The sequence below is a fragment of the Protomyctophum bolini genome (genome assembly GCF_963924005.1).
Source record: "Protomyctophum bolini genome assembly, chromosome: 6".
NCBI classification, from domain to species: domain Eukaryota; kingdom Metazoa; phylum Chordata; class Actinopteri; order Myctophiformes; family Myctophidae; genus Protomyctophum; species Protomyctophum bolini.
In genome coordinates, this window is record NC_137867.1 from 47,789,656 (window position 1) to 47,915,020 (window position 125,365).

The 125,365-nt window shown below is 44.8% G+C and overlaps 7 protein-coding genes across 9 annotated transcripts in view; 2 read left to right on the forward strand and 5 right to left on the reverse strand.

The window, feature by feature from the left end:
- Positions 1-24,667: 24,667 nt before the first annotated feature.
- LOC308317194 (G protein-coupled receptor kinase 5-like) lies at positions 24,668-50,870 on the forward strand. 2 transcript variants are annotated; one of them, XM_080766049.1, is made up of 15 exons: positions 24,668-24,755; positions 25,372-25,484; positions 26,256-26,333; positions 26,816-26,913; positions 27,529-27,621; positions 29,125-29,188; positions 29,563-29,703; positions 30,136-30,335; positions 31,467-31,504; positions 36,623-36,712; positions 38,681-38,889; positions 42,394-42,531; positions 44,441-44,578; positions 46,943-47,083; positions 50,646-50,870. In XM_080766049.1, exons 1-15 carry the CDS (start codon positions 24,704-24,706, stop codon positions 50,736-50,738), a joined length of 1,686 nt encoding a protein of 561 aa, XP_080622175.1. In that variant the 5' UTR covers positions 24,668-24,703; the 3' UTR covers positions 50,739-50,870. The 2 variants fall into 2 exon arrangements, with proteins under 2 accessions (XP_080622175.1, XP_080622176.1); XM_080766050.1 differs by lacking the exon at positions 24,668-24,755 and adding an exon at positions 24,791-24,809.
- A 3,894-nt stretch (positions 50,871-54,764) lies between these two features.
- Positions 54,765-76,897, reverse strand: ash2l (ash2 like, histone lysine methyltransferase complex subunit). Its single transcript, XM_080766079.1, has 17 exons — positions 76,846-76,897; positions 73,059-73,125; positions 71,657-71,802; positions 70,899-70,987; positions 69,594-69,688; positions 68,990-69,085; positions 67,101-67,196; positions 66,656-66,731; positions 65,487-65,504; positions 60,955-61,060; positions 59,828-60,045; positions 58,779-58,946; positions 57,351-57,544; positions 56,511-56,603; positions 55,910-56,008; positions 55,637-55,696; positions 54,765-55,001 (listed from the first exon to the last, which is right to left on the reverse strand). Exons 2-17 carry the CDS (start codon positions 73,092-73,094, stop codon positions 54,894-54,896), a joined length of 1,698 nt encoding a protein of 565 aa, XP_080622205.1. The 5' UTR covers positions 73,095-73,125; positions 76,846-76,897; the 3' UTR covers positions 54,765-54,893.
- A 6,548-nt stretch (positions 76,898-83,445) lies between these two features.
- Positions 83,446-85,241, reverse strand: LOC308317063 (dual specificity tyrosine-phosphorylation-regulated kinase 2-like; the record flags this gene model as incomplete). The annotated part of the gene is made up of 1 exon (XM_080765854.1): positions 83,446-85,241. The coding sequence occupies exon 1, from the start codon at positions 85,201-85,203 to the stop codon at positions 83,446-83,448; it is 1,758 nt and encodes a 585-aa protein (XP_080621980.1). The 5' UTR covers positions 85,204-85,241.
- Positions 85,242-93,274: 8,033 nt separating this feature from the next.
- Positions 93,275-98,010, forward strand: LOC308316439 (uncharacterized protein). Its single transcript, XM_080765072.1, has 4 exons — positions 93,275-94,045; positions 94,398-94,478; positions 95,035-95,065; positions 97,186-98,010. The coding sequence occupies exons 1-4, from the start codon at positions 93,497-93,499 to the stop codon at positions 97,299-97,301; spliced, it is 777 nt and encodes a 258-aa protein (XP_080621198.1). The 5' UTR covers positions 93,275-93,496; the 3' UTR covers positions 97,302-98,010.
- Positions 98,011-100,721: 2,711 nt separating this feature from the next.
- On the reverse strand, positions 100,722-108,452 carry LOC308317064 (uncharacterized protein; the record flags this gene model as incomplete). Its single annotated transcript, XM_080765855.1, has 4 exons — positions 100,722-100,730; positions 101,507-101,601; positions 106,720-106,900; positions 108,381-108,452. 4 exons carry the CDS (start codon positions 108,450-108,452, stop codon positions 100,722-100,724), a joined length of 357 nt encoding a protein of 118 aa, XP_080621981.1.
- On the reverse strand, positions 103,585-105,837 carry LOC308317786 (dual specificity tyrosine-phosphorylation-regulated kinase 2-like; the record flags this gene model as incomplete). The annotated part of the gene is made up of 1 exon (XM_080767063.1): positions 103,585-105,837. One exon carries the CDS (start codon positions 105,835-105,837, stop codon positions 103,585-103,587), a length of 2,253 nt encoding a protein of 750 aa, XP_080623189.1.
- Positions 108,453-122,149: 13,697 nt separating the features above from the next.
- Positions 122,150-125,365, reverse strand: part of LOC308316485 (5'-AMP-activated protein kinase subunit gamma-3-like) — a 14,724-nt gene continuing 11,508 nt past the window's right edge. For both annotated transcript variants that reach the window (XM_080765135.1, XM_080765136.1), the window contains 4 exons: positions 124,562-124,727; positions 124,180-124,217; positions 123,172-123,321; positions 122,150-122,298 (listed from right to left, as the gene is read on the reverse strand). In XM_080765135.1, the coding sequence (XP_080621261.1) occupies positions 122,176-122,298; positions 123,172-123,321; positions 124,180-124,217; positions 124,562-124,727 (477 nt within the window). In that variant the 3' untranslated portion in view covers positions 122,150-122,175. The remainder of the gene's footprint in view (positions 122,299-123,171; positions 123,322-124,179; positions 124,218-124,561; positions 124,728-125,365) is intronic.

The window sequence follows — 125,365 nt, forward strand, 5'->3', positions numbered from 1 at the left end:
AAAATGATGAGAAACGAGGCTAACTTTTTTTTTCAAAATTTCAAAAAACATGGGCTATAACCCATCGTTTTTGTCATTTCGTCATTATTTTCAAATCCTCAAAAATGATGAAAAACGGCGCGCTATAGTATGCCGTACGATATGGGCTATAGCCCATGGTCCAAAATGATGAGAAACGAGGCTAACTTTTTTTTCAAAATTTCAAAAACATGGGCTATAACCCATCGTTTTTTTCATTTCGTCATTTTTTTCAAATCCTCAAAAATGATGAAAAACGGCGCGCTATAGTATGCCGTACGATATGGGCTATAGCCCATGGTCCAAAATGATGAGAAACGAGGCTAACTTTTTTTTTCAAAATTAAAAAAAACATGGGCTATAACCCATCGTTTTTGTCATTTTGTCATTTTTTTCAAATCCTCAAAAATGATGAAAAACGGCGCGCTATAGTATGCCGTACGATATGGGCTATAGCCCATGGTCCAAAATGATGAGAAACGAGGCTAACTTTTTTTTTCAAAATTTCAAAAACATGGGCTATAACCCATCGTTTTTGTCATTTTGTCATTTTTTTCAAATCCTCAAAAATGATGAAAAACGGCGCGCTATAGTATGCCGTACGATATGGGCTATAGCCCATGGTCCAAAATGATGAGAAACGAGGCTAACTTTTTTTTTCAAAATTTCAAAAAACATGGGCTATAACCCATCGTTTTTGTCATTTTGTCATTTTTTTCAAATCCTCAAAAATGATGAAAAACGGCGCGCTATAGTATGCCGTACGATATGGGCTATAGCCCATGGTCCAAAATGATGAGAAACGAGGCTAACTTTTTTTTTCAAAATTTCAAAAAACATGGGCTATATAACCCATCGTTTTTGTCATTTCGTCATTATTTTCAAATCCTCAAAAATGATGAAAAACGGCGCGCTATAGTATGCCGTACGATATGGGCTATAGCCCATGGTCCAAAATGATGAGAAACGAGGCTAACTTTTTTTTCAAATTTTCAAAAACATGGGCTATAACCCATCGTTTTTTTCATTTCGTCATTTTTTTCAAATCCTCAAAAATGATGAAAAACGGCGCGCTATAGTATGCCGTACGATATGGGCTATAGCCCATGGTCCAAAATGATGAGAAACGAGGCTAACTTTTTTTTTCAAAATTAAAAAAAACATGGGCTATAACCCATCGTTTTTGTCATTTTGTCATTTTTTTCAAATCCTCAAAAATGATGAAAAACGGCGCGCTATAGTATGCCGTACGATATGGGCTATAGCCCATGGTCCAAAATGATGAGAAACGAGGCTAACTTTTTTTTTCAAAATTTCAAAAACATGGGCTATAACCCATCGTTTTTGTCATTTCGTCATTTTTTTCAAATCCTCAAAAATGATGAAAAACGGCGCGCTATAGTATGCCGTACGATATGGGCTATAGCCCATGGTCCAAAATGATAAGAAACGAGGCTAACTTTTTTTTTCAAAATTTCAAAAACATGGGCTATAACCCATCGTTTTTGTCATTTCGTCATTTTTTTTAAATCCTCAAAAATGATGAAAAACAGCGCGCTATTGTTTGCCGTACGATATGGGCTATAGCCCATGGTCCAAAATGATGAGAAACGAGGCTAACTTTTTTTTTCAAAATTTCAAAAAACATGGGCTATAACCCATCGTTTTTGTCATTTTGTCATTTTTTTCAAATCCTCAAAAATGATGAAAAACGGCGCGCTATAGTATGCCGTACGATATGGGCTATAGCCCATGGTCCAAAATGATGAGAAACGAGGCTAACTTTTTTTTTCAAAATTTCAAAAACATGGGCTATAACCCATCGTTTTTTTCATTTCGTCATTTTTTTCAAATCCTCAAAAATGATGAAAAACGGCACGCTATAGTATGCCGTACGATATGGGCTATAGCCCATGGTCCAAAATGATGAGAAACGAGGCTAACTTTTTTTTTCAAAATTTCAAAAACATGGGCTATAACCCATCGTTTTTTTCATTTCGTCATTTTTTTTAAATCCTCAAAAATGATGAAAAACAGCGCGCTATTGTATGCCGTACGATATGGGCTATAGCCCATGGTCCAAAATGATGAGAAACGAGGCTAACTTTTTTTTTCAAAATTTCAAAAAACATGGGCTATAACCCATCGTTTTTGTCATTTCGTCATTTTTTTCAAATCCTCAAAAATGATGAAAAACGGCGCGCTATAGTATGCCGTACGATATGGGCTATAGCCCATGGTCCAAAATGATGAGAAACGAGGCTAACTTTTTTTTCAAAATTTCAAAAACATGGGCTATAACCCATCGTTTTTTTCATTTCGTCATTTTTTTCAAATCCTCAAAAATGATGAAAAACGGCGCGCTATAGTATGCCGTACGATATGGGCTATAGCCCATGGTCCAAAATGATGAGAAACGAGGCTAACTTTTTTTTTCAAAATTAAAAAAAACATGGGCTATAACCCATCGTTTTTGTCATTTTGTCACTTTTTTCAAATCCTCAAAAATGATGAAAAACGGCGCGCTATAGTATGCCGTACGATATGGGCTATAGCCCATGGTCCAAAATGATGAGAAACGAGGCTAACTTTTTTTTCCAAAATTTCAAAAACATGGGCTATAACCCATCGTTTTTGTCATTTCGTCATTTTTTTAAAATCCTCAAAAATGATGAAAAACGGCGCGCTATAGTATGCCGTACGATATGGGCTATAGCCCATGGTCCAAAATGATGAGAAACGAGGATAATGTAAGCATAATAAAAGTAGGCTATATTGTGCGCACTTCATCTGCCTCAAAAGCTAGTTAATTTCTCTGTGCATGCCTGAATGCACAGACTGCTATGAATGAGGCAGACAAAAATGTATTTCTTTATATGTGGACTGAAGACCGTTGGGACTGTCAAAAAGGGGGGGGGGGGGGGGGGGGGTGATTCATACGAGCAAAAAGGAACACGGGCTGGTTAAGAATTCCCTTCACAATCATATACCGTAATATACAAGTTTGCGCATCCTGAAGCTTATTCACCATTTCAGGAATAAATAGCCTTGCACACGTTACCATACAGATACAGGCATACACATTGGCCTCGGTTACATGCACAAAATGAGTAGGCTGTAGGCACTGTACGGCTCTGGGTTTGGAGTTCCAGTGATCCAGCTGTGTGACACTGTACTGTTCCACCACTTTTGCTTTGGCAATGTAAACTTATGTTTCCCCATGCCAATAAAGCCCTTTGAATCGATACACGTCATAAGTGATTGCAGAAATGTGGCCTGCATGGTCCACGGTCACACTTCTGATGGACCTCCATGAAGAAGCCTGGTCCACGGTCACACTTCTGATGGACCTCCATGAAGAGGCCTGGTCCACGGTCACACTTCTGATGGACCTCCATGAAGAGGCCTGGTCCACGGTCACACTTCTGATGGACCTCCATGAAGAGGCCTGGTCCACGGTCACACTTCTGATGGACCTCCATGAAGAGGCCCGGTCCACGGTCACACTTCTGATGGACCTCCATGAAGAGGCCTGGTCCACAGTCACACTTCTGGTGGGCTCCATGAAGAGGCCTGGTCCACGGTCACACTTCTGGTGGGCTCCATGAAGAGGCCTGGTCCACGGTCACACTTCTGATGGGCTCCATGAAGAGGCCTGGTCCACAGTCACACTTCTGGTGGGCTCCATGAAGAGGCGTGGTCCACGGTTACACTTCTGATGGGCTCCGTGAAGAGGCCTGGTCCACGGTTACACTTCTGGTGGGCTCCATGAAGAGGCCTGGTCCACAGTCACACTTCTGCTGGGCTCCATGAAGAGGCCTGGTCCACGGTCACACTTCTGATGGACCTCCATGAAGAGGCCTGGTCCACGGTCACACTTCTGGTGGACCTCCATGAAGAGGCCTGGTCCACTGTCACACTTCTGATGGACCTCCATGAAGAGGCCTGGTCCACTGTCACACTTCTGATGGACCTCCATGAAGAGGCCTGGTCCACAGTCACACTTCTGGTGGGCTCCATGAAGAGGCCTGCATGGTCCACAGTCACACTTCTGGTGGGCTCCATGAAGAGGCCTGGTCCACGGTCACACTTCTGATGGGCTCCATGAAGAGGCCTGCATGGTCCACGGTCACACTTCTGGTGGGCTCCATGAAGAGGCCTGCATGGTCCACGGTCACACTTCTGATGGGCTCCATGAAGAGGCCTGGTCCACAGTCAAACTTCTGGTGGGCTCCATGAAGAGGCCTGGTCCACAGTCACACTTCTGGTGGGCTCCATGAAGAGGCCTGGTCCACAGTCAAACTTCTGGTGGGCTCCATGAAGAGGCCTGGTCCACAGTCACACTTCTGGTGGGCTCCATGAAGAGGCCTGGTCCACGGTCACACTTCTGGTGGGCTCCATGAAGAGGCCTGGTCCACGGTTACACTTCTGATGGGCTCCATGAAGAGGCCTGGTCCACGGTCACACTTCTGGTGGGCTCCATGAAGAGGCCTGGTCCACTGTCACACTTCTGATGGGCTCCGTGAAGAGGCCTGGTCCACGGTCACACTTCTGGTGGGCTCCATGAAGAGGCCTGCATGGTCCACGGTCAAACTTCTGGTGGGCTCCATGAAGAGGCCTGGTCCACGGTTACACTTCTGGTGGGCTCCATGAAGAGGCCTGGTCCACGGTCACACTTCTGGTGGGCTCCATGAAGAGGCCTGGTCCACTGTCACACTTCTGGTGGGCTCCGTGAAGAGGCCTGGTCCACGGTCACACTTCTGGTGGGCTCCATGAAGAGGCCTGCATGGTCCACGGTCAAACTTCTGGTGGGCTCCATGAAGAGGCCTGGTCCACGGTCAGGCTCCATGAAGAGGCCTGGTCCACGGTTACACTTCTGGTGGGCTCCATGAAGAGGCCTGGTCCACGGTCACACTTCTGATGGGCTCCATGAAGAGGCCTGGTCCACGGTTACACTTCTGGTGGGCTCCATGAAGAGGCCTGGTCCACGGTTACACTCGGCAGTCAGTTGGGGGTCAATATTAGAGGTCCACGGAACTGCGACTTGGAGGACGAAAAGAGACTCCGGGGAGGGATTCCACGGGTGTTGGGTTAGTGTTTCTGTAGCATGAGGTCAGGTGGCTTGATAAACACAGCTTCAGAGGACTAAATTATTATCATCATTATTATTATGGCGTGTGTAACCGCATGTTTTCTCTCTTGTGTTTACTTGCCTGTCTTCTCCACCCACCGGGTGTTTCCCAAATGGGAACCCGGTTCAGTTCATTTTCTTTCTCAGTCCATGAGCTCCAAAATTGGAACCTTAATTATGAATTGAGTGGGCAAAACCATAATAGACATAATAGATCGTTATCACCATAAAACGTCCCCAGTTGATTACGTAAACGAAGACAATGATTTATTGCATTAAAAAAAATTGAAATTACAAAAAAGCTACTACTGTGGAAGGATCATCATATAATTCATTTAAATTATATTTAATATTTTTTTTTGTAATTTAACTATTTAATATAGACGGTTTTGCACACACTCAATTCATAAATATTATATAACGTTCCAATTTTGCATGGAGCTCTGGCTCATGGACTAAAAGAACCCAAAAGAATCGAAGCGGTTCCCGTTGGGAGGAACCAACCGGTGGATCTGTGGAAAAGGGCTCTGAGTGTGTTGTTCTCTCTTTACTCTGGACATCCAATCGCTCCTGCTTCAAAGCCATTTCATTCAACCTCGTCCCTCATATAGTCATTTAACACATTTTGGTGTCACATTTTGGTGTCATGTCATGTCATGCCAAAAAAAGCAGATCTACAAGCTCATAGCGCGCCACCGAGTGGCGCGCTACGAGCTTGTAGGTCCTGCTATTTTTGAAAAATCGAAGAACGACTGACACATAGAAACATAGCTTTTTCAGAAAACTGTCGGGACGTAGAAGACATTTTTTAGAATCTGATCTCAGGTCAGAATGGGTTAAATTGCACCATCCAGCGCTCTGCCAAAATGTTGTTTTCAAACAGTTCTGGGGTCAGCCACCTAATCTGATCACAGAGACGTGCAGTAATTGAATGTCAAGTCGTTGCTTAACACACTCAGGGCGGGAAACCCCTTTTTGGTGTTTTAAAGCATTACGTTATACTTTAGCTATTGAAAAACAGCAGACCTACAAGCTCATATGAGCTTGTAGGTCTGCTATATTTTTGAAAAATCGTGAAAATGTGGCGCGAACCTTTGAATATAGGTTTTTAAGTCAAATCTTTGCTTCTGGGGGGTCCCTGGAACAACATGTTTTCAGATGGGGGGGTCCCTGGAACAACATGTTTTCAGATGGGGGGGTCCCTGGAACAACATGTTTTCAGATGGGGGGGTCCCTGGAACAACATGTTTTCAGATGGGGGGGTCCCTGGAACAACATGTTTTCAGATGGGGGGGTCCCTGGAACAACATGTTTTCAGATGGGGGGGTCCCTGGAACAACATGTTTTCAGATGGGGGGGTCCCTGGAACAACATGTTTTCAGATGGGGGGGTCCCTGGAACAACATGTTTTCAGATGGGGGGGTCCCTGGAACAACATGTTTTCAGATGGGGGGGTCCCTGGAACAACATGTTTTCAGATGGGGGGGGTCCCTGGAACAACATGTTTTCAGATGGGGGTTGGCAGCCAAATACAGATAATTCTGGGGGTCCCTGGAACAACATGTTTTCAGATGGGGGGGTCCCTGGAACAACATGTTTTCAGATGGGGGGGTCCCTGGAACAACATGTTTTCAGATGGGGGTTGGCAGCCAAATACAGATAATTCTGGGGGTCCCTGGAACAACATGTTTTCAGATGGGGGGGTCCCTGGAACAACATGTTTTCAGATGGGGGGTCCCTGGAACAACATGTTTTCAGATGGGGGGGTCCCTGGAACAACATGTTTTCAGATGGGGGTTGGCAGCCAAATACAGATAATTCTGGGGGTCCCTGGAACAACATGTTTTCAGATGGGGGGGTCCCTGGAACAACATGTTTTCAGATGGGGGGTCCCTGGAACAACATGTTTTCAGATGGGGGGGTCCCTGGAACAACATGTTTTCAGATGGGGGGGTCCCTGGAACAACATGTTTTCAGATGGGGGTTGGCAGCCAAATACAGATAATTCTGGGGGTCCCTGGAACAACATGTTTTCAGATGGGGGGGTCCCTGGAACAACATGTTTTCAGATGGGGGGTCCCTGGAACAACATGTTTTCAGATGGGGGGGTCCCTGGAACAACATGTTTTCAGATGGGGGGGTCCCTGGAACAACATGTTTTCAGATGGGGGGGTCCCTGGAACAACATGTTTTCAGATGGGGGGGTCCCTGGAACAACATGTTTTCAGATGGGGGGGTCCCTGGAACAACATGTTTTCAGATGGGGGGGTCCCTGGAACAACATGTTTTCAGATGGGGGTTGGCAGCCAAATACAGATAATTCTGGGGGTCCCTGGAACAACATGTTTTCAGATGGGGGGGTCCCTGGAACAACATGTTTTCAGATGGGGGGGTCCCTGGAACAACATGTTTTCAGATGGGGGTTGGCAGCCAAATACAGATAATTCTGGGGGTCCCTGGAACAACATGTTTTCAGATGGGGGGGTCCCTGGAACAACATGTTTTCAGATGGGGGGTCCCTGGAACAACATGTTTTCAGATGGGGGGGTCCCTGGAACAACATGTTTTCAGATGGGGGTTGGCAGCCAAATACAGATAATTCTGGGGGTCCCTGGAACAACATGTTTTCAGATGGGGGGGTCCCTGGAACAACATGTTTTCAGATGGGGGGTCCCTGGAACAACATGTTTTCAGATGGGGGGGTCCCTGGAACAACATGTTTTCAGATGGGGGGGTCCCTGGAACAACATGTTTTCAGATGGGGGTTGGCAGCCAAATACAGATAATTCTGGGGGTCCCTGGAACAACATGTTTTCAGATGGGGGGGTCCCTGGAACAACATGTTTTCAGATGGGGGGTCCCTGGAACAACATGTTTTCAGATGGGGGGGTCCCTGGAACAACATGTTTTCAGATGGGGGGGTCCCTGGAACAACATGTTTTCAGATGGGGGGGTCCCTGGAACAACATGTTTTCAGATGGGGGGGTCCCTGGAACAACATGTTTTCAGATGGGGGGGTCCCTGGAACAACATGTTTTCAGATGGGGGGTCCCTGGAACAACATGTTTTCAGATGGGGGGGTCCCTGGAACAACATGTTTTCAGATGGGGGGGTCCCTGGAACAACATGTTTTCAGATGGGGGGGTCCCTGGAACAACATGTTTTCAGATGGGGGGGTCCCTGGAACAACATGTTTTCAGATGGGGGGGTCCCTGGAACAACATGTTTTCAGATGGGGGGGTCCCTGGAACAACATGTTTTCAGATGGGGGGGTCCCTGGAACAACATGTTTTCAGATGGGGGGGTCCCTGGAACAACATGTTTTCAGATGGGGGGGTCCCTGGAACAACATGTTTTCAGATGGGGGGTCCCTGGAACAACATGTTTTCAGATGGGGGGGTCCCTGGAACAACATGTTTTCAGATGGGGGGGTCCCTGGAACAACATGTTTTCAGATGGGGGGGTCCCTGGAACAACATGTTTTCAGATGGGGGGTCCCTGGAACAACATGTTTTCAGATGGGGGGGTCCCTGGAACAACATGTTTTCAGATGGGGGGTCCCTGGAACAACATGTTTTCAGATGGGGGGGTCCCTGGAACAACATGTTTTCAGATGGGGGGTCCCTGGAACAACATGTTTTCAGATGGGGGGGTCCCTGGAACAACATGTTTTCAGATGGGGGGGTCCCTGGAACAACATGTTTTCAGATGGGGGGGTCCCTGGAACAACATGTTTTCAGATGGGGGGGTCCCTGGAACAACATGTTTTCAGATGGGGGGGTCCCTGGAACAACATGTTTTCAGATGGGGGGGTCCCTGGAACAACATGTTTTCAGATGGGGGGGTCCCTGGAACAACATGTTTTCAGATGGGGGGGTCCCTGGAACAACATGTTTTCAGATGGGGGGGTCCCTGGAACAACATATTTTCAGATGGGGGGTCCCTGGAACAACATGTTTTCAGATGGGGGGGTCCCTGGAACAACATGTTTTCAGATGGGGGGGTCCCTGGAACAACATGTTTTCAGATGGGGGGGTCCCTGGAACAACATGTTTTCAGATGGGGGGTCCCTGGAACAACATGTTTTCAGATGGGGGGGTCCCTGGAACAACATGTTTTCAGATGGGGGGTCCCTGGAACAACATGTTTTCAGATGGGGGGGTCCCTGGAACAACATGTTTTCAGATGGGGGGGTCCCTGGAACAACATGTTTTCAGATGGGGGGGTCCCTGGAACAACATGTTTTCAGATGGGGGGGTCCCTGGAACAACATGTTTTCAGATGGGGGGGTCCCTGGAACAACATGTTTTCAGATGGGGGGTCCCTGGAACAACATGTTTTCAGATGGGGGGGTCCCTGGAACAACATGTTTTCAGATGGGGGGTCCCTGGAACAACATGTTTTCAGATGGGGGGGTCCCTGGAACAACATGTTTTCAGATGGGGGGGTCCCTGGAACAACATGTTTTCAGATGGGGGGGTCCCTGGAACAACATATTTTCAGATGGGGGGTCCCTGGAACAACATGTTTTCAGATGGGGGGGTCCCTGGAACAACATGTTTTCAGATGGGGGGGTCCCTGGAACAACATGTTTTCAGATGGGGGGGTCCCTGGAACAACATGTTTTCAGATGGGGGGGTCCCTGGAACAACATGTTTTCAGATGGGGGGGTCCCTGGAACAACATGTTTTCAGATGGGGGGTCCCTGGAACAACATGTTTTCAGATGGGGGGGTCCCTGGAACAACATGTTTTCAGATGGGGGGTCCCTGGAACAACATGTTTTCAGATGGGGGGGTCCCTGGAACAACATGTTTTCAGATGGGGGGGTCCCTGGAACAACATGTTTTCAGATGGGGGGGTCCCTGGAACAACATGTTTTCAGATGGGGGGGTCCCTGGAACAACATGTTTTCAGATGGGGGGGTCCCTGGAACAACATGTTTTCAGATGGGGGGTCCCTGGAACAACATGTTTTCAGATGGGGGTCGGCGGCCAATTACAGATAATTCTGGGGGTCCTTGACGTGAAAATGGTTGAGCACCGCTGACAGAAACATAGGGCTTTTCAGAAAACCGTCATGATTCAGAAGACATTAACCCATTCTGACCTGAGATCAGATTTATACGAGGTTTCCGCTGGACACACACTGGTCTGATTAAATAGAATCTAACGTCAGGACCTAAATGGGATAAAGCTCCTGTCTCTCCAACACCGTCTTTTATCCCTCGGTATCACCATGACGACCAAAAAAAAGCATGCATAAATATTTACTCCTCCTTTAGCTTAGAGACCTCAGAGAGTTGTTATTTATATGCAAATAATACAGCACAGGAACCACATATTGATGATATTTTTCATTACCGCTTCTTGACTTTACTCTAAACTGATTCTCTCATTATGATCTGGCATGCTGGAGATTGGAAAGATAAGCTCACGCTGCAGGTCACACTCCGAGGTTTTCTGGGAGTCCATGGCCTGTATTGGCAATAACAAGAGACATGGCATGATGTGAGGCCCTGTGAAGTGAACAAGATAACATTATGTGTGACATATTTATTGAAGCTTTTGTGTTATACATGCCGTCTCAATATTTTCCTATTCTTGCGTGGACTGTGTTTATCACCCAGGTTGCTGTAGTAGTGAATTGACAGTGATGTTTTTGCGAACGCAGTGAGCACTTACTATGAGACCTAGCAGATCATGTCTGTCTGTCTGTCTGTGTGTGTGTGTGTGTCTGTCTGTCCCGCTATACGTCCAAATATGGAGTGTGTTGCATCAATACGTCCAAATATGGAGTGTGTTTGTGTGCATCAATCACAAACAAATCACTCAGCTCCATTATGGGCACAAAAGGGGCCAGGTCCACATATACAGTAACAGCGGGACAGACACACAGACAGACAGACAGACATGATCTGCAGGGTCTCAGCTGCGTTCGCTTTCCCGCGTTTGCGCGTCTTACTGGTGTATGGTAACGGGTACGGTCGCCCCTTTTCCATCTCGCCCCACTACTCTACAGAGCTGTATAATTATAACAAACATAATTCATGTTTGTGATTATTTAAAACGTATTATCATATTAATGTATCATTGTTAAGTTCACTCTGTATATCCATATTGTGCGCTCTGCTTGCACAAGTAATAACCTGGGTTCTGCCTGGGATGGTATGTAATAACCTGGGCTCTGCCTGGGATGGTATATGGAAACCATAACAGGGCTGAAAGTAAACGGCAGGGAAAAGGTTATACTAGCCAATTACAACTGTGACCAGCAATTGGCTCAGAGCCTCAATGACTTCTATGTTAAATTTGATACCCATGACTTTAGTGAAAACTAGAACTGCACTCTGCCGAGTGCATACTTGCTTGTTGCACACTAGTAGGCCATAAATGGCCTACTAGTGCGCAAGCAGAGCGTGCAAGTACTTTCGACCGCTGGAAAGTATCACATCTCAGTATCTCTGTGAAGGAACGTTTGAAATGTATAATCATTACGTGTAACTATTTGCTACCTAACTACTTTTTTACAGAAAAATGAATCATTGATATGTGATGAAAAAAAAAGGTATATAAACTGAATTAAAATATATTATACAGTATAATTATTTTATTACTTATTGTAAATTGTCAATTGTCATCTGTATAATCTGGTCCCAGCAGATACCACATTACGTCATCTTTGAGAGCTGGGACCAGAGTACACGGTGTGTATATGTATGACTAGCTCTCAGTGATGACGTAAGAGATATGGTCATCTGTGTAGTCTGGTCCCAGCAGACCAGGCACAGATTTACAAATTACAAATCACATTACAACTACATACAGAGTATGTAGTTGTAATTTGATTAGCAGTATACTGTGGTTACTTGGTTCCAAAAAGTGAAGCCAAGTTTTTTTCAACCGTAAGTCTGTGCCTGGTTTGCTGGGACCAGTTACAACATTACGTCATCGTTGAGAACTGGGACCAGAGTACATGGTGTGTATATGACGTAATGTTGTAACTTGTAACTAGTCCCAGCAAACCAGGCATACACTTACGGTGTATGACTAGCTCTCAGTGATGACGTAAGAGAAATGGTCATCTGTATAATCTGGTCCCACCAGATACCACATTACGTCATCTTTGAGAGCTGGGACCAGAGTACACGGTGTGTATATGTATGACTAGCTCTCAGTGATGACGTAAGAGATATGGTCATCTGTGTAGTCTGGTCCCAGCAGACCAGGCACAGATTTACAAATTACAAATCACATTACAACTACATACAGAGTATGTAGTTGTAATTTGATTAGCAGTATACTGTGGTTACTTGGTTCCAAAAAGTGAAGCCAAGTTTTTTTCAACCGTAGGTTTGTGCTTGGTTTGCTGGGACCAGTTACAACATTACGTCATCGTTGAGAACTGGGACCAGAGTACATGGTGTGTATATGACGTAATGTTGTAACTTGTAACTAGTCCCAGCAAACCAGGCACAGACTTACGGTTGAAGAAAACTTGGCTTCACTTCGAAGAGACCAAGCGAAATGATTACTTGCGCGCTCTGCTTGCGCAAGTAATCACTCTGAGATCAGAAGCAGACTTCTGTCAAAAGAGCGAAAGAGACTTCAGACGTGGTCCCCATCCCACCCAGAACACTGATATCTGTGGCCAGCCAGTGGAAATCGTACCCAGTTACCTGGGCACGATTATTGAGAGCAAATTGAAATTGGATGTATAAACACTGACATGCTGTGTAAGAAAGGGCCAGCAACGCCTTTTCTGCCTACGGAAATGAGCCAGATTTAATGTCGACAGTGACCTGATGAAACTGTTTTTACAGTATGTACCCTACAGTATGTACCCTCTGTTATCTCCTTCTCTATCATCTGTTGGTATGGTAACCTCGCCATTAAAGATACAAGTTATCTTAGAAGTATTGTGAAAACTGCCTCCAAAATGACTGGCATCCAGTTGGAGAGCCTGGACCCTTTCTACAACAATAATAATAATACATTTTATTTATAACGCACTTTACATTTGAAGCAAATCTCAGAGTGCTACAGGCAGAAAAATGTAAAAGAAAAATAAGGATAAAACAGTTAGCCTGGGCAGCTTAAAAGTCCGACTGGGCAAATAAATGCCTTATACTAAAGAGGAAGGTCTTTAGTAGACAATAGACAGCTTGCTCATGAAGGCCAGGGACGTTCGGCAGGATAATGCCCACCCACTGGAGTCAGAGTACAGGCTGATGCCATCGGGCCGTCGTCTGGGTGCCCCCGTTGTCAAAAAGAACAGATATAAGCACTCCTTGGACCATGGTCGACCATCTCGACCATGGTCGACCATATCTCTTCTTCTTGCTGCGAGAGTGAGGTCTAGCCAACACCAACTCGGGATTCCTGGATCGCTGCCCTCCACAAATTCCTATCCAACATCAGGTTCTTGAGCTCTGCAGTGTTGTCAGCCAAGCTGTCGCGCCGCAGCACGTCTACATTAGGTGGTGGTACGCTTCTTCCCCCTCCTGGCTTTGCCCTGGGCTGGCTCCCATAGGGTCAATTTACCATATATGAGATGATGCATGATGATCAGAGCTATATATATGACGTAAATTGTCCAATAAGGTAATAATGTGTACCTTATATGTAGCAATGTCAAATGTCCACGGACATAAATTGACGTACGATGACAAGAGCACGCCTCATTTTGCACGGGTGTGATTTTATGTGATATATTTAAAAACAAAACATATAAACATGTATTAATTTTTTTACATTGTCCAGTTTGAAGCAGTAAATGTATGGTCGTAATGCAATAATGGTTAAAGAGCGTGTCGCGCGTGGAGGCTACGCTCATACGCAGACAACGGAGAAAAGACCAGAGAGCACCTTCCTGAAGGCCTGGGAGAGGATCAGCCACACAGTCAGACCAGAGAGCAGCTTCCTGAAGGCCTGGGAGAGGATCAGCCACACAGTCAGACAGGAGAAAAGACCAGAGAGCACCTTCCTGAAGGCCTGGGAGAGGATCAGCCACACAGTCAGACCAGAGAGCACCTTCCTGAAGGCCTGGGAGAGGATCAGCCACACAGTCAGACAGGAGAACACCTTCCTGAAGGCCTGGGAGAGGATCAGCCACACAGTCAGACAGGCTTTCACCAAGACGAGGACGAGGAAAGACACGCCAGACAACCACAAAGACCTCGAGGAGGAGAGGAGGGAGACCAGAGGAATCACCGAGGTCCCAGAAGCGGAGAAGAGGTCGCGGAAGGACCAGGAAGAACAGGCGACGACGACCTACCGCCCGACGTCCGCAGAACAGACGACGACAACCTACCGCCCGACGTCCGCAGAACAGACGACGACAACAACCTACCGCCCGACGTCCGCAGAACAGACGACGACAACCTACCGCCCGACGTCCGCAGAACAGACGACGACAACCTACCGCCCGACGTCCGCAGCCCTCAAGGAAGAACGGCGGAGGGAGGACACAGAAGAAGAAGAGTCTTTGTCACACACGTTCCTCTCTGCAGCGGAGAACAAGGTAGAAGAGACAGGAGAACAAGGAGAACAGGAGAACAAGGTAGAAGAGACAGGAGAACAAGGAGAACAGGAGAACAAGGTAGAAGAGACAGGAGAACAAGGAGAACAGGAGAACAAGGTAGAAGAGACAGGAGAACAAGGAGAACAGGAGAACAAGGTAGAAGAGCCAGAAGCAGTGAAAGTAAGGGTAGAACATGTGAGGGACGTTCAACCGGAGAACATCGGAGAGCGGACGAACAATCGCTTCTGTTCGGACGACGGCAACGACGCGTGTGAACTCACGGCGAACCCAAACACGGCGAACGGACACGTCTCTCTGTCCGAGGACGACAGGAAGGTGACGTGCGTGGTGGAGGGGCGGCGCTACACTCCGCACCCGGAGCGGTTCGGCCACTGGGAGCAGGTCCTGTGCGGGCCGGCGCCGACCGGACGGCGTTGCTACTGGGAGGTGGAGCTGAGCGGATGGGTGTCCGTGGCCGTGGCCTACGGCGGGATGGACCGGAGAGGGCCGCACGACGACAGTCTGTTCGGATACAACGACCGGTCCTGGAGTCTGGAGTGTGACCGCCGCCGCCGCCGCCACCGTTACGCCTACAGCGCACGGCACAACGGCCAGGCCACGGCGCTCCCCGTCGGGCCGCCCGACTCCAACAGAGTAGGCGTGGCTCTGGACTGGCCCGCCGGCTCTCTGTCCTTCTACGGGGTCCGCGCCGACTCGTCACGGACACACCTGTACACGTTCCAGTCCCGGTTCACCGAACCCCTCTACCCTGGGTTTGGGTTCCTGTCCTATGGCTCCTCGGTGTCTCTGTGACAGATGAACCCGTCTCTCTACCCTGGGTTTGGGTTCCTGTCCTATGGCTCCTCGGTGTCTCTGTGACAGATGAACCCGTCTCTCTACCCTGGGTTTGGGTTCTTGTCCTATGGCTCCTCGGTGTCTCTGTGACAGATGAACCCGTCTCTCTACCCTGGGTTTGGGTTCTTGTCCTATGGCTCCTCGGTGTCTCTGTGACAGATGAACCCGTCTCTCTACCCTGGGTTTGGGTTCTTGTCCTATGGCTCCTCGGTGTCTCTGTGACAGATGAACCCGTCTCTCTACCCTGGGTTTGGGTTCCTGTCCTATGGCTCCTCGGTGTCTCTGTGACAGATGAACCCGTCTCTCTACCCTGGGTTTGGGTTCTTGTCCTATGGCTCCTCGGTGTCTCTGTGACAGATGAACCCGTCTCTCTACCCTGGGTTTGGGTTCCTGTCCTATGGCTCCTCGGTGTCTCTGTGACAGATGAACCCGTCTCTCTACCCTGGGTTTGGGTTCCTGTCCTATGGCTCCTCGGTGTCTCTGTGACAGATGAACCCGTCTCTCTACCCTGGGTTTGGGTTCTTGTCCTATGGCTTCTCGGTGTCTCTGTGACAGATGAACCCGTCTCTCTACCCTGGGTTTGGGTTCTTGTCCTATGGCTCCTCTGTGTCTCTGTGACAGATGAACCCGTCTCTACCCCATGGGTTTGGGTTCTTGTCCTATGGCTCCTCTGTGTCTCTGTGACAGATGCGAGGAGGTACAGTCAAACCCACCCACCGCATTCCCTGTTTGAGTGCTGCAACCACTCCAAGGAACAGCTTTGTCCCTATGTCCTAACCTGTGTCCCTGTGTCCCGATGTTTAGAGTACCAATAGGGGGTGCTGTTGCACCACTCGCTTCAGACTGGTCTGATTTTTACCCCTCCTTCCCGGGTGGGGCCTGTTGTATGTTTAGATTAATCGAAAACACCCCTCCTTTTTTTTCCTGATGACTGATGAGAATCACACCTGTGTGAAGTGAGGGGCTGCTCTAAATATCATACATCATCTCATCCTGGACAATCACGATTTACGTCCTTACGTTTGTCTTCAGTGTAAAAACACTCAAAGCTGGACATAGGAGGGGCTAGCGCTGCTCAAAAGACTTAATGAATACAACCTTCCCAGCATAAAATGTAAAACGATGAACGAAAATACATTGCTTGGATGCACCTGGGACGTATATCCTCAGTGATGTATCCCAAGGTCATCACCTGGGACGTATCCTCAGTGATGTATCCCAAGGTCATCACCTGGGACGTATCCTCAGTGATGTGGAGGGACTATAGGCTCTGCGGCTCTGCGAAATATACAGACACATTCAATATTATTTCCACCTAAAATGTAAAGCACACGATCAATTCGAATTTCAATCAATCAATTAGAAATTCACACATTCACACACATTCATACACCGATGGCGGCGGAAACCATGCAAGGCACCAACCTGCACACTGGGAGCAATTAGGGGTTCAGTGTCTTGCTCAAGGACACTTTGACACTAACTCTGGGGGAGCCCACAGGGTTCGAACTGGGAACCGCAACCGGCCACTCTACCCCTTAAGCCACCGCCGCCAAAAAAAACTAGACACGTCATTTTTAATTGCTATGTTTGAACCTTTTTTTAGTTTTATCTCGTAAGTGTGAGAACTGCTGATGTAGCGTGGAGGCATCCGTAGAATGGGCCTCAGGTCTTAACCAGGGGGGCAGTCAGAGAGATATTTTGTGAAGCCACTAAGGAAATTAAAGTTCATATAATGGCCTGTTGTGGCGCTGTCACTGGACCCAGAAAAACCCATAGCCCCATAAGAAGTCCATGTATTTTGGCCCAACTTCACCTAGACTGTATATTACCTTAATAAACATGGTCATGAATACTTTTTGCTTCCAGTCACTAGTTTAAAGTCTCATTTCTAATGTCATAATATTCTTTTTGGAAAATTATGGTCCCATTTATAAAATAAATGACCATAAAGTCGCGCATGTTCTGAGGGGCGTGGCTACCGTTACAGTCTATGAACGGGATCCCCCACCCACTCGAGTCAAAATAAAAACCAACGAAGAAGAAGGGGGAAGTCCCGCCTCGTTGTCTGGGCCAGCCAATGGGCCAGCTGGCCTGAGCTGGGCCAAAACGGATCTAGAAAGATGGCGACTTCCATTGCAAGGACTGACAGGCTTCATTTTACGTTCATGTTAGACCCGCGGAACGCTTTGTCCATATGTTTTTACAGTCTATGGTCTTAACCCATTCTGTGCGGGAACCCCTTTTGGTGTGTTAAGCGTTAATGTTATACCTTAGCTATTGAAAAACAGCAGATCTACAAGCTCATAGCGCGGCAGTCGGTCTGCTATTTTTGAAAGAATCATGAAAATGTGGCACAACTCTTTGAATATATTATTCTTTCAGAGCGAACGGTTTTTAACTCAAATCTTTACGTCTTGGAGGTCACTGGAACAACATATTTTCAGATGGGGGACGCGGCGGCTAAATTCATTTTAATTGTGGGGGTCCGGTAATAGTTTGAGAACCACGGATAAGGAAACATAAGCTTTTTCTGAAGACTGATTTAGGAGACATTTTGTAGAATCGGCCCCAGGTCTTAAAACACCAATTCCTCTTGACTATACAGGGTATGCGCATGACATCATTGTACCTGGAAGTTATGCGGGAACGCCCACTGAAGAAACTACTTTCTGGCCTCGACAGCCCATTCATACAAACAAGAAAAGTCCTGTCTGCTGATTGCATTAAAACAATGTTAAACTCACCACAACAAATGTGATCCCGCCTCCTTCTCTTGCTCAAGGTGTGTACGGTTCGCTCTGTCTCTCCCTCTCTCTCTCTCTCCCTGTCTCACACACAAACAAACACACACACACACGCGTGCACTTCATTCATTTGTTGTGAGTAAACAGCGATCTACTACCGCTGCATCCCTGTGGACTCATGGAGATTGACAACTTGGTAGCAAATAGTGCTCTTATCAGAGCCAGGGAAGGTAAAGAACAAACCTCTATTCTTTTTTTTTTTTACATACTATTTAATGTGTTTAATGCAAAACAATATAGATTTGTTTGTTGTTTTGTTTGTTTAATGCTTTCGCTCACTTGACTTGACTTCCTTAACTGCCTTTAACCACCTTAACCCTGCCATGTCACTATAAACACACTAGAGGTTTTCTTTTTAGATTTATTTGAAGAATGTGTGCACGCTAGGTAGTTGAAAACTAGGGCATACAGTGGTTGGAACGACTTTTGTTCCCCCTCTGATCTTTACGATCGGTTAAATTATAGGTAAACAGAGAACACAGAACACTAACTGCTACTGTAGGCTATACTATCCACGTGTGATACAAATCCTAAACTGTATGGGTTTTGTTTTGTTTATTTAATTGCAGTCACACTTTAAATGTTCCTCTCGTCAGCTGCCACCGTTAAAAGCAAAAAGGTTATTCAATGTACACTTAAGAAATAACAGGTCAATACTTCAAGATGCAGTGTATTGAATATAAACAGGTCAATACTTCAAGATGCAGTGTATTGAATATAAACAGGTCAATACTGCAAGATGCAGTGTATTGAATATAACAGGTCAATACTTCAAGATGCAGTGTATTGAATATAAACAGGTCAATACTGCAAGATGCAGTGAATTGAATATAAACAGGTCAATACTTCAAGATGCAGTGTATTGAATATAAACAGGTCAATACTTCAAGATGCAGTGTATTGAATATAAACAGGTCAATACTTCAAGATGCAGTGTATTGAATATAAACAGGTCAATACTTCAAGGTGCAGTGTATTGAATATGAACAGGTCAATACTATTACTGCAAGATGCAGTGTATTGAATATAAACAGGTCAATACTTCAAGATGCAGTGTTATTGAATATAAACAGGTCAATACTTCAAGATGCAGTGTTATTGAATATAACAGGTCAAGACTGCAAGGTGCAGTGTATTGAATATAAACAGGTCAATACTGCAAGATGCAGTGTATTGAATATAAACAGGTCAATACTTCAAGATGCAGTGTATTGAATATAAACAGGGCAATACTGCAAGATGCAGTGTATTGAATATAAACAGGTCAATACTGCAAGATGCAGTGTATTGAATATAAACAGGTCAATACTTCAAGATGCAGTGTATTGAATATAAACAGGTCAATACTGCAAGATGCAGTGTATTGAATATAAACAGGTCAATACTTCAAGATGCAGTGTATTGAATATAAACAGGTCAATACTTCAAGATGCAGTGTATTGAATATAAACAGGTCAATACTTCAAGATGCAGTGTATTGAATATAAACAGGTCAATACTTCAAGGTGCAGTGTATTGAATATAAACAGGTCAATACTATTACTGCAAGATGCAGTGTATTGAATATAAACAGGTCAATACTTCAAGATGCAGTGTATTGAATATAAACAGGTCAATACTGCAAGGTGCAGTGTATTTGTATTCTTTTTTATTTTATTATCGTATGATCAGGAATGTAACCCGAAGAGGAATAAGGAAATGATTGGTAATGACAATAAGCTCTACTTTCTCCTGCATTTCCTCCTCAATGCATGCAAACAGTCTTTAATTTTATGCATGCATAACATTCCGTCTTTAGTACTGAGTTAACCCATTTTGGGGCGGGAACCCCTTTTGGTGTTAAAAGCATTGTGTCATGATTTATCTATTGGAAAATCATTGACAATGTGCTTCACATTGTTGAATTATATATATTCTTTCAGAGTAAACGTTTTTAACTCAAATCTTTGCTTTTTTTGGGGGGGGGGGGGAGGGGTCCCTGGAACTACCTATTTTCAGGTGGGGGTCGGTGGCCGATTTACATGAAATATTGAGCACCGCTGATATAGAAACATGAGGTTTTTCAGAAAATGTTCATGACTAAACATTGTTATAATTTAGCTATTGAAAAATAGCAGATCTAGGTCAGGCCTAAATGGGTTAAGACTTTCTCACAAGGGAGTGACGGCATGGCAGAACTTATACTGGGTGACTTTGACCCTGACAGTTTCAGTAGAAAGCGTCATGTACTAGGTACTAGGTGAAACCATAACAGATGAGACGTGGAGTAACGCCCTCACTCAGATAAATAGTAGTACCTCATGTGCCAGGCTAAACCTAATCCAACTTAAAGTTCTGCACCGCTCTCACTACTGCAAAGCTAAACTAGCTAGAATGTATACCAGTGTTGACGACAAGTGTGATAGATGCCACATATCCCCAGCTAACTTAACACACATGTTCTGGTCATGCTCCCAATTAATACAATACTGGACTGTTATATTTCGATCCTTATCAGAAATGTTTAGTATATCCTTACTCCCCTGTCCTGAAGTGGCAATCTTTGGTGTACTTCCAAAAAATATTAAGTGTAACAAAAAGGTTCATAACTGTATAGCCTTTCTATCATTACTCGCTCGAAGGAGAATCCTCCTAGAATGGAAATCCCCACTCCCCCCTAAACCATACCATGCTATTCCTGAATCTCGAAAAAATTAAATTCGATCTACGTTGCTCTCCAGGAGGATTCATCTCCTCCTGGGGTCCGACAATAACCTATCTGGAGAATCTCTCAAGTCTGCTGAACATCCCATAGACCAATGGTTATAAACCATGATGTTTCCCTCCTACTCCGCACACCAACCCCACTCCTTATACTTCCGTCTATTTTTCTCTCTTTTCTACTTCTCATATATCCCTGCTGGCTATTACTACTATTTACCCTATTGAAACAAATGTATACAATGATAGAAAAAGGCTCAAAGTTCCAAGTGGGAGGGTGGGGGGTTGTTACTCGTCCTGTCTCTTGTTCCGTTTCGTTTAGTCTAATTTTTGTTTTGTTTCAGTGTCAGTTTTGTGACCAAACCAAACTAAAAAACAACTCTGTCCATGTACTACCAGAACTGTCCAGTTCCCTGTCTGTTCTCTGTATTTGTATGTAAAAATAGAAAAAGAAGCATGACATATGTACTACATTATTTCCTGTCTATAACCCTATTCTATGCTCAATAAAAAACTCTAAAATTGAGAAAGCGTCATGTGAGAGATGATAGACCAGTCTCTTATTATTATTATTATTATCTCGAGATGATAGACCAGTCTCTTATTGGCTTGTGTCAGCGGTTCATGAAAATAATACTCGTGTATATATAGTCTACTTAAATGAATGTAACTCATATAGTCGGTGCAGGTGCAAACAGTTCTGACATGTTTTACTTTAACAGTAAAAGTATCAATTATTACTATGTAAAAAAAAAAAAAAGTAAAGGTCCGGAATTCAAAATTTTGTCCACAATTCAATGCTGATGGCAAAACGTTGATCAAAAATATAACAATTCTTCTATAATTCTCTATAATTGTGCAGACTTATCTTGTAAATGAACTGATGCCGATCTGTTTAACAAAGAATAATCTAATTAAAATGTATCTCAAGAGTTAAAGATCTAGAGTATAAGGGTCCATTTGGTTACCAATACCAACATAATGGAATGTCATTTAGCTGCAGGGACCCCCTCAAAGGGTGGACCCCTGGTGGTCCCCTAGGTGGACCCCTGGTGGTCCCCGGACCACACGCTCTCCACCACCGCTCGTAGTTACATTCCAGCCGCGCTGACTCGTGTCCTGGTGCGCGTGTGAGCGTAACTAAGCGTGTGCAAAGGCCTCGGTCACATAGGAAAGACAGCTGTCTTCTGTGTGTCTCTCTCTGGGGGGGAAAGGGGGCGTGGGTTTTTTTTTGACGCGGCAAGCTTAACCCATTCTGAACGGGAACCCATTTTGGTGTTATAGCATCATGTTATGCTTTAGCTATTGAAAAATAGCAGATCTACAAGCTCATAGCGCGCCACCGAGTGGCGCGCTACGAGCTTGTAGGTCTGCTATTTTTGAAAAATCGAAAGAACGACTGACATTTTTTAGAATCTGATCTCAGGTCAGAATGGGTTAATCAGACCAGTGTGTTGTCCAGTGGAAACCTCGTATGAATCTGATCTCAGGTCAGAATGGGTTAATGCTCCCTGCTTGCTCCATGTTGAGGGGAGGAGGGAGGGCAGAAGACAGCCATGGAGCAAAGCTTGTCTCGTCAAAACCACCATCACTCCCATTGGAAATGTATTGAGAGCTGCTCTGCTGCCCCCCCCCCCCCTCTCCCCCAGAGACAACGAGAGAGCACCCGGTCATATGTGAGCGAGGCCGATATAAGTAAGCTGACAGCAATGTAGTCCCACAGGCTTCTATATATAGCTCATTGTAGTGGCTCAACTGGGATGTGGAACCAGATAGGCAGGCCAAACACACACACACACACACACACACACACACACACACAGAGAGAGACACAGACACGCTATAGGTGATAGTGTATGATTGATGACACAGGCATATTTCTTCTACGCATAATGTGAAAGCATGTTGCACACCAACAATAGATTGCACAATCTATATTGAGATCAATCTACAAGCTTACAATGTGTGTGCAACTAAAAGCTATTTTCAGTTATTATTTAAAGTAGTCAAACTAGTATTAGAAATGAAGTGTTAGAATTGAACTGCAGGCAACAGAGTTCATGTTCAGAATGATGCATCTTCGATAAAGGTCTCGGATATTTCAAGGAAAGCAATGGTTAAAGCCTCAATCAGCGGGGTTGGTTAAAGGGCCTTTCTGTGTGGAGTTTGCATGTTCTCCCCGTGTCCCCTAGGGTAGGTACCCTCACAAAATACATGCAGTAATCCTGGTCACTAAACTGCCTCCCCCTGGCCAGCCTGGGGCGCCTGATGGGAGGGGAAAGGAACTGGTTGTAATAACGTGTTCCTTCCACACGCGCTACGTCCAACCAGGGAAACTCCCCCCTGTCAGGTTGTAAAGGAGCAACTTGAACACTCAGGCATGAAGGAAGCATGAGTTCAAGTCCGTTGCTCTCCCCTTGTCCCCCATATATGGGGACTAGGTTGATGGAGGGTGTGTATAGAGCCCAGGATCACATTATTGACACAGGGGTGAAAAATGGGTTACAAAATCGTGGGATAAAAAATATATATTAAAAAAAAAAGCCTCAATCAGCAATTTATTCAGCCTTTTTGACTGTAGAACCGCAAGGACAGAGAGGTGTGTAATGATAACAACACCTAATCCTACACAAGTGTTTAGGAAACAGTCTAGTGTTAGTTTGCGCGTGCAGCGCGTGTGTCTCTGTGGGTCTGTGTGTATATACAATTCAGCGGCCTGAGATATTTGTATGATGAGCAGGTGCTAAAACAAAAGCATCATGTATTAGAGCAGACTAGCTCTCACCCCTCTATACCGGGAACATGAATTCCTGCCATCCGGCCAGTGGTTAAAGACCCCCGTTACAAAAAACAAACCGGTACACATTTTCATTCATACCTACACTGTACCTCCATCCGAGCCATCAACTTCAAAGGGAAGCAGGAGGAGGTAGACGTAGTTACACTTTAGCCCTGGTTGCACTTTATATTTAATGTAACATCTTGTGATAATGTATACATACGTATGTCTGTTGTTGTTCTGTATGTTGTTGTGCTGTTTGCAATGTCTCGGAGAGCTTTTATTATCTGCTGTAACACGAAGTGCCCAGTTTGGGGACATATGAATAAACTTGACCTTGACCTTGATATGCAGGCCGCAGAGAACTTCCCCGGGGAAAGGAAGGGACCGCCGCACACTCCAGAGACACTGACAGGACAAGATTATTCATGCTTCATTTTTTATATTTGCACGACGCGTTTCTCTCCGTGAGGCATCGTCAGGTGCTTGCATACAATACATGAATGCAGGTACTGTATGTACAGTATGTATATGCAAGCACCTGACGAAGCCACACGGCACAACGCGCCGAGCAAATAAAAAAATGAAGCATAAATAATCTTGTCCTGAGTCTCTGTATATGTAGAGTATATAAAATAGTAAATAGTAGTAATAATAATAATAATAATAAATAATACATTTATATTTGTTTGTTTGTTTGTTTTTAGTTGCCATTCTTTTAGGCAAAGCGAGCAGGCCAGCAGTGGAAGGCCTTAGGGGGCGGTTTGGGACATAATTATTTAGGCAGGCATTTAGTAGTGGTGAGATGTTATTATTCTTGCTTCATTCCATGTGTCTGTGGGTTGTTTCCGCAGGTGGAGGATCAAAAGGTCGGAGCTGGCAGTGGAAGGAGATGCTACGCTTCCCACATATTAGCCAGTGTATGGAGCTAGCTAACAATTTAGGTGTGTACCCTACTGTGTGTTTATTTCACTGTATGGAGCTAGCTATGAATATAGGTGTGTACCCTATTGTGTGTTTATTTCATCTTCTATTTTATTTAACCTGTCTGTCTGTCTGTCTGTCTGTCTGTCTGTGTGCGTGCTTATTGCGTGCTTATTGCAAAAAGTACAGAAGTACATCTGTACTTTAATGCTAAAAAAAACAAAAACTCAAAAAGCCCTGGGGGCTTCCATTGTGGTTCTTACAACGATATGACAAAAATCAAATACAGTATCATAATATATATACAGACAGTCAAACCTTAGTCAAACACACAGACTTATGTTTCTGGCCATATACGTAGGGTGCAAATTTCAAATTATGCTGCTGTTTATCTACTACGAATACGATTAACCTTTTTATTGCCATCTACGTTTATATCCTGATTGGATGAAGGCTTTGCCACCCGCCACCAAAACTGAAACTATAGGGGTTTTTTCGACCCCAGGAGCTCACTGGGGACAGGGAGGAACTCCTTATATGGTCAGCACACTCTATAGTAGGGAGGATTGTCCCTGGCCAACATTGACATGTTGGCCAGGCTGCAGGCCTAACGTTTGACGCTGTGTTCTCTGACAGATCGGGACTACTACAACCTGTGTGTGAAGCAGGCCATTGGCAGGGACCTCTTCTATCAGTTCTGTCGTAGCAGACCGGATCTACGCAACTGCATCGACATGCTGGAGGCAATGGTACGACTACACGCTCACCTGAAACACTCACCTCGCTCACCTCACCTCACCTCGCTCACCTCGCTCACCTGAAACACTATAGACCAGGGGTGGGACACTTTGACTCACTCACTCCAGAGGACCACTATATATAGTTCCACACTCACTCCAGAGGGCCACTATAGTTCCACACTCACTCCAGAGGGCCACTATAGTTCCACACTCACTCCAGAGGGCCACTATAGTTCCACACTCACTCCAGAGGGTCACTATAGTTCCACACTCACTCCAGAGGGCCACTATAGTTCCACACTCACTCCAGAGGACCACTATATATAGTTCCACACTCACTCCAGAGGGCCACTATAGTTCCACACTCACTCCAGAGGGCCACTATAGTTCCACACTCACTCCAGAGGGCCACTATAGTTCCACACTCACTCCAGAGGGCCACTATAGTTCCACACTCACTCCAGAGGGCCACTATAGTTCCACACTCACTCCAGAGGGCCACTATAGTTCCACACTCACTCCAGAGGGCCACTATAGTTCCACACTCACTCCAGAGGGCCACTATAGTTCCATACTCACTCCAGAGGGTCACTATAGTTCCACACTCACTCCAGAGGGCCACTATATATAGTTCCACACTCACTCCAGAGGGCCACTATATATAGTTCCACACTCACTCCAGAGGGCCACTATATATAGTTCCACACTCAAAATAGAAATTTGCTGCCAAAAACCACCCTGGTACATGTGTTTTAATGTTTCTAATCATGGCTTCATCAGGAAAGCTTTGACACCAAGCCAGACAACAAGAGGAGGGACGACGGCGTGAATATCGTTCAAGTGTTTCTCAGGTCTCAGGTCAGGCTCGTCACAATCCTTTGTTTCCACGTTGAAAAATGTTTCAACCCATTCCGACCTGAGATCAGATTCCAGTGTGTGGATGTGTATAGTCAAATATTTCTCAGTCTAAACAGTGTGTGGATGTGTATAGTCAAATATTTCTCAGTCTAAACAGTGTGTGGTGTATTGTGATATATTTCTCAGTCTGAACAGTGTGTGGTGTATTGTGATATATTTCTCAGTCTGAACAGTGTGTGGTGTATTGTGATATATTTCTCAGTCTGAACAGTGCATGGAGATGTATAGTCATATATTTCTCATATATTTCTCAGTCTGAACAGTGCATGGAGGTATATATTTTATATATTTCTCAGTCTGAACAGTGCGTGGAGGTATATATTTTATATATTTCTCAGTCTGAACAGTGCATGGAGGTATATATTTTATATATTTCTCAGTCTGAACAGTGCATGGAGGTATATATTTTATATATTTCTCAGTCTGAACAGTGCGTGGCGATGCTCCAGGACTGTCAACAGAGCTGCAGGCAGAAACTGGAGGAGGATCCGTGTGGGGACGTGTTTGAACGATGCAGACGGTAAGTTTGTCGCGCGCCGTGAACGTGTGCGTTAGTATGTTAGTATGGTGTTAGTATGTTAGCATGGTGCATCAAAATTCAATGCAAGATATTTAAGCCATTCTGACTTGAGATCAGATTCTAAAAAGTCTTCTAAATCCTGACTGTTTTCTTGAAAAAAGCTATGTTTTTCTATGTCAGTCGTTCTCAAACCCTTTCGTCACTTTTCACGATTCTTCAAAAATAGCAGACCTACAAGCTCATAGCGCGCCACCGAGTGGCGCGCTATGAGCTTGTAGATCTGCTATTTTTATATAGCTAAAGCATAACGTAATGCTAACACCAAAACGGGTTCCCGCCCCAAAATGGGTTAACAACAAAATATCAATCTGTTCTTTTGGAATGTTGTTCCAATGGCTATAAAATAAAAATGATCTTTGCAAAGTTTGGGGAAAATTCATTCAGATTTACAGGTCCAACGCAGCATGTCAAATTTGAGTAATTTTTGCGTGCATGTGTGCGCGCCTCAGTGTGTGCGTGTGTGATTGCGCGTGCGTGTGTGTCTATGTATGTATCCATGTGTGTAATGACACATTCGGTAACATGTGTGTGTGTGTGTGTGTGTGTGCGCGTTAGGAAGCTTCATGCACACCTGTGTGGATCTCCGTTCCATCAGTACCAGGAGAGCATGTTTTTTAATCGTTTTCTACAATGGAAGATGGTAGAGAGGTCAGTACTGTCTGTCTGTCTGTCTGTCTGTTTATGCACGTGCGTGTGTGTGTGCACGTGTATACGCTCGCTGTATGCGTGCGTGCGTGCGAGAGAGAGAGAGAGAGATATGCAGGTTGCATGTCGATAATGTATTGTTAGTCGCTAATCCATTCATGTAAAATTGTGATTAAGTTACATTTCTTATTATTAAGTTACCTTTCCTTTCTAATGTTTCTAGCTTCCAGGCACCCTCTGGGCAAGACCTACGCTGAAAAGACCTTTCCTTCCTAATGTTCCTAGCTTCCAGGCACCCTGGGCAAGACCTACGCTGAAAAGACCTTTCCTTCCTAATGTTCCTAGCTTCCAGGCACCCTGGATGCTTCTCTGTCTTACGTTGTGACCAGGCTTTACTTTATGCTTCTCTGCCTTACGTTGTGACCAGGCTTTACTTTATGCTTCTCTGTCTTACATTGTGACCAGGCTTTTCTTTATGCTTCTCTGTCTTACGTTGTGACCAGGCTTTACTTTATGCTTCTCTGCCTTACGTTGTGACCAGGCTTTACTTTATGCTTCTCTGCCTTACGTTGTGACCAGGCTTTACTTTATGCTTCTCTGCCTTACGTTGTGACCAGGCTTTACTTTATGCTTCTCTGCCTTACGTTGTGACCAGGCTTTACTTTATGCTTCTCTGCCTTACGTTGTGACCAGGCTTTACTTTATGCTTCTCTGCCTTACGTTGTGACCAGGCTTTTCTTTATGCTTCTCTGCCTTACGTTGTGACCAGGCTTTACTTTATGCTTCTCTGTCTTACGTTGTGACCAGGCTTTACTTTATGCTTCTCTGCCTTACGTTGTGACCAGGCTTTACTTTATGCTTCTCTGTCTTACGTTGTGACCAGGCTTTACTTTATGCTTCTCTGCCTTACGTTGTGACCAGGCTTTACTTTATGCTTCTCTGTCTTACGTTGTGACCAGGCTTTACTTTATGCTTCTCTGTCTTACGTTGTGACCAGGCTTTACTTTATGCTTCTCTGTCTTACGTTGTGACCAGGCTTTACTTTATGCTTCTCTGTCTTACGCTGTGACCAGGCTTTACTTTATGCTTCTCTGCCTTACGTTGTGACCAGGCTTTACTTTATGCTTCTCTGCCTTACATTGTGACCAGGCTTTACTTTATGCTTCTCTGTCTTACGTTGTGACCAGGCTTTACTTTATGCTTCTCTGTCTTACGTTGTGACCAGGCTTTACTTTATGCTTCTCTGCCTTACGTTGTGACCAGGCTTTACTTTATGCTTCTCTGCCTTACGTTGTGACCAGGCTTTACTTTATGCTTCTCTGCCTTACGTTGTGACCAGGCTTTACTTTATGCTTCTCTGTCTTACGTTGTGACCAGGCTTTACTTTATGCTTCTCTGTCTTACGTTGTGACCAGGCTTTTCTTTTCGCAGATAAGTAAGCCTGGGACCGAGGCTAGCTTCCAGGCAGCCTATCACCATTAAAAATGTCACATGTTTGTCTTCCAGGCATCCAATCAACAAGCGGACCTTCAGACACTACCGCCTACTGGGGAAGGGCGGCTTTGGAGAGGTCAGAGGTCACTGCAACCAACACGACCTTAAGAGTATATATTATTGCGAACGCAGTGAGCACTTACTATGAGACCTAGCAGATCATGTCTGTCTGTCTGTGTGTGTGTCTGTCTGTCTGTCTGTCTGTCCCGCTATCCAAATATGGAGTGTGTTGCATCAGCAATACTCAGCTCCATATATGGGCACAAAAGGGGCCAGGTCCACTCAGCTCCATATATGGGCACAAAAGGGGCCAGGTCCACATATACAGTAACAGCGGGACAGACACACAGACAGACAGACATGATCTGCAGGGTCTCAGCTGCGTTCGCTTCCCGCGTTTGCGCGTCTTACTGGTATAATAACCACCTGCGTCTGCCTCGTACCATGCAGGTGTGGGCGGTTCAGGTGCGCTCCACGGGGCAGATGTACGCCTGCAAGAAGCTGCAGAAGACCTACATCAAGAAGATGAAAGGAGAGTGGATGGCTCTCAGCGAGAAACAGATCCTGGAGAGTCTGCACAGTCGGTTTGTGGTAAGACCGAGAGGACTGTTTGGAAAGCCAAAGAGAGCTCGTTCTTCGATGTAAAAAAATAGCAGACCTACCACTAGCAGTGGACTAGCAGATCTATAAGCTCATAGCGCGCCACGAGTGGCGCGCTATGAGCTTGTAGATCTGCTATTTTTCAATAGCTAAAGCATAACATAATCCTGGAGAGTCTGAACAGTAGGTTTGTGGTCAGACTGATAAGATTGTTTGCAAAGTTATTAGATATAACTTCTATTTTGGCTACTTTCACACGACACTGTAATGAGACAAAGTAAAACAAAATATATAGTATTCATTCATGAAAAAATGTATAATAATAAAAGTTTAAATATATAGCGTGCTCAGGGGGTATACAGTACGTGGTTAAACATGCATAATATCTTACCGTGTGTCTGTCTTTGTTGTTTGTTTTTCGAGGTGAGTCTGGCATATTCGTACGAGAGCAAGACGTCTCTGTGCATGGTGATGACCATCATGAACGGAGGAGACCTGCGCTTCCACATCTACAGCCTGGAGACCAAGGGCTCCAAGGGCCTGGACGGGGACCGGGTGCGCTTCTACGCCGCCGAGGTGTGCTGCGGCCTGGACCACCTGCACCAACAGGGCATCGTGTACAGGTATTGATTCATTGATTGATTGATTGAAATATTTATTAACCCATTCTGACCTGAGATTCGATTTTTCAAAAATAGCAGACCTACAAGCTCGTAGCGCGCCACTCGGTGGCGCGCTATGAGCTTGTAGGTCTGCTATTTTTCAATAGCTAAAGCATAACATGATGCTAACACCAAAATATATTGATTGATTGATTGATTGATTGAAATATTTATTAACCCATTCTGACCTGAGATCAGATTCTAAACATGTCTTTATACATCCTGACAGTTTTCTGAAAAAGCTATGTTTCTAATGTCAGTCGTTCTTCGATTTAAAAAAAGTAGCAGACCTACAAGCTCGTAGCGCTACGAGCTTGTAGATCTGCTATTTTTCAATAGCTAAAGCATAACATGATGCTAACACCAAAATATATTGATTGACTGATTTGAATATGTATTAACAGTTTGCAGAATTACAGTACTAACATTTCAAGCACAAACTCAATACAAAGACTGTTAACTGTGAGTGGACGACCCAATTAAGCATTACACTTGTTTACAACATGAGGGTCCACCATGTTCAATTCATCAAAACATTTAGAGACGTACAAATAGACACTTCTATAATAGTTAAAGAACAGAACAGGAATTCATCATAAAGGAGGCAAAAAGGGAAAATAAACATATATACAGTGAGGGGAAAAAGGGGTGGGGGGGGGATTCAGATTTTACGGGGGTCAGTTTACAAGGGGGCCAGTTTACAAGTGTTGTGTTGGATTCGATTTAAACATTTAGAACCAGGGGGGTGCCCACACACTTGTTTGACTTGAGAGCTATACTTTGAAAATGACCAGCTGTACCCATACCAAAAACATAATACCATTGCTGAAAATGGCTTTGGAATATAGCGGAGCTGGCATTATATATTTAAGACAAATGCACTTGGAATGGGAAAGGGGAGAAATTAAATAGGTAGAGTTTTTTTTTTGTATTTCATTTGTAATCTACTGACATTAAATGTCAATAGACATGGTACAAAAAAAAACCATTTTAAATGTGCGCAGCAACACGCTTGAAAACAAAGTATTGCATTGAGAGGCCCTTTTTAATGTGTGTAGTACTGATCCCAGACCTGTGTTTGGTGCTTTGCAGGGACCTGAAGCCAGAGAACATTCTGCTGGATGACAATGGTAAGAGGAACCCGTGATGACTACAACATGCACACGTCAGTTATTTTGAACATTTTAAAATAGCTGATCTACGTACAAGCTGCACAATGTGTCGATGGCTTGTTGAACTATTAAAAAATATATAATAATAAATAGCTAGGGCCCTGTATGTCCAATACAAGCTTTTCAGGGGGGAAAAAAAAGAAAAAAAGAAAAGCTAAAGAACCTTAATTGTGTTCCAATTGTGTTATTTAGTCACAAGGAGAGACATTGAGATCTGTTATTGAACTCTATAGCAATGAGTATCTAATCAGAATGTAGAACTATTTAACACCGATCTACAAGCTCACATCGCGTTGTTGTGAGCCTGTAATCCTGCCATGATATGTTTTGCTACTAAGTTGAATTCCATGCTAGAAGGCTTTCTTACCTTTCTTTGTAGTCGTTACGTCCCCACCAAAGAGGTCCAGGTGTTATTTTGTGCAAAACCTCCTTATTGGCTATTTCCCCTACCATAAGCCCTAAATGAATTGCATTGAATGGGAATTGAATGGAGCTATGGGGTGTTGTGCTAATTTGCTTATTTCCATCGCTCAAAATTATATATTTTTTGTATATATCCTCTCTTCATAATGTAAATGATAGTGGCACACTTTATACTACTTATTTCGATGGAAATAAGCAAATTAGCACAACACCCCATAGCCCCATTCAATTCAATGCAATTCATGTAGGGCTTATGGTAGGGGAAATAGCCAATAAGGAGTTTTTGCACAAAGAAACACCTGGACCTCTTTGGTGGGGACGTAACAACTTTAATGAAAGGTAAGAAAGGTAAGAAAGCCTATCTTTTTCAAAGATAGCAGAGCTACAAGCTCGTAGCGTTGCACTCGGTGCCACGCTATGAGCTTGTAGATCTGCTACGTTTCAATAGCTAAAGTATAACACAATGCTTTAAACACCAAAAGGGGTTCCCGTCCAGAATGGGTTGAATGCCATTTAAAATGATGGCCATTCTTGAGCGTTACGTTACATTAAACGTAAACACAAACATCGAAGACGAAAGGCGAGGTCGCAAATTGTGATTGGCCAGAATGAGATTGATGTATGATGATGTGCGATGATAAGAGGCGGACCCTCACTTCACACGGGTGTGATTTTTCTTAAAAACCAAAAAGCTTTTAGGCGCCTTTTTATGTCTGCAGCAAAAACCTGTATTTAGTGATGGCGTGACGAAAAAGTATGTTTAGGGTCATAGTGTGAGAAGTAGTAACCCGACCAGTTTGTCTTGGGATGACTGTTTCTCAGGTTACATGAGGTTTATGTTATGATTTATGTTTCTCAGGTTACATGAGGTTTATATGTTTCTCAGGTTACATACGTCGGCGTGGCTATTTGACATGATTCACCCTGTCAGACCCAACACTTTGAATTATTGTGTTATCGTTGGATAATATTTTGTCCACATAATTCCATGCTGTATTGACGTTAGTTGGATCGACTCTCACACTAGGCACAACATATTTTCAGAATGCCGGTACGTGGCCAAATCTATATGGATTTGATGGCCCCGACAAGACAATGATTGAGAACCACATGATATACATACAGTATACAGTATAGAACCCTCGGGAATATAATCGTCAAATAAGTACAGCCTGGGTTTTAAAGTGGTTTAAGAGAAATGTGTCCAACGCCCCGCGAGCATACACTGCCAAGTTCAGGATAGTCATCTGACCTATGACCTGATATGACCTGACGAAGACGTAACTGACGTAAACACATTCTCCTGTAACCTGTCCTGCCCCTGAGACGACACCAGACTATATATAGCCTGTATAGGCTATAGGCCTCTCACCAGACTATATATAGCCTGCCATAGGCTACAGGCCACTTTGACCAGACTATATATAGCCTGCCATAGGCTATAGGCCTCTGTGACCAGACTATATATAGCCTGCCATAGGCTACAGGCCTCTCACCAGACTATATATAGCCTGCCATAGGCTACAGGCCTCTGAGACCCACCAGACTATATATAGCCTGCCATAGCCTATAGGAGTGGTCGGAACTCCCTTATGCTCGTAGATGGGATATTTTCACAATGTTTGACAATTTGGCCCATTGCCGTCTTAAAAGCAATTCAATTGTAACTTTAGAAATGAGCAGATACCCATAACTGTATGTTGGTTTTCTTAAAGGAGAATTCCATACTAGAAGGCTTTCTTACCTTTCTTTGTAGTTGTTACGTCGCCACCAAAGAGGTCCAGGTGTTATTTTGTGCAAAAGCTCCTTATTGGCCATTTCCCCTACCATGAGCCTTAAATAAATTGCATTGAATGGAATGGGAATTGAATGGGGCTATGGGGTGTTGTGCTAATTCGCTTATTTCCATCGCTCAAAATTATAATTTCTTTGTATATATCCTCTCTTCATAATGTAAATAATATCCCAAGCGGCACACTTTACTACTTCTTTCGATGGAAATAAGCAAACTAGCATAACACCCCATAGCCCCATTCAATTCCCATTCAATGCAATGCAATTCATTGAGGGCTTATGGTAGGGAAAATAGCCAATAAGGAGTTTTTGCACACAAAAAACACCTGGACCTCTTTGGTGGGGACGTAACGACTACAAAGAAAGGTAAGAAAGATAAGAAAGCATTCTAGCATGGAATTCTCCTTTAATGTTGAGGGAGAAAACAATGTTGTACATTAAAACGACAACTTTGTCATATTTAGGTTGTTATTAGAGAAAGTAAAAGTGAGTGTTACATTCATTTTCCATTTGCTGCTTTCTTTCGTTTTAGCAATTTTTTGGCGGGTGGCATTCGAACGAATTTAGTGGCTAAAATATGTATATTTTTACAGAGTTTTACAGCAATTTATTTATTGTCATTTACTAATAGGTCCTACTAGACCCCCAAGGAAGTTACACCTGGCCACAAATCAAAAGCTACTGAATGTGAAGGGGGGGGGGGTGCCATAGTGTGTGCTCAATATGTCAGTTTGTCACCTCCTCCTCCTTCACATTCAGTAGATTCTGTGAATTCTGCCTGTGACATTTTCTCATCATACTGGTCGCTTTTTCAATGATTGATTGATTGCTCAACCTGATTGATTGCTCAGCCTTATTACCTGAGAGGGGGCGGACAAAGTTTGCGAGCACGCTAACTAAGGCATCTCCGGATCGGACGGTTTGCGGTGGAGAATCAGGAAGTTAATTAATGATGATATTTTGACAGGAGCCCAAACGCAAACACAGACGTCTAGAATTACAAGGAAGTGAAGCGTGTTATGCATGTGGGGAAAACATGCCGCGGTGCGTGTTCTATTCTTAGGCGTGTTGCATCATTTGCATTCCTCCGCGAGTAGACTTCCTGTTGGTGGAGCAGGAAATTCCACACGGTGTTTTTTTGTCTTGCCTTTTTTTCCTGATTGAGGGAAAATCTCCTAAAGCTCTTAAACGCCTTCCGGCTGGCGTGTGTGTTTAAACCCGTTCTGACCTGAGATCAGATTCTAAAAAATGTCTTCTATACATCCTGACAGTTTTTTTTTTTAAAGCTATGTTTCTATGTCAGTCGTTCTTAGATTTTTCAAAAATAGCAGACCTACAAGCTCGTAGCGCGCCACTCGGTGGCACGCTATGAGCTTGTAGATCTATTTTTCAATAGCTAAAGCATAACATAGTGCTAACACCAAAAGGGGTTCCCGCCCCCCAAAAAAATGGGTTAAACCCATTTAGACCCGAGGACGATTCTACAAATTTCTAAATGCTAACAGTTTTCTGAAAAAACCCTGTTTCTATGTCAGTGGTTCTCAAACATCAAGGACCCTCAAATATATATATGTAATTGGCCGCCGACCCCCATCTGAAAATATGTAGTTCCAGGGACCTCCCAGAAGAAAAGATTTGAGTTAAAAACGTTCACTCTGAAAGTATATATAATCAAAGAATTGCACCACATTTTTACGTTTTTTTCAAAAATAGCAGACCTTGTAGATCTGCTATTTTTCAATTGCACAACATAATGCTTAAAACACCAAAAGGGGTTCCTGCCCAGAATGGGATAAGTTCATATTTATAATTGGTATCAAAAAGAAAGCTAATTTCTTCAAGATTTTGAAGAAAGAAATGCCATGATTCCCGTTTTCAACATATTAAAGCTGCACTATATAAACACAATGTTCTGGGCCAATAAAATAATTTGTAAGAAGAAAAACAAAAAAAAAGTGTTGTATAGACCTGCCTTTCTTTCTTCTTTCTAATTATTTGATCGGCCCAAAACATTGTGTTTATTGTCATGATTTGGTCACGACTCGAGTTGGCTTTGTCCGCGGCGTAAACGTCTTTAAATAAAGGAAAATGAACAGGAATTCTTTAGTGTATATGCATAGTTTCATTATATAGACATTATTATATTCTACGGTTATAGGTTTTTATTTAGGTATTAGGTATTTTTGATGTATTACCATGTTTTTGTTGTTGCTTACTGTAAATCACTCTGGATTTAAGAGAGTCCGCTGAATGCGGCAATGACTAAATTGTAAGTCGACGAGCGGAGGCTTGTTGTGAGTTGAGAAGCTCTGTTTGAACAGAACAAACGGGCAACAATTCATCCATTTTGGGGAGGGAACCCATTTTGGTGTTTTAAGCATCATGTTATGCTTTAGCTGTTGAAAAATAGCAGATCTACAAGCTCATAGCGCGGCACAGAGTGCCGCACTATGAACTTAGGTAGGTATGAAAAATCGTGGTGCAAATCTTTGAATGCATATATTCTTTCAGAGCGAACGTTTTTAACTCAACTCTTTGCTTCTGGGCCCGGGGGTCCCAGGAACAACATATATTCAGATGGGGGTCGGCGGCATATTACATATAATCTTGCGGGTCCTTGACATGAAATAGTTTGAGTCTGAGAACCACTGACATAGAAACATGGGGGTTTTTTTTTCAGAAAACTGTCATGACTTAAAAGGCATTTGTGTAGAATCTGGTCAGTCCAAAATGGATCAACCGCCTGACTGGAAACCTTGGTTGGCTTCAGGTATAATGAGGTCAAAAGATAAAGCTTCAAAAAGCATCCGTCTGTAGTTCACATACGTATCAGTTACACTTTTCTTTTTCCCCTTCCAGGACACGTCCGCATTTCTGACCTGGGCTTGGCTGTGCGTCTGCCGGGGAAGAAGCTGGTGAAAGGGAGGGTGGGAACCACAGGCTACATGGGTAAGTAACGTCTACAGTACACCGTCTACAGTATAGGGGGCGCTATATCCCCCCCCTGTTCGTATCAGCATCAACTAAGATGCTGAACGAGGCTCTGAAACAGCGGTAACTGCGCGAGGCTAGATTATCCACATCATGTGTGCTATATGGTGTAATGTTGTGTCTTCCTCTGTAATGTATTTTTGTTGTCATTGATGTTCTGTGTGTGGCTGTAGCTGGGGTGAAAGCCCAAGACAAATTTCCCTTGTGGACAATAAAGTTTACCTTGACCTCCTATATTCAGCTTTTAGTGTAGATTGTGGTCTTATACCCACAAAAATATTGACAATGAATGGAGAATTTACTGTACGTCATAATGTGGACGAGCAAATCGGTATTTTTTTTTTGTCCTGCACAAAGATTACATTCCCATTGACAATGAATGGATGATGTACAGATAAGAGCGCCCCTCACTTCACACGGGTGTGATTTCTAATTTAGAGTAGCCATGCAGGGTCTCCTCCAGGCCGGATGTCTGTCTGTCCGTCCGTCCGTGTTTCACCGATTGCAAATCAATACACACATGATTTTTCATTTTCTATCGGAGTTGGTGACAATTGGATGGCTGTAGGACGAGTGATATGACAACATGACCGAAGGTCTGAACAAAAAAAAAAAAAAGGACATTTAAATTCTAATAGGAAAAGTATTTTGATCTCACTTTATAGGGCCGATTCAAACTCCTATTTTAGAGCCGAATAGAAGTCGGTTCGGCGCTGTAGGGACTACAATGTGACGTCATTTGGCTCTGTAGAGCCTACAATGTGACGTCATTTGGCTCTGTAGAGCCTACAATGTGACGTCATTTGGCTCTGTAGAGCCTACAATGTGACGTCATTTGGCTCTGTAGAGCCTACAATGTGACGTCATTTGAGGTTCGGGGGGGGGGGGGGGGGGGGGGGGGGCGGGTACCGTCCTAAAGTCCACTCTTCGGTGCTACTGAACATTTCTGACGAACCAAAATCATTTCGGCACTACAGCGCCAAAACAGCGGTAAAATAGGAGTATGAATCGGCCCTCAGATTGTCATGCTTTCTGTGGTGTGAGAACTGTCTGTGCTTTGACAACCAATAAGGTTTTGGGGTTCCACCGTTTTGCTTATTTTCTACTCCATCTAACAATTAAAGGTTAAATATTTCGTCACCACTTGCATATTTATTCCATGCTTCTGTGGCTGGTTTATGGTCGTTCAGACCCACCATTTGGTCTAGATTTCATCAACCAAATTCTACAAGATCTGCATCAAATATAGGTTCAAAGTAGAGGTGCACCATTATGAGATTATGACCCATATCCAATCTCCGATTATTTGCAGGGTCATATTATCTGCCGATACAGATTCTGACCGATTCCGATATTATACTGTACAGAGGACCACAATGGAAACAAGCCTATAGGGGCTTATTGGCCCAATTAAAGCCTGTTAATAAAGTATTCAATCAATCAATAAATAAATAGCCTATACTCTTTTCCAAGTGCTATGTTTCCACAACTGAATCTTTGAATATATATTCTTTCGGAGTGAACGTTTTTAACTCTTTAAATCTTTGCTTTAGAAGACATTTGTAGAATCGTCCTCAGGTCTAAAAAACGGGTTAAAAGATTAATAGAAAAATAATGTTTTGGACAAATGTGTATTATCTACCCCCCCCCCCCCCCCCCCCTTCCCCCTCACTGTATATGTTTCTTTTCCCTTTTTGCTTCCTTTATGATGAATTCCTGTTCTGTTCTTTAACTATATAGAAGTGTCTATTTGTACGTCTCTAAATGTTTTGATGAATTGAACAATATGGACCCTGTTGTAAAACAAGTGTAATGCTTAATTGGGGTCGTCCACTCACAGTTAACAGTCTTTTGTATTGAGTTTGTGCTTGAAATGTACTGTAATTCTGCAAACTGTTAATAAATATTTCAATCAAACCCCTGCAGCTCCAGAGGTGATGGCCAAGGAGTATTACGGGGTGAGTCCTGATTGGTGGGGCCTGGGCTGCTTGGTGTACGAGATGACGGCGGGCAGGCCTCCGTTCAGGAGGCGAGGCGAGCGGCCCAAAGCGTCCGAGATGGAGCGGAGGATCCAAGAGGCCGACGTGCAATACGGGAGCATGTTCAGCCGGGAGGCTGTGTCGCTGTGTCGCTCGGTGAGTGTTGTTTTTGGCAGGAAATAGTTTTCATTTAGTTTTAGTCACATTTTAGTCACCTGGAATGTATTAGTGTTAGTCTAGTTTTAGTCGACTAAATGTCATTCGATTTTAGTCGACTGAATCTACAGTTGATTTAGTCGACTAAAATGTATTTTGGTGGGCATAGATGCCGTCGTAAGGACTGTTTTTACACTTGCTGAAAATAGCCGATCTACAAGCTCACAACGCGTCGCACTTCGACGCGTTGTGCGCTTGTAGATCTGCTATTTTCAACCAACCAAGTGCAACCAAGTGTAAAGTGACTTATACTGGATCTCTTGTCCACTAGTCCCTTCCTAACATTTTAGTCCACTTTTTATTTGTTGACGAAATTGTCAGTATATTTAGTCTTAGTTTTAGTCGTCATAGCTCAGTTTTCATTTAGTTTCCACTTAGTTTTCTTCAGTGGAAAAAGGTAGTCGACGAACATTTTTCGTCTTAGTTTTAGTCGACGAAAACAACACTGGGAGCTCCGACCCATTTAGACCCGAGCACCAAATTCTACAAATTACTTCTAAAAATCCTGACAGTTTTCTTTTCTATTGTCAGTTGGTTCTCAAACGATTTCATGTCAAGGAGCCCTAGAATGATAACCTGGCCTCGCCAGGCTTTCCTCCACCTCGGAGGAAAGTTTCAAAAGTCCGTATCATCCGGGCGGGAGCGGATGATACGGTTACGTCATGTTGTAGTGTTGTTTTGTAGTCATCAGGATGATATGGTTACGTCATGTTGTAGTGTTGTTTTGTAGTCATCAGGATGATATGGTTACGTCATGTTGTAGTGTTGTTTTGTAGTCATCAGGATGATATGGTTACGTCATGTTGTAGTATTGTTTTGTAGTCATCAGGATGATACGGTTACGTCATGTTGTAGTGTTGTTTTGTAGTCATCAGGATGATATGGTTACGTCATGTTGTAGTATTGTTTTGTAGTCATCAGGATGATATCGTTACGTCATGTTGTAGTGTTGTTTTGTAGTCATCAGGATGATATGGTTACGTCATGTTGTAGTCATTGTTTTGTAGTCATCAGGATGATATGGTTACGTCATGTTGTAGTGTTGTTTTGTAGTCATCAGGATGATACGGTTACGTCATGTTGTAGTGTTGTTTTGTAGTCATCAGGATGATATGGTTACGTCATGTTGTAGTCATTGTTTTGTAGTCATCAGGATGATATGGTTACGTCATGTTGTAGTGTTGTTTTGTAGTCATCAGGATGATATGGTTACGTCATGTTGTAGTATTGTTTTGTAGTCATCAGGATGATATGGTTACGTCATGTTGTAGTGTTGTTTTGTAGTCATCAGGATGATATGGTTACGTCATGTTGTAGTATTGTTTTGTAGTCATCAGGATGATATGGTTACGTCATGTTGTAGTGTTGTTTTGTAGTCATCAGGATGATATGGTTACGTCATGTTGTAGTATTGTTTTGTAGTCATCAGGATGATATGGTTACGTCATGTTGTAGTATTGTTTTGTAGTCATCAGGATGATATGGTTACGTCATGTCGTAGTATTGTTTTGTAGTCATCAGGATGATATGGTTACGTCATGTTGTAGTATTGTTTTGTAGTCATCAGGATGATATGGTTACGTCATGTTGTAGTATTGTTTTGTAGTCATCAGGATGATATGGTTACGTCATGTTGTAGTGTTGTTTTGTAGTCCTCAGGATGATATCGTTACGTCATGTTGTAGTATTGTTTTGTAGTCATCAGGATGATATCGCTACGTCATGTTGTAGTATTGTTTTGTAGTCATCAGGATGATATGGTTACGTCATGTTGTAGTGTTGTTTTGTAGTCATCAGGATGATATGGTTACGTCATGTTGTAGTATTGTTTTGTAGTCATCAGGATGATATGGTTACGTCATGTTGTAGTGTTGTTTTGTAGTCATCAGGATGATATCGCTACGTCATGTTGTAGTATTGTTTTGTAGTCATCAGGATGATATGGTTACGTCATGTTGTAGTATTGTTTTGTAGTCATCAGGATGATATGGTTACGTCATGTTGTAGTGTTGTTTTGTAGTCATCAGGATGATATCGTTACGTCATGTTGTAGTATTGTTTTGTAGTCATCAGGATGATATGGTTACGTCATGTTGTAGTATTGTTTTGTAGTCATCAGGATGATATCGTTACGTCATGTTGTAGTGTTGTTTTGTAGTCATCAGGATGATATCGCTACGTCATGTTGTAGTATTGTTTTGTAGTCATCAGGATGATATGGTTACGTCATGTTGTAGTGTTGTTTTGTAGTCGCCAGACAGGAACGACAGGCGGACGGCAACTCCCTTTTCCCTCTCTGAATAAAAGCTGCAGGCTACGAGAGCTTTTATTCAGAGAGGGAAAAGGAAGTTGCCGCCGCCTGTTGTTCCGGTCTGTCGGCAAAACAACACTACAACATGACGTAACCATATCATCCGCTCCCCGACAGGATCATACAGACTTTTGAAACAGAGACCAGGCTTTCCTCCGAGGTGGTGGAAAGCCTGGTGAGGCCAGGTTAATTTAGACCCGATCGAGCACCATTCTACAAATTACTTCTAAATCCTGACAGTTTTCTTTTCTATGTCAGTTGTTCTCAAACTATTTCATGTCAATGAGGCCACCGACCCCCCCCCCCCCGGGGGTCCCTAGGTGTGGGGGGGTGCCCCCACACCTAGGGACCCCCGCCACAGAAGCAAGGCTTTAAGTTAAAACGTTCGCTTTGAAAGAATACATATTCAAAGATTTTTCGACACATTTTCACGATAAAAAAATAATAGCAGACCTACAAGCTCCTATTTAGGCTTATCGAGCCGGGTTCTTATCGAGCACACTATCGAACATTTATTTTGTGGAAAGACGGGAGATAATAAATTCTGAACAGAACCAGTATCTTTAACTATAGGGCCTTCAGATACAGTACTTTTCTGACCTTATTTTAACCAATAAAAAAATATTAAAGAAACCGTAACTGGCTAATGTGTGTACATATAAGTCACTTTGAAAGCTTCATTTTGTTTGCCCGGACAGCACTGGTTGGCAGGTATCAATACACCCGATACACTCAATACCGACATGCATGGATGTTTACATTCATTTCTCCATCGCCTCTCGTCTTGATAATGCTCGTTAACAGGCTCGATAATCTTATTGATGAACGGGTGCTTAAATTGTTTTGTAGTAAAAGTACAACATAAACATTAAAGAGACTTTAGTCGTTATACTGTACAATACTTTAAAACTGTTGCACACATGCTTAAAATAGCTCTAGTTTGCGCCACGCCTCGTTGAAAACAATGTCTTTCCAGCTCGTCTCAGTTCAGGCTGCATTAGAACAGCGCTCGGTTTTCTGCCCCCTTCAATGTCCTAACTCTTCTATTAGATGGCTCTGGATTACAGTGTACCTGCTCTGGATTACAGTATATCTGCTCTGGTTTACAGTACCTTTAATGTGTTTCCCTGCAGCTGCTGACCAAAGACGCCAGCCAGCGGTTGGGCTGCGGGCCGTCGGGGGCGGAGGCCGTGCGGTCACATGCTTTCTTCAGCGGCGTCCACTTCAGGATGCTGGAGGCGGGAGTCCTGGAGCCGCCGTTCAAACCTGACGTAAACACACTCACACTTCTAGAACACGTTAACACCGTAGGAATCTCGTAAGGGGGCACTTTGGGACAAAACAATAGCTGATCTACAAGCCAGTGTTGTTTTCGTCGACTAAAACTAAGACGAAAAATGTTCGTCGACTACCTTTTTCCACTGGCGAAAACTAAATGGTAACTAAATGAAAACTAAGCTATGATGACTAAAACTAAGACTAAATATATTGACAATTTCGTCAACACATAAAAACTATAGACTAAAATGTTAGGAAGGGACTATAGTGGACAAGAGTATAAGACACACGTTGTTTTACACCTGGTTTCATGCTGAAAATAGCCGATCTACAAGCTCACAACGCGTCGCAGCGTGACGCGTTGTGAGCTTGTAGATCGGCTATTTTCAGCAAGTGTAAAATATGTCATTACGACGGCATCAAGCCCCGCCAAAATGTATTTAGTTCCGACTAAATCAACTGTAGATTTAGTGGACTAAAATCTTATGATGTTTAGTCGACTAAAACTAGACTAACACCAACACATTCCAGGTGACTAAAACTAAATGAAAACTATTCAAAAGACTATGACTAAAACTAAAATCAAAATTTGCTGCCAAAAACAACACTGCTTACAAGCACTTTTGGACGGAAATAGCTGATCTACAACAAGCTCTCAACGCTGCGACGCGTTGAGAGCTTGTTGTAGATCAGCTATTTCCGTTGGGCGCAGCCAATTACCCAGCAATATTTACCTACGATGCGGTGTAACGACATGGATTTGGAACCAAATTAGTTCAACCGCAAAATGAAATAAAAATCACACCCATGTGAAGTGAGGGGCGCTCTTATCATCATCATCATACTGTACCTGGACATCATCTCATTGCGGCCAATCACAATGTGCGTCCTCACCTTCATCTTGTGTTTACACAAACCCTCAAAGCTGGACATAGGGAAATAGGACATAGGACACAGGAAATAGGACATAGGAAATAGGGGAGTTACAGTAATATAATACTGTAATTGCAGTTAACTATGGAATCGTGCAATCCCCGTCAGTGTGTCGCACCCCAGGTGAGAGATCACGTGACATCATCAGGATGGAGCACGTGACATCATCAGGGGTGGAGCATGTGACATCATCAGGGATGGAGCACGTGACATCAATATTAAGCCCATATATGGAGATCCCTGATGTCATCCACATTGGCCAGCAACTCTATACATCTGACCTCAAACCCTTAGATCTCCATATATGGAGCTGACCTGTTCTGACATTCCATATGTTGATCCTTCCCCAGCCATTCTTCCTTTCTGACCAATCCCCCTTGACTTATAGCCTGGTTCTGACCAATCCCCCTTGACTGATAGCCTGGTTCTGACCCAATCCCCCTTGACTTATAGCCTGGTTCTGACCCAATCCCCCTTGACTGATAGCCTGGTTCTGACCCAATCCCCCTTGACTTATAGCCTGGTTCTGACCCAATCCCCATTGACTTATAGCCTGGTTCTGACCCAATCCCCCTTGAAATCGCATTGCATTCTAACCCAAATACCAGCGATTTCGAGGGTCACGAGGCTAGAACTACACCTACGAGTCAGGAAGATGACGTTTTCGTTCACGACAATATATTTAAAAAAAATCTTTACATTTTATGGGGCGCTGGCCCCTCCAATGCATGGCTTTTGACGCTTACGTCATATGGCAGCCAAGTCTATGGGTTTGTTCAGGGCAATTATGACATAAAATGTTTGCCAGCTGAGCCAAGTATATGGACTTTAATGTTTGTTTATGGCAGTAAAAAATCATAATATGGCTAAAATAAATACTTCTTGCACTTCACTTGCTAAGCCGCGAGCTATCTATCTGTATTATGCCTGGATGATTCTGAATACATTTTCGTTTTGGCGCCTCCTCAGCCCAGACAGGTGTACTGCAGCGACATCGACGAGATCGACGAGTTCGCCACCATTAAAGGAGTCAGTCTGGACCAGACGGACAACGACTTCTATGCCAAGTTCAACACCGGGAGCGTCGCCATCTCCTGGCAGAACGAGGTATGACGACCAGTGTTTTCAACCAGTGTTGAAAATTTAGATTTTTAGTTTTATAGTCGAGGGTGCATACTTAGTTTAGACTAGTCATCGGTTAGACATAAGGTTGGTGAGGGGTGCGTTAAGACGACCGGATTAAGGTTGGTGAGGGGTGTGTTAAAACGACCGGATTAAGGTTGGTGAGGGGTGCGTTAAGACGACCGGATTAAGGTTGGTGAGGGGTGCGTTAAGACGACCGGATTAAGGTTGGTGAGGGGTGCGTTAAAACGACCGGGTTAAGGTTGGTGAGGGGTGCGTTAAAACGACCGGGTTAAGGTTGGTGAGGGGTGCGTTAAAACGACCGGATTAAGGTTGGTGAGGGGTGCGTTAAAACGACCGGGTTAAGGTTGGTGAGGGGTGCGTTAAAACGACCGGGTTAAGGTTGGTGAGGGGTGCGTTAAAACGACCGGATTAAGGTTGGTGAGGGGTGCGTTAAAACGACCAGATTAAGGTTGGTGAGGGGTGTGTTAAAACGACCGGGTTAAGGTTGGTGAGGGGTGTGTTAAAACGACCAGATTAAGGTTGGTGAGGGGTGCGTTAAGACGACCGGATTAAAGTTGGTGAGGGGTGCGTTAAGACGACCGGATTAAGGTTGGTGAGGGGTGCGTTAAAACGACCGGATTAAGGTTGGTGAGGGGTGAGTTAAAATGACCGGATTAAGGTTGGTGAGGGGTGCGTTAAAACGACCGGGTTAAGGTTGGTGAGGGGTGCGTTAAAACGACCGGATTAAGGTTGGTGAGGGGTGAGTTAAAATGACCGGATTAAGGTTGGTGAGGGGTGCGTTAAAACGACCGGGTTAAGGTTGGTGAGGGGTGCGTTAAAACGACCGGGTTAAGGTTGGTGAGGGGTGCGTTAAGACGACCGTATTAAGGTTGGTGAGGGGTGTGTTAAAACGACCGGATTAAGGTTGTTAAGGGGTGCGTTAAAACGACCGGATTAAGGTTGGTGAGGGGTGCGTTAACACGACCGGATTAAGGTTGGTGAGGGGTGCGTTAAAACGACCGGGTTAAGGTTGGTGAGGGGTGCGTTAAAACGACCGGATTAAAGTTGGTGAGGGGTGCGTTAAAACGACCGGATTAAAGTTGGTGAGGGGTGCGTTAAAACGACCGGATTAAGGTTGGTGAGGGGTGCGTTAACACGACCGGATTAAGGTTGGTGAGGAGGTGTGTTAAAACGACTGGATTAAGGTTGGTGAGGGGTGCGTTAAAACGACCGGATTAAGGTTGGTGAGGGGTGCGTTAAAACGACCGGATTAAGGTTGGTGAGGGGTGCGTTAAAACGACCGGATTAAGGTTGGTGAGGGGTGCGTTAAAACGACCGGATTAAGGTTGGTGAGGGGTGCGTTAAAACGACCGGATTAAGGTTGGTGAGGGGTGCGTTAAAACGACCGGTTTAAGGTTGGTGAGGGGTGTGTTAAAACGACCGGATTAAGGTTGGTGAGGGGTGCGTTAAAACGACCGGATTAAGGTTGGTGAGGGGTGCGTTAAAACGACCGGATTAAGGTTGGTGAGGGGGTGCGTTAAAAGACCGGATTAAGGTTGGTGAGGGGTGTGTTAAAATGACCGGATTAAGGTTGGTGAGGGGTGCGTTAAAACGACCGGATTAAGGTTGGTGAGGGGTCCGTTAAAACGACCGGATTAAGGTTGGTGAGGGGTGCGTTAAAACGACCGGATTAAGGTTGGTGAGGGGTGCGTTAAAACGACCGGATTAAGGTCGGTGAGGGGTGCGTTAAAACGACCGGATTAAGGTTGGTGAGGGGTGCGTTAAAAAGACCGGATTAAGGTTGGTGAGGGGTGCGTTAAAACGACCGGATTAAGGTTGGTGAGGGGTGCGTTAAAACGACCGGATGAATGCTACTTTCGCAATGTAGGTAAATACAAATTGTGAAAAAAGCTTGGAGGGGGGGGGGGGGGGGGGATAAATCATAAAAAATCGTATCGTTACATGCCTAGTCCTCCAAGGGTAACACAAAAAAGTCCCGGAACCGGGGACTTAACGTGGTCCTGCAGTACATGTATTCAATTCATCAGCGTGGCATATACGAAATGATTAATACAATGAGACGCGTTGTGAGTTTGTAGATCTGCTATTTTCAGCATGCAAGTGTAAAATGACTTATACTGGATGTCTTGTCCACTAGTGCCTTCCTAACATTTTAGTCTAGTTTTTATTTCTCAATACATTTAGCCTAGTTTTAGTCATCATAGCTTAAGTTTTCATTTAGTTTCCTTTTAGTTTTCGTCAGTGAAAAAAAAGGCAGTCGATGAACATTTTTTTAGTCATAGTATTATAGTCGACGAAAACAATCCTGTGGTATATTATGTGCAGATGATGGAGACGGGCTGTTACAAGGAGCTGAACGTGTTTGGCCCCGAGGGGTCCCAGGGGCCCAAAGACCTGGACTGGTCCCAGGCGCCGTCCCCAAAGACCCCCAAGCGCAGCCTGCTAGACCGCATCTTGCGCAGACACGTGAGAATTGAATTATTTTCTTATTTGCATTTCATTCCCATACAGTGGTGAGCCTCCCTGGAACCATGTATTTTGGTGGTACCACTTTATTCCATGCTGTCACCAGGCAGCAGAGAGCAGCTAATGGTCAGACACACTTGGCATTTTGTTGTCAGTTTAAATGTAACCCTCGATTAAATCAAGTCATTTTGAGGCAGGGGCAATCTATGGAATATAACACCCAGGAATTGCACACAATACAAAAATAATGCATGGCTTTTATTAGCTCTTTAACGTTATTTAAATTGGTATATTGAGTGGGCTATATATCTTTAAATATATTAAAATATAAGTTTCCTTAACCCCCATAAAACAAATGCTGGAATCTAAGCATGTCAAATTCTTGCATGAACTGTATCTCAACCTGTCTGAGGACCACCAGTGGTCCCTGAGAGGCTCCAGGTGGTCCCCAGCTAAATGGATAGTTGTTAACCAAATGGACCCTTATAGATATCTAACTCAATTCAATTTACTCTATTTAACAAATAGTGGGACACATAGTCAAGGTCTGCCTGCCTGCCTGCCTGCCTGTCTGCCTGCCTGCCTGCCTGTCTGCCTGCCTGCCTGCTTGCCTGCCTGCCTGCCTGCCTGCCTGCCTGCTTGCCTGCCTGCCTGCCTGCCTGCTTGCCTGCCTGCCTGCCTGCCTGCTTGCCTGCCTGCCTGCCTGCCTGCTTGCCTGCCTGCTTGCCTGCCTGCCTGCCTGCCTGCTTGCCTGCGTGCCAAATTACAATATTTGCCTCTGAGATGTAAAAGTATTGGAAATGATTCGGTAATACTTTAGGCTCTTTGGATGCAAGAGAATAGAGTACCGGTATTTTAATTCAAATTTATAAAAACAAATAAAGCCCAATACAAAAAAAGCAATACAAAACTGTGTTTATCACATTTAACAGCATTAGACAAATGAAAAACAATGTATTATTGGTGGAATCTAACTCGGGTATCCTAACGAGTAGATGTGTGTATAATGCTTTAAATATAACACAGTACAACTGCTGCAATTATTCCTAATTATTTGTTTTGTATTTAATTTAACCCATTCTGACCGGGCACCCATTTTGGTGTTAGCATCATGTTATGCTTTAGCTATTGGAAAATAGCAGATCTACAAGCTCATAGCGCGCCACCGAGTGGCGCGCTACGAGCTTGTAGGTCTGCTATTTTTGAAAAATCGAAGAACGACTGACATTTTTAGAATCTGATCTCAGGTCAGAATGGGTTAATCAGACCAGTGTGTGTCCAGTGGAAACCTCGTATGAATCTGATCTCAGGTCAGAATGGGTTAAGTTATTTTATGCCTATGTTGGGCCGGGAGTGTCATTGTTTGGCTAAGGCGGAACCCTTTATATGGCCGTCTGGTGTCAGGTGGACGTTAGACAATAGACATGGTTGCACACCTGTCATTTGACAGTGTGATGCAGAAGTTCAAGTGTGTGTGTGTCGCTGTGTTCATGGCCATGGCACGGGCACTATAGTGATCTTCTCATTCCCTTATGCTTGTAGAGCAGCCAGTAAGGCATGTTAAATGTTTTGCACGTTACTTTGGAATGTATTTCATTCATGATTATGTGCTGGATTATGTTTATGCGATGTTATTCTAAGCATCTTGTGTATTTCTATGTTGTTTACCAGTCCGACGCTGGTTTGTGTGCTTCGCAATAAACCCATCAGTATGCAGAACAACTGACTCGTTTCTGGACAAGAGCAGATACATAGTATATTACATAATATAAGCCACATCTTTGAATAAAAATGTAAGGTGAAATATACCACGGAATTAGCCAATATACCAGTTCACATCTTGTATATTGGCATAGCAACAGTGTTGTGTGCTTTTAGATATGCCATTAGTTTGTATACAGGGTCTAAAGCTTTTTCAAACAAATGTTGGGACAAATAGCATTTTCCTTCAAAAAAAATACTCAAATGTAAGATGTGTTTAAAAGTATAGCTGCCAATTGCGATGGACTAATTCGACACACAAAGGCCCATGAGCAAGCTAGGTGTTAATTCATTTGCATGTCATTGTGTGAAATCCAAATGTACTTTCTTCCAGTTAGTGTATATTTAACTCTCTTTCACACCCTAAAATAATATAATTGTTCTGAAAGTATAGTTTCTAATGCATTTTATTGAAATGTTACTTTTACAGTAAGACTAGTTCCTTTCTAAGTCCCCCTGGTCTGGGATATGCAGTCCTCTGTAGGTATCATATCCATAAAGACTGCTTAATTAAGCGTGATATTTTGCTTTGCAGAGAATCAAGCTCTCCTTGAATGACGCTACTTGGAGCCTGTGTTAGAGAACAACCCTTTTTGTCAATCTTGTTTGCGTTTTCCAGAACTCGTTACAAGAATTGAACTGGTACAATATATCTTTCCGTTGGAAAACTTTGCTCTTCTCTGTAAGAATGTGGCTCCTTTCCTCTGCTAGGTGCAAACTCACTAGGATTGATCGAAGTATTTATGAACAGTTTGCAGAATGGGTACATTTCAAATGAAAGCACAACTCAATATAAATACTGTAGACGACATTACACTAGTTTACAATAGGGTCCACCATTTTCAATTTCAGAACATTTAGAGACGTACAAATATAGAGTTATATAATATATATATATAAACTATAATATAAATATATAAAGTTATTTGGAAAATAAAACTTCAACCGGGCATAACTTTTTTTGTTGTCCTAAACACTAACCAGTGTAAACGCAGGCTCTTTTAAATGGCTTCCAACACAAAAACTAAACAGGTTATCAACTTCCTGTAAGCAGGGTAACGTCCTAAAGTCGGCTCTTCGGTGCTACTGAAAATCTCTGACGAGCCGAAATCATTTCGGCACTACAGCGCCCAAACAGCGGTAAAATGATTTGACTTAACAATGGACAATCATGCGATTAATCACGATTAAATATTCGACAGCCCTAGTATAAAGATATATTTTAGGGGTTAAGGAAACTATTTAGGCATAAGAACATCACATTGCTTTACATTTTACAAAGTGACTTGATTTAATTATTGTATCTACTCATTAGGAGACCCGAGTTTAGATTCCACAAATAATACAAGTTTTCATTTGTCTAATGCTGTTAAATGTGATAAAACACAGTTTTGTTTAAAGAAACAATTTGCTTTGAATTCATCCTAAGGATTCTGTTTATAAAACTACAAGTAAAAAATCACTTGTTAATGCATTCACCAATGAATCTAGTAAAAAAAAAAAATCATGGACTCACATGTGCCACACTGTGGCGGATTTGCCACACTACACCCATTGACACCTTTAAACGATTAAGTGTGAATGGTGGTACCACTAAAAGAGGTACTCAAGTGGTATCACTGCCATTCTCAACGGCTCACCACTGTAGTGAGAAAAATAAGATTAATGTTGTGTGTTTTCCATGTGTCTCCATATCATGGTCAGTAAGCATCATGTCAGCGTCTGTGTCTGACTGTGTGTGTGTGTGTGTGTGTGTGTGTGTGTGTGTGTGTGTGTGTGTGTGTGCGCTCGCGCTCCACAGCACTCTTATGAAGGCATGCAGAACTCTGTCTCCAGTGAAGGCTCCCTGGAGTCAGCAGGTCTACTCAGCACTGGGAGTCAGACCCTTCTGTGACATCACATCAGTACAACTAATCTTGTATAATATTTGCAAAACAAAAAAAAATAGGACACGAGAAATATTAATTATTTTTTCACTTTCACTTACATACGTTTTATGTAATATCGAATGTGTAAATGTGTTAAATGTGCCAATACAAAAATGAGCATGAAGTGTTTTTTTTTTTTTTCTTTTTACGTATTTGTCATATTATACTTGTTAAACTAGAGCAGGGGGTCCTCAACGTTTTTGTCTGGGGACCCCCTGGAAATGCTTTGGCCATGTCTGGGGACCCCCTGGGGACCCCGTGGATATGCTTTGGCCATGTAAATACAAGAGATGTAAATACAATGCATTGTGTTCACCAGGGCAACATTGGGTTTCTATTGGGTTTCTATTCACTTGGTCATTAACCCATTTTGGAGCGGGAACCCCTTTTGGTGTTAGAATTATGTTATGCTTTAGCTATTGAAAAATAGCAGACCTACAAGCTCGTAGCGCGCCACCGAGTGGCGCGCTACGAGCTTGTAGGTCTGCTATTTTTGAAAAATCGAAGAACGACTGACATAGAAACATAGCTTTTTCAGAAAACTGTCATTTTTAAACAGACATTTTTTTAATCGGACCCAGGTCAAAATGGGTTAAGGTCCACAGAATGAGAGGTCTGCTCTGCCGGAAACATTGCGGAAAAGAGTTACGGACATTTTTATATACCACACCATAGACAACCATTATAAAGGCAAATTTCATCATTTAATGATTGAGTTTAAGTAGCATGTGACAATTATTGTGACATGTCAAACTAGGGGGGTTTTCACGATTCTGAATCCATTCCAAGCATTTGTTTTGCACGAAAAACGGGGGGTGCATACTTAGTTTAGACATAGTCATTGGTTAAGGTTAGGTTTAGGTTTAAGTGGCTATTGCCAAATTTAGGCTAAGGGCCGATTCATACTCCTATTTTACCGCTGTTTCGGCGCTGTAGTGCCGAAATGATTTCGGCTCGTCAGAAATTTTCAGTAGCACCGAAGAGACGACTTTAAGACGATAACCTCCCCCCCCGAACCTCAAATGACGTCAAATTGTAGGCTCTACAGCGCCGAACCGACTTTTATTTCGGAGTATGAATCGGCCCTAAGGAGTGTTTTTAATTTTTAACACAAATAAAAAGTAGGCCATGATATCACAGGTCCCGTCCAATTTTGCTGATAATAATAATAATAGTATTAATGTCCGTCCTGGGCTCCGAGCGTCACTAATCGACAGGACGGAGACCTCCGTCTAAGACACTCGGGGTGTTAACAGACTATTGAAAAACATAATATGCTCAAACTGTTGGGTAAAAGGACGTCCTCGTATTTAAATACACTTTTTTCTTTTGCTTGTTACTGCTGTTACTGCTGTTACACACACTACACTGATTAAATGAAATGTCTTCATCTTTGTACTAATAAAGAAAAGAAAAGGGGAAATAAACCTTTTTCCATGTACTTTTTTTTATTTAACCAGGAATATAAACCAGTTGCAAACTTTACAACTGAACAGCATTAATATTTTTATATATAAAAAAAACAAAGAAAATAAATTCACAAAGACAATAAACATTTCTCATCAGACGTCAGAGTCCACTGTTTGTTCAGAACAGGAAAAGGCCGGACAGAGAGGAGAGAGGCTCAAACACTAGCAGATAGCAGATCTACAAGCTCGTAGCGCGCCACCGAGTGGCGCGCTACGAGCTTGTAGGTCTGCTATCTTTTGAAAAAAATCGAATAACGACCGACACAGAAACATGGCTTTTTCAGAAAAACTGTCTGGATGTAGAAGACAATTTTTTTAGAATCTGATCTCAGGTCAGCATGGGTTAAACTAAGGACATCATTTTTAGAGCTTCAAACATCACGGTGTCAACAGACCTGAGACCATCAGATTCAGACAGGCCTGTCTTTGAACAGAAGGAGGGAGGGAGCCAGTGCAATGTCTAAATTCTGCCTTGTTTATATTTAATTGACTAAAAAACATCTCTTTTGTAAAATAAACTAAAAGACAAACGTGATATGCCCATGAGTCACATTTGGTGGTCCTTTTTGACTGACACCTAGTTTAAAATAAGAATTGAGTGAACAGAATGTCAATACGAAGCAACTGAACAGCACCTTATTTCAATGGTGGTGGATGGAAAGAGAGAGAGAGAGAGAGAGAGAGAGAGGATTTTTGTCCAACCATGAAAGGGCAACCAACGGGTGCGAAGTGCACTGATCCGTTTGGTAAACAAGGCCGGTCCGAGACCCGTTTCACTTCCTGCTTTATTATGTTCAGTGCCGGGAGTCTGGGAAATGTGGCGTTTAAAAAATAAGAGCTCAAATGGGGAAAAATGCTGGCGTGAATTAGATCATAATTTGTCAATAGATGCTAAGTGTTAACCCCATTCTGGACGGGAAACCCTTTTTGGTGTTTTTATTTATATGTTACTTTTAGCTATTGAAGAATATTGAGGGGGGGGTCCCTGGAACATCATCATTTCAGATGGAGGTCAGAGGCCAATTACATATAATTTTTTTGGGGTCCTTGACCAATATAGAAACATGAGGGTTTTTCAGCAAACTGTCATAATTTAGAAGACATTTGTAGAATCTGCTGTCAGTCTTAAATGGGTTAACCGTTTTGTTTTTTGTATTGTCTTGGTGTAATGTGCTCTGTGTTGTTTTTGATGTGGGTGTTGAACAGATTGTGAAGACAAATATCCTTCGGGTTACGCCGCGGACAAAGCCAACTCGGATCGTGACAAATCATGACAATGAACACAATGTTTTGGGGCCGATCAAATAATTTATAAGACGAAAAACAAAACAAATAGTGTTGTCTTTCCTGCCTTTATTTTCTTCTTTCCAACCCATTTAGGCCTGAGGCCGATTCTTAAAAACGCCTCTAAATCCTGACCTAAGGTTTCTGAAAAACTTCAAATATTTATATAGCAGAATCAAAATGTTTACATTTTTGAATACTGTACATACTGTACAGAACCCAAATATGGGTTCCCGATCTGAGTGGGTAAAAAACACCAAAATGGGTTCCTTGCCCAGAATGGGCTAATGATTTGATCGGCCCAAAACATTGTGTTCATTGTCATGATTTGTCACGATCCGAGTTGGCTTTGTCCAGCGGCGTAACCGTCTTTAAATAAATACTTTAAGAAAAGCCTATGGGGTAAAATGCATTGGGATTCATTTCCTGGGCCACTCGTCGTTCTGAAAGGGGGCGGGACTGCGACGCTCTAGATTAAAACAGAACATATTGGGATACCAATTCCATCCAAACAAGAGAGAGAACTCCAGACTTCAGTCAGAGAGAACAGTACGTAGGATAAACGAGTAAAAAAAAGAATTGGAACAGACAAAACGTGAAAATTGGCACTGGAGCGTTATAAAAATTGAAAGGTGATAAATTAACTCTGCCCTCCTGATTGTATATACGATCGGTATCCCCGACCTGGCAATGTTTTAAGAGTTGGAGAAATGGCGGAGACGACTGTTAATGAACACAAAAAACATGAATTGCAATAATTTCTATCATCATAATTGTGTCCACCAGCCGAAGGCATGAGGAGAGTATGTTTTTGCACACGTCCGTCCGTTACCAGCTAATCTCCAGCACCATTAACCCGGTCGATGCCAAACTTTACACACACACACACACACACACACACACACACACTCCCTGGATGCCAACGATGAACCTCTGCCCCCAAATGTTCCAGAACGGCCTGTTATAGCGCCACCATGAGGCAGCTTATCACCTTTTTTGTATTATCTGCAGCTTTAAACTTTAAAAAAAACCTTTTTCTTTTCCTTTCAAAACACATCACTTCCACCCACTTTAAACCATTCTGAACGGGAACTCCTATTTGGTGTTAGCATTGTGTTATGCTTTAGCTATTGAAAAATAGCAGACCTACAAGCTCATAGCGCGCCACTCGGTGGCGTGCTATGAGCTTGTAGGTCTGCTATTTTTTTGAAAAATCGAAGAACGACTGACATTTTTTAGAATCTGATCTCACGTTGTGTTGTGTGTGTATAATGCATACGTGACGTCCAATGCAAATGTGTGCTGCCCGCCCCTAACTACAGAGAGAGAGAGAGAGAGTGTGTGTGTGTGGTGCCCAGGGGGGGGGGCTCACCCCTCCCAGGGGGGGCTGCGTCTCCCGTCCACATCCGTCTCAACGTGGTACAGCATGTCAGCCAACGTGTGCTCGATCACGGCTCCCCAGCCCATGTCGCTCATCTGAAGACCACAACACACACACACACACACACACACACACACACACACACACACCAACAAAACAATATGACAGTCAGTGTACGGTTACAATAATGATGATGAGTTGCATTTTTATAGCGCTTTTCCAAGTGCTCAAAGCGCTTTATACAATGGTTCATTCATTCATTCATACATAGGGAGGTGAAGTGGTCGAACAGTCGACGCCTGCAGCGTCCTCACTTCCCACATTCACACACCGACGGTGGCGAGCTCACACCGACCAATAACTCATTAGAGGCAACGTAGGGTTCAGTGTCTTTGCCAAAAGGACACTTTGACATGTAGACAGGAGGAGCTGGGATTCGAACCGCCGACCCAGGGATCATTTTTAGATCATTTTTAGAAAAACAAAACAAATAGTGTTGTCTCCTGTCTTTATTTTCTTCTTTCTAATGATTTGATCGGCCCCAAAATATTGTGTTCATTGTCATGATTTGTCACGATCCGAGTTGGCTTTGTCCGCGGCGTAACCGTCTTTAAATAAATACTTTAAGAAAAGCCTATGGGAAAAATGCATTGGGATTCATTTCCTGGGCCACTCGTCGTTCTGAAAGGGGGCGGGACTGCGACGCTCTATAGCATAGCGTGCTACTCACCGGCTGGTACTTTATGTCCTTGGGAGGATGCTTGAAATGTGGGCCGAAGTTAACAGACACCTGTCGACAAAAAGGAAAGCCTTCATTAACCCATTCTGACCTGAGATCAGATTATATAAATGTTCTTCTACATCCTGACAGTTTTCTGAAAAAGCTATGTTTCTATGTCAGTCGTTCTTTGCGAAAATAGCAGACCTACAAGCTCGTAGCGCGCCACTCGGTGGCGCGCTTGTAGATCTGCAGCTTGTAGATCTGCTGTGTGTGTGTACGTACCGTGCAGCCCTTGTAGAGGGAGATGGCGGGGAAATAGAGGCCTTCGAAGAGGTTCTCATAGGCCACGCCCTGGCTCGCCCCGTTCTTATAGAAGATCATCTGGAAGGAGAGGAGAGGAGAGGAGAGGAGAGGAGAGGAGAGGAGAGGAGAGGAGAGGAGAGGATACATAGGGTTTAATACAGCAAGGGAGAGGGGAGGGGAGGAGAGGATGGGGAGGAGAGGAGAGGAAAGGAAAAGAGGGTGGGTAGAATCATTGTAAATCTGAATTGCCTTTTTGGTTATGGAGCTAAATTCAATTGGAATACAGCAGCGGTCTCTTCAACAGGGAGGTCCGCAGAGATACTGAGGGTGTCTTCAGTATCTCTTCTATATTAACCACTTTTATATCTACACTCTTGCTTTTAATTGATCTTTAATTGATTGAATCTTTGGTTATTCATGTCCTCACTGTATTGCATTACTGCTATTATTTTAATGTTTTGTGCTAAAGCCGGGGTCCTTGGCCCCTGGAATAACAGTGTTTTCACCGACCTTGGGGCCCCTGGAATAACAGTGTTTTCACCGACCTTGGGGCCCCTGGAATAACAGTGTTTTCACCGACCTTGCTGGGAGTGACGACCTTGAGACCTTTCTCTGCTTTGTCCAAGTAGTCCTTCTCTTCAAAGTACAGGTAGCTCTTGAACTTAATCAGTGCCTGAAATCACAACATAACGTACAGGTTGAACTTTGTAAGTCTCCTAGGGTTGTACCTTGTCTTTGTAAGTCTCCTAGGGTTGTACCTTGTCTTTGTAAGTCTCCTAGGGTTGTACCGTGTCTTTGTAAGTCTCCTAGGGTTGTAACTTGTCTTTGTAAGTGCCCTAGGGTTGTACCTTGTCTTTGTAAGTCTCCTAGGGTTGTACCGTGTCTTTGTAAGTCTCCTAGGGTTGTACCGTGTCTTTGTAAGTGTCCTAGGGTTGTAACTTGTCTTTGTAAGTCTCCTAGGGTTGTACCGTGTCTTTGTAAGTGCCCTAGGGTTGTACTGTGTCTTTGTAAGTGCCCTAGGGTTGTACCGTGTCTTTGTAAGTGTCCTATAGGGTTGTACCGTGTCTTTGTAAGTCTCCTAGGGTTGTAACTTGTCTTTGTAAGTCTCCTAGGGTTGTAACTTGTCTTTGTAAGTCTCCTAGGGTTGTACCTTGTCTTTGTAAGTGTCTTAGGGTGGTACCTTGTCTTTGTAAGTGCCCTAGGGTGGTACCTTGTCTTTGTAAGTCTCCTAGTGTTGTACCTTGTCTTTGTAAGTCTCCTAGGGTTGTACAGTGTCTTTGTAAGTCTCCTAGGGTTGTACCTTGTCTTTGTAAGTATCCTAGGGTTGTACTGTGTCTTTGTAAGTCTCCTAGGGTTGTAACTTGTCTTTGTAAGTCTCCTAGGGTTGTACCGTGTCTTTGTAAGTGTCCTAGTGTTGTACCTTGTCTTTGTAAGTGTCCGGCAGAGCTTTGGCGGTCTCTGTTCCGTCGGGCATCTCGATGAAGAAGCCCAGCGTGTCTCCCTGGCCGTAGGCCGAGGAGTAGTGCTTCCCCATGGACTGGTGGAACTTGGTGCCCTTCTTGCTGCGCCACGAGTAGCTGAACTTGTCGTAGCCCAGAGGAGCCTGCAGGTTACCTGTCAGGAGAAGAAGGAGACAGACAGACAGGGTTAATAATAATAATAATAATAATAATAATAAAACTTTATTTGTATAGGACCTTTCATGACATGAAATGCAGCTCAAAGTGCTTTACAGAACAATGGAGAATAAAAGAAAAGCAAGGCAACAACATTAAGAACAAGCAGTAATGCAATACAGTGAGGACATGAATAACAAAAATAAATAAAAGATCAATTAAAAGCAATGTTGTAGAAGTGGGTCTTGAGCTGAGCTTTAAAAATGTCTCCAGAGGCTGCCTGTGGAAGGTACAGTGGGAGCTTGTTCCATGCCGACGGCCCGTAGAAGCAGAAAGCTGCTTCCCCGTATTTTTAAGTTGCCATTTTGTTAGGCAAAGCGAGCAGGCCAGCAGTGGAAGACCTTAGGGGGCGGTTTGGGACATATTTAGGCAGGCAGTTATGTAGGTAGGAAGGTGCGAGACCATTGAGAGCTTTATAGACAAGTAAAATAATTTTAAAATCAATCCTAAAAACAACTGGAAGCCAGTGCAGTGATGCCAAAACTGGAGTAATATGTTCTCTCATCTTAGTTAGTTCTAGTTAAAACTCTGGTTAGTAGCTGAACTTGTCGTAGCCCAGAGGAGCCTGCAGGTTACCTGTCAGGAGAAGAAGGAGACAGACAGACAGACATTGTGTGTGTGTGTGTGTGTGTGTGTGTGTGTACCTAGCGGTTGGGACCAGCCCAGCCGGGCGGCGGTATCAGTGTGTGTGTGTGTGTGTGTGTGTGTGTGCGTACCTAGCGGTTGGGACCAGCCCAGCCGGGCGGCGGTATCAGTGTGTGTGTGTGTGTGTACCTAGCGGTTGGGACCAGCCCAGCCGGGCGGCGGTACCAGTGTGTGTGTGTGTGTGTGTGTGTGTGTGTGTGTGTGTGTGTGTGTGTGTGTGTACCTAGCGGTTGGGACCAGCCCAGCCGGGCAGCGGTATCAGTGTGTGTGTGTGTGTGTGTGTGTGTGTGTACCTAGCGGTTGGGACCAGCCCAGCCGGGCGGCGGTACCAGTGTGTGTGTGTGTGTGTGTGTGTGTGTGTGTGTGTGTACCTAGCGGTTGGGACCAGCCCAGCCGGGCGGCGGTACCAGTGTGTGTGTGTGTGTGTGTGTGTGTGTGTGTGTGTGTGTGTGTACCTAGCGGTTGGGACCAGCCCAGCCGGGCGGCGGTATCAGTGTGTGTGTGTGTGTGTGTGTGTGTGTGTGTACCTAGCGGTTGGGACCAGCCCAGCCGGGCCGCGGTATCCGGGGGCATCTCGTCCACAGACACCTCAAAGAACCAGGATCCCTTGCGGACGCCGTGCGACGCTCTGACCATGGAGTAGCCCTTCTCCCCCGTCACCGTCAGGCGGTCGTCAGAGATCTTCAGCTGCGGCGCTGGAAAACAACGTAAAGTACGTTATATTTATATACATACACGGGTGCCGCTGCGTCGTCAAAATTGCCGTTGATTGGTAGATCAACGGCATATGGATGGAGGCGCATTTGCGCACCAACTGAGAGACAAGGGATTTAGAGAATGCCGACAGGCATTCAAAAGGACGTCATGAGATGACTCAAATAAAACTAGTGTTGACTAATCATTACATCATTACTAAATCATTGACGAGGCAGTTTCTGCAACAGGAAGTCCATTTCACTTGTAAACCAGCTACGATGGATGAGCTGTCAAAGGGCTAGTCGCTAAACCACGTCAGCGACCATGTTTACAATATATCACTTGGACAATGTAGGTTACACACGGCGATACCTATCGGTATCGGACCTATCGGTATCAGCCGATCATGAGAAAAACAAGCAGCACCCTCTACAGGCACAGAGAGGTTATTATTAAGTGTGTGTGATGATACCTCTGTCGTGTAAGGCCAGCAGAACCCTCTACAGGCACAGAGAGGTTATTAAGTGTGTGTGATGATACCTCTGTCGTGTAAGGCCAGCAGAACCCTCTACAGGCACAGAGAGGTTATTAAGTGTGTGTGATGATACCTCTGTCGTGTAAGGCCAGCAGAACCCTCTACAGGCACAGAGAGGTTATTAAGTGAGTGTGTGATACCTCTGTCGTGCAAGGCCAGCAGAACCCTCTACAGGCACAGAGCGGTTATTAAGTGTGTGTGATGATACCTCTGTCGTGTAAGGCCAGCAGCACCCTCTACAGGCACAGAGAGGTTATTAAGTGTGTGTGTGATGATACCTCTGTCGTGTAAGGCCAGCAGCACCCTCTACAGGCACAGAGAGGTTATTAAGTGAGTGTGTGATACCTCTGTCGTGTAAGGCCAGCAGAACCCTCTCGTAGAGGCAGGCCCGGTACAGATCCCCCGGGATGGGCTTCCCGGCCCAGCAGTCCAGCTCCAGCTTCTCCGGGTCCGGGGCGTGGGGGTCCGGCTCCGCCAGGATGTAGCGGTAGCCGTCCTTGTTGAACGGGTGCTCCAGCGGGTATCCGTGGGGCGGCAGGCGCTGGGCCGAGAACAGAGGGTCACTGCAGAGAGAGGACAGAACTTAAAACAGGATAGATACCATTCTGCCAGGTGGCCAGCAGATGGGGTCATTGCCCGTGCCAGCCTATTTGTATATAAGAAAACACTATAGTGGCCCCTCTGGAGTGAGTGTGGAACTATAGTGGCCCTCTGGAGTGAGTGTGGAACTATAGTGGCCCTCTGGAGTGAGTGTGGAACTATAGTGGCCCTCTGGAGTGAGTGTGGAACTACAGTGGCCCTCTGGAGTGAGTGTGGAACTATAGTGGCCCTCTGGAGTGAGTGTGGAACTAGAGTAGCTCTCTGCAGTGAGTGTGGAACTATAGTGGCCCTCTGGAGTGAGTGTGGAACTATAGTGGCCCCTCTGGAGTGAGTGTGGAACTATAGTGGCCCTCTGGAGTGAGTGTGGAACTATAGTGGCCCTCTGGAGTGAGTGTGGAACTATAGTGGCCCTCTGGAGTGAGTGTGGAACTATAGTGGCCCTCTGGAGTGAGTGTGGAACTAGAGTAGCTCTCTGCAGTGAGTGTGGAACTATAGTGGCCCTCTGGAGTGAGTGTGGAACTATAGTGGCCCCTCTGGAGTGAGTGTGGAACTATAGTGGCCCCTCTGGAGTGAGTGTGGAACTATAGTGGCCCTCTGGAGTGAGTGTGGAACTATAGTGGCCCCTCTGGAGTGAGTGTGGAACTATAGTGGCTTGTAAATCTGCTATTTTCAGCATGAAACAAGTGTAAAATGACTTGTCTTATACTCTCGTCCACTAGTCCCTTCCTAACATTTTTACGACATTGTCAATACATTTCGTCTTAGTTTTAGTCATCATAGCTCAGTTTTCATTCAGTTTTCTACCTCAGTGAAAAAAGGTTGTCGATGAACATTTCTCGTCTTAAGTTTTAGTCGAGGAAAACAACACTGACCTGCGCGTCCTCTTGGCTCCGCCTCCCGCCGTGGCTCCTTCCTGTTGCTGCTGCTGCTTCCGCTTGGCGCCACGCCCCTTCCCTGGCCCCGCCCCCGCCAGGGCGCCTTCAGAACCAGAACCAAACACAGAACCTCGTTACGTTACGTTATTACGCATAAGGTACTTTTTGCCTCTAAAACCTGTGTCGTCTCCATTTATTTGCACCTTTTAATGCTTGGTATCCCATTTTCATTCATGTTGTGTTACTCTAGCCTCTAGACTTTGCTAATATAAGGGTTTCGTAACAGTTATGCTACCGCACGGAAAAAAGCAACAACAAGCAGCATACGTACTAACTAAAGGACACAATCATGCGCGATTGTGCGTGCGGGCAAACACACATGCGCACACAGTGACGGCACCAAATTTGTCAAGATTGTCATAGGTTGACAGCAGACGCAAAGACAGGCAGGGATTGGTCTATGTTGCATCATGTGCCACATCAAGAGCGACATAAAGTGCCACCTCGGGGCACGGGTCTCCACCGGGGAAGGGCAGGTTGTGGCCTCCTGGTGGCGCTATAACCTCGGGGCACGGGTCTCCACCGGGGAAGGGCAGGTTGTGGCCTCCTGGTGGCGCTATAACCTCGGGGCACAGGTCTCCACCAGGGCAGGGCAGGTCGTGGCCTCCTGGTGGCGCTATAACCTCGGGGCACGGGTCTCCACCGGGGCAGGTCAGGTCGTGGCCTCCTGGTGGCGCTATAACCTCGGGGCACGGGTCTCCACCGGGGCAGGGCAGGTTGTGGCCTCCTGGTGGCGCTATAACCTCGGGGCACAGGTCTCCACCAGGGCAGGGCAGGTTGTGGCCTCCTGGTGGTGCTATAATAGGCCAATGTGAAAAGGGTGCCATTTCTTCTTACGCCTTTGGATGGCAATCGGATGATTTGAGGCTTTTTGTTCAAAACGGGCCAATCCTGCAAAACTTTGAAAGCCAATGTTAGCCAATTAGGAGACGGAATATGAAATATGGGACAGATCCGTCTTGAACACATGACTATAGAGATAGTGTGTAACGATTTGCGGGATTTTTGGACAGAATCTGGAAGAGTAAAAATCAAAAAATCAATATCCTCAATATCATTCTGTGTTGGAATAGAAGGCCATTGAGAACGCCTCTTCTTCGCTACCATTTTGCTCAGAAATGCCCTCCATCTTCCTCCTAAAGGTTGCCCTGCTTGAATAATTAATGTGCCGTACTGTGTACATTACAGAAATCTATTCACATCTACTCTACAGTACTGGGAGAGTGAAATAAACGGTGCCATTTTATTCACCCATCATTTTATTTATTTGTTCTTCTTCTAACCAGTAAAACCCTTTTGAAAGCTTCCCCGGTCAGAAACAAGTAAATAATATCGTCCCCGATAACGACAACGTTTGTGCGTCCCAAAAACATAACGTAGCCGATCTACGAGGTCACGTTGCTTTGTAGATCTGCTATGTTCGTCATAATATAGCGAAACAACGGCTTCTACACGTGTTTGAGAAGGCCGAGTAGTAGTAGGGGTGTCGCATCGATTCGAATTAAGAGTCGCGATTTCCAAAAATCGGTTACATTTACAGTAGTTTTCACTACATGGTGTTTGAGATATGAAATGTAAGCTCCCCCCATCACAGTCAGGTTATGATAAGCCAAAAACAACATAGAATGATATCATAATGTTATGCAGCAGTCGTTACTTGGAATGACACCAAAGATAATCTTTAGATTAGAACATTCAACAAGATTCCTTCCTGCACATAATTAAAATTATACCAAAAGGTTCAAATTACATTTATATACCTGTCCTGTATATCAAAAAAACAAGCCAACCAGAAGCCTGGAAACAATGGATTTTCTAACTAGGGATGCACCGAAAGGGAAATTCGAATACGATTACTTTTTTTCCCCACCATTGCTGTCATGGCCGTACCTTAAAGCTACCTGATTTATGGCAAAATAAATGGTTATGGCAAAATAATAATCACTATTATGGGTCCATAAAACATTTATTCAGCTCTTTTGAATGCATTAATTGCATACACTATTCGCCGGTGATATATTTTCTGCCTATTCAGGCCCGAAAATGCGCATTTTTAGCCCCATTTTCTGCCGAATATTTTCTGCGGCCGAATATTCGGTACATCTCTAATAGAAGCCGCAGGGGGTCCGATACAGAAAGGCACAGATTGGGAGGAGGAGGAGGAGCAGGAATGACACCAATTAGTATCGGATGAAAGCCAACAACAGATCCAAAACGGCACCCTATACCTACTCCAGTGTTGTTTTCGTCGACTAAAACGAAGACGAAAAATGTTCGTCGACTACCTTTTTCCACTGACAAAAACGAATGGAAACTAAATGAAAACTAAGCTATGATGACTAAAACTATAAGACTAAATATACTGACAATTTCGTCGACAAATAAAATCTAGACTAAAATGTTAGGAAGGGACTAGTGGACAACAGATCCAGTATAAGTCATTTTACACTTGGTTGCATGCTGAAAATAACCGATCTACAAGCTGTGAGCTTGTAGATCGGCTATTTTCAGCAAGTGTAAAAACACTCATTATGACGGCATCAAGACCCGCCAAATTATTATGACATTTAGTCGACTAAAACTAGACTAACACTAAGACATTTCAGGTGACTAAAATGAAGTTTCAGTCCAAAGACTCATTAAACTAAAATAGAAATTTGCTGCCAAAAACAACACTGACCTACTCACACCTGGATGTGAAGACAGAGTGCCATTTGAGACGGGCAGACGTTTTCCAAAACCAATCAGCAACAAGCCAGAGGATGAGGCGCAGACATAAATCCACCAATAAGAGGGGAGAAAGCTTTGTGTGTGGGGGGGGGGGGGGGGGGGGGGCAACCAATCATAATGCAGAGGAGCAGCGTAGCGTAGACAGGGAGGTTACAACTGGAGCCGGATGAAGTTGACCGTTGATTTTTGATTTAAATTTTCATGCAATGAGGACCAGTGTTGTTTTTGTCCACTAACTTTTTTTTAACCCATTCTGACCTGAGATCAGATTCTAAAAAAAAATGTCTATTACATCCTGACAGTTTCATTATTAACCCATTCTGACCTGAGATCAGATTAAAAAAATGTCGCTATGAGCTTGTAGATCTGCTATTTTTCAATAGCTAAAGCATAACATGATGCCAACACCAAAATGGGTTCCCGTTCAGAATGGGTTAACTGACGAAAACTAAATGGAAAATAAATGAAAAAATAAGCTATGGTGACTCAAACTAAATGTATTGACAATTTTCCTAAAAACAAATAAAAACGAGACTAGAATGTTAGGGACTAGTGGACAAGAGATCCAGTACAAGTCATTTGTGAGCTTGTAGATCAGCTATTTTCAGCAAGTGTGAAAATAGTCATTACGCCGGCCTCAAAGCCTGCCAAAATACATTTAGACTAAAACAAAGTGAAAACTAATCAAGATACTAAAACTAAAACATAAATTTGCTGCCAAAAACAACACTGATGGAGACAGGTCTATACAAGCATGACAAGAGCTTGCTATTTCTTTAATGTCCACATAAAATGAACAGTGATTAGGACGTCTTCTGCAGAGCGCTCTGGCTGGCCGCCATCGCTGGCCAGGTGGGCGTTTTTGCAAGAAACTAAAATAATTGATTTTGTCCATAATAATAATAATAATCACCCAGTCCTGAATTGGACATTGTTTTTAAGCTCGGGGGGGGGGGGGGGGGGGCAACTTCGTCTTCTGTCCAGAGAGGGTTACAGGAAGCAGCGCACACACACACACACACACACACACACACACACACCCGCACACAGATGCCTTTTTCCACCGCTTGGTTCCTCAACGGGAACCGGTTCAGTTCTTTGTGGTTCTGAGTCCATGAGCCCAGAGCTCCAACATTGGAATGTTAACCCATTTTGACCTGAGATCAGATTCTAAAAAAATGTCTTCTACATCCTGACAGTTTTCTGAAAAAGCCATGTTTCTATGTCAGTCGTTGTTCGATTTTTCAAAAATAGCAGACCTACAAGCTCGTAGCGCGCCACTCGGTGGCGCGCTACGAGCTTGTAGATCTGCTATTTTTCAATAGCTAAATTATAACAATGTTTAAAAACACCAAAAAGGGGTTCCCGCTCCAAAATGGGTTAATTATGAATTGAGTGGAGCAAAACCATACCTATATTAGATTGTTTATAGGATCAATATAAGTAAATTAAATTAATATATGATAACACTTCCACAGTATAGTAGCTTTTTTCATATATTCTATGTTTTGCATTATATTTTCGAAACAGGGGTAAAATAGGAGTACGAATCGGCCCCAAAGAGAACCAAAAATAACTGAACCGGTTCCCATTGGGAACCAACCGATGGGGGGGAAAGGGGTCACATGGTCTTCTATCCAGAGCGTTGCCAGGAGGATGCAGCACACACACACACGCATTGCACACATGGTTCAAAACGCTACGTATATATGTATATATATATGTATATATATATTCACCTGAGAAGGTTGATCCACCTGGAACACAATGCACAACACTTAGACCCACAGTGACCTGGAACATTGTCTTAGGTCACATTCACACCTAATACTTAAGGCCTATTCATAGTCTAGATTTTCAGTGGTGAGGTGACCTGCACCGCTCCGGTGGTGAGGTGACCACCGCTCCGGTGGTGAGCTGACCACCGCTCCGGGGATGAGGTGACCACCGCTCCGGTGGTGAGCTGACCACCGCTCCGGTGGTGAGCTGACCACCGCTCCGGTGGTGAGCTGACCACCGGAGCTGAAATAACCTTGAGCGGTGGTGAGTAAAAACAGAGAGAAGGGCTGGAGCGGTGGCGGTGGTTTGCTCTTCACCGCGGCTCAGTGATGTCATGTTGTAGTTCGGTGGTCACCTCAGTGACGTCATGTTGTAGTTCGGTGGTCACCTCACCACCGAAAATCCAGACTATGTATGAGCCTTTAGGTGGACTCGATGCGAAGGGGCGGAGAGGTTCTTGCATATTTAACCCATTTTGGACTGATGTCGATTTAAAAAATAAAAAAGGCTTCTAAATCCTGACAGTTTTCTGAAAAACCCATGTTTCTATGTCAGTGGTGCTCAACCTTTTTCATGTCAAGGACCCCCAGAATTATCTTTATTAGGCCACAGACCCCCCCCCCCCCCCCCCCATATCAAAATATGTAGTTCCAGGGACCCCCACAGAAGCAAATATTTTAGTTAAAAATGTTCACTCTGAAAGAATATATATTCAAAGATCTGCGCGACATTTTCACGACTTTTCAAAAATAGCAGATCTACAAGCTCATAGCGCGCCACTCGGTGGCGCGCTATGAGCTTGTAGATCTGATATCTTCCATAATCTATATACTATCAGTTTAGAGTCAAAGCCAAAAAGGGGCTTAGTTGGATTGACCACATTTTGAGCATGAATGAATGGGGTTGGAACCACGTCATAAATATGGAGCCATACGTCATAGACCAGTGTGGTCCGGGGACCCCCAGGGGCCAATGGGGCCCGGGGACCCCCAGGGGTCATTGGGGCCCCCCAGGGGCCATTGGGGTCTGCCTGTGTCATTTTGACCCACCTCCTCATTGGCCTCTTGAGATAATTTTTTTTTTTAAATACAAAATAAATCGTTGAATGGCGATTGTTGCGAGGACTCACCATTTAGTCCTCCAACAGCAGGGGGAGCTGTGGTCTGTTTCTGGGTGTCGTACGAGGGCCCGATGTTCCCCAGGTCCTGTAGGAGGAGAACAAATGCGCACACTGTCAAATACACATTGTTTAAAGATGGGAGTGCCACAATCTTTCATGTGTTCATGTGTCTATGAGCCACTCTGAAGGCTAGCGTCAGAGTTTTGTATTCTGTGCGGGCGGGAGGACCGGGAGGCAGTGGAGGGGGGAGCGGAGATTAAGGGGGGAGACATGTGAGAATTTTTGGATGGTTGAAGACCAGGCGATCTGCGGCATTTTGGATCAATGTAGTCCTACAGGGCTGCGGGTCCTCCCGGTGGGGGCTCCTCACACCCTGGCAGAGCAGCCAGTAGGATACAAACAGCAGTGACTGACAACACAGAAAGGTGTGTGTAAATAAATAAAAAGTTATTACCTGATCCAACAGGCCGAACTTTGGATAGTCCTCCTCCGGGTCTTTGCTGCCGGGGTCCGGGTGTTCCTTCACCAGGAACACATCTCGCTCTTTGCTCTGGAAAAGTACCGACACGGAAGATTACATAAAGGAACACATCTCGCTCTTTGCTCTGGAACGCAGACGCAGAGAAACGTACCAATCAGGGGGATTGAACATGTAAAATGCTTAAGGCGAGGAGGGGATCTAAATAGATTATCGTTACAACGTGAATCCTTTTGGATTTACACTTTAAATACAATGTCCCCAAAGCCAAGGGAATGAACGAGGACTTCCCCATCAGCCACTTTTTATAATTTATTTATTGTATGCTGTATATAATGTGAATTGTTGCCCAAGTAATAATACCCGATTATGTGAATCACTGTCTTAGATTCTATAATAATCATGATGTCCTTTTGTCTTATTCCACTGTTGTGGTATTCAGTATTTTATCTAATGACCATGTAGTGTTGGTTCCACCCACTGACTAGTAACGTGACCTGTGGGTGTCTATTTAAGTGGGTGGATCACTGACATCTTGAGTTTGACCAGATGAAGAGCCTTGGCTCGAAACGTTGTCAATAAATGTATCTTTTGGAGCATATGAGTGTGCAGGTTTCCCTTCTCTTTTCATATGCAGAGAAAAGTACCGACATGGAAGATTACATAAAGGACTTCATGACTTTTTTCTAGTTATATAGAGGGGCATGGGCTTGCATAAAGTGAGGGGCAAATCGATTTGGCAAAAAGTGAGTTTAAGCCATTTTGACCTGAGATCAGATTCTAAAAACGTCTGTTTGAAAATGACAGTTTTCTGAAAAAGCAATGTTTCTATCATGTCAGTCGTTCTTTTCGATTTTTCAATAGCTAAAGCATAGCATAATGCCAACACCAAAAGGGGTTCCCGCCCCCAAAATGGGTTAACGTCATTTAATGCAATCAGACAGGACATTTCTGTTTGTATATTATGGGAAGTCTGTCAAGGTCAGAAAGTCGGGGGTTTTTTTGCCACTCGGTAAACGTTCCCGCATAACTCAGTAGGCGTTCCTGCATAAAACACGAAAAATGTTCGTCGAATACCTTTTTCCACTGACGAAAACGAAATGGAAACGAAATCAAAACTAAACAATGACTAAAACTAAATAAACAACAAATAAAAACTAGACAAAAATGTTAGGGAAGGAGCTAGCGGACAAGAGATTCAGTATAAGTCATTTAATACTCGGTTGCATGCTGAAAATAGTTAGCTTCCGACCATAATTAGATTCCGACCCTGGATAGCCCATCTCCCATGCTCAGGACTATTCTCCCAGGGTACCTCTTGTCCTATGTATATAGCTCCCAGCCTTATATATAAGGATTATTTATTATATGTTCCATGGTTGTTTTGTCTGTACAGTATGTATGTGTATAGTTTCATGTTACAAAGTGGACCACAATGGAAACAAGCGAAGGCTTTTTTGTGTCTAAGTCCATTTGGCGTTTTTTAAAATGATGTCATTCTTCTGTAATTTTCTTAAACTGCCAATAAAGTATTCTATCTATCTATCTATAAAATAGCAGATCTGCAACACCTTGCGGTGCGTTGTGGGCTTTTAGATCGGCTATTTTCAGCAAGTGAATGTCGGCATCAAAAGGCCCGCCTAAACACATTTTGTTTGACTAAATCAACTGTAGTTTTGGTCAACTAAAATCTAAAAACATTTAGTCGACTAAAACTAGACTAACAAGAACACATTCCAGGTGACTAAAATGAGACTTAAAATCAAACTTTTGCTGCCAAAAACAACACTGCAACAGTCTGGACCACGCGAGACTATACACAAAAACAGTACCCACTTTAACCCATGGAAAAAGAGCTAGGTTACCATGGTTTTCACAATGTTGTTGGGCCATGTGACCTTCCCTGGTCTCTGACGAGTGGTCATGCACTCCCAGTGCTTATCGATGAACGGGATGATGTCCTGCAACAACAACGTGAAACATTACAAGTTACAGCATTCATGTTTAACCTATTTAAAACCTGAGGACGATTCTACAGAAGTCTTCTAAATGTTGACAGTTTTCTGAAAAAGCTATGTTTCTATGTCAGTCGTCTGAAAATATGTTTGTTCCAGGGACCCCCCCCCCCCAAGAAGCACCTACAAGCTCGTAGCTATGAGCTTGTAGATCTGCTATTTTTCAATAGCTAAAGTACAACATAATGCTAAAAATCACACCCGTGTGACTGTGAACAGAGTGGTGCAACTCTTCCCCCTCTCTCTCTCTCGCTCTCATTAGCAGGCAGCAGTGCAGCACTGTCTCTCTCTCTCTCTGTGTGTCTGCATGGCACAACAGCGCCCCTACTGGTACTCATAAGGTTAACCACACATAGACACGGACATTGCTGTTCCTTGGAGTGGTTTTTGCACCACTCAAAAAACACCAAAAACCCCCAAAACTGTTTGTTTGTCTCTGGACCGACTGAACAACCTTGTCTTTGGAGAACATGGTCTTTGGGTGTTCCTCCTGGGTCCTGGACCGCCACGTCAGGTTAGCCAGAGCTGTCAGACACATCTCCTTAAGGTCTGGAACAAACAGAACAACAGACACATCTCCTTAAGGTCTGGAACAAACAGAACAACAGACACATCTCCTTAAGGTCTGGTACAAACAGAATGAAGTCAGGTTAGCCAGAGCTGTCAGACACATCTCCTTAAGGTCTGGAACAAACAGAACAACAGACACATCTCTTTAAGGTCTGGAACAAACAGAATGAAGTCAGGTTAGCCAGAGCTGTCAAACACATCTCCTTAAGGTCTGGAACAAACAGAATGAAGTCAGGTTAGCCAGAGCTGTCAGACACATCTCCTTAAGGTCTGGAACAAACAGAATGAAGTCAGGTTAGCCAGAGCTGTCAGACACATCTCCTTAAGGTCTGGAACAAACAGAACAACAGACACATCTCCTTAAGGTCTGGAACAAACAGAATGAAGTCAGGTTAGCCAGAGCTGTCAGACACATCTCCTTAAGGTCTGGAACAAACAGAATGAAGTCAGGTTAGCCAGAGCTGTCAGACACATCTCCTTAAGGTCTGGAACAAACAGAACAACAGACACATCTCCTTAAGGTCTGGAACAAACAGAATGAAGTCAGGTTAGCCAGAGCTGTCAGACACATCTCCTTAAGGTCTGGAACAAACAGAATGAAGTCAGGTTAGCCAGAGCTGTCAGACACATCTCCTTAAGGTCTGGAACAAACAGAACAACAGACACATCTCCTTAAGGTCTGGAACAAACAGAATGAAGTCAGGTTAGCCAGAGCTGTCAGACACATCTCCTTAAGGTCTGGAACAAACAGAATGAAGTCAGGTTAGCCAGAGCTGTCAGACACATCTCCTTAAGGTCTGGACTGGAACAAACAGAATGAAGTCCTTTAGCAAGAAGTCACAACAGCCATACCATTTGAAACACATTCAGGAGAGTAAACATTTTTCATAAATTATGCTACTGTGATAATTGATCACAGACTAATTATTATTATTTGTATTATATTAAAAAGGTGGGCAAAATAAGCTTTATGCTTCAGCCCATACCTTTTCGGTTAGAATAGTCGTTGCGTTGACTAAGAAATGTAAATGAAGCAATGTGAATTGCTTAATTTTAATTTTATTTATTTTTAAATGACCGAAATAAAGATTCAAACTCAAACTCAGCTATAAGACAACATGACATACATACAAACACCCGATTGTACAACTGATCCGTTCCACATCCACACATGAAGCTGAACACCTACTGGCTTGCTTCCGGAGGAAGTAGGTGTTTCCGCTGTGATGACACACGTTGCAGTGGAACACGTAGTTGGTCATGAAGGGAAGGCAAGTTCTAGAATGGAGAAAGACGGCAGTGAACAAAATGATACAAATATTTAAAAATAAATGTGTTTAAATGAAGGAATACTTCCATCGCCCTATAGTGCATGTGCATGTGATCTCAGGGGTGCAGTACTTTAGTTTTTGGTTTAGACTAGTCATTGGTTAGACCAGTCATTAGTCCTACAACTACAACCTATCTCAAACCCTCACGCTAAACCTAACCTTAACCCATGTCTAACCAATGACTAGTCTAAACTAAGTATGCACCCCGATCTCAGCTCATGTTGAACCACACTTTATCCAAGGCGCTTTACATAGATTGTGCATCAATTCACCCAGTCACCCAGTCACCCACACACAGATGGCAGCGGAAACCATGCAAGGCACCGACATGCTCTTCAGGAGCAATTTAGGGGTTCAGAGTCTTGCTCAAGGACACTTTGACACTAACTCTGGTCAGGTCTAAATGGTTTAACCCATTCTGACCCGAGATCAGATTCTAAAAATGTCTGCTTGAAAATGACAGTTTTCTGAAAAAGCTGTGTTTCTATGTCAGTCGTTCTTCGATTTTCAAAAATAGCTAAAGCATAACGTAATACTAACACCACAAAAGGGGCGAAGGAGTCGGCGGTGAACCACTTCATGGGTTAATATCTGAATAATAATAAACGTAACGTACGCCGTGTCGATGGCGAAGGTGTCGGCGGTGAACCACTTCATGCACAGAGCACACTGCAGCTCCACTTCGCCCAGCTGGCGCCCGCTCTCCTCGTCGCCCGACCCCGTCAGGGTGTCGGCGGCCTCGGAGCCTTCGCCCACCGTTTCCTGAAACAACAACAAACAACAACAAACAAACACCGTTTGGAGGTTTTATTTTTATTTTTTTAGAAGCAGTTTGTCTGAACCATATAGACTGTAAAGAAATATGGACAAAGCGTTCTCCGGTTCTGATATATGGACGTAAGATGATGCCTGTCAGTAAATCGCCATCTTTCTAGATCCGTTTGGGCCCAGCTGGCCCATTGGCTGGCCCAGACAACGAGGCGGGACTTCCCCCCCCCCCCCCCCCCTTCTTCTTCGTTAGTTTTACGGTAGCCACGCCCCTCAGAACATACTCGACTTTATGGTAATTATTTTAATAAATGGGACCATAGTTTTCCAAAAAGAATATTATGACATTAGAAATGAGACTTTAAACTAGTGACTGGAAGCAGAAAGTATTCATGACCATGTTTATTAAGGTAATACAGTCTAGGTGAAGTTGGGCCCAAATACATGGACCTCTATGGAGCTATGGGGGTTTTTTTGGGCCCAATGACAGCGCCACAACAGGCCATTATATGAACTTTCAGGAAGTCAGGATTTCCTACTGGCTTCACTGCCCCCCTGGTCTGAACACACACTTAACCCAAACAGCGGTGGGGCAGGATTTCATGAAATCAAAAAAGAAATAAATCAAAGAGATTCCATCAATTAGAAAACAAATGTTTAAGAAGTAGTGAAAACTAGAAAAAGTCTCCCGAGGGGCACATGTCTCCAACAGGGCAGGTCAGGTTGTGGCCTCCTGGTGGCGCTATAATAAGCCAATGTAAAAAGGGTGCAATTTCTTCTCATGCCTTGGATGGCAATTGGATGATTTGAGGCATTTTGTTCCAAAAATGTGTTTAGCAAAAATCCACCTGTTCACACAATCACACATCATGTAATGAGTCCCGGGATGGACTTTTAGAATGAGTCCCAGGGACTTTTTATGAGTCCCACTTCAACAATGTTAGGAGTCATATTTTGCCATTTTTTACAAATTGCAGCATTAAACTCCCATTTCATTTTATATGGTTATAATTCATGTAGAAAACAGAAGAAGAAATTATTATTATAACTAAAGCTAGCAAAATAAACAGTACAGTAGTGTACCAGAGGTGGTTTTATTGCGTCCCTTAACTATAAACTGCGTTTTGGGATGCAAAATGCACCCTATTTTAATCTCTGCATACAATATCAAAGCTAGTCGTTCTGGGAATTAAATGCCAAACATCAGGTGAGAATTGGAAAGCTCCAGAATGCATATTAGAAATAGTTACCGTTCCCTCTTTTCCATTGGATGACTCGGTGTCCATGTTAGCTGCTAGTTCACCAAATCCAGCATCACTGAAATAAATAGAAGAATATATAAAAGGTCATGACAGTTTCTTAAGCCATTCTGACCTGAGATCAGATTCATACGAGGTTTCCACTGGACACACACTGGTCTGATCAACCCATTCTGATTAACCCATTCTGACCAATGTCAGTCGTTCTTCGATTTTTCAAAAATAGCAGACCTACAAGCTCGTAGCGCGCCACTCGGTGGCGCGCTATGAGCTTGTAGATCTGCTATTTTTCAATAGCTAAAGCATAACATGATGCTAACCCCAAAATGGGTTCCCGTTCAGAATGGGTTAACGCATGGGCTGTGGGTGCTGGCGGCGTGTCCTCTCCTCCGCGTCACATCAGAGCCCATACCCGAGGCGGGGGTCGAAAGGGCCTTTCTGTGTGGAGTGTGCATGTTCTCCCCGTGTCCCCTAGGGTAGGTACCCTCACAAAAAACATGCAGTAGTAATCCTGGTCTCTAAACTGCCTCCCCCTGGCCAGCCGTGGTGCCTGATGGAGGGGAAAGGAACTGGTTGGAATAACGTGTTCCTTCCACGCGCTACGTCCAACCAGGGAAACTCCCCCCTGTCAGGTGTAAAGGAGCGACATGGACACTCCGGCATGAAGGAAGCATGAGTTCAAGTCCGTTGCTCTCCCCAGGTTGGTGGAGGGTGTGTAGAGCCCAGGATCACATTAGTTAATTGACACAGGGGTGAAAAATAGGTTACAAAACCGTGGTATAAAATATAATAATAATAATAATAATTGGGGTCCATGACGTAATGCATATCAAACTGGGGTCCTTGAAATAAAATAAATCACACCCGTGTGAAGTGAGGGGCGTTCTTATCATCGTACATCATCATAACGTAAAATTGTCACTTTTATGTCAATTTGCTCAGACACTATGACGCAAAATTATCCATTCATTGTTTGTGTAGGACGTTTGTGGACAGACACCAAAAGCAGGATATAGGAGGGGCTAGCGCCCATCAAAAATCTAATCTACGTCTTTAAAGAGCTGTCACAAAGAGTCAACTTTGTGTCTCCATAGAGAACCACTGCTGGCCATCAAAGTATTGGCTTAGGAATGTAAAAAAATATATCCAAGAATTCAAGTCTCCATGGGCTTAGGCTGACCTAAGTTCTTTTTAGTGGGGCACTGAAACCACTCCCTTAAGGAGCTATGTGTGTGGCTGGCTGGCTGCTGTGTGAAGTGAGGGGCGCTCTTATCATCATACATCATCTCATTCCGGGAAAAAAAATCACAATTTGCGTCCTCACATTCGTCTTCAATGTTTGTACACAAGCACTCAAAACTGGCCAATTGTCAATGGCATTCAATCTTTGTGCTAGGTCAATGTTTGTTTACACAAACAAACCCTCAAAGCTGGACAAACCTAAAAAAAAATGCTGCAATTTGTTTAAAAAAAAAGCTTTAGAACCTGTAAAACGTGTATATAACAACGCAATGAGACATAGCGCTGTTTACACAATGCTGTAACCGTTTAACTGTATATACTTTCCCCATTTTTAACAGCTTGATTATATTGTGACACTTGCACGTTTTCTCGTGCCAATAAAATGGTGCATTTGGTAAATAGTGCATATATATAGCGCCTTTATCCAAGGCGCTTTACATAGATATTGTGCATTACATTCACCCATTCATACACCGATGGCGGCGGAAACCATGCAAGGCACCAACCTGCACATCAGGAGCAATTAGGGATTCAGAGTCTTGCTCAAGGACACTCCGACACTAAGTCTGGGGGAGCCCGGGTTCGAACCATCCGGCCACTCTAACCCTGAGCCACCCCTTAACCCATTCTGAACGGGAACCCATTTTGGTGTTGGCATCATGTCATGCTTTAGCTATTGAAAAATAGCAGATCTACAAGCTCATAGCGCGCCACCGAGTGGCGCGCTACGAGCTTGTAGGTCTGCTATTTTTGTAAAAATCGAAGAAACGACTGACATTTTTATAATCTGATCTCAGGTCAGAACGGGTTAATCAGACCAGTGTGTGTCCAGTGGAAACCTCGTATGAATCTGATCTCAGGTCAGAATGGGTTAAAGCCCTTCAGAGACTATCCATTTTAAATTGAGAAATATTCTAAAGGAAGGTCAAATGTAAATAATAATGTAAACAGGGGAGGGAGACTACAGCATCATCTGCTTGCCTTAAAGGAGAATTCCATGCTAGAAGGCTTTCTTACCTTTCTTTGTAGTCGTTACGTCCCCACCAAAGAGGTCCAGGTATTTTTTTGTGCTTATGGTAGGGGAAATAGCCAATAAGGAGCTTTTGCACAAAGTAATACCTGGACCTCTTTGGTGGGGGACGTAACAACTACAAAGAAAGGTAAGAAAGCCCTTTAGTATGGAATTCTCCTTTAAATATGTCCGTTTTATTTTATTAATCCTGTGTGTTTGACTTTGATGAGGTCCTATAGTAACATTATTGTCTAAATATAAAGTTAATGTGGACACTTGACACTACATTGCCAGCGGTACTACTATTAAAGTAATGTTACATTTAGCAGCAGCAGCACGCAAGTTTTATGCTAATGATTGCAGGGTTTCTGGACCAGTGGTATCCCAACCTTTTTCATGTCAGGGACCCCCAAATTGGCACGCACTCATCAGCCCACGGACCCCCATTTGAAAAGATATGTCTGCAGGAAGAGAAGATTTTTTTTTCTCAGCCCGTTTCATTTCAAGAACCCCCTAGTTTGACATGCATTAGGGCTACTGACACCCCATTTAACGGCATTTCTACCTCTGGGACCCCAATTTATATTGTAAAATATAGTTACAGTACAGACCCATAAGGGTCCATTTGGTTCATATTGATTGATTGGAATATTTATTAACAGTTTGCAGAATTACAGTACATTTCAAGCACAAACTCAATACAAAGACTGTTAACTGTGAGTGGACGACCCAATAAAGCATTACACTCGTTTACAAGGGGGTCCACCTTGTTCAATTCATCAAAACATTTAGAGACGTACAAATAGACACTTCTATATAGTCAAAGAACAGAACAGGAATTCATCATAAAGGAAGCAAACAGGGAAAAGAAACATATACAGTGAGGGGAAAAAGTGATGTCTGAAGTGGGATTCGAACCCACGCCTCCAGGGGAGACTGCGACCTGAACGCAGCGCCTTAGACCGCTCGGCCATCCAGACTACTAGGCAACCACATGAGCACTTGACACCTGGTCGTTGTTTTTTTTGGGGGGGGGGGGGATAAATCTACTATATAGCTCATTGTGATGATTGTACTAGTTATGCTATTGTCAAAAGATTATTGGAAAATCTTTTATATTTATATTTTAATTTTCATATGCGGTTCTGCAAACAAATACATAATATTATTTTGTTTGGGGGTTCTTGACATGAACCACCTTGTTCAATTCATCAAAACATTTAGAGACCGATTATGACTAATTATCATTTAGCAGTGGGGAGACTGGGGACCCCCTGGAACTCCCTCAGGGACCCCTCTGTGGGAACCCGCTGTCCTGGACAACCCCATACATTAGCATTCATCTCATTCATCATGAATCAGGTGGCTATAGGCTAGCAGCTAGCCCAGATGCTACTTCTTCTCCTGCTATCTCTGACTCGTAACGGGAGGTCAGGTTTATATGAACACTTTATTATCTTATACACGGAGGGGGTTAATGTGACTAAAAGTGCGTCGCAACAACAATAAAACGTGTTTTGTTACCTCTCTGCAGGCTCTGCGTCCACAGCAGCAGCAACCTCCGCTCCGGACGACGCCATGTTGGATCCAATAACAATAAAACATAACGGGAAAATACCGCGAGACTCCGGCGAGAGGCGGTTGGGATGTTGTACTTCCGGGGTCGCGTGCGTCGAAAACGGCAGATCTGCAAGCTCTACGCGTCGCAACTGCAGCCGAGCCAAAGAGCTTGCAGATCTGCTGCTTTCAACAGCATACACATTTTTAAACAAAATAGACACGGGAAACCATGAAATATCAAATATTGAATCAACAAACAACATAAATAAATGAATTAATGAATAATTATTTTCTTTAAAAGAGAAGGCTGCTCACATTTCCAGTAAAAGCCTTCTTGTTCGGCTGCAATTCGAAACTGGCCCCTGTACGCTAATAAAAAAAATGATTACATTTTTCTTTTATGATAATTTTCTGTTCATATAAGTGTATCGTCTTTAATTCAGATAATTATCATGATGAATTGAAAATGGAGAACCCTGATGTAAACAAGTCTTGGTTTTCGTATGCAATGTAGCAGTTTTTGTATTGACTTTGTAGTTTGTATTGACTCGTTTGAAATGTACCAATTCTACATACTCAACCTCAAACCTCAAGCCATGCGGAATCTTAGGAAACTACCCCATCTGGTGGCCAACAAAGCAAAGTTACCATGTTTACCCAGGGTATTAAACTGGACTAAGCTCAAGAACTTGTTTACAGCCAGGCCCTGCTCATAGAACATTTCATGGTAGGGGTTCAATGCCTTGCTCGAGGGCACTTCAGCGGTGGTAATTTTAACGTACCAGTCCGGGGATAAAAAATAGCAACCTTCCGATATCAAGACCACTCCGCAAACCGTTCGGCCACCACTGCAAACTGGTCAAGCTCCTACTTGGCCTCACCCCCCGAACCCACCTCACCCCTGCCCACTTTGACAGGCTGGGATGGCTTAGGGTCGACGACAGAGTACAGCATCTTGCAATGGGTCTGGTCCACAAGATTCGATACACCAAGATATACCCATGTACCTGTCTAGATACTTCCTTAATGTAAACGAAGTCCACACCCACAACACCAGAGGGAGTGCAATAAACCATGTACAACCCAGATTCGGCACAAACAAGGGACTAAATTATTTTCGCTCCTATGCTATGCCACCAAAATGTGGAACGCCCTACCAACAGTCATTAAGACATGTGAATCCCTTGACTCCTTCAAAACCGCTCTCAAAGGGCACCTACGGACGGCTGCAATTAGAAACTGGGCCACGTAAAATCTAAATTTGGCCATATCCACTTGCCCAAATGTGCTGTGCTGATCATATCACATTTTTGTGATGACGGCTACGGCTATCGACGTTTTTAGGCCAAGGGGTGTTTTTTGTGGAAACTAATGCTTAAAATGGATTCAGAATCATGAAAAGCCACTAGTGTCACATGCTACTTAAAGTATGATGACACTTTGCCTTGTATTGGTTGTGTCTATGGTGACAATTAAATGACCAAATGAATAGGAAAAACACAAATAAAAAGTGTTTCATGACTCAATGACACCACAGGTTAACTTTACTGTGGAGCTTTTGGGCCTGTAGTGGCTCCCCAGCTACGATAGAGCTGAGCCCGGCTGTCAGGGCTGTTGTGGGCCGGGCCTTGGCTGGGCCGGGCCTACACCTACACAACGTTGTTCAAATGAACAATGCAAAATTAACTCAACCTAAAATGAACTAAAACTAAATAGAATTTGCGAAGTGTGACTGTGAAAGCATTTTAATTTCAGATGGAACCATATCTGATGCCATCCTATACCCTTTTTATAGCTTCTATAAATCAAGGCTTTCCTAATAATACCTAAAAAAAAACTAAATTAAGACTAAAACAATAACTAAACAGAGAGTAGAAATCCCTACAAATAAAACTAGGCTATACTTAGGCCTATATGTTTTAGTTCAAAACTAAACCTTAAGTGAAATCAAACACCAAATGAGAAACAAAAAACGACGAATACTTCAAAACTGTCATATATAATATATACTTGACATTACTGTAGACCATTTTACAAAACATAGGAAGCCCATTAGAGAATATTGATTTATTAACATTTCAATCATGTTTGGGCCAACATTGACTCAATTATTGTTTAGGTAAATGTGGTAAAAAAAATGTACTAACATTAATGTATTTTAAACATCAAACGAAAATGACATCAAGGCATTTCATTTCCAACGAAGTCGCTAACCCTGTCCCATATCCCACTTGTCCCACACACAAACTATACTTCTGTCCCTCAAATGAACAGTTTGGATCTGCATGGTCACCCTAAGAGCAGGATTACAATATAACTATGATCAGCAGTGATTGGAGGTGGTGGTCTCCTATACTCTCCCATTGAGAAATGTAGACCCCTGATGTCAGGTAGGAGTTGACAATGTCAGCGCCGCAGGCACACCTTCGCACCCAGCCGCGGACAGAGGAAGCTGGCGCCCGACGTCATTCCGGCTTTTTAGACATGGCTGGTGGATGGAAAAGAAGCTCCACCCCCACGGCTGACTGACGTGGAGGAGAGCGTTTTCCGGGGAATCTGTCCGTCGTGTCAGTCAGCCGCGGAGGTCTGGCGCCAGCTTCCTCTGTCCGCGGCTGTGCGCGAAGGTGTGGTGCCTGCGGGGAATGTCAGTGAAGTTATTTGTAGCCGTACGGCGCACCAGGTGTGATCTTTAGGTACAGGTACCTGATGATGATGATGATCTCAGTCAACCTGGATCTCAACCCAACGAGTGCCGAGACGGCAGAGGGTTCTGTGGGTCGGCGTGTCATGGTGATGCGGTCCAAGTTGAACCAGAACCAGAAGGTTCTGTGGGTCGGCGTGTCATGGTGATGCGGTCCAAGTTGAACCAGAACCAGAAGGTTCTGTGGGTCGGCGTGTCATGGTGATGCGGTCCAAGTTGAACCAGAACCAGAAGGTTCTGTGGGTCGGCGTGTCATGGTGATGCGGTGATTGGGCTGTCGGTGGTGGTGGTGCCGTACGTGGGCCAGCTGGTTCGTTGAGGCAGACAGGAGTCACAGGACACAGTGTAGATTATTTATAATTATTAGAAATAATATTGTTTTTTAATTTCAAACAATGCAAAAAAAGGTTCATGGCTGTTTTCCGAAGGTTAACGTTTTAAACTATATGAATGAAGCTTTTTAGATGAAAGTGTGTCAAAAAAGTGTGTCAAAACTTTTTGAGGACAGACAAAAAAGAAGGAGTAATAATAAAGAATAGTGAGGAATTGAGAATATAGAATAACAGCTCTAACAAGAGACTGAGCTAACTAATAAATACATAAGAGGGAGAGTAGCCAGCGTAAGAAAAACGGACTTTCATATAAATTAGGACAGTCACCGCTGACCCCAACCGGGCAAGGCATGCATGTTATGTTTGTAGAATATCGCCCCAACTTCACTTATTTGTTACACTACAGTTTATAGGTTTAATATAGTGGGTTTAATTATTGTTTTTGTACAAGCTACACCCACATATTACAGTTTACAATTAAATAAGAGTGGGAGAAATAATATTAAAGCAAAACATTATTATACAACACAAAGGTGAGTACTCAAAAAAGTGCAGCGCAACTTGCAGCGCAACTAACTATAAACGACTTTTGCAAGACATCATGTAGAAGGAGATATCGACTACAGTAATGTATCTACTGTACGCGAGTGAATACGGTGATAGAATGAGGTGGAACAGAGAGCAGGTAAAGACTTCTGAACACCTGTTCAGAAGTTTGGTGACTTGGCTGTGGAAACCGAGTCTTAGGGCTGATTCATACTCCTATTTTACCGCTGTTTCGGCGCTGTAGTGCCGAAATGATTTCGGCTCGTCAGAAAGTTTCAGTAGCACCGAAGAGACGACTTTAGGACGGTACCCGCCCACCTGGACTTTCGGTGGTGAGGAGGTGACCACCGAACTACAACATGACGTCACGAGCCGTGGTGAAGAGCAAACCACCGCCACCGCTCCAGCCCTTCTCTCTGTTTTTACTCACCACCGCTCAAGGTTATTTCAGCTCCGGCGGTCACCTCACCACCGGAGCGGTGGTCACCACACCACACAAAATACAGACTATATGAATGAGCCTTTAGTCTGTTATTTGTTCAGCATATGATACGAAGTTCTGGCCTAGCAGCGTGGACAGACTGTGGCAAGGGGTTGCAAGTGGATCTTTGATGATCCACGAAAACCTTGGATTCCACTCGCAGTAGTGGAGTGATGATCGTGGCCAGTTCACTCTATTCAGTGGGAACAAATAGAGCAGACATGTATTATTATAAGACTACTGATGATGAGCGTCAGTGAATCGGATGTGATGCAGCGGTGGCCGAACGGCTTGCGGATCGGTCCTGATACCGGAAGGTCGCCAGTTCGAATCAGCGGTCCGACACATAAAAAATGTACCACCGCTGAAGTGCCCTTGGACAAGGCATTGAACCACTACCATGAAATGTTCTATGAAATAAGCAGGGCCTGGCTGTAAACAAGTATCTGATGCTTAGTCCAGTTACCCTGGGTAAACATAGTAACTTTCCTTTCCTTAGTCCAGTTACCCTGGGTAAACATAGTACCTTTCCTTTCCTTAGTCCAGTTACCCTGGGTAAACATAGTACCTTTCCTTTCCTTAGTCCAGTTACCCTGGGTAAACATGGTACCTTTCCTTTCCTCAGTCCAGTTACCCTGGGTAAACATAGTACCTTTCCTTTCCTTAGTCCAGTTACCCTGGGTAAACATAGTACCTTTCCTTTCCTTTAGTCCAGTTACCCTGGGTAAACATAGTACCTTTCCTTTCCTTAGTCCAGTTACCCTGGGTAAACATTAGTACCTTTCCTTTCCTTTACGCTGCATGTTGCCCATTCTCACCATCTGAGATATGGCACCATGGCCGGGTGCAGACGCAGATCTCTCTCTAGGCTCGGTGTTGAATGCCGAGCTATAGTTCACTCACGGCATTCACACACAACAGTTCCGGATATTGTCTTTTGATGATGTGTAAATTGCAATGTGTCCAGCGGCGTGGCAAACAACAAGGAACAAACGAAAGTCCCGGCTCTAAGCATTTTCTGACATCTTAACCCATTCTGACCCGAGATCAGATTCAAAGAATGTCTTGTATACATCCTGACAGTTTTCCATTCTGACATGAGATCAGATTAAAAAAATGTCTTCTACGTCAGTCGAAAAATAGCAGACCTACAAGCTCGCTATGAGCTTGTAGATCTGCTATTTTTCAATAGCTAAAGCACGACATGATGCTAATACCAAAATGGGTTCCCGTTCAGAATGGGTTAAACCTGAACATGAACAACAGCTCGAGAGAATGAAAAAACATCAACTCTCGGACCAGCTGGTTCGCAAACTGCTCTGGAAGATGTCGTCCCGGACCCCATAAGGGTGTAAGTAAGGCCCATAATATGTCCACCACAGCGTACTGTAAGTAAATCGAAAAACACTCAATGAAAACAAAAACGCTTAAAACGTTCTCCTGAAAAAACGCTTTCATTCCCCCTTTTCGAGTTGAAAATCTTTCAACTTACGGTGCGACCTCTTCGCCTATTCTACAATGTGTAACGCACCATAAGTGAGAGCACGGTGGTCAGAAGAAAGGTCTCCAACTCACAGTGAATGCGTACAGCACAGAATAGAGGCTCAGTGCCTCGTCACACATGCTGGCATTTCCAGCAGAACGTCAACACGGAACACTTCCATCGACAACAATTAAAAACTGGAAGAAATGATTCTGTGAGCAGTCACTAAGTTTGCCTATCATATATACGTGGGCACCTATTAATGTGCCAAAACATGATTGATGAGGATGTACATTATAAGAGTTCAATAAACAAAACAAAAAAACTGCCGTTGTTTCAAAGTCTCCCTCTTCTGTATCCATCTCAACTCAAACTTCATTTGAGCATGAACGTCCAAAGTCAAGATAAATTATTGAACAGCAAAAGACAAAAGACAAAGAAAACGAATGCGATGAGGAATGAAGTGCACAAAGAAAGGCTAGCGGTTCAAACACAGGGCCACAGATATACACTCGGATTAGAGTTATAGGCCAAGGGGGAAAAAATAAGTATTTAAATCCAATAGTGACTACAGCGCCACGATTATGAAGGGGGTAAGCTATCCCACAGCCTAGGGGTGGAGGGGGTCATCTGAAATAAAGTAAATAATGGTTGCACTTCTGGGGCCAGCCGGAGCTGACAGATTAGCACCTAGATAAAAATGTGCATCACCCATGCATTCACACGCTGACTGTGGATGCAACCGCCCAAGGCACAGCCTGCTCATCACGGACACTGGTCTTGCGGTTAGCCCAAGACACCGAATGAGCGTTGCCAGGAAGAGCCAGGGGGCGGGACATCAATTGAGGAAAAACCCTCCGGTTGCCAGGCTGTTGCTTTTTACCTTACCTCCTGAGACACCGAGACCTCCTTACCTTACCTCCTGAGACACTGAGACCTCCTTACCTTACCTCCTGAGACACTGAGACCTCCTTACCTTACCTCCTGAGACACCGAGACCTCCTTGCCTTACCTCCTCACCTCACCTCCTGAGACACTGCCGCCCAAAGTATTCTGCCTTCTTGCTCTCCTCGCCTTCATCACGCCGACGTTTATTCATAGACCAGAGAGGACGAGTGTCACACTGCGACATGGGGAACATACTATTGCCCTCCTCACACTGAACGGAGGGGGTTACCTGGGGCTTGAATGAGCAGGGGGTGCCTTGTTGCTCAGGGAACCTCTTCACCATGGGGGCCCCCAGGCTCTTGTTGGCCCCCGCAGGCAGGGGCTTGGGCACTTGTTGGTGGTACAGCCAGGGGTGCCTGAGCGCTTGGCTGGGCGTGAGGCGCCTCGAGGCGTCCCAGTCCAGGCACCTCTTTATGAAGTCGATGAAGGTGGGGTCCTCGCAGCCCTTGAGTGCCACGCTCCACTCCCTGCTTGCCGGGGGGCCCCTCGTCTTGCCCAGGCGGGAGCGGGACCCCGCGAGCACCGTGTTGCCCGTGGACAGCGTGGTGACGCTGCAGTAGCGCGGACGGCCCTTGGAGTTGATGAAGTTCTTGGTCCGCTTGGCCTGCTCCAGGACCTTCTGCGGAGGCATGCCCAGCAGCTCCATGACGCAGGCCAGCTGGTCGCCTTCGTCCTCTCCGGGGAACAGCGGGTAGCCCGTCAGCAGCTCCGCCAGGATGCAGCCGAAGCTCCACATGTCGATGGGCAGGCCGTAGCGCGAGCCCAGGATCACCTCCGGGGCGCGGTAGTAACGAGACTGGATGTACGTGTAGACCGGCTGGTTCTCGAAACAGCTGGAGCCAAAGTCGATCACCTTGACGCCGCTGTGCCCCTGCTGCTTGAGCTGGATGTTGTCGGGCTTGAGGTCGCAGTGGATGATCCGGTGTCGGGTCAGCGCCTCCAGACACTGCAGGATGGAGAGGGCGAACTTCTTGACCACCGGCAGGCTGAAGCCCTGGAACTTGACCGACTTGATCAGCTCGTAGAGGTTCATGCTCAGCAGCTCGAACGTCATGCAGATGTGGTTGCGGAACACGAAGGTCTCCAGCAGGCGCACCGCGTTCATGGCGCCGCCGTGGTCCTGCTTGCGCAGGTACTCCAGGATGCGGATCTCCTCCTGCGCCTGCCGGTGGAAGTGCTTCTTGTTGCGCACCATCTTCAGGGCCACGTACTGGTGCATCTTGTGGTCGTACACCTTGGCCACCTGGCTGAAGCTGCCCTTGCCGATGACCTTGAGGAACTCGTAGCGGTAGGCCAGGTGGTCGTGCGTGACGTGGACGTAGTGGGCGTCCTCGTCGTCGTAGCCGCAGTTGCTGCTCCCGCCGGCGGCGGCGGACGACGTGGGCCTCTTCTTGGCGTCGATGCCCAGGAAGTAGACGTTGGGGTAGGACTGCACCTCCGCCTGCTCCAGGGGAGTCAGCTGGGAGCGGAAGCGCCTCAGGGCCTGCTCGGGAGTCAGGGGGTTGGCGTGCTTGTTGACAGTGACGCCCATGCGCGCGCCGCCGCCCCCGCCCCCGCCGCCGCCTCCATTCCCAGTTCCCTGGGAGCCGGACGAGTCGCCGCCGCTGGAGCCCTTGCTGTAGCCGGCGCTGCCGTCTCTGCTGGACTCCTTGGACTGGCTGGACGCGGCGGCCGTGGGCTTGCCCTGCGACTGACCAATGGTGCCGGTGTTCTGGGCGCTGGTCGCTGTGGTGACGGGTTTGGCGTTGTGGTTGTGGTTGTGGTAACTGTGGTCTACGTATACGTGCTTCAACTTCAGCTGAGCACCTTGCACCAGGACCTGATCCCTCATAATGCGCTGAACGGTTCACCACAATGCGTGTCGCGGAGACACACACGCTCGTATCTGCGTCCTCTCCGAGGATGGGGTCTGTTCTCATGTATAAAGGCCGTGACGTCAGAGCGCTGATGACGCCGCCTGCCCCCGGATCCGTGTGATTGGCCGAGAGCCGGGGGGCCAAGTTGACTCAGCCTATAGGCCTAAATGCCGTCTAGGCCTTATAGGCTGAGTCAACTTGGCCCCCGCTCTCGGCCAATCACAAGGATTCTGTTAAGATTGGAAATTGGAAAAGCATTGAGGCGGCCATCAAACACAGGCAAAGCACAGAACACGTGTTCTTTATGTGTGAATGAGGCCCTAATCAGCTGTGTGCGTTTCAGTCAATATGAAATTGCCCTTTTCTGGGTTGTGGATATTAGTTTAACCCTTTGAAAACGGGGCCGTGCAGAGAGCACCGAGGGGGCAGGGTGCCCAAACCCAAGAAAATGGGAAAATATGCGCCGATGTGGTATTTTTGTGGGTTTCGTCCCTCATGCCATTCCATCCATCCATCTTCAACCGCTTATCCGTAGTCGGGTCGCGGGGGCAACAGCTCCACCAGAGAGCTCCAGACTACCCTCTCCAGAGCAACATTAGTGACTTCCTCCTGGGGGATTCCAAGGCCAGTGAGTCGATGTAATCCCTCCATCTGCGCCTTGGTCTGCCCCGGGGGTCTCCTCCCAGTGGGACGTGATCCTTGGTCTGCCCCGGGGGTCTCCTCCCAGTGGGACGTGATCCTTGGTCTGCCCCGGGGGTCTCCTCCCAGTGGGACGTGATCCTTGGTCTGCCCCGGGGTCTCCTCCCAGTGGGACGTGATCCTTGGTCTGCCCCGGGGGTCTCCTCCCAGTGGGACGTGCCTCGAGGACCTCCCTATAGGGAGATCCTAACCAGATGCCCAAAGCCTGCATGCCTTTTCACCACAGAAATGTAGCGGGCCTATAACCATTGGAGGTCATATGCTAATGGGGCAAGATGTTGCACAATAACTTGGCCCATGTCATTGCACAGTAAAATAAGCAATATGTTCTCATTACAATGTAAACATTGAAATACATAATATTGATTTTTACAAGCCCCCAAAGCCCCCCTCCTCACAGAGCTCAACTTCCTGACAGACAGCTGGCCAAGGTAAAAAAAAAAAAAAAAGCTACGCTAACCCCAGAGCAAAAGGCAAGGCTATGGTAACACTAACCACCCCAGCTGTATGTCATTATAACTGTTGATTTGTTCAGCTGTAGAAGGTTCTCCAAGTCCTTTTAGTTCCTAACTATCATTTATCTGGGGACCCCCTGAATTCACTCAGGGATCCCTAGGGGTCCCCGGACTGGGAACCGTGTTCATGCATGCGTGCATGTGTGCACGTGTGTGCCTGTTGCATTCATCAGCCATCGATTGTTTACTGTTGGAATGTCATATTAGTTTAGATATATCTCGCAATATTATCTTTGAACACTTGGTGGCAGTCATGAGAGGCACACCAGCAGCCAGTATCACAGAACAACAGAAACTTACAGAAAAAGGATTGGATTAAAAATCAAAATACTCTTACAACTAGAAAGGCACAATTCTGGGAAATTACAAGTGTGGTTGCACTGACAATGTCAAGCTTTGAGTCACAGGGACCCCAAAAAGTTTAAAATTAATAGTCTGGTTGCCTTCCACACTAATAAATGTGCATTGATTAATATCAAATAGAAACATTTCTGCCAGATTGCTTTTATCAATCCAGGCTACAAATAAGTTACTAAATTGGAACACCATTGACAATGAACAGCCAGCTTTGAGTGTTTGTATAAACTGATTGATTGATTGATTGGATTATTTATTAACAGTTTGCAGGATTATACAGTATACGTTTCAAGCACAACTCAATACAAAGGCTGGCGTAGCCGTCTGGGCACCTTGGCCGGTAATCCAGTCTGGCAGAGTGCCGTGGGTTTATTTTACTCATGTTCTGTGGTGAAGACAGCAGTGATGCTCGCACACCAACATAACAAAAGGAACATCCACAGGTTTTAATGCATCTCTGTTCCCACGTCCTTCATGACTTGAAAACCGCAGCATTTTTAAACTATATTTTGTGAGTAAGATTAGGGTAAATACAGTCTTCAACCTTTTAGCGGGTCAAGGACCCCCCCCCCCCCCCCCCGAGCTGAGACAGAGAGAGATGAAGCAGGGACCCCCACTACGTATAACATTGTGTTACAGTCAGATGAAACGTTGTCATAGATTTCAGATTTTTGAGGGGCCTACAGTACGTCCAGCTTTGAGGGTTTACTGTAAACACAAGCATCGAAGACAAAAGTGAGGACGCAAAATTGTGATTGGCCAGAATGAGATGATGTATGATGATGATGATGATGACGTATGATGATGAGAGCGCCCCTCGCTTCACACGGGTGTGATTTTCTCTATTGTTTTGGATTCATGAGTATTTTTTCCAAGACATTTTAAACTACTAATATTTAATCAACTTGACAGTTGGTTTTGTACTTGATCTGTTCCTTTTTCCCTCTACACACTCGCAGCACGAGGTGTTGTGAGTCTGAGCTTGTATAGATCTACTGTTTCCGGGGGTGCAGTACTTAGTTTAGACAGATTTTGGTTTAGACTAGTCATTGGTTAGACTAGTCAGTAGTCCTACAACTACAACCTATCTCAAACCCTCACCCTAAACCTATGTAACCTCCCACGGGGGCAGCACACCTAAACCTATAACCTTAACCCATGTCTAACCAATGACTAGTCTAAACTAAGTATGCTGATAGGGTGACCAGATCCAAACTGTTCATTTGAGGGACAGAAGTATCGCTTGTGTGGGACAAGCGATACTGGAGTACCGGGTTAGCAACTTACTGCTTGAGTTGCTATTAAATGCCTTGATGTCATATTCGACCATACGGGCCTATTGGCTATCATTTATAACTATTCTCTGGTGTCTCACATTTTGTTTTAGAATCATGCTTCATTTTTATGCTATTTTAACAGGCTTAATAAAAACACATCTTGCAGGAAGAGACAATGAGAGAGCTTTACAACAGAAGGCCAACTATTAGGGGACTAACTACTATTAGGGCATTTGAACACAGATGCAATTGCCTGCCATCAGTCACAATGTGGGACAGGGTCTCAATTTGTGGGACGCCTGAAAAGTCTTGGAAATGAGGGACTGTCCCACGCAAAGAGGGACATCTGGTCACCCCAAGTATGCACCCCGTTTCCGGCTAATGTACCCCCCGTCAACAAAAAGTTGAAAACCTAACTATAGGGGGGTTTTAACAGGGTTAATGTTGTCACCACCAGGCCTGGACCTCTGTCTTTAAAGGGGCAATAAGGGCACTTAGCCTTTGGTCTTGTAAACGTTTTGAGGGCACAAAGGCCAAAATGCTGGGACAGCATTATAGGACACCCGTCATCCTGCATCTTCAATGGCTTATCTGCAGTGGGCTACAGCTACATCTCAGACATGCTGAAGCCTTAGGTCATCTGAAGGGCAGAATAATTCACAATAATTCTGCAGGGCAGAATAAGGCTATGGACCAGAGCTAGCCCATCCTATATTCAGCTATTTGCGTCTTACACACACATTACATTCCCATTGACACTGAATGGAGAATAATGTGTCTGAGCATGTTATGTCATGATGATGTACGATGATAAGACTTCATTTTTCATTATGGTTTCCAACTCTCTTTGCATCTCGCTATAGACTCACTGAGTCTGTACCTTGCTCTGCTTTTGGCTTGTCTCGTTCCATTTCCAATGTGTCCTTCTGCTGTTTTATATTACAATTTAGGCATTTATCAGACGCTCTTAATCCAGAGCGATTTACAATAAGCAAGAACAAAAAGCATGGCAATAACATCACATACATAAAAAGTGGTTATCATGAAACATGTGTAAGCTAAGATTGTAACAGTGGAGTATCTATATAATTAAACTATACATATAACAGTTATATCTAAGGGGCTATAGGGTAAGTGCTACAGGCCACGATGGAGTCTGAAAAGGTGGGTTAATTTCAGACTATGGCGGAAGATTGGGAGTGAGGCTACAGTTCTGATTGTAATATGGGGACCTATGTTCCCTCAGCCCTATGTTCCCTCGGGTCCGTGTCAATATGCCGACGGTCCGATGGACGACCTACCTCAAGCCCTCACCCTAACCCTAACCTCCCCCGGGGCAGACACCTAAACCTAACCCCAACCCTCACCCTAACCCTAACCTCCCCCGGGGCAGACACCTAAACCTAACCACCCACCCTCTCCCGACCCCCAACGCACCTCGGACCAATGCTCCTTCTGAGGGAACATAGGGCTGAGGGAACATAGGGCTGAGGGAACATAGGTATGACCCCGTAATGGGAAGTGCATTCCATATAGTTTTGGAGCCAGAAGGGAGAAGAAGAGTTTGGGACGAGTTTTCTATATTTTGGCTTAGTCCAGTGAGTTTTCCATCCGAGTTCCATAGGAGGAAGCTGAGGAGGCATCTCTCTAGACGTTCCATAGGACCAGCTGGCTGAGGAGGCATCTCTCTAGAGTTCCATAGGACCAGCTGGCTGAGGAGGCATCTCTCTAGACGTTCCATAGGACCAGCTGGCTGAGGAGGCATCTCTCTAGACGTTCCATAGGACCAGCTGGCTGAGGAGGCATCTCTCTAGACGTTCCATAGGACCAGCTGGCTGAGGGGGCATCTCTCTAGAGTGCCGCCTTGTTATGGGGTCACTTTTTCCTTAGGTGGTTATAAAATATTCGTTTTGATTTTGAGAGCGGGTATCGTCCTAAATAATCCCGTCCTGCAATGTGCATTATTATTTGGTGTTTTCCCGCTGGATTTGGTGCAGTGCAGGCTCTCAGTTTGATGTTTATCCCATGTTTTCAAGATCTTATAGTGTGCTAACGATTACCAGATCTCACAGCCCGAGAGGGAAATTAGTTCCAGCCCTCCAGCCCCCCCCCCCCCCCCCTCCGCCAACCAAATGTTGTTTCTCCAGCATGTTGTGTGTGGAGGGATGGGTTATTTTACCTCCCGATTCTGAAATAAAATGAATGAAGGAAGTGTTAAAAATGAGTGTCAAGTGTTTGCTTCCCGCGTTTGCGCGTCTTACTGGTGTGCCAACGATTCCAAGATCTCACAGCCCGAGAAGGAAATTAGTTCCAGCCCCTCCTCCTCCCCCTCCGCCAACCAAATGTTGTTTCTCCAGCATGTTGTGTGTGGAGGGATGGGTTATTTTACCTCCCGATTCTGAAATAAAATGAATGAAGGAAGTGTTAAAAATGAGTGTTTTTATTTGAATTATGTAATGGGGGAAAATGACATTTCAGTCCATGTAAGCTAATTGTTGACAGAGAAAATACTCTTCCACCCGTTACCAGCAGTCAAAGAGCCATTTGTGTTTATTCTAGTAGACCAGAACAACATCATGTAAGGCAGTGCAGGTAACCAACCTTTTCAAGCCCAAGAGCCCCATTTATTCCCAATTGTAAGCCAAGATCTACCACTAAAACGTCTTACAAAAAACACTTGTTTTTTTTGCAATTTCTGACAGGCTCAATGCATTTGCACACATCCACACAAAGACTAAAGCTTAAATTAGAATAAATACTTATAGTAAGTTATATTATCAATGTCAAATAATATTAAGACAAATTAGAAATAATTAGTATTAGAAATATTTTGTTTCTCATTTCAATGAATATTCACATTGGCAGATGTTCAAATGACATAGGCATAACATGACCATATATATTTGCACAGATATGGTGACATACTCTCAGGGTCAGCCCACCTTTAATGAGACTGCTGTGACTGCACTTTATCTGCAAGCGTTTTGAAATCTGGTTCATATTTAGTGATTGCCAGTCTGAGGGTGACTGATGTGAGTCAGTCATACGAGTTCTAAACTTGGATTTTATTATTTTCATTTGTGAAAAGGCCATTTCACATAAGTACGTGGAACCAAAGTAGGCATGCAGCTTCAGTGCACACGACACAATCAGGGGATACTTCTCTGCTCACAAGAGACCAAAATTCCTTCTCTTTAGCTCTGACCTGCAGGTGACAGTCACTTACTAATCCAATAATCTCCATTTCAACATCTGAAGTTAATGCAAACACATCCTGCATTTTATCGGACAGCAGTTCAATGACAGTAGGCTCAGTAAAGAGGAAAGGGTTTGATACAAAAGCAGCTACTTGACTCATGCGTTGTACTTCAACAAGTTTTCATATTTCATATTTATCATATTTTTTGCTCCGTGTGCGTGTGTACAGAATTCAAACTGTAGCATTGATTATTGTCACGGACAGAAGTCATTCTTTCCCTTTGCATATGCCCTGGAGTGCACTCGCCTATTAGTTTACATTGCAGACTGGTCTATTCAGAACGCGCCCTTTTTTTTTTCTTCTTTTTTTTTAAAATATATTTGTTATCCCACGATTTTGTAACCCATTTTTCACCCCTGTGTCAATTATCTACTGTGATCCTGGGCTCTACACACCCTCCACCAACCTGGGGAGAGCAACGGACTTAACTCATGCTTCCTTCATGCTCGAGTGTCCAAGTTGCTCCTTTACACCTGACAGGGGGGAGTTTCCCTGGTTGGACGTAGCGCGTGAAAGGAACACGTTATTCCAACCAGTTCCTTTCCCCTCCATCAGGCGCCCCGGCTGGCCAGGGGGAGGCGCCTGGCAGAACGCGCCCTTAATTAATAACCAAATGCAGCTGTGTATGTGGCTCTCAGCGCGCGGTGTCCCACTATTGACTGGCTGAAGTCTGTTTGAACTGCGCTGCGTCAGAGAAGTAACAGATAGAAGCAGCAAACGTTACCCCCAAACGATACCCTTCTGGCTAAGCTTTACGCGTGGGGGCACATGAACCTCTCCATCTCCAGTCAGTGCTGGTTGTTGTTTATTTGCATGGCTCAGAAAATGAGTAACAAACTAAAATGAGAACGTTATCGAGTTGTTGGAGGAGGAGGAGCAGGAGAATAATAATGTTATATTTCTTATTGTGTTCTCGGGCCGCTGTGCTGCGCTGTGTGCCAACCACATCATCATCTTTTCATTTTGACATGATTCACATGAAATAATAATCCGGTACCGGCACCGCGTGTAGCGTTTGGTTTCATTAACGCAATCGTGACAAAATAGCCTACAGCTGCTGCTGCCAAAGATTGGACAGTGCTACGCAACATGGAAGTAACACTGACTCGAAGCCATTTATAAATCAGTCAGTGAAGTCAACTTTTCACCACCGACTGTCAACAAGTCATTCTTAACCCATTCAGGCCTGATGTCGAAATAAAAAAAGATATATTTTCAGTTCAGTTTTTCACTTCAGTTTTCTGAAATACTAGTTTCTATATCAGTGGCGAAGCGAAGATTTGAGTTAAAACGTTTCGCTGTGAAAGAATACATCTTCAAAAGATTTGCGACACATTTTCACAGTTTTTCCAAAAATAGCAGACCTACAAGCTCGTAAGCACGGCACTCGGTGCCGCGCTACGAGCTTGTAGATCTGCTGTGTTTCAATAGCTAAAGTATGAAATAATGCTTAACCCATTCTGAACGGGAACCCATTTTGGTGTTAGCATCATGTTATGCTTTATCTATTGAAAAATAGCAGATCTACAAGCTCATAGCGCGCCACCGAGTGGCGCGCTACGAGCTTGTAGGTCTGCTATTTTTGAAAAATCGAAGAACGACTGACATTTTTAGAATCTGATCTCAGGTCAGAATGGGTTAAAACACCCAAAAGGTGGGGGTTTTTTTTTTGTGTTAAAAAAGTTTCAAGTCATGAAATTGTAACTTTAGAAATGTGCAGATATACCCTTGTATGTAAAGGCCTATACTACACTAATACTGTACTTGGTTTGTTTACCGTTGAGTGAGAGAGCACTGTTGCACATCAGGCTAATTCAATCATCTGAGGACCTTTTGGACCTCGAGGCCTGATACCAATGTTGTAGAAGAATTGGAAAAGGGCTGGTATGTCTGTGGTCACTGCTGTCTTATACATACTCCACCCCCCAAAACCGCTACCCCCATCTGGAACCACTCATGGACCCCGAGTTATAACAGACGGCAACAACCTCCTCGCTTTGTGGCATTTAGTCGTTGGATGTCAACCCAGACGGATTGCAGTCGCAGGAAGTATAGTCTATACAGCTGAGCTATAGCCAGGCATATAGAGGATTCATAATCTCTCCATTAAGGCGATCAAGGCATCATTTATTTTCCTTTTTAGTTTCTATACTTTAACAGAATGGCCTCCCAGAGCGATGATGTCGTGGCTGAAACAAAGAAGGCGAAAGAAGCAAAGTTGCTGCAGAAGATGGTGGACGAACTGACGCAGAGTCCCTTGGCGGCGAACGTGTCCTTCGGCTTCGTCCTCATGGCCATCGAGAGGCTGCTGGCGATGCAGTTCGAGTGTCCCTGCAACACGTGGAACCAACTGTCCGCGTCCTTATTCTTCGTCGTTCCCGCCTCCCTCGCCGTCCTCCTGATGCTGGCCATAAGCATCCGGAAGTGCACGTGCGGCGATCCGTGCTCCATGTTCCAAAACGCCGTCACGAGCGGGGTCCCCGCCGTCATCTGGCTCGTGCTGCTGCTCCTGGACGGGCGCTACCTGGCGTGCGCCCTGACGGACTGGGAGGGGCGCTTCGTGGAGATCAAGGGCTCGGCGCCGCAGAAGTGGTGCCAGCCCCCGGGGAACGCCACCGTGCCGTGCTGGAAGAGGAGAGGAGAACACGCCAGGGTAGGCACGCGGGAAGACTGCATGCTGAAGTCGCAAGGGTTCACGGCCGAGTCACAGGTAAGGACCTCTCATGTCCCGATAGAAGTTGGTTTACACAAGTAAGGACCTCTCATGTCCCGATAGAAGTTGGTTTACACAAGTAAGGACTATTGACTATTGAAAGCTATTGAAAAAGAGCAGATCTACAAGCTCTTTCTTTTTTTTTTGGAAAATGTGGCGCAAATCTTTGAATATGAGAGGGTATTGAGAACCGGAATATGCAGTAGAAAAAACCCTTTACACGTTGCAATGTTGACGCCTTATCAGTTTTATATTGTTTATAGTTTGGACAATACAAAAATGTTTTTTTCCTATAGAAGGATTTGCCAGAATGGTAATGGTTCCACTGTACTGTACGTTTGTGTCCCAGTGGTTTGGCATAATCCTCCTGGCTGGAGTGGGTGTTCTCCTCTTATGCTACATCCTCGGAAAGCACTTCAGAAAACACGAGGTGGGTAATGCCAGCAGAATAATGTTTGTATTTATGGTATGGATATAGGGGTTATTTGATAGGGAACAACTGCTCCATTGTCTGCAGCATCAGCTGAGCTGTGTAGTTTCCCTGTGATACTACTTTAGTTTTATACATGATAAACAGTAGTATACACATAGTATAGAGTAGTATACAGTAGTATACAGTACACAGGCCCCTGCACCTTCACTTAATGTGGCCCGCAGGTTAATATCAGAATGCCGATATTATTATTGATTTGCAAACAGGACCCGCTTTAATTACTTCGGTCTAAATTACTATAGCTTAATGTGTAGTATTATCATTATTTAGTCATGCATTTAGTATAATCCTGCTCTCTAAACTGCCTCCCCCCTGGCCAGCCAAATAGACACTTCTATATAGTCAAAGAACAGAACAGGTTTCATCATAAAGGAGGTAAAAAGGGAAAATAAACTTATACAGTGAGGGGAAAAGGGGGCGGGGGGGGGGGGGGGGGATTGCTACAGCTATAAGAACTATTAAAGAGCTGTGCTAATATCTTCTGTTTGTCTAGGATAAGAAGGAGAAGGTTGAACCATCCTCAGGTGTGTATCTTCTACTCTACCTAACCTGCATATTAAAGGTCCTTTCAGATGGGCAGCAATGGAAGTGTTGTTTTTGGCAGCAAATTTTTATTTTAGTTTTAGTCATATGGGGCTGTATTTTGCGTGTCTTAAGTACCAGGTCTTATTCCCTAACTTGAGTAAACTAAAGACCTGGAGGCGTGATGATCAATGCTCTTTGGCCACTCAGAATAGCCAAATGGCATTGATCATCACGCCTCCAGGTCTTTAGTTTACTCAAGTTAGGGAATAAGACCTGGTACTTAAGACACGCAAAATACAGCCCATAGTCTCTTGGAATGTCTTAGTGTTTAGTCTAGCTGTAGTCGACTAAATAGCATAGGATTTTAGCCGACTAAATCTACAGTTGATTTAGTCGACTAAAATGTGTTTTGGCGGTTCTTAATTGGTGCTTTGTGTTTTTTTTTTTTTACACTTGCTGAAAATAGCCGATCTACAAATCAGCTATTTTCTGCATACAAACAAGTGTAAAATGACTTATACTGGATCTCTTGTCCACTATAGTCCCTTCTTAAGAATTTTAACTTAGTTGGTATTTGTTGACAAAATTGTCAGTATATTTAGTCTTAGTTTTAGTCATCGTAGCTTTAGTTTTCATTTAGTTTTCATCAGTGAAGAAAAGGTATGTCGACAAACATTTTTCGTCTTAGTTTTTAACCCATTCTGACCTGAGATCAGATTCATACAAGGTTTCCACTGGACACACACTGGTCTGAATAACCCATTCTGACCCGAGATCAGATTCTAAAAATGTCAGTCGTTCTGTCGATTTTTCAAAAATAGCAGACCTACAAGCTCGTATCGCGCCACTCGGTGGCGCGATATGAGCTTGTAGATCTGCTATTTTTCAATAGCTAAAGCATAACATGATGCCAACACCAAAATGGGTGCCCGGTCAGAATGGGTTAAGTCGACGTTTCAAAACAACAACTGGACCACGCAGTAATAATTCATATTTTCAACGAGAGCCCTGCGTTTAAAGGGACACTTCACCCTTTTTGCAAAATAATATATGTTAATGACGTTTAGAAGCTTTAGAACACTTTCCTGGGGGTCTTTATGTGTGTAATATGTGGTTTTAGATATTTTAGATTGTAGCAGTGAGCCTGTTGTCTCTGATGTCATGGACACTGGGCTCACTTCCTTCCTGGACTACATGTTGTCTCAGTAAGGCAGCTCTCCCCCCTATCCACAAGGAGGAGCAGTGCACCAAAGAATGATGGGAATTGTAGTCCAGGAAGGTAGTGAGACCAGTGTCCATGACATCAGAGACAACAGGCTCACTGCTACAATCTAAAATATCTAAAACCACATATTACACACATAAAGACCCCCCAGGAAAGTGATCTAAAGCTTCTAAACGTCATTAACATATATTCTTTTGCAAAAAGGGTGAAGTGTCCCTTTAAGTTGAGCGTATTTACATTTTACATGCAGGCGCAGTCCCGTGAAAACGGCCCGCACGTGCTTGTTAGTTTCATGCACGCAGTCGACTGACTAGACCTGGATTGTGTCGAGCTTGTTATTTTTTTTACGCTAGGCCCTTTTGTCGGCAATCGCTTCGAATGGCATCAACCCGATGGTTCCTAGCAGGTTATCCTTATCAAGCCGATCTTATGGACCTATAACTGCACGTAGTCTGGGAGCCGCCTACTGGCCACGGCTGGCATTGATGAAGCCAAAACGACGATTATGGTTGGGACAGTATACACAGCACCACTCAGTTCAGACGGGTCTGATTTTTTTCTTTTTACAAAGTTAACCCATTCTGACCGGGAACCCATTTTGGTGTTAGCATCATGTTATGCTTTAAGCTATTGAAAAATAGCAGATCTACAAGCTCATAGCGCGCCACCGAGTGGCGCGCTACGAGCTTGTAGGTCTGCTATTTTTGAAAAATCGAAGAACGACTGTGACATTTTTAGAAACTGATCTCAGGTCAGAATGGGTTAATCAGACCAGTGTGTGTGTCCAGTGGAAACCTCGTATGAGTCTGATCTCAGGTCAGAATGGGTTAAACTAACTCGACGGCAGTATTATATGACGAACGCTGAACTGTCATCCTTGCTGTTCTTTGACAGACCCGGCACCCCCGGCGGTGACAAGCTCAGGACAGGAGACGGCGAGGCCTGAAGAGAAGTCCGTGGTGGTGATCACAGAAGGAGAGATGGTTTCAAATGGAGCGCCAGAGTCCTGACGTCACTTGCTGGTCCCCTCGATCCCCCCCCCCGGCCCGGTTCACGGAAGTATAATTATTGCGCCCTCTACCGATAATTGACGTCAGACTTCTGACTGCACTGAAGCCTGACGTCACTGTCAGTATAGAGGGCGTCTTTGTAATTATTTGTTTGGTCCAAAAGGGACCGTACCTATATGTGTTCCCTCGGGTCCGTGTCAATATGCCGACGGTCCGATGGACAACCTACCTCAAACCCTCACCCTAACCCTAACCTCCCCCGGGGCAGACACCTAAACCTAACCCCAACCCTCACCCTAACCCTAACCTCCCCCGGGGCAGACACCTAAACCTAACCACCCACCCTCTCCCGACCCCCAGCGCACCTCGGACCAATGCTCCCTCTGAGGGAACATAGGGCTGAGGGAACATAGGGCTGAGGGAACATAGGGCTGAGGGAACATAGGCATGACCCCGTCCAAAATATTGTGGTTGTCGTCATGAATCGTCACGACTCCAGTTGGCTGTGTCCCGCGGCGTAACCGTCTTTAAATAAATACTTTATGAAATGTATCCCGATCCTATCCCGATATCACGATGACTGTCGAGTTTATCCCCTGAGCGAGCATTCATAGCCAACCCAATGTATCACTGTGAAACTGAGTGTCATTTAAACTGTCTCTGTGTTATTAAAGGAACAGACGTCCTCTTGCCAACCAATTACAGTATCTCAGGGATGTGTAGATATCAATAAAGATAATTGGAGTAAAAGTGTTTACAATGTGTGTCGGTTTCCAGTTCATTCAGTTACAATGTTGACTATAGTCGGAGGTGCCGAGTTTGCGTAAGTGTAAGTGCTTATAAATGTGTTATATGTATGCTTAAAATGCTCTAAATACAGTCACAATGAGACGCTTATGCAGTCGCCATATAACTGTGCATTAATAGTATGTGTTTCGTGTTTCTTTCTGTTTGCAGTTATTACCTAACGCCGTTAACTCTGAACAACTGCTATTGTTTAGCTAGAAAAGGGGTGGGCAACTGGTGGCCCGGGGGCCACATGCGGCCCCCACCTTCACTTAATGCGGCCCGCATGTTAATATCAGAATACCGATAAAGTGTTGATTTCAGCCGTTACTGATGACATGAATTACTTCATGACTAGTATTAAAATATTATTTTTGTATCCAATAGTATAGTTATATTAACAGTTCATAAAGTTAACATAACTATAACTAGATGCATTTGAAATTCAATAAAACGGTATATACTTTTCAGGATTCCAAAAAAAAAAAAAATAGCCAAACATCATTCAGGATTTCAATTCAAATAATAGCAAAAAATATCTGATCTACAAGCTCAAAACGCGTCGCGGTGGAGCTTGTAGATCGGCTATTTTTGTTATGACAGTAATATGCACTACGTCATTTCCGCTAAATATTAAGGCATGTTTAGGGTGTGTTTTAGTGCCGGGGATTTTGCCTGGAAGGCTCTATTGAAACACTCACTCTTGAACGACAGTTGAACGTGAAAAAGTGACGTTCACACACGCCAGAAACGAACGTGTTCACAATGACGTTCATCAAACAGAAATACAGTACGTTCACTTCACGTTCACCCTAAATATGAACGAGTTCGTGAACGATCGTTCGGGTACAACACTGACTACGTGGCTCAATGGAGTGAGTGTGGACATATATAGAGTGGCCCTCTCTCCATCGTCAAGGTTTCCCCACCCCTGAGCTACAGAACAATCAGTTGTTGCTATCACGGCTAAGTCTTGAAACACGTACGGGTCAGTTATGGCACAACAGGCATTTACTGTAACTGTAAATGCCAAAAGTGAGTCAGTCGACCCAACCTCTTGAAAACAGTACCTACAACAAGTCAACAGAGTGTTTTCAATTCACCATGCAGATCTTTCCCAGGCGCTCTCTCTCTCTCTCTCTCTCTCTCTCTCTCTCTCAATTTCAATTTGCCATTTTATCGGCATGATAAATATGTTCTACATTGCCAAAGCGTACATACAACAAAACAAAAGTCAACATTGTGCACACAGAGACAACTCTCTGCGCACACAGAGACAACAACAAACATCTGCAACAATAATGAACAACAAGCAATACAGTAACAATGAAAATAAATTAACAAACGGAAACATAACAGCAACTCTCTCTCTCTCTCTCTCTCTCTCTCTCTCTCTCTGCCAGACAATAGACATATGCAATTATTAATTAATTATTAATTATTGAACACGTGAGGAGAAAACAGGATACAAAAACTGCACTGTGTTAAGTGTTTTCATGCTCATTCACTGAGGGAAGTGTTGCCAGATTTTGTGAGAGTAACAAGCAACCAGGTAGCCCGAAAGGGTAACAAGACAACTCACCCCGTTTCCGTTTTCCTCCCAGAATTATCCCCAGTGAGGGGTTGGTGGGAGAGGCTGGACAGCAGACGGCTGGACTTTGGATTTCTCTAACTATAAACTTTCATGACAGCAGAACAGCCTAAGTACAAATGTAATTTATGAAAAGCTACTACAGTGAAGTCAGTTCACAGAAGTCGTTGTAGGATATGTGGGGATTATCTGACGAGGTACCATTTGAGTGGGCAAAACCTTACATATACTAAATAATACGAAATTGTTTATAGGGTCAATATAAGTGAAATAATATAGCCTTTCCACAAGAGTATATTTTTATATTTTTCCAAAAAGAATACAAACAGCCAATAGCATATTACAAAGTTATCCCCCCTCACTGGTGAACATTCCGGGAGGAAAAACGGGCAAGCACCGGGGTTGAGTTGTCCAGTATTCGCCCGAAAGAAGTGACTAAAGGCCACATCAGCTATTTGAAAATAGCCGATCTACAAGCTCACAACACAATTCTTGTAGCCTAGCTATGGGGGTCCCTGATCACAAAACAGTTTTCAGGTGATTATTCTGGGGGTCCTTGTCATAGACATGATTGAGAACCACTGGTTTCAACAGCATTTAGGAATGGAATCCCATAAATAAGCAACTGCACTTTAGAAACAAGCCAAAAATAAAATAATGCAAACCGCAACTATACCACTACAAGCGACATTACAGAAAAACAAGCCCAAAGTCACTTATAATAAACAGACATGGCAACACTGCCAGGATGTGGGGGAGTCAGTATACATTCCTCGACACTTAAGACATCAAAGGGGGCTGCAGCCTCCGGCCTTTAACCCCGTCTGTGCCCAAACTCTCACGAATGCGTATAGTTGTACAGAAATCCATGCCACTGAGTGACTCACAGCACGACTCATGTTGCTCATGGTGTGAACTTTATTTCCAGGCTGGTATTAGAATGAAATAAATTATAATAATTCTGCGGTATAGGAGACCAATCCAAAACAACTCCCACGGTGTTAATTAGTCTCCTATTAAACTTAAATTAGTCAAATCTTGGTTTATTGACTCTGGAATGCGATAAAAGAGATTTCTGTGAATTCAAGCGCTGCATGTTTTGATTGATTGATGTGAATTTTTGAAAAATGTTCGTCGACTACCTTTTTTCACTGACTAAAACTAAATAAAAACGAATCTACGATGACTATAAACTAGACTAAAATGTTAGGAAGGGACTAGTGGACAAGAGATCCACTATAAGTCATTTTACACTTGGTTGCAAGCTGAAAATAGCCGATCTACAAGCTCACAACGCATCGCAGCGCGACGCTTTGTGAGTTGTAGATTGGCTTGATGTACAAGTACACCCCCTGGACATGACAGTAGTATGTCGCAGGGACTTATAATCCCCAATCCAACCCTTGATGCTGAGTGTCAAGCAGGGAGGCACTGGGTCCCATTTTTACAGTCTTTGGTATGACCCGGCCGGGGATCGAACCCCCGACCTCCCAGTCTCAGGGCGGACACTCTAACCACAAGGCCTCTGAGCTGGTTTGGGGCCCTTCACATGAAAAGGTTTAGGAACCACTGCAGTTTATACACCACAGACTATAGAGTCTATAGGCCTGCATATATAAAACATCACAATAATGAAACAGAGCTCGATAATACTATATACTGTATAATATAAACTTCACACAGCAATGCTTCATCCTGACTGACTTGTTGAAGGAACATCAAAGTGAAATTACACTGTACATTTACATTATACACATTAATTCCTTCCATCGCAATGCTAAGCAGCTAATTAGCTATAAGCTAACACCTGCAGAGGATAGGAACTCACCTGGGTTTGGTGGCAGGATGATGGCCGGCCGGGAGACCTGTCTGTCTGTCTGTCTGTCTGTCTGTCTGTCTTCACCATGAGCTGCTCGATGTAGCCTACATGTGGGTTACATTAATAGGTGTTTATTTGACTTGTAACATGTGTGTGTGTGTGTGTGTGGGGGGGGGGGGGGGGGGGGGGGGGGCAGAGAGAGAGAGAGGGAGAGAGAGAGAGAGAGGGAGAGAGAGAGAGAGAGAGGAGGGGGTAGTTCTGAGTCCAAACTCCAAACTCACCTGCCAAGCCTACTATACCACTCAACTCACACTACTATGGCATTAGGAGTCCAACTAGTGGCTCTCATTCTCAACATTGAGCAGCAGGGGGCGCCAGAAGACCTTGAGTAAACTGCAACATAACATGATTTCTGGTTCGAAATACTCGCTTTTACTATCTATAGTATAAGCTCACTCACAATGCGCTGATCTACACAATAGGTGAAGAATAAAATAGAATCGACTTAAGTGGTCAAATAACTGTAGTGGAGTAAAAAGTACAACATAAAGTGAGTATAAAGTAGGCCTATAGGCCTACTTAATACAAAAAAAAAGAAAAAACACTCCAGTAAAGCAAAACTACTATTAACATTATATTGTTTTTACTCGTGTACAGACAGTGCTTTAATAAATGTAGGCTACTCAATAAAACCAGTAAGACGCCTTGAGGACTTCTCCTCATGCTGTAGTATTTAGATGGTTCCGTTATGACTTCTCCTCTGCATGCTGTAGTGTTTAGATGGTTCTGTTATGACTTCTCCTCTGCATGCTGTAGTGTTTAGATGGTTCTGTTATGACTTCTCCTCTGCATGCTGTAGTGTTTAGATGGTTCTGTTATGACTTCTCCTCTGCATGCTGTAGTATTTAGATGGTTCTGTTATGACTTCTCCTCTGCATGCTGTAGTATTTAGATGGTTCTGTTATGACTTCTCCTCTGCATGCTGTAGTATTTAGATGGTTCTGTTATGACTTCTCCTCTGCATGCTGTAGTATTTAGACGGTTCTGTTATGACTTCTCCTCTGCATGCTGTAGTGTTTAGATGGTTCTGTTATGACTTCTCCTCTGCATGCTGTAGTGTTTAGATGGTTCTGTTATGACTTCTCCTCTGCATGCTGTAGTGTTTAGATGGTTCTGTTATGACTTCTCCTCTGCATGTTGTAGTGTTTAGATGGTTCCGTTATGACTTCTCCTCTGCATGCTGTAGTATTTAGATGGTTCTGAAAACATTATTCAGGTTTTCAATTCAAATATAGCAAAATAAATTGCTGATCTACAAGCTAAAAACGCATCGCATTGCGATGATTTGTGTGAGCTTTTAGATTAGGCTATTTTTGCTACGACAGTAATATGCACTGTGGCCCCTCAGGAGTGAGTGTGGAACTATAGTGGCCCTCTCCATCGTCAAAGTTGCCCATCCCTGATTCAGAGCATTCTACTGACATGGGGGCTACTTTGGTACAGGAAGAGTTAAATGGGGTCACTCTCGGGACCAGCTATATGAACATTGGACTCTCAAACAAAGAACTAGACAGCTACTGTTCCCGGAGAAACAAGTGTCATGGGCTCGATCAAAAACAAAAAAAAAATTACAATATCGTCACTGGTTGTGAGCCAAGTGCCCTTGCTCATTCAAAGCATATGGTTTGATCGGGAGGCGGCCTTTTTTCCCCGACAGCATTCTAGCCGACGGGGCAACGATCCGATCCGCAGCGGGGGGGACATTCGCTGCGATGCGAAAAAGCGATGGTCCGACATGCGCTGCTCCCGTGCTTGCGGTTAGGGTTAGGATTGAGGTTTCGGATCAATATGCTGTCGGAAAAAAGACCTGCACCCGGTTTGATCAGACCAACAATGCTATAAGTAGGTCGTATAAGACGATAGCCATCATACAGTGCAGAGTTGCCGGTGCACAGGACCGAAGCCATGACTCTGTGGTCCAAAGGCAAAGAGCTGCCCGGACACACGCTAACATTGTTATACCGATAGAAGGTTCAACATGAGAAAACACGATAATGTCACCGATAATGTGTTGCTGCCGTTCAATGTCATCTCTCCCCAGTTGCTTTTTGACGTTTATGGCCGGCTGCCTCCACAGCCTCCTCCTCGCCATCCTCGCGGTGTCGTTTATTCACCGAGGAGGCAGGACGGATGGCGGGGGATGTATACGTGCGCTCCTCATCCTGAGCGGAGGAGGAGGAAGAGGTGACCCGCGGCCTGACGGAGGTCACCTCCACCTCATCCTGAGCGGAGGAGGAGGAGGAGGAGGTGACCCGCGGCCTGACGGAGGTCACCTCCACCTCATCCTGAGCGGAGGAGGAGGAGGAGGAGGTGACCCGCGGCCTGACGCAGGTCACCTCCACCTCACCCTGGGCGGAGGAGGAGGAGGAGGAGGTGACCCGCGGCCTGACGCAGGTCACCTCCACCTCATCCTGAGCGGAGGAGGAGGAGGAGGAGGTGACCCGCGGCCTGACGCAGGTCACCTCCACCTCATCCTGAGCGGAGGAGGAGGAGGAGGAGGTGACCCGCGGCCTGACGCAGGAGGTGGTGCCGCTGTGGTGCTCTGGGGACGTCTTCGCCGCGGGGGCCACTGCAGGGCCCGTGTTGGCCCCGGACAGGGGATTGGGCAGTCGGCGGTGCATGGGTGCCAAGGGCCTGCCCGCCAGCCAGGGGTGCTCCAGGGCTTGTCGGGGCTTGAGGCGCTCCGAGGGGTCCCAGTCCAGGCACTTCTTTATGAAGTCGATGAAGGTGGGGTCGTCGCAGCCCTGGAGCGCAGCGCTCCACTCCCTGCTCCCCGGGGGGCCCCTCGTCTTGCCTAGGCGGGAGCGGGACCCGGTCAGCGCCGCGCTGCCCGTGGACAGCGTGGTGACGCTGCAGTAGCGCGGACGGCCCTTGGAGTTGATGAAGTTCTTGGTCCGCTTGGCCTGCTCCAGGACCTTCTGCGGAGGCATGCCCAGCAGCTCCATGACGCAGGCCAGCTGGTCGCCTTCGTCCTCTCCGGGGAACAGCGGGTAGCCCGTCAGCAGCTCCGCCAGGATGCAGCCGAAGCTCCACATGTCGATGGGCAGGCCGTTCCGCGAGCCCAGGATCACCTCCGGGGCGCGGTAGAAACGAGACTGGATGTACGCCGTCTGAAACAGGTTGCTTCCCTCGAAACAGCTGGAGCCAAAGTCGATCACTTTGATGCAGCTGCGTCCCTCCTGCTCCAGCTGGATGTTGTCGGGCTTGAGGTCGCAGTGGATGATCCCGTGGCTGCTCAGCGCGGCCAGACACTGCAGGATGGAGTGGGCGTACTTCCGCACCACCGGCAGGCTGAAGCCCCTGGACCTGTTCTTCCTGATGAGCTCGTTCAGGTTCATGCTCAGCAGCTCGAACGTCATGCAGATGTGGTTGCGGAACATGAAGGTCTCCAGCACGTGCACCACGTTCATGGCGCCGCCGTGGTCCTGCTGGCGCAGGTACTCCAGGATGCGGATCTCCTCCTGCGCCTGCCGGTGGAAGTACTTCATGTTGCGCACCATCTTCAGGGCCACGTGCCGCCGCAGCTTGTGGTCGAACACCTTGGCCACCTGGCTGAAGCTGCCCTTGCCGATGACCTTGAGGAACTCGTAGCGGTAGGCCAGGTGGTCGTGCGGGACGTTGATGTAGTGGGCGTCCTCGTCGTCGTAGCCCAGGTTCTTGCCGCCGGCGACGGTGGGCCTCTTCTGGGCGTCGACGCCCGGGAAGTAGACGTCCGGGTAGGAGTGGATCTCCGTCTGCTCCAGGGCGGTCAGCTGGGAGCCGAACTGCCTCAGGGCCTGCCCGGGAGTCAGAGGTTTGACGCACGGCTCGTTGGGGCCCGCTGTCGTTGTGTGCGCGTCGAGGCCGCCGCCGTCGCCTCCGTCCCCGACTCCCTGGGGCGCGGCAGACAGGGACGGGTAAGCGGAGGAGGCCTTGCTGGAGGCGACGCCGTCCGCGGTGCGGCACGGCTTGGGCAGGATGGGCACCGGGGTGGCTTCGTCCAGCGCCTGGCAGGTGCTCCAGTCCAGCGGCTGACGGACGGTCCATTTGTTCTTGGCCGTCGTCGTCTTCGGCGGACAACCTTGCGCCGCCGCGCCTTTGTTCAGCACCGCCGCCGCCGCCGCGGCATGTTTAGGCTCGGCCGGACTCTTGGTATCCGCGTCCTCCTCCGTCTTCACGTACGAGTCATCGTCGTACAGTCCTTTTATGTTCGTCGTAAGGATGCTCTCCGATTTGGCCTTTTGTTTGAACGTGCTGTTCAGATAAGCGATGGCTTTGCCTTGCCTGACCTTGAGGCCCATCGTTGCAGATCGGCTGCGGCGGTTTCCTTGTGCGCTCTGCAGCTCCGCGGCTCCGTTTGACGAACAGCAATGAGCCAATGAGCTCCCTTCTTTCCTTTAAGGTTTGGCTGAACGGGCTCCTCCAATGAGCTCCCTTCTTTCCTTTAAGGTTTGGCTGAACGGGCTCCTCCCGTCAAACGGCAGCTCGGGCCGACATAAGCTAAATGAAGCGTCTAATCTCACCCGGACACCAAGCTGCCCACAATGTGTCCTCAACGTCACTGCACAGGCTTATATTGGCGGCGCGGCAGGTCTTTATATGGGCATGTTACGTTTGTAATGCAACATGTGACGTAGCGCGCACGCACACGCACACACACACACACACACACACACACACACACACACACACACACATCACCTCATTTGTTCAACTCCATTGGGAAACTTTGTGACAGCTGCTGAAAGTTGGGGTACCATTCTATCTCACACTCACACACACACACACACACACACACACACACACACGGTACAGAGTGGAAGTGGGTGGACACAAGGCTGTCACATTGAGTAGACTAGGCCCTATATAGTCACTAGTCACTAGGGTACAGAGTGGAAGTGGGTGGACACAAGGCTGTCACATTGAGTAGACTAGGGTACAGAGTGGAAGTGGGTGGACACAAGGCTGTCACATTGAGTAGACTAGGGTACAGAGTGGAAGTGGGTGGACACAAGGCTGTCACATTGAGTAGACTAGGCCCTATATAGTCACTAGTCACTAGGGTACAGAGTGGTAGTGGGTGGACACAAGGCTGTCGCTGATGCCGCTGTAGAACGGCGCCATGCGTGTGCGAAGCCTGCTCTGCCTCCACTCTTCATGTGAGGTGTAGTGTGTGACCTCACCAGCAGGGGGCCTGCAGGCAGCTCTGATAGAGGACACTGATGATGATGATGGCTTGTAGACCGTCTTCCTCTTGTGGCGTTTCACTTTGAAGCGGATGCCGCCGCTGACACGGACGCTGTGCTGCTGCTGACCGCCACGCTTCATTCTGGACGCAGCGTTGCGCCTCACAGCGTTTTCCACCTGTAGAAAATATGATGATAAATAAGACATTAGGCATAAACACAACACACAAGATCCAATAGAGCGTCGCAGTCCCGCCCCCTTTCATGACGACGCCAGGCCCAGGAAATAGTTCCCAATGCATTTTTCCCCATAGACATTTCAAAACGTATTTATTTAAAGACCTTATAAGCGTCGTAACGAAGCCAACTCTTGTCGTGACAAATCATGACAACAAACGAACGAATAATTACAAGGAAGAAAAACAACAAAAAAAGTGTTGTAACCTGCCGTTTTTTTTCTACTTTCTAATTCTTTGTTTGGCCCAAAACATTTTATTGTCATGATTTGTCACGACAAAGAGTTGTCTTTGTCCGCGGCGTAAATGTCTTTAAATAAATACTTTTTGAAAAGTCTATGAGGAAAATTAATGGGGATTTCTGTAACCGCTCCTATCCAGCAGAATAACAAACGATCCAACTGATATCTCGAGGTTATTTATTTCACATACATAACATCCTTTTTAAACACAATTAAACATGAAATATGAATGTCCTTGTTGTCAGTCAATAATGACGTCCTTAATGTATATAAACAAACACAATGAGATGTACACAAACAATTAAACGATCGGCAGAATTACAACACTGTTTACTTGACAAAGAAAACAACAACATGTAACATACCGTGTGCGCCTTCTGCAGATTATTTTAGGAGAGCTACGTTATCTTCTCTTATATTCTTCATTTAAGGACACTCTTTTTAGACGTGGGAAGAGCTCCCTAGCTGCACCACTGAAACACTGCGTTCTGACTGAGTTCAGCTCACACAGGTGCAATCAATGCTGCCTCACTCTAATCACAGGGCTCTGCTCCTGCATGCCCTCAACAGGTCATAATGAACTGAGCAGTAGACACACATGACAATACAAATACTATGTTACCCAAATAAATAAACATATAATGTTTACATATTATACATTTTCAGAAAGGTTGAATGAAAAGGGTTGTTGTGGTTTGTGTAAACAAAAAAAGAAAGAAAAGTTGGTCATTACATTTAGGAATCGTGTTAGGTTGTTTTCTTTGGCCATAAATTCTATCAATTTGCCCATTAAAACAGAGAAAGCATATTATACCCTGTGTGTGTGAGTGTGAGTGTGTGTGTGTGTGTGTGTGTGTGTGTGTGTGTGTGTGTGTGTGTGTGTGAGTGAGTGTGGGACCCCCAATTTATATTGTAAAATCAATGTCAATGTTTAACTCAGTCTAGTGTAGCCTATACAAAATACAACTCAACTACAAAAACTGTCAACTGTGACGACACCATAAAGTATTACATGACTTGTTTACAAGAGGGTCCACCCTTTTCAATTCATCATAACATTTAGAGACGTACAAATATACACTTCTATAGGCCTATAGCCAAAAAAACATGAAGTCCTCTAAAAAGATGACGATTATATGATGATACAAACACTGACACTGATTTAAACAGTAAGACACACCTTATCCATAGGATCGCAGCAGCGTGAACGCAGCACGATGGAGCCTGCCCTGCCGCGGCAACACAGCTGCATCCTGCCGTCTCCACATCTCCGTCAGCAGAACCCTGGAGGCTCTGGAGGCCCAGGAGGACTGGTACTGGTCCGTCTGGGTCGGTCCAACGCTCGCCTCCAAATACACAAAGCCGCCGTGCGTGTGCATCAGCACGGGGCCGATTTTGCAGCGGACAAGCGGGTGTAACCCGGCCTCGGCGTTTCTTCACTTGCATGGTAAAACTATGGGTAAAACATACAACGCAGTTACAAAACACATGCATGCACGTATAGGCTACACTACACTATAACTATACGCCTACCAGGGGCGCAATAGCCTAGGGGACGCGGGGGACGCGTCCCCTGCCAGCGTCACATTGGTCCCCCCCAGATGAGTTTGGGCCTGGTACGAGACTATAGGTACAGCTGTTGCTTCTTTCGAAAAATATAACGCAACATAGGAACCCCGCTAGTGTTTTTGGTCTTCGTCTGACAGTTTCTGTAGCAGAAAGACCTCTTTTCTGGAGGGGGGGGGGGACAGTCGGTTTGGGGGGGTTCCCGACGGCTGCGCGTAGCTTCCACCTCTGACAGAGGGGAAGCGAGTAAGCGACGCCGTCAGAAACCCCCTCACTCAGGAAGGCCCCCTCACTCAGATCTCAGACGGACCAAATTGCGACAATAACATACAACCTATGTAAAGAGGAATATAAACAAGACCTTGGCGCAAAACTTCATATTTACCCTGCTCTAATACAACAAAAGTGTGTTCTTACATCCTCCATTTCACATCAGCACTCGTGAGTAAATGTAATTGCCATTATGAAAGTTTTCAGTGACGTTGGACCCACAGGTTGCATTGTCGTCAATAATTAATCTGTCTTTAAAACGTTCTAATGTTAATATAGCATATTGGCATTGTCTGTTGGTGGTCTGGTGGTATGTTATATGGACCATGTAACAACATGGTCAACAGCACTGTTTGCAAATGTAGCTACATTTGTTGGCCACAAAGACAATTTAGACAAAACATGCTGCTGCCTGCTAATGGAGCTTGTATAGATATAGGCTAATTATTTTTCGGGGAAATTGCAGATAGTTTAGCTTCCAGTGACTGGAACAACCTCTCTGTAGTCCGACCCTAACCATAACCCCACGTTTTGGTGGTTAGACCCCCCCATCCCCCCCTCCCCTAGGGTAGTGGGGGGGACGGGGGGGACGGATTTTTCGCGGCGCCGCTCTATATCCCCCCCTAGCGTTCGGTCAGTGTTGCGCCTCTGACGCCTACCACACACACACACGTTCTGTAAAGTATATCTGCCACAGGACGTCACTTAAAAGTCACTTCCACACTAGCCATGATTCATGACTCTCGTATTCATACGAGAGTCATGAAGAAACTTCACCCTGTTTTTGGCGCTCGATCGCTGCATTTACAAGATTTCCATATATATAAACAATCAGATTTCAAATATAAAGTACTCACAATTTGTCCCACGGGTGTTAGTTAGTAGCAGCTCCAGCGATTAAGAATTTCTGCATCCCGCGTTGTTTAATAAAAAGCATTTTTATCCGAGCTGTTATTTTCCCATTGGCTCGGACAAAAATGCTTTTTATTAAATAACGCGGGATGCAGCAATTCTAATCGCTGGTGCTGCTACTAACTAACACCCGTGGGAGAAATTGTGAGTACTTTATATTTGAAATCTGAATGTTTATATATACGGAAATCTTGTAAATGCAGCGAGCGCCAAAAATAGGGTGCAGTTACGTCATGACTGTCATGATAATCATCATGGCAGTCATGTTTCAGGGCTACTTCCACACATAAATGTGAGGAAACGGACTCATCATGGCTGAAGACTGAGGAACCAGGGAGGGTCGTTGAAGACCTGTATAATGCAAATGTTTGGGTGTGGTCAAGTTCTTGTCTATTGTTATCATTAAGTATCTGTCCATGAACTACACAGTATACATGATGACCCCCAGAAGGTGTGTGTGTGTGTTGGGGGTACTCAACCACAGTAGGCTAATTGAGTCAAATGAAAATGCTGATACCTCAGTAGGCTATACCAAAACTGAAGTACCCATATAATTAACACACACAACACAAAGCTTTCAATTCAAAGGGCTTTATTGGCATGAGAAAACATACGTTTACATTGCCAAAGCAGAAAGAACAAAACAACAGTACAGCAATACAATCAAAACAAAAATTATGTACTTTGAAGGTCAGAATCTTCAATAGATCAACTTCTGTGTACCAAGATAACTCGATGCAGGTAGTGCAGGAATATACACAATGATTAGTCTTTAGGGTGGTTGTGTTCCATTTGATATCCTTCTCCTATCACAGCAACTCACAAATCTTGCTGCTGTGTTTGCACATTGTTGTACTTCGCCCAGCAGATATGGGAGTTTTTTGTCATTGGTCATGTTTTCAAAATCTCCGTGTGTGGTTGTAATCTGTGGGAAGTATGTGTCTCTGATGTCTTGGTACAATGCTTTCAAGACATTTGAGCACCCGGTTGGTCTCTCTGCAAAAAACTATGACACATTAGCCTAGGCTACTATTGCAATTCATCCTGGGTTGGGACATATATTGACTGTAGTTACTATTGTGGAAAAGTCAAATTTTACCAGATTTAAATTAAGCAAGTGTATGCAATGATAAAAATGACCCAAGTCACTTGGGCCAAGTGTGTGTGTGTGTGTGTGTGTCCTGCCTGCACAAGAGCAATCTGAGAACCCATCGTCAAACTAGCACGAGAGTAACCATTCAGTCAACGATGGACTTTGAATCATTGACCCACAACATTCAGCATGAATGTAAATAAAGATGGTTCTTGTCCACAATGGAGCAGATCTGTGTCATTAACATGACCTCTTATAGTGGATGCAAGAATGACAACCACAAAGGACGACTTTGCTCTGATTAATTGACCAATTAACACAGACATGCTCCTGACTGTGGAATTAAGACAGCTTGTTGTGCTTCATGCTGTTATGAAAACTGAGTCCATTTTTTACTTAATAATTGGTGCATTTTCTCAAGGTATGTGCTCAATCATTTGCCATACATGTTATATATCGGGAGGAGACAGCATATCTGTCAGGTCATAGGAAACCCTATGGCCTACTATACTAGATATATACAGGTTTAATGTTTGTTTTTTGTTCAATGTTTGTTTTAAAAACGCCATTGACAATGAAGGGAAAGTGTACATCTTGTCCCCTAATTAACACAAACATTACATTTTTTACTCCATTTAATAGTTGTCCGGAGGAGACATGTCAGGGCATCAACGTACTACTAGAATCTTCTCTAGTATACTGTACATGATTTTCCCTTTCTTTAACTTATACATGATGATTTCCCTTTTTTCAAAGAAGTGTAGTATATTTGTCTTTAAATGTTCTGGTGAAATAAAATGGACGAAGGAGTCGACCCAGTTGGTGTAGACAAGTACAGGCCTATAGTGTTTTGGTGGCGAGCTCACACCGACCAACTCATTGGAGGCAACGTAGGGGTCAGTGTCTTGCCCAAGGACACTTCGACATGTAGACAGGAGGAGGACAACCTGCTCTGCCTCCTGAGCCACAGCAAATTCATAACTTGGCATCTGGAAGGACAAACTGTAAGCACACATCTGGCAAAAAATTAAAGAGAAAAGCATAGAGAGCGGGCCGTACTGCAGCAGTATACTGTGGCCTCTACATAAATCTGACATTAGAATATATTTAATTGGGGAGATTGACGCCACAAACACCAAATATTTTAGGATAGCTACCCATATAATTAACACAATTTTACCCAGACCCTGCACTCCTTGTAAAAAGTGTGTTTCACTAACTCCATGAAGGCACACTTTTAATATACCGGTATGTGATAATATAATACAGTAGCCTACAGTGGACTCATTAAAACCATCACACACGTACAGATCTGAGATCTGGTTACGTTCATCAGGAACATTCCCACACCCTGATAACCGGTCGAAACATGTTGGCTTTTTTCTTTCAACTTTATTTCCTCTCCATATCTTTGGAATGCTGGGAATATTTTCTTTTTAAATGTCTACATTCCCACTGGTCCTAGAAGCGCCATAAAGCTTTCAAGACATTTGAGCACCCTGTTGGTCTCCTGGGTTGGGACATTGACTGTATTTACTATTGTGGAAAAGTCTACCAGATGCACTATATGCAATGATAAATTGACCCAAGTCACTTGGGCCAAGCTTGTGTGTGTGTGTGTGTGTCCTGTGTGTGTGTGTGTGTGTGTGTGTGTGTGTGTGTGTGTGTGTCCTGCCTGCACAAGAGCAATCTGAGAACCCATCGTCAAACTAGCACGAGAGTAACCATTCAGTCAACGATGGACTTTGAATCATTGACCCACAACATTCAGCATGAATGTAAATAAAGATGGTTCTTGTCCACAATGGAGCAGATCTGTGTCATTAACATGACCTCTTATAGTGGATGCAAGAATGACAACCACAAAGGACGACTTTGCTCTGATTAATTGACCAATTAACACCGACATGCTCCTGACTGTGGAATTAAGACAGCTTGTTGTTGTGCTTCATGCTGTTATGAAAACTTAGTCCATTTTTAACTCCATTTAATAATTGGTGCATTTTCTCAAGGTGTATAATATGCTCAATCATTTGCCATACATGTTATATATCGGGAGGAGACAGCATATCTGTCAGGTCATAGGAAAGGAAAGGTACTATGTTTACCCAGGGTAACTGGACTAAGGAAAGGAAAGGTACCATGTTTACCCAGGGTAACTGGACTAAGGAAAGGAAAGGTACTATGTTTACCCAGGGTAACTGGACTAAGGAAAGGAAAGGTACTATGTTTACCCAGGGTAACTGGACTAAGGAATAAGGAAAGGTACTATGTTTACCCAGGGTAACTGGACTAAGCTCAAGAACTTGTTTACAGCCAGGCCCTGCTCATAGAACATTTCATGGTAGGGGTTCAATGCCTTGTCAAAGGGCACTTCAGCGGTGGTAATTTTAACGTGCCGGTCCGGGGATACGAACTAGCGACCTTCCGGTATCAAGACCGCTCCGCAAACCGTTCGGCCACCGTTGCCTCATCAAGGTACTACTATAATCTTCTCTAGTATCTATCCATGTATAAACTTGAATGATAATTAATCTCCAGGAAGGTGTTTCTGCACCCATGCGCTGGGATCTGACGTAAGTAGAATATATGTGTCATGCATTCACTGTGTAACTCAATGTTGTGGTCATATCACCGTCATACAGACCTGAGATTTATGTTAGTTCCTCTCTGGCAACTCTTTACATGACCAGGACCTGACAAAGATTACTTTAATTTCTACAGTTTTCACCTTAATAAAAAGGCAATACATTAAATGAGTGTGTTATATGTTTTTTCTTTTATGATGAAGATGATAATGAAAGTTTTCTATCATTAAAAACATCTTTATAACTATATAACTGCATATGGGTCAAGTACTTATGGGTACTCTTTGAAATTGGTCCAAAAGGGAACTGGGTGGTCAGTGGGACAGATGTAGCACTGCCATAATTTGGCATATGGAGGGACACAAAACTGTAAGCACAAATCTGGCAAAAGAAATAAAAGGAAAAGGGACAGAGATGGGGTTTTACTGTGAGCGGTAGGTAGCCTACCACAAATACAGACATCTGACATTAGAATATATAGTGAAGAATGAAGATTGACCACTCAATATTTTAGGATAGTTGTATATAATTCTTATAATTAACACCATTTTACCCAGACCCTGCACTCTTTGTCAAAGGTGTGTTCAACTAACTACCACGAAGGCAAACTTAACATACTGTACAATGGATTTGATAAAAACTAAATTAAATTTGTTTCGACCTTATTTCCTCTCCTCCATATTTTCTTTTAAAGTCTAAACATTCCCACTGTCTGATCCTAGAAGCACCTTAAATCTTGCAAGACCTCCGTTTTCTTTTTCTCTGCAAAAAAGAAAAACTATGACGCATTACTATTGTAATTTCTCCTGGGTTGGGCCATTTAACTTAGATTGACTGTATAGATACTAAAAAATAAGTGTGTGTGTGTGTGTGTGTGTGTGTGTGACTTGTGTGCGTGCGTGTGACTTGTGTGCGTGCGTGTGAGTGTGTGTGTGGTTGTGTTTAATGTTTAACATTATCCTCCAGTTTGCACGAGAGTAACAATTCTCTCAGTCAACAATAGACTTTGAATAATTTCCCATGCATGCAGCATGAATGCAAATAAAGATGCCTGCATCTTGTCCACAATGGAGCAGATTGGTGACAACATGCAAGAATGTTGACTTTGCTCTGATAAATTGACCCAATTAACATCCACAAAGTGTTCCAGAGTGTGGAATTAGAGTGCTTTTGCATGCTGTTACTAAAGACTTTACATTTTACAAATGGACATTATTGCCACTTTATGATTTTTTTGCTTTTACATCAAGGAATTGAATTTTGAGTTTTTCTCCCTGCATTTATTGAACATATTTATGGATGGGTCCAGATCTATAGGCTCCTCCCACATCTTTGGATGTATTCATCACTGGATATATAGTTATTAGATAGTTATTAGACATAATTAGCACAAAAATAACCTCAGCTATTTTCTTAATAGCCACTGGGCTATATATTACGCCATGCACCCCTTATCCCTAAACTAATGTTTTACTATTAAAAAAAGACAACTTTTAAAATAGTTAAAATAGCCGATCTACAAGCTCACAATGTCTTGATGTAGATCAGCTATAGTTGAACTATAAAAAAAGTAAAACATTGCAAATTAGTTTAGGGGTAAGGGTGGCACAAGATGGAGCCTTAAGTCTGTTTTAGCTCCCTGCTTTAATGTTGTCCACAGACAAAGTTAAAGCATAGAAAATAGTTTAAAAAAATTACCTGAGGGGGCTATAGGAGGAATAGCGGTGTTACATATACAATATAAGAGGATTGGTGGTTTTATGTTTTTTGTATATAACTTTGTACAAACAAACAAAGTATTGCGTTCTACTCTGGCCAAACACATTTTTTTCTGGGTTTGAGCTGAAAGGCCATTTTTGGTGTCAATCCACAAAGTAACCAATACATTTAAGAGGCAGTTGCCAAAAATAGTTTTTTTTACATTTAAACTATATATTCTTTAGGTGCATATCATATCATATCTGTCTACAATTTAGGCATTTAGCAGACGCTCTTAATCCATAGTGACTTACATTAAGCCAGAACCAAAAGCATTGTCAATACATCACATATACATAAAAAGTAGTTATCATGAAACATGCGTAAACTAAGAACAGTGTCAATATCTATATAATGAAACTATACATATAAACTATACATAGGCCTACTATACTAGATATATAGTACTATAAAGTGCTATGACTACATAAAATGCAATTCTAGTGCCGTCTACGTAACATGCTAAAGTCTGTATAAAATGCTATCTAAGGCTACTTTTGGGCCCCTGACCTACGTGTTGGTAGGTGTCGTCTCCCCCCCCCCCCGACAACAGTAGATACTTGGGCTGCCCGTCCATTGGCTCCTCCTCCTAGTCCATCACATCACGGAACAGAACAGCCCAATCACCAGCGTGTCCATTCAGTGGATTATTCACCCTATAGGCATGCAAATGATGTCTGTCTCTGACATGTGTCCTCATTGGCCCATCACCTGGCAGGTATAGAGTAGAAAAGAGACCCAGAGAGGAGCATGCCAGCACTAAGTTCATATACTGTACTAACACTACAAAGATGGCAGCACCACCACCAGCTAAGAGGAGATTCACCATGAAGACGCTACAGCAGAGGCAGAGCCCGGCGCCAGGAGAACCTGCCGAGGCCGTACAACAGCAGAGCCCGGCACCGGGAGGACCACCATCTGCTGGTGAACTGCAGAACCAGCAGAAGAAGGCCGACGCAAGACGAGTTCTGCTGGCCATCCTGTCCTCTCTTCAGTACCTTTCATGCCAGGGGATTCCCATCGGCGGAAAACCACTCGACGACGAACACCGCGCCGACGGTGACAACCTGACCCCCTTTCTGGAAATGATCGCGGCGGACATCCCAGAGCTGCAAGCGTGGCTGGACCGCGAGGACAGCCAATGGGTTTCTCCCGACATCCTCGACGAAATGACACAACTGATGGCCGACGGCGTGCTGAGGGTACTTCTCGAAGAGGTACGGTCGGCCGGCTGTTACTCCGTGATCATGGAGGAGGTAGAGGACGGTGACTGGAACAAGAGAAAAGTGTCCGTCTGTATTCGTTTTGTGACCCAGCAGCTGGAGACGGAGGAGCTTTTCGTGGGCTTTCAGCAGACATCAGAGACGACAGCAGACTCACTGTTCCGGCTGTTGAAAGTCGTCTCGGTGAGATTCTCCCTGCCGATCAGTAACTGCCGAGGACAGTGTTACGACGACGACGTCGCCGATCTCTCCGGCATCCAGACGGCTCTACAGGCCCGCGTGCAGGACCTGGAGCCCCGGGCGCTGTACACGCACTGCGCCGCACAGGCTCTGGATCTGGTCGTTCAGGACGTCGCCCGGAACGTCGCCGCGTGCCGCGGCTTCATGGGAGTCGTTCGTGACATCACGGCGGTTATGACACTGACCGAGGATTCGCCGGAGCGACCCGCCTGGTTTGAGTGGTCGTCACCCAAAGACACGCCTCCTCCGTTGAGACCCCTGTTCCGCACGCGCTGGAGCGTGGACACGGCCTTGCTGCAGTCCATTTCTTCCAACTACAGCGCGCTGTTGGATTTTCTCGACGAGCTGTCTTTCAGAGACACCGGTGACGCAGGGCGCAAAGCCAGAGGTCTGGTTTCGCAGCTGGCCGAGTTCAGCACATTCTTCTCGTTGCAACTCATGCTCAAAACCTTCTCGCGCATGGAAACGGTCAACGCGGGACTCCAGGACCACCCCTTGCAGTTTGAGAAAGCCGGACAGATGGTGGACACGCTCAGAGAAGACGTCGCGTCTCTCCGCGAAGGATTTCAACCGTTTTGGGAGAGCACTACCGCAGCGGCAAACGACCTGAACTTGGAGAGCCCGGCTCTGCCGACACCGCTGCCGATAAAGATTCGCCAACGACTGGAAGACGGCGGCGTTCCGCCTCCGCGCACCTTCCAGACACCCGAAGAAATGTACGGACAGCAATACCTCGACGTCCTGGACACGGCGTCGGCCTCCCTGAGCTGCAGATTGAGCGCCTCCGTCTTCAAACACATGCGAGACGTCGAGGACTTTGTGGTCGGAAAGGGCGACTGCAAACGCATAGTGCAGTTCTACGGGAACGACTTCGACGAAGTCCGGCTGACGCTGCACCGGGACATGTGCCTGGACGTGGCGGAGCGAAAGGGCGTCCGCCTGTCCACGTTTCACGACGTGGTGGAGTTCTTGAAAGGCGACCAGGGCGACACAATTACCTACATACGGGACCGTATAATACCAGAGCTCACAAAGCTAGTGAAACAAGTGCTGACGGTCCCCGTCACCGTGACGTCACGCAGCTCAGAAAGGTCCGTTTCAGGCCTGGAGAGACTCGGAGAGTACCTGCGATCCTCCGCGACGGGGCGAGGAGGCGGAAGAACGGACAACCACCTGGCTCTGTTGAGATGTCACGTGGGCGTGGCGAGGGAGCTGGACCTGGACGCCATAGCCAACGAGTTCATCGGTCGCACGGCTGCACGACGCAACACCTTCCTCCTGAAGAAAACCTGAATGGTGAGTGAAACACATACCTATAAATGCACTGTATATTAAACAACCGCTTTGTATCAGAACTCTTTGTCGTTTGCAATATTATGTGAGATCGATAGAAAAGTCAGTCAGTTCTGATGTGTTCTGTCAACATCCTTTCATGGTTGTAATATTTTTTTCTTCATTTTTTAGCAATGATGCCCAGATAGCAGCACCGACTCCACGCAGGCACAGCCAACGAGAGACTGAGAGGGAGTTTGAGACAACATGCTAATACGAGCCGTCGCTGATAAATGGTGCATTTATATAGCGCCTTTCTCCAAGGCGCTTTACGTAGATTGTGCATTACATTCACCCATTCACACACACACACACACATTCATACACCGATGGCGGCGGAAACCATGCAAGGCACCAACCAGCACATCGGGAGCAATTAGGGGTTCAGAGTCTTGCTCAAGGACACTTCGACACTAACTCTGGGGGAGCCCACAGGGTTCGAACTGGCAACCTTGCGGTTACCATCCAGCCACTCTAGCCCTGAGCAACTGCCACCGCACACGCCTAACACTTGGAGAGTGTTAGTTTGTTAATTATATAGAGTTAAAACCATGTTTAAAATGCATTTATTTTTATTATAGCATTTTGATTGGCCTAAAATCATTTGTTGATTTTTTATTTGACAACACTTGATTCATTTTACTTTTGATCATTTGTAGTATTTGATGGTCTCCTTTGCTTTGCTACTTGAACTGAAAATCTGCCAACTGTGTGCCTTTAAAATGCATTTATTTTTTATTATAGCATTTTGATTGGCCTAAAATATATATTTTTTAATTATTTTACAACACTTGATTGATTTTACTTTTGATTTTGATTCATTTTACTTTTGATCATTTGTAGTATTTGATGGTCTCCTTTACTGAAAATCTGCCAACTGTGTGTCTTGCCATCTGTCTTGTATGACTAGGAGGTTACATACTACATTATATAAGCGTTCTGCTAGTGCTTGTACACGGTATATCTTTTGTAAGATCATCAATAAATGCCTTTTTCATTATGTTGGTCTAATGGGACTATATGAGTCGGTTGCGAGGTTTCAATACCCGCTTTAAGGCCTGCGTTTAGCGTTAAGCATTGAGTTATACTTTAGCTATTGAATTTTTTTCATATAGCGTTTGTAGATCTGTGGCCAATTACATTTTTACTTTTTGGGCTCCTTGACATGAAATAGTTTGACAACCACTGATATAGAAACACAGTTATTTCAGAAAACATTTTTTAGATTTTTGACGTCAGGCCTAAATGGGCGAAACATTTCAGGTCGAGACGTTTTCCCGGGACCCAAACTAGTGAAAATAGCAGATCTACAAGCGAACAACGTGTCGGTTCACACTTGTGAGATCGGCTATTTTCACTATACTACTTAATTCATTTTTAAATTAAAACTAAAACCGTCTCAACCTTTTGGTGTGAGTAGGGCCGTTGGATCACTATAGGGTAACGTGGGTCAACATGCAACATACCACACCGCAGGGACAACGCTAAAACCGCCTCGACCCTTTGGTGTGGTTTTGGGCCATTGAATAGTGTTGGATCACTATAGGGTCAACGTTCGTGCAACAAGACATATCACACCGCAGGGACAACGCTAAAACCGCCTCGACCCTTTGGTGTGAGTAGGGCTTTATGAAGGCTAATGAAGAAGTTAAAAAAATAATGTTTTAATTCAATACATCATCTGATACACTGTCTTCTCAACACAGCACTATAGGTAAACAAGTACAGTAGACCTCAACAACACTGCATTATAGGTAAAAAAAAAAGAAAAGTACAGTATACCTCAACAAAAGGATCACAGTGAAAACCTCAACAAAAATAGATCATTATTTGTTGAAAACAGCTTGTAGAGCTGAGAGCGTGTAGATGAGCAATTCCATGCTGGAAGGCTTTCTTAACTTTATTTGTAGTTATTACGTTCCCACCAAAGAGGTCCATGTGTTATTTGTAGTTGTTACGTCCTCCCCACCAAAGAGGTCCAGGTGTTATTTGTAGTTGTTACGTCCCCACCAAAGAGGTCCGGGTGTTATTTGTAGTTGTTACGTCCCCACCAAAGAGGTTCAGGTGTTATTTGTAGTTGTTACGTCCCCACCAAAGAAGTCTGGATGTTATTTGTAGTTGTTACGTCCCCACCAAAGAGGTCCAGGTGTTATTTTGTGCAAAAGTGCATTATATTTCCCCTACCATAAGCCCTCAATGGGGTTTGGGTTTTTGTGCTAATTTCCATCAAAATAAGTAGTAAAGTGTGCCACTTGGGATACTATTTACATTATGAAGAGAGGATATATACAAAAATAAAATAAATAAGAAATAAGCGAATTAGCACAACAACCCAATGCCCCATTAAATTCAATGCAATTCAATGTAATTCATTGAGGGCTTATGGTAGGGGAAATGGCCAATAATGCACTTTTGTTGGGGACGTAACAACTACAAATAAATGTAAGAAAGCCTTCCAGCATGGAATTCTCCTTTAACTGTACAAGCAAGCAGGGCTGTCATGATACAAGGTAAAGACAAGCAGAAGAAACAAGATGTTTTTTTGGAACAGAACAATTGGCTTTTACTCTGAAGATGATAAACACAAGAATATGTCTCTGTGTCTGCAGGGACACAGAAAACACAAATGAAAAGGTATTCAAATATTATATCATAATTACAAATGGAAATTCAGATAATTTGGAGATTTGGGGGAAGGTTAAAAGGGGCGCCACATTGCTTATAGGGCCGGCCCTGGCCCGGAGGAGAGGTGCAACGTGCTGCCAGGGTTTGAAGCCTTATGTCCCACAGGGGGCGCAGAGGAGTACGTATAAGTAAGCAAGCTCTGTGTTGTGGTGGTCGGTCAACCGGTCACCGGTCGCATCCCAAGCTGCCGTGTCCGCCGTAGATCCGTCCACTCCACACCAAACACACACACTCTGCCTGTGTGTGTGTGTGGGTGTGTGTTGTCCCCCGTCTCCAAACAGACGCCCCGCCGCTGGTTCCACTTGCCTCGCTATGAAACAGTCGTTGGAACCGAGGCAGTTTTCAGACCCGTCTGTAGGCCTATAGCCTGTTGGTAAAACAGAGCGAATGCACACAGTCTGTGTGTGTTGGTGACTCCACGTGGAGACTCCTGTCTCCATGGTCCACTTAGAAAGCTTTGCTGTTCGTAACCGACAGGTTGGTTACCCCTGTTTTAGGAGGACAGACAGCATGTCCCCTGGGCTTTAGGAGGACAGACGGCATGTCCCCTGGGCTTTAGGAGGACAGACAGCATGTCCCCTGGGCTTTAGGAGGACAGACAGCAGCATGTCCCCTGGGCTTTAGGAGGACAGACAGCAGCATGTCCCCTGGGCTTTAGGAGGACAGACAGCAGCATGTCCCCTGGGCTTTAGGAGGACAGACAGCATGTCCCCTGGGCTTTAGGAGGACAGACAGCATGTCCCCTGGGCTTTAGGAGGACAGACAGCATGTCCCCTGGGCTTTAGGAGGACAGACAACAGCATGTCCCCTGGGCTTTAGGAGGACAGACAGCATGTCCCCTGGGCTTTAGGAGGACAGACAACAGCATGTCCCCTGGGCTTTAGGAGGACAGACAGCATGTCCCCTGGGCTTTAGGAGGACAGACAGCATGTCCCCTGGGCTTTAGGAGGACAGACAACAGCATGTCCCCTGGGCTTTAGGAGGACAGACAGCATGTCCCCTGGGCTTTAGGAGGACAGACAACAGCATGTCCCCTGGGCTTTAGGAGGACAGACAGCATGTCCCCTGGGCTTTAGGAGGACAGACAGACAGCATGTCCCCTGGGCTTTAGGAGGACAGACAGACAGCATGTCCCCTGGGCTTTAGGAGGACAGACAGACAGCATGTCCCCTGGGCTTTAGGAGGACAGACAACAGCATGTCCCCTGGGCTTTAGGAGGACAGACAACATGTCCCCTGGGCTTTAGGAGGACAGACAGACAGCATGTCCCCTGGGCTTTAGGAGGACAGACGGCATGTCCCCTGGGCTTTAGGAGGCCCTGAGGGCGTGGACCCCTGCTGGGCTGAGGACCATGGCCTGCAGCAGGTCAGACAGAGAGACGATGCCTCTCACAATGTCTGTCCCTCTGTCCACCAGGACCAGCCTGTGGACCTGTATATGGAGACACAAAGATCACAGTCAAACGAGATTACTGTGGACCTGTATATGGAGACACAAAGATCACAGTCAAACGAGATTACTGTTGACCTGTATATGGAGACACAAAGATCACAGTCAAACGAGATTACTGTGGACCTGTATATGGAGACACAAAGATCACAGTCAAACGAGATTACTGTGGACCTGTATGGAGACATAAAACACTGACATTACTGTCTGTCCACCAGAACCAGATGATGGACCTGTATGAGGAGACAACAAAGATCTGTCCACCGTCCAACGTCTCTTCAGGATTAACACTAGATCACTCCTCATAATTCATATCGTTATGCAATGATGTTTTCAAATGGAAAGGGTGTGCACGTCCCTGGGGGTATGGGTTTAGGTATATGGTTATGGGTTTTTAGGCCCTAAACCCTAAACTTTAGGGTACTAGAATTTCGCGGCCGCTATGCGGGCACTCAATCCCAGAGTTACTTCGCCACGCACTCCGCGGCAGAAGTGCCGTGTTTGCATGAATGAAACTGTATGTAATCGCGCCTGTTTGTGTGTGTGTGTGTGTGTGTGTGGGACACTGAGCTAGTTTGCATGGAAACTCACACTCCCAAATTACAGAAAATAAAAGCACAGTTCTGAACGGAACATGACAGTGAGCACAGGCTAGTGGCCACATGCCACATGTTTTCATAGGCTGGGGCGCACATCCACGTGACCAACGCACATGTTTTCATAGGCTGGGGCGCACATCCACGTGACCAACGCACATGTTTTCATAGGCTGGGCCGCACGTCTTTTGGCCACGTGACCAACTTTACAAATATATAATAGATAGGGTTATGGGTTTAAGGGATATGGGTTTATTACCTCAGCGGTAACGATGCGCTCCAGAACCGTCTCCAGCGTCTCGTCAGGGTAACACTTGATCACTCCCTCCACGAAGCAGCCCCTCCTCCTCCTCACCACTTCCTGCATGCTCACGTCCAGGTCGTTGTAGGTCTTCTGGGCCGCCAGGTTCTGTCCAGAAACAAGCATTTATTAGTTCAGATTCTGTCCAGCATAATTTTACAGTTCAGTCTTCTGGGGGCGCCAGGTTCTTCTGACCAGATACAAGCATTTACAGGTGTATAACTCACCAATAGATTGATCAAGCATGTTATAATAGAATGAGACTATAAGTTTGGATATAATATTTCATGCAGTTGGGAGGGATTATATCTCCAATATCTGCCGGGAATGCATCGGGATCTATTGTCTCTTTATTCTTAACCCATTCTGACCTGAGATCAGATTCATACAAGGTTTCCACTGGACACACACTGGTCTGATTAACCCATTCTGACCTGAGATCAGATTCTAAAAATGTCAGTCGTTCTTCGATTTTTCAAAAAATAGCAGACCTACAAGCTCGTAGCGCGCCACTCGGTGGCGCGCTATGAGCTTGTAGATCTGCTATTTTTCAATAGCTAAAGCATAACATGATGCTAACACCAGAATGGGTTCCCGTTCAGAAGGGGTTAATGGCGTTTATAATGTTTGTGTTGGCACCGTTTGTTGTCGCCATTACATCACCTAATCAACATGAGTTAGACTTTAATATATTAGCGCCCCTCACTTCACACAGGTGTGATTTTCCAAATGAAACATCCCTTTAACGACACGTGACAGAATATATAAAAATCACACCCATGTGAAGTGAGGGGCGCTCTTATCATCTCACATGAATTACAACATAATGTTTGTTTTAGTCCTCGACACAAACATTACATTTATCTTTGTTGTCTATGAGGTGTTTCCTTAAACGAGCATCGTTGAAAAACAAACCTTAAAGCTGTACATAGGAGGGGCTAGTGCCCCTCAAAAAGAAGTACTTACAATCACATCAAACCTGGAGTACAGCGCCACCACTTTGCCTGAGGGAGCAGAAACGGTAAACGTTACAGGCTTTAGGACCATTGTGGTAATTATGGAGGGCTGTTTTCAGTAAATGTGGTGGAATTAGGGGCGCGTGTGTGTGTGTGTGTGTGTGTGTCTTTTGTTGTTTTTCTTCTTTGTAATTATTAGTTTGGTCCAAAATATTGTGTTGGTTGTCATGACTTGTCACAACTTTGTACGACGCTTAAAAAGTCTTTAAATAAATACTTTTTGAAATGTCTATGGGAAAAATGCATTGGGAATTTTAAACTGGGCCTGGCGTCGTCATGAAAGGGGGGGGGGCTGCGACGCTCTAAACTGTATCTAGTAGAGGCTGCAGTACCCTGTTCGTCCACCACGGGCAGTGCCGACACCCTCCTGGCCACGAAGATGGACAGCGCGTCGTAGAGTCTGGCCGTCTGGGGCACCGTGGCGATGTTCTGGAACGTCCCGATGCCCAGGTCCTGGACGGACCTCTGGAGGAAGCCCGGCTTGGGCACCATGCCTCCCTGACACACACACAACAGGCAACACATGCACGCACACACGCACGCACACATACACGTTTTATTCCATTATTATCGGCCTATACACATGATAGTCATTGACGTCTGATGCCTCTCAAATATACCAGCAAGACGCCTGAGGGCGAGAAGCTTGACCCATTTAGGCCTGAAGTCGAAATGAAAACAATGTCTTCTAAATCCTAAAAGCTTTCTGAAAACCCATGTTTCTGTATCAGTGGTGCTCAATATTTCATGTCAAGGACCCCAAAAATTGTAATTGGCCGCCGACCCCCCCATCTGAAAATATGTTATCCAGGGACCCCCCAGAAGCAAAGATTTGAGTTAAAAGTTAAAAGGAGAGGTGGTGGAGTTAGCTGCTTTAGCAGACAGTTTGACAAGGGGGAGAGGTGGTGGAGTTAGCTGCTTTAGCAGACAGTTTGATAAGGGGGGAGGTGGTGGAGTTAGCTGCTTTAGCAGACAGTTTGATAAGGGGGAGAGGTGGTGGAGTTAGCTGCTTTAGCAGACAGTTTGAAAAGGGGGGGAGGTGGTGAAATTAGCTGCTTTAGCAGACAGTTTGAAAAGGGGGAGGAGGTGGTGGAATTAGCTAACTTTCTGCTCTAGCAGACAGTTTGAGGGTCTAA

What these genes read in the sequence shown, in the direction of transcription:
- ash2l (XM_080766079.1), bottom strand. Translation starts at nt 73,094, where the DNA reads ATGGACACCGAGTCATCCAATGGAAAAGAGGGAACG. An exon ending in GGAGCCAAGAGGACGCGCAG is followed by an intron (nt 60,046 to 60,954) that starts GTCAGTGTTGTT and finishes CTCTCTCTGCAG; the next exon opens with TGACCCTCTGTTCTCGGCCC. An exon ending in AGGACATAAAGTACCAGCCG is followed by an intron (nt 55,002 to 55,636) that starts GTGAGTAGCACG and finishes TGTGGTCTTCAG; the next exon opens with ATGAGCGACATGGGCTGGGG.
- LOC308317194 (XM_080766049.1), top strand. Translation starts at nt 24,704, where the DNA reads ATGCTACGCTTCCCACATATTAGCCAGTGTATGGAGCTAGCTAACAAT. An exon ending in GGAAGGGCGGCTTTGGAGAG is followed by an intron (nt 29,189 to 29,562) that starts GTCAGAGGTCAC and finishes CGTACCATGCAG; the next exon opens with GTGTGGGCGGTTCAGGTGCG. An exon ending in CAACAGGGCATCGTGTACAG is followed by an intron (nt 30,336 to 31,466) that starts GTATTGATTCAT and finishes GGTGCTTTGCAG; the next exon opens with GGACCTGAAGCCAGAGAACA.
- LOC308316439 (XM_080765072.1), top strand. Translation starts at nt 93,497, where the DNA reads ATGGCCTCCCAGAGCGATGATGTCGTGGCTGAAACAAAGAAGGCGAAA. An exon ending in AGCACTTCAGAAAACACGAG is followed by an intron (nt 94,479 to 95,034) that starts GTGGGTAATGCC and finishes CTGTTTGTCTAG; the next exon opens with GATAAGAAGGAGAAGGTTGA. An exon ending in GAAGGTTGAACCATCCTCAG is followed by an intron (nt 95,066 to 97,185) that starts GTGTGTATCTTC and finishes GTTCTTTGACAG; the next exon opens with ACCCGGCACCCCCGGCGGTG.